At 43.5% G+C, this 120,291-nt stretch overlaps 4 protein-coding genes across 4 annotated transcripts; 3 read left to right on the top strand and 1 right to left on the bottom strand.

Moving 5' to 3' along the window:
• Positions 1–44,264: 44,264 nt before the first annotated feature.
• On the top strand, positions 44,265–84,617 carry nphs1 (NPHS1 adhesion molecule, nephrin). The gene is made up of 28 exons (XM_071895359.2): positions 44,265–44,328; positions 52,077–52,271; positions 57,338–57,460; positions 63,333–63,455; positions 64,307–64,388; positions 65,135–65,238; positions 67,187–67,308; positions 67,691–67,862; positions 69,120–69,277; positions 70,245–70,386; positions 70,840–70,964; positions 71,145–71,313; positions 71,544–71,673; positions 71,830–72,002; positions 72,714–72,854; positions 73,426–73,566; positions 76,389–76,510; positions 77,140–77,299; positions 77,482–77,638; positions 77,974–78,125; positions 80,886–80,997; positions 81,107–81,288; positions 81,692–81,742; positions 82,080–82,202; positions 82,796–82,844; positions 83,237–83,369; positions 83,964–84,042; positions 84,424–84,617. The coding sequence occupies exons 1-28, from the start codon at positions 44,265–44,267 to the stop codon at positions 84,615–84,617; spliced, it is 3,678 nt and encodes a 1,225-aa protein (XP_071751460.2).
• A 5,049-nt stretch (positions 84,618–89,666) lies between these two features.
• LOC139908607 (uncharacterized) lies at positions 89,667–95,727 on the top strand. The gene is made up of 10 exons (XM_078286996.1): positions 89,667–89,938; positions 91,441–91,486; positions 92,086–92,184; positions 92,593–92,733; positions 93,189–93,236; positions 93,835–93,897; positions 94,308–94,337; positions 94,419–94,493; positions 94,641–94,686; positions 95,234–95,727. Exons 1-10 carry the CDS (start codon positions 89,882–89,884, stop codon positions 95,256–95,258), a joined length of 630 nt encoding a protein of 209 aa, XP_078143122.1. The 5' UTR covers positions 89,667–89,881; the 3' UTR covers positions 95,259–95,727.
• Positions 95,728–96,009: 282 nt separating this feature from the next.
• Positions 96,010–108,781, bottom strand: LOC139908606 (uncharacterized). The gene is made up of 8 exons (XM_071895360.2): positions 108,661–108,781; positions 102,574–102,628; positions 101,913–101,948; positions 101,485–101,517; positions 100,561–100,644; positions 100,288–100,356; positions 100,029–100,071; positions 96,010–98,705 (listed from the first exon to the last, which is right to left on the bottom strand). The coding sequence occupies exons 2-8, from the start codon at positions 102,617–102,619 to the stop codon at positions 98,660–98,662; spliced, it is 357 nt and encodes a 118-aa protein (XP_071751461.1). The 5' UTR covers positions 102,620–102,628; positions 108,661–108,781; the 3' UTR covers positions 96,010–98,659.
• LOC144541924 (IgGFc-binding protein-like) lies at positions 107,893–113,787 on the top strand. The gene is made up of 8 exons (XM_078287096.1): positions 107,893–107,935; positions 109,159–109,730; positions 110,650–110,766; positions 110,880–111,477; positions 111,560–112,158; positions 112,472–112,925; positions 113,210–113,398; positions 113,783–113,787. The coding sequence occupies exons 1-8, from the start codon at positions 107,893–107,895 to the stop codon at positions 113,785–113,787; spliced, it is 2,577 nt and encodes an 858-aa protein (XP_078143222.1).
• Positions 113,788–120,291: the final 6,504 nt, after the last annotated feature.

Raw genomic sequence — 120,291 nt, 5'->3', positions numbered from 1 at the left:
CGAACATGGCATGGTGTTATTTTGACCAAAGGGACACACAGCTATATCCTGAGGATTACTGAAGTGAGAGTATGCGCAGCGGGGGAATGTACAGTACATGGGGAGATATTACATTCAAAGCTCATAGTGTCACCAGCTTCAGTCATCTTTGGCGGATCACCTTAACAAATTTAGGCACTATCCTTCTCTCTCATTAATCCTGGACCGGCTAATGTGGATTTAACAGAACTCAAGGCAAGGGTCAGATTAAATCAATCCTTGGTAAAGCCGGAGCCGGGTCCTGGTGAGGCTGGGAAACACAATGAGAGGCTGTGTGATGAGCGGGGTGAGAGCCTCCGTCGCTGGCCCTATCTGTCAGCAGCCATTAGCGGTCACATCAAAGCCTCAATGAAATCAGAGTCTTGCTGAGAGCTGTCATTATCGGGCTGTTTGAGAGTCTGCGGGGCCAGGTTCCAGATCTCGCCTGATCCCACAGCGCTCCGTGGGGACCGGTGCCTCCGCGGCGGCAACTGCAGTTCAGTATTCATGCCACTAGGCCAGGTTCATACCTGCTTCTGGAGCTAATTAGCGAACAATAAGGTGAGGATGGGAGGCCTTTTGAATTCACGATGGTATCAAAGAGGTTATTTAAATCGCTACTCACTCTCCACAGGTGCCTTTATCTCTATAATGAAACTGGCATTAGCCCTTTTATTTTCTCTGCTCAGCGGGGCACCGTTACGATTTCTCACACAAAAAGAAAAGTACAATATACAATTCCCATAAAGGTATTACTTTAAACTTTGTACTTCAGACTTAAGTGGATGGCCTCAGGTGAACTATCACTCTCTCCCTGCAGGTATATGCCAGTGAGTTGTGCACGGATGAATGGACTTGAAATCTTAAGTCACAAAAACATGCTTGCATAAATCACCACAGGAGAGTCCGGTGTCACACAGCTTCACATGCTGCTTCCCGAGACTTCCAGTCCACATTATACCGCACTGAATTTCAGCCACACCCGGCCCGTCTGTCTAAACATCTGTGTCTGCGGCTCCATGGGTGGCCTATGCAGTGAGGACAATCATTGTAATCTTGACCATGGTAGGGGAAATAGTAGCTCACCAGGAGTGCGATGTGGCTGTCACAGGAGTCCATGCTTGACAGAGCTTGCTCTTGACAAGTCCCTGTGCTGTGAGCGACTGTCCTCTCTCTCCTGTCTACCCCTTATCTGCCCCCCTCAGCCCCTGCCACACACACACACACACACAAACACACACACACACACACACACCACACGCACACACACTTTTCTTCACCCATCACACAATAGTCTGCGGCAACAACTGTCTCCCTCGGCCACCTCTGTTCCCTGCCCACTCAGGGAAGATGACATGCGTTTGATGGCCAAAATCCTTGCTCTGTCTACCTTCTCTGTCTCCTCAGCAGCCAGCACACCAGGGCCGGGGGGGGTGGGGGGGTGGCGGAGGTAGGGGGTAGTGGGGGTTTGAGTGAGTGGCATGTTTGTACTGCTCAGCGCCTTCAGAAGAGATTTAATGTAGCTGATATGTTGTTTTGTTTGTTGCTTTGTATGTCGCTCTTAATTAGCTCCATGGACATACAGTTAGTATGTGCCCCCTCAAAGCCACTACAGCTAATCAGGAATGCTGAAGAGCCAGAGATGAAGAACAGAATGACGCTGACCTCAAAATGTCAGCTGGTGTTGCATTTCTTATTGTTTACTCTCACTATTCCACTCACTGGTGGGCATGATCATGCTTAAGGCTCTTTGCATATTTGAACTCTGCTTTTTGTCCATAGTTATTTCTTATAGAATTAGTTGGGCTGAGGAAAGAATTAAAAAGGCTAAAAAAGCCTTGTGGTTTTCTGTTGAGAGGAAGGGAGCTCATTATGGTGGAACGGGCTGAACCTTGGCCACCCACGCCATTCATTTGGGGAGCCATGAGGCTCATTATCCTTTTGGAGAGACTACAGGTCAGGGCATCACAACCTGCCCTCTGCAATCGCCACAGCAACAGGACCCGCAGAACTCAGAGGTGACGTTAGGACGGCACATTAGGGTCTTTTGCTGTTATCTTATTTGCTAGTCAGTCAGCGAGCCAAGAGGAGATGAGAGGACTGAGATGAGAAGAGGTGACAGCCGCCAGTCAGTATGAGGCTGGGTGATTGATGGTGGTAATGCAGTCTGTTTGGGGACATCTGCGTCACTAGTCCTATTGTTCTTAAAGGTTTTGCCCTTGCAGGTCCTGACTTGGTTGGTTGTCCTCCAGCTACACAGACTATAAGAAATTCAATCAGTTGCAATAGTGGCTTACCAGGGCAAATTGTGATTGATGTATGAGACAATGTTCTCCTTTCACCATGTAATAAAATTGTAATTACTCTAATTTACTAATATTTAACGTATAATTAATTTTGACAGATAAATAAATGACATTTAAGGATTGAACAGTTTAATTTGCAAAAGCAACACATATATTATTCTTGTCTGATGGTACCAGAAATTATTTTGACAATATATTGTGAATAAAACAGAACATTTCTTCTTTGGTGAAAAATGAGCACTTTATCTTTGTGTTTCTCTGGTAACATAGCTTTTTTGAATTCCACCTGTCTTCTGTCCTTGGGTTTAACAAATCAGTAGCAGACTTCTGCCATGGGCACCAGCTGTTTTATCTGCTTGTTGCTATTGGAAGTGATGGCACTTAGACTCAAGGGCCCTTTCTCAGGCCTTGATAAAGCTAGCTATCTATTCTGAGCCTCTTGGCCATATCTATACCCCTTCTAACTGTATGGCCATAATCTGCCCTTAACACTAACCCCACCATGGTCCCCTCTCTGGGCCTGGCTCTAGGGGAAGAGAGGGAGGGAAGGGCAATGCTAGTTGGGATGATGTTCATGATTCCCACTCTTGCCTCTTGCCCTTCCCTACTCTCCACCCCTCCACCCCTGAATCCCATGGCTGACTGATAATGGAACAAAGCTGCCGTCCACTCATCTGTGTGTGTCACATGTCCTGCTCGAAGCCCCCCCTTAGATATGGTGAATCATCTGCGACAGAGTAACTGGAGCACACGGTCACTCGGCCCCCTGGCTGAGCCTTGCCAGGGCCAGTGCTGAATCCATCGCCTGCCCAGGGAGAGTAAGGAGTGGGAGGGCAAGACTTTGCTGAGATCTCCCCTCCCTCTCCCCTGGAGCTCTCAGAGATCAAGCCTGCATGGGTGGCCCTGTCTGAGGCGGTTTGCTCTTAATTGAGTTGCTCACTCAGCCACTGGCCCTGGGGGACACCTCTGTGTCACTTCCTATGATTAACCTAAATTTCATCCATCGTCCAGGACTGCTGCCAGATCTGGTAAGGCCAAGAAGTATGTGTTGAGACATCCACAATAAAAAGAGCAAGGAGAGGAAAAGGAAAGGGGTGAGGAGAAGGCCAAGGTAAGATTTGATGATGGTGGCAAAATAAATCTGCCCACTAATGTTCACATCTGTACATAAAACAGAGAAGTGAGGATGAAGATAATTAGGATACCAGGCAAAAGGTTCAACACTCCTGCCTCAGCAAAAGCTATGCTGCATTGATGTCGCACAATCTGTATTGAGCTGGTCAAGTGGATTTAAAAATGGCCTCTTGTCATACCGAGTTCCATTAAATAGCATTGGTGCGGACCAATTTGGGCTTTTTAGCTCTGGCCTTGCTCCAGGGGGATAGGATGGTAATGTATGGGGCTCTCTGTGAGTTTGTCTCAGGCTAGGTTGCTCATTTCCCCAGTAAGTAGCAGGAGATCAAAGGCAGTGAGTGAAGAGCCATTCTGTCCAGTTCTACACTGGGCCAATCAGACCTTTCATTTATTGGCACTCCAAGAAGCAGTATAAATCACGTCAACCAGCATCGACCAGAGCCTTAGTCATGAGCAGTAGCTCACAACAACACATGGATTTGCTGCTGTCTTTGATCAATGTGAAGTTATTTAACAGCTTTGATGGGCGACCATCGGCGAGTACCATTGTTTTCCTTTTTGCTTTTCACAGCTTTTTCTTGTGTTCACTCTCTCTTGTTTTCTTTCTCACTTGCTTCCTTTTTCATGCCTATTTTGTTTTCCAAACACTTGTGTGCGTCGGTAGCCCTCCCCCTGCCAAGGCACTCATGGAGAAGCAATAGGCATGGGGAGTCTGTGGGCCAGCAACCATGAAATAAATATGGATGGTCATGAGTGAGATGAGCGAGGATCATCTGTTTTGCCATCTGCTTGTGCGAGAGCGTGGATGTAATGACTGTAGTCCTGCCTAGCCCAGCGAGACCTCCATCGCTGGGAAGGGGCTTGACAGAAACCCACACTTACTGGGCCCACAAAGTCACAGACACACACACACACACACACACACACACACACACAAAACATGCATGTACACAACATATAATGTTCACAGGCATGCACACAGAAACACAGACACTCACATGGACACAAAGACAAAGACACACACACACACACACACACACACGCAGGCTGTTCCCCCTATAATAATATGTTAGAAGCATACAGCTCACACCAGTGTCTACACACATATGCACATAACACCGCAGCAGTGGAACAGACAGACTTCCCCACTGGGCTCAGGTACAAAGCCTGGGCTGCTGTGTGTGTTTGACTGCCCTGCATATTCTGTGAGCATCTGGCCCACCATGGCCATTAGAAATGACAGGTTGACAATTGCCAGGCAGGATTGGTGTTGGTGATTGTTCAGTTGGCAGTGTCCTACCATGTGACAGTCTGTTAGTGTCTCTGCATGAGGAACAACATGGGACTTGTGTTTGCAGCACTCTGGGCATTGAGGGGAATAAAAAGCTGCACCAATCCACCAACATCACCATCTCCCCCACCCCTCTGCTCTGTCCCCCAAGCAGACAATCCTCTTCTTTCTTGGATGATTTTGTTGCTGAGGGCTGGTAATAGTATGAGTGTATGTTTATGAAAAAACACGCTGTTGAATTATACATATTCCTTATGGAGGGTGACACAGTAGGAGCTCTCAGAATCAATCTTGATGCTTGGATGGAATCATAGAGCGCAGAGAAAATGGCAAACATTGCCGTGGCTCAATGGCCTGATGCTCTCATAAATATGTTTTTATGGCCCTGTGTGAGTTGGGGGCAGAGAGACGTTTGGTGTGTACTCATAAAGGCGTGTGTGTTAGACCGTAAGCCCTAATGCTTCATACCGGTGGTCATAAAACATTCCTAATTTAATTAGCTTATACAATCTGAAGATCAATAGCATGTCAATCATTATGTAGTGTGCTATACATCAGAAATGAGGGATTCATTGTAAGAACAGGGCTTGATTGCTCGTACTCTCTTGTTTTTCAGCCCGTTATGCAGAGGATGCTATTACTATCTATGTATTGACCACTTGCACAATAAAGTTACAAATTAATCTCATGCCACACACCGCCCTCAAATCAAAAACCCTTTCGTTTACTGGATCCTCTGTGGAAAAAATGGAACAGTCTGCTGCCCCTGATTTTTCATCCATCCTGTGGGTTAAGTGTTGTCTTGGGAACTCAGAAAAAAGCAGGCGGTTGGAGATGGGGTGGGGTGAGGGAGGCTGTTAAGAGGCTCTTGAACTATAGTCTACTGTCAGTGGAGAGTGCTGAATGAGAAAACCCTCCAAGAGGAGAAAAGAGAAGCGCAAGAAGCAACAGACTCATGGCTAGGATGATTTGTTTTGCTTGTCTACACCCCCTGAAGCTGCCAGACTCCACTATCAATGAACCACATTTGAGCAAACCCAAGCAGAGCTCCCTGCCATGTACAAAGCCCTGGGATGGAAAGTTAAAGCAGCTTTACCACTAGCCATAATGTAGCTGTCCTGCTCTTTGTGTTGTTTCAGACTCTCTGTTCCTAAGTTCCCTGTTTCTATTTGTTTGATTAGGAATTTCCCAATGTTCTCTTTGTTAAAGGACTCTGTGTACAGAGAAACAACGATGCGGCCATCCCTATTCAGCTGTGATATTTTTCTCCCTCATTCAGTTTGAAGCTTCACCAACTGGCGCACTCTACTGCTTTTTTCATGTTGCCCTGGCATTTAAGCTACAGCGAAAGAGCTCTTTGAAATCTGTGGCTCAAAAAAAAAAAGTTATATCCGTCCCCACTGATGTGTGGCGGTCACAGGACACACATAATATACACCACCATGTTTTGAACCTGTGTAATTTGGCGATTAATGTTGACCCTGTCTGCCCTATACCTTATTTATCTCCTGTTTTATTGAACCATAGGGAATCGCAAAGACTGCAGATGCTCAGACTCCGGATGCCAGCAGTGTGCGAATATGATGCACAGGGAGTCCCACACCTCTTCCCAGGCCGTTCCTCCATGCCCTTTGGCTCTCTGATGATTCACCTGCCAATAATCAAACAAGCCTCACTTTCATGTGTTGTGCCATCCAATAAAGCTTAATAACAGAGGAAGTTGTGGATTTAAATAGCACAGGCCTAACCCCGACACCAGCTCCATCCCCAGCTCCACACAGGACCAGAAATAGCCAATATCTGGCCCAAAACGTCACAGGGAAATTGGGATTAAGTTCAGCTTGATGTCGCCCGTGTCTCTGCTGCCCAGCTTTCCACTAGCACTTTCCCAGCAGCACTCTCACATCTTTGTGGGTCACACCACAGAATTCCTGTCATCAAGGGCGGTGGGTTTTAACGTCAGGGACTGTGATCTCCCTCCCCAAACCCTTCCCTCTCCACACCGATAACAGCTAATCCTTGCCTCACATTAAACTGTGACCAAGATCAATTAAAACCCTGCCTCGCCCCGATAGCAATCTCCCTTCACAGCAGCCAATGGAGGGTGAAGTGTGTGTCTGTGTGTGTGTGTGTGTGTGTGTGTGTGTGCGTGTGTACAGTATGTGAGTACACATGTGGATGTGCGTGTGTGTGTGTGCGTCTGTGCGTCTGTGTGTGCATGTGTGTTGAAGGAGAGAGCCACTACACAGAGCCATCTCCATCCTCTTCAGTGTGTTGCAGTGGGTTGCCAAGCCGCAGGGAGAGTCTGCCATTGATTTTCATCGCCTCTTAATGGCGATGAAAGACAATAAAGAACAATAACAGTGATGATCACAACAACACTGCTGGCCATGTATGCATATAATGATTATACATATCTTAATTAGTATTCTTTCCTTTGTCATAATTATTATTATTTGGCACTTGCCTTATTATTCTTATGAATTCCCTCATGAAAGTGAATGAGATTTACTCTGTGTGTGTGTGTGTCTACTGAATGTGGGCCTGCGCCCTACATCGTTCCCTGTTCTCTCAGTCATTTTTGGAGTAATCCAATGGAGATCTTGCATACAAAGAGAGGATTCTCCCCTCCTATCGTGTTTTTTTTTTTTTTATAAAGTTGAGTGTAAGTGGGCAGCAGTTGCTGTTGCTTATGGTGTGCCAGTTTCACAGTGTGGAGTTGATGCCAAACCATTGGCATCGTAGGGAGACTGGTTGGCAGAAACGGAAGGTTTGATCCTGGGATGCCAACTGAGCTTTGGCATGTGGGATGGCGGGTGGGGTAGGGGGAAGTGGGGGACGCCATGAAGGTAGGGAATAGGGAGGGGATGGCAGTGAGCGAGCGAGGACAGGGCGGGAATAGAGGCGGAGTGGAGTCTCTAGCGTGCAGAGTGGCTGCCAAGCCGACTGTCATGTTAGCCATTGGGATTGGCTGCTGTGGGCCTCAGGTTGTTTTGGTGTGTACATCAAAAGGACAGGCTGTGAACATGAAAACACAACTCATTTCCCCCCATCCATCCCCTCTTTCTCCTTTCCTCCACCACTTTTTTCTCTTGCTCTTAGGCTCTCTTTTCGTCTCCTTTCCCACGAGAGGCACATCCAAGGTGCTGTGGAATCTTTGAGCGCAGGAGGAGAGACAGCATGCCTGCAGGGTTGCCACGACAAAGTGCAGGGGAGACCTGGGAGAGGAGAGGAGAGGATAGAAGTGGAGAGGAGAGGTGGCCAGCAGTCTGAGAAAGAAAGACACAAGCCTAACTATTGTGTTATCAGAGATGACGGAGAAAATTTGTCCACCGTATCTGCGACAGAACAGGTGACCCAGGAAAGCTCAACGCGAGCTTCTCACTGCATCACAAAACACAAGAAAAGTACCATCTGCTGCCGTTTTCACCCTCCTTCAATTGTGTCTGTGTTTCATTTTTTTGCACTGCTGTCAGCACTGCTTCAATTACATCCTGCAGCTTATGTCTTGGGTGGATTACACCAGCTCTGTGTTCATGTGTAAGGCAGTGGGTTGACTTGTGTTTGTAGGCTATGCAGGGCTTTCTTCTTATATTGTCTATTCCAAAGACAATGGTGCTCTTGGCCTGCGAGATGATTCCACCCCTTCGCACCAGAGTGGAAGAATTTAGTTGTGACTGATCCAAAGTCAGAACAAAGAGATCTAATTTTGATTCTTTGTTGTTGTTGTTTTTTCCTCTTTTTTTTTTTTTTTACCCGATTTTTTATTTTTAGATGGTGGGGCTTTTTCTTCTCCTAGATTGGCTCTGCTTAGTTGTGACCTAGTTTATTAAAAGGGGGGGAGTTTGGCCAAGCCATGGGAATCAGGGGCAGATTAACTTTCTGTTAGTTCTCCCCAGCACAGCTCCATATGCCAGAGCTTCTGTTGTAAAAGTGAGAGTCAGTAGGTCCACCGGAGTAAAATAGCTTGTACTGTAGGTAAAATGCTTACTTTGAATGAAAAGCTGGGTCTCCTGTGGACAGATAGCTTTGTGTCTGCTAGATGCAGCTGAGCTCAGAAGTGAGTTGCTTGTCCGTGGCGCAGAATGAAAAGGAAATGGGCTGTATCGTTTTATTGGAATTGTATTTCCAGTTGATTGTGTTTCAATAGGTAACAGTTATCACAATTGCCATCACAGTTTCAGTCACCAGTCTCAGTCAGTCAAACAGACAGTGTGTTAACCAACACACACCACAAGTGAAAGACATACGGTAGATTCCATCATTATTGGGTAGAACCGCGTACATTACTGATTTGCAAAGATGAGTAAATTTGCAAACAATTAGAACACATTTGTTTTTGAGTGATGAATAGAAAACATCTGAGGGCCAACCTGAGTCATCTGTTCTTTCCCTATATCCTTGTTGTTTTTCTGTCTGTGTTTTTTTGCCCGCTTGACGGTAAACACATCTATGTTAGCACGTGATTTCCAGCCATGTTTTAATTAAGCATATTCAGGAGTGATAACCTCAACAAATCTCAAAGCATTTACAGGGTTATCCAAGCAAAGTCGGCTTACAAAAGAAATCAGGGATCAGGAGTAAATGACAAGAGGATAAAGAGATAGGAGATAGCAGTGAGGGGGGTGTTCTGTTTCTTGTCTTATTTTGATAGGTAGTCAGAGGGTGGGTGTTGGTTGGTTATTTAGATATGCACACAACTATGAAAGCTCTTTCTCCTTTGAGGGGTTCTGGCTGTATGTGGTTTCTATCTGTTAGTAGATGCTGCCTCTCACTTTTTGTCTGGGGCATAATGCCCCGAGAATATTACGGCATGCAGATCTGGGTCCAAAGGCAATTCACACAGACCAAAACAAGCCAAGGACATGTAGCCATTACATCAATTAAGCACTGAACTTTCACACCAAGCGGAGTAGAATTTGACCAGGGTCATTTTGCGGGGTCAACTCTTTCACGCCGACAGTCGACCAACATATTTCCCAGGTCACTAGTCTGGTGTCAACGGGGTATTAGAGAGACAACCACAATAAGAGACACACAACACACACCCATTTATTCTCATGCCATTACACACACATGCTCATGCTAAACAGCTATGATAATAAGCAGATACAGAATAATAATTCCATACCATAGATTTTCTAAGGGGGAATAAATATGGCCAGTGTGGATCTAAATTGCAACGTGACATGGGCAATGTCAGTAAGATCATGATGTCAGAAAGATACAGAGACAATGTATGATTTGTTTCTTGATCATGCTGTGAAAATGTGCACAAATTTGCATAGGACACAATGCGCTTGCATAGTATGAGGGCCTCATGTGAACAAGATGACGGAGATGGACATGGTGGAACCAAATGGTCATTGGGAACATATTGGGCCGATGCCAAGGAGGGAATGTGGTCCACACACACACACACACACACACACACACACACACAAGTTAATCAGGGATGGTGAATCCCTCAGGCAGATCACTCATCTGTGTCTCTCCCTTTCATTACCTGGCCCGCTTCATGTGAGGGCAGTTGGATAGAGCTGCCTATTGCCTCCACAGAGCAGCTTTGCGGGCCTCCCTCATGGTGGTCCCTCCTCCCTGCCCCTCTAAAACTACCCATGGCTACTTTTAAACTTGTGTCGGCTGATTAGACTTGGGCTGCATCCCAGTCCACCGCTCAGCCCCAGCAGGGATTCAGCAGGGAACATCGCATCCAATGCATAATTTCTCAAGATGGGGGGACTCACACTGTGCCAGTGAGCCCCACTCCTGCAATGGCAGACGTGTGAAAAGCTTCTTGAAGAAATAAATAAGACAGAATTGAGCAGTAGAGAAACAACAAGATTGGTCCTTCTCTCCCACACCTACAAAAATAAAGGAGTGGCCAGCTGAGTATAATTCAATTTTAATGTTTTCTATTGGATACAGAGGGGTCAGATGTTCTCTGTTTTTTTTTTCTTCCAGGGAATAAAGCTCACCTTTCTATTTCCCTCTCCTATTTCACCTTCTTTCTCCTTCCTCCCTATCTCCTCCTTCATCTCCCTCACTCTCCATAAAGGGATGCACAAAAATGCACTCTGCAATTCTCTCTTCTCAAAATTCTCTTAAGAGTACCACATCTTAATTAAAGGTTTTATGGCTTTCCTAAGTTTCATTTTGTATTGCTTCTTCGGTTATCTTATCTAAATGCTATAATGGAAGGCAATTTTCTAAATCTGAAGAGAAAAACTGCATTTATGGACCAACAACAACAGCAGAATAATGTTATGAAGATATTCGGCTGCCTCTCTATCTGCCAAATGAGGAGATTGCAGTGTCTCTTTCATCGAGTTCTAATCAACACTGAACATGTGGGAAACTAATGGTGTTTTTCTGTTTTCACAACGGCACCCGCTTCACCTCTGAGTGGGACAGTATGCTGGATTGAACAGATTATAGACTCTGCTGTACATAACAACAGGTCAAACGTACAAAATGTGCATCTTTTATTTTTAATGGCTTATGAATATTTAACTGCCAGGGTCACTCGGCAAAAAAAATTCCACAGTGGAAATCAATAAATTGGATTTTTAAATGGAAACCAGGGTAAAACATTTGGTCTCACCAAAAGTACTATAAATTACCCTGAGCTTAATCTCTTGAGCACTCTGCCAGAGAGAATAAGCAGCAATTTGTGACAGCATTGTGTGTGTGTGTGTGCATGTGTGTGTGTGTGTGTGAGAGAGAGAGAGAGAGTGTTGTACACATATCTCCCTTCCACATGTATGTGTGCATGTACAGTATATGTATTGATTATCTGTTGTGGGCCTTCTCTTCTCTTTTCTGCTGCTGACTCTACTTTTTGGGTGTCTGTCTGTACCTATATGACTTAATTCCAGAAGGCCTTATATGTACAGTATGTGTTTCTGCCACTATAAAGGCATCTCTTCTTCTGTCACACTCATAAATTAAATTTCTAAGTCAAGAAACATGAAACAGGAATACAAAAAAAAAAACAGACTTCCACCGTGACTGGATGTGTGCCAGCATACTTTGAGCCATTTTCCCCCAGCTTTTTTCTTTATCCAACAGCAAAACGTTTTAACTGGGGGCAATTGTGCAGACCTATCTGCCAAGGGTTTTAGGGGGAGCGATGGTGATTCCATGGTGCTCGCACCCCCTCTCGGTGTTGTAAACAGGAGCCAGCGATTCCCCATTGGGATGATTCTGCATGCAGGTTGGAGAGAGAAAGCTGCCGGCCCCCCAAATGCATTCCATCACCATCGCCCCAAGGGTCCACTGCTGGAACCTTATTCCGACACATAGGAGAGAGGAAGGACAGAGAGGGTTGGGGGCATAGAGAGGACGGGGGTATTAAAAAGGGAGAAAGGGTTTCAGAGGGACATGTTGAGGCGGATGAGAGGAAGGAGTGGAGCTGAGAGAGGGAGAAGAAGACAGATGAAGAGAAGGATGAGGAAGGGAAATAGAGACCTGAGTGTGTGAAAACAGTAGGAATAAAAAACGTAGAGTGAGATTAAATGCTTTCAAGGTATTCTGTCTGAATTTACATACCAGCAAATGCTTACCCAGGATGATTGTGCCACTGCAGCCTAGAGGGAAAGGCTTTTGCGTGTGACTTCAAAAATCAGCCCAGCCCAACTGTAAGCAGTACAATCTAGCATCAGTGATTTCTCCAGTCAAATGTTATCTGAACTGTCCTTCGCCTTCTTAGTGAGGCCCCATACAGAGCCGTGGGTTAGTGATAGGGGCCATACTGATGAGCAGTCATGGTGCAGTGTGAGTTTGGAGCAAGCTGGTATGGCTCAGGAGCTGGTGTCTTATCTCGTGCGTGATTTTTTATTTACTTTTTGGAGCCCAATCCTTTTATCTGTGATCTAACCTGCAATGACGAGATAAAGCTGCACTGACTTTTCCATAAATGCACTTATCAGAGCCGTACAAGCTCTCCACTGCCAATGAGACAGACAGGGCGATCACTTAGCATTCAGTATGCATGCCTTCACCTGCACTGCCCTGTGTTTCACACACTCCTGCCCACAGATACACAAACAAACACAAACACACACGCACACCTACACGCACCCACACACACACACACACACACTTGGCCAGTTGTGTTGCTGTGTCTACAGGCTATTCACCGTAATAGCTTGGGCTTTCAGCCCTAAGTGTGTTTTTTTTCTGTTCCAATCATACAATAGTGCCTGCTGAGCTGGCAAGTAAGAATATCAAACAGCAAATGAAATTCCTGAGAGCCGTCTGCACCAACACCAACTTGTAACATGAATTTTTCATCATTTGTGGTGGTAATATTACCTCATTAGAGTACTCAGGCAGCCATTCAATAAGCATGGTCATTCTCCCTGCCAAGACTGGATCAGTGGCTGTATCAAAACAGCTATTCACCCCCCTCTCTCCATCCGCACACACACACACACACACACACACACACACACACAATCATGTCATGGGGAACACGCCATGCGCTGACATATTATGAGGGCCACACGTATACAACACTCTGGAGATGTACATGGAGAAGGCAAATAGTCATTGGCAACATATTGACTCGTGCACAAACAAGCATGTGTGTGCATGTAATAATGCACACACAGACACACTCACTCTCTCCCCCTCTCTGTCTATCTTTCCCTCTTTCACTCATCCTCCTACTCCTCATGGGATCAAAAGGTATCAGACAGGGAGTGAGGCAGGCAGGCGGGGAGGAGGGGGGGTCAAAGAATTACCAGCACAATTGCGATATATTTACAAATATTATTCCAAGCAGGTTTTAGAGAGCCTAAGTCGCAGTGATCTGGTATATTCATTACTTCACCAGCTCTCCAGCCTTATGCTCACTGGCGGCCGACAGCTGCTAGCTCTTTTGGTGGGTTGAGCCCAGTCTCCTGGTGGAGTCAAGAGAAAACACCATTTTCACCTGGCTGCTATTTATTTGCAGGATGAAAACATCACAGGTTGGGACACTGCAGATCCGCAGCATCTAGCAGGTGTTCAGCACACGTGGCAGGGAAGGGCTAGCTGGTTATTTATTAATTTCCCTGCCTCGGAAAAATATTTACATATCTTTGCTGCTGTGTTTGCTGCGGGAGAGTATGTTGTTGTTTTTTTCTCTCTTCAGTAAGCAGTCAGTGTTTTTTTCTCTTTATGGCAAGCCACATATTTTTACACCGGTAAACAATAACATGCACGTAAGTTGCATATGCTGTTCATACAGACCGCAGCTTCCCAAACACAGGCTGCAGAAATCTCTTCATGGTGAGGAGCCATGGTGCAAGCAGAAAGCAAGTAGCACCCATAGGCCTTGACTTGGATGGCCTAATGTAGCAATAGAAAATACATTTTAGAGTGAATAAATAAAAAGGTGAGTGAGTGAGTGAGTGAGTGAGTGAGTGAGTGAGTGAGTGAGTGAGTGAGTGAGTGAGTGAGTGAGTGAAAGAGAAGGACTGACCATCTGACAGTGGGACTAAGTGGGAAAATAGTGGGGAAGCTGTGTCTCTTTATACAGTGGTGAGCTAAAGAGGAAAGGATTTGGTGGCATGCTGGGAGAAAAGCTTGCCCTAATGGACAGGAGGCAACGCAGGCTGCAGAGAACCTAGATTAAGTAGCATGGTGGATGCCTGTTTGTGCTTATGTGAGTGTGCGTGCGTGCGTGTGCACATGTCAATACAACTGTATGCGTGTGCGTGTGTGTGTGTGTGTGTGTGTGTGTGTGTGTGTGTGTGTGCGTGTGTGTGCCGTCATGTATCTACACATTTGAATGACTTTGCCTGTGTCTGTATGTGTTCTGTAATGATTGCTATTCCTGACCTTCATTTGGAGTAATTTCAATGTTTTTTTTCCAGGGCATACAAGTGAGGATTTATTTGGCAAGGAAGTCTGCCCCAATCTGTTCCTGTGATATAACTATATATATGTTTCAACAGGTCTTAATCCACATTACACGGATTTAACATGAGATACACAGGGATTTGAGAAGATCAGCGTCTGTTCAGAGACAGAGGAACAGAAAAAAATCTCTCTTTTCCCCCTCTTTTTGTCATCCCTGTATAACGTGGAGGGGGGTGTGCTCCAGACAGTTACTTTTTTTCGTAATCTTTTTTTGCATGTTCATGTCAAATATATTGTGGTAACACCACCCACATCTTTCTACTCTCATATATAAGCCCCAAATCCTTTATCGCTGTTGTTGTCAAGTATGCTTAGCACAGTGATGCTTCTTGCCCAGCCCCCAGCCCACATTATGTTTGCTCTTGTAATCATCTTATTTACCGGTTATGGTCCCATAAAAGCTGCCTCTGATGATCTCAGTCACAAGGATTCATCATGATGAAGCATGACGTCCATGATGGCTTTTCTCTCCATCAAGAATCGCTCCCTGACTAACCCTGGTTCCTCATCTGTGGCACCGCTCCACCCGCTGCCTCTGTGTCTGGTGGAGCCTGGTGCATTCAGCCTCTGAGTTCCCCAACCTTCATCATGCCCAGCCCTGCAGCGCGCTGCACAGCCTGCGGTCCACCTCGATGCTAAGCTCCCAATCTGGCACAAGGCCGCTTAACGTCAAGAGGCTTTTGCGCTGTATCCCTTTACATTGAGCAAGACAATTAGGCTGGAATCTAGGCATATAGAGACCCAGTTAGATTTCCCCCTTTATCTTCATCAAATCCGATTCAAACTGATGAAAGCAACCACGAGCACACTGGCAGCATAGCTTTCTCAAAAGACATTGTTCCCAGCAACCTTTGAAGAGCTCCATTTTGCTAAGCTTTTGGGTAAGATTTACATTGTGATAGTATCAAGAAAGTTAGAGGGAAAGAACATGGGGATAAAATCCAGCTGGTTCTGTGAATGAAGCCTCCCTTGCAACTCTAGTGATTCTTGATCTCTGATAAGGAATGATATTTAAAACAGTACATGGTTCGTGCCTATGAAGAATATTTTTTTTTGCTGCTAGGACATATAAAATATCACTGTCTCTCCAGAACCGAAGAACAACAGCTAAGTCAAAACAGGAAATAGGAAGATTTGTTTGGAGGGGGAATTGTGTTCAACAGCCATGGCTGCCTGTGTCTTGGCCTCCGTCAACCTTATTGCTTTGGTCCTGTTTCCCAGCCTCCCTCTCTGCTCCAATATGATAAGATTTACTGGCATGTTCAAATGGGTAATCTTGTTTATTCACTGTAGCTGTTTGGATCCCAACATCACCGGGAGAATTAAAGCCTCCGAATCTCAGCAGGAGGTCAAGCGGAAAAAAAAGGAAATGTAGTTTTCTATCTGTATTCTGCCTCTATGTTGTTGTTCATTAGTATTATAACTATTGATATTATTTTTCACAGCAGCTTACTCTTACATCCCCTTCCCTGTTGTTGATTTCCCTCTATATACCGTTCTCCTGCATGGGCTCTCCAGCCCTGCGTCCCGATACGTGCATATGTGTGTGTGTGTGTGTGTGTGTGTGTGTGTGTGAGAGAGAGAGAGAGAGAGAGAGAGAGAGAGACATATAAGAGAATCTTTCAGGAGCACAGGGAAACATGCTGGATGTTTCCGTTTTAAAAGGTTGCTAGTTTGACAGCCATGGGTCAGAAACAGCCTTGACTTCTGGAATCCATACCATTGATCCAACATCTAACCAGCATCTAACCGTAATTTCTAAATTGCCACTAAATTATTTAATTGATCTGTTGGAATAGCCCAGCAGTATTTGGGCCAGGAGGGGCAATGGAGCTGACAGCCTGTGGGTTAAGCAGGGAGGTGTGGTCAGTCACATGAGCACGCTCTCTCTGGCGGAGATCTTCGATTATAAGAGGCTTGTAATGCTTTTGCACCCCCCCTCCATTCAGCTAAGCCCAGGCCTTTACCACTTGGTCTTATGAGGGAAATCTACAGACATTGAGAGTTGATCTCGTGCTTTTTTATTTATTTATTTATTTTTACCACAAATCCTCTTTGCAAATCTTTCTTTTAGAGACATTTGACATATTCCAATCTGTGTTATTTTGCGGACAGTGTCCTTCGCTCACCCCAAGACCTTAGAAGGTAAAGATTTGACCCACATCGTAGCCGGTTGCTGGACCTAATGTTGTGAAATAGGTTGAGCTTAATCTGTGATACACTTTGACAATCCTTCCATGAGAGCAGCATGAAAACAATCCCGGCTGAACAGATGTAATCTTGGGATTCAGATAGCAGCAGCACATAACGGCCGCAACACCGGCACAACACGGCCCTGACATGGCAGTGTGCACGTCACGCAGCAAACAGAGTGGGCCTCTGTCCTCTTGGGGCCAGCAATCTCTCCATCAGTGAAGCGGTTGACTCACCGAATCCAATTCAACAGCAGGAGAGAAACAAACCGCATGGACAAGACTTCTTAGGTGACAGAGAGCTTTTATTTGCTCTGTTTCTCACTTTCGCTTCCTAATAGATAGGACATCAAGATACCCGCAGGGAATTGTTTGTGGTGGTGTGTATGTGTGTGTGTGTGTGTGTGTGTGTGTGTATGTGTGTGTGTGTGTGGGTGGGTGGGTGCGTGGGGGTGGTAGGCGGAGGATGCAGGTTTTCTATGGTTGCATCAGCTATAGTGCTGAATGTGGATTCCTGGATTTCACTCACGTATAGCGGGGCCATTGAAAGGAAACAGGTGGCGGAGTATGGTGGGGGTGAGGGGGGGCTATTGTAATTAATGCTGCAGATGCCGCTTTCTGCAGCGCATCTGGGCAGTGCTCTCATTTCCAGAAATCTCCTCCAAATTCTCTGCAAATCCCTGCGGCTTTCAGAATCCCTCTAAATCTCTCCGCAACTTCTTCTATTTCCCCTCGTTTCTTGATTTATTTTGCCCTTCTCACCTCCTCCTCGCTCCTGTGTACCTTGTTCCCATCCCTTTTTTCTTATTTTGTCTCTGATGGCACATTATTTCCTCTCCTCTCCTCTCCTCTCCTCTCCTCTCCTCTCCTCTGCTCTGCTCTCCTCTCCTCTCCTTCCCTGTCTCCTCCTTCACTGGATTTCACTCATTTACTGTCTTCCTCTTTCTCCACTGCAAAGTCCCTTGACTCCTCAGACCCTTCCAATGCCCATTTCCTCTTTCTTCCAACTCCGCACCCCACCCTCACCCTCACCCGCCGCACCTCTGCACGGTTCAGCAGACCTCTGGCATGTGTGCGTGTGTTTGCGCGGCCCTGTCACAGCAGTAGGAAGCCCAGTCTCCTCCGATTACAGTGTGCTCAGGATTAGAGGGAATATGCTCTAACATATTCAGCCTGGTATTACGCTGATATCCCCTGACGCTGCTTCACAGGAGCACCACAGCCCGGCCAGGACGCCGCCTCGCCGCAAACGGCATGCGGAACACCAGGCAGAACGTGGCATCAAAGCTGACCAAATCAGGGACAACAGGGGGTTCAGTTCTGAGGCAGACATGGAAATACACTAAGTTTTTATGGATGAGAGGGAAAGTGTAGGAACCTTTTAAATAAAACATAGGGCAATTTAGAGGGCCAGAGAAAGTGATGACGGAAATGATATACTGTATGCAATATCATCTGCTCCATTCCACTCCACTGTCATTTTGTAAAATTGCAACATGCGATACTTTCAGGAGAAAAAAGTAGACATATTTTGATTTGCATTCATTCACACATCAAGGGCATATTAAAATAAGGGCAAAGAATTCAACGATCTTCTGAATTTTCTCCCCCCTTATCTCCCTCAGCTCGGCAAGCGCTGTGCCGATGGAGCACAAGGGGAAAAAAAGCATCTTTGCATAAAATAGCAAGCGAGCAAAATCTAAAACAGTTGGTGAGGAACTCTAAATAATCACGGTGCTTTTGGAGATGAATGCATTAGCATAACTTAGTCCCGGCGAAGTAATCACTCGTCTCAGGGTGAGAAGATCCCCTCCAGGCTCATCTCTCTCCTGCTGCTTCTATCCCCCTGAGTTCAGCCTCGGCAGAATGACTGACCCCCTGAGACTGAGAGGTAGAGGGGACGCGTGGCAGAGAGGAACAAGTTCCAGACCCCCGTCGATCTGTAGCAAAGTGCCTCCGGCGAGTGATAAGATCATAGGCTGCTAAAAAGCATCTTTTGGTCGTTCTTTATCCACAAATGACTCTAGGACACTCTATGACCACATGTGCTGAAGAGATGTTGTGTCTTCAAAAGAATCTAGTGGCCATATCTGCATGAATCCATGGTAGGGAATCTGCAAATGGAGAAATAGATTAATCTAGATGTAAAAGCTTTTGAAACACATTAGAGAGAGTCCATGTGTCTTAATACAATACTAGCACTACCCTTACTACTAACCCTACTATTTTCACTGCTACTAGTACTGCTACTACCAATACAAATACCATTGGTAACAAAATGTTTTATTTTTCCTGGGGCTATGTAAAAAAAAAAATAGCATTTAAACAAGATTACAGTTGTTTTCTTATTAAGTCACTCAAATATAGAGATGAAGAGCGGGAATGGGGAGAGAGAGTGTGTGCATACGTGCATGTTTTGTTTGTTAATGTGAGTGTGGGCCTATGTGTGTGTGCATGTGTGTTTGTGCATGGGGGTAATGGTGGCCTTGAGTATTTGCATTCCTATGGAAGTTGTCTTTATTTAGATGCTGAGGAAATCAGAGGGAGGCTAAAAGAGAACATTTCCACTAGAGCCAGGGAAATACAAAGCTCATTCACAACTGACAGAGGGCCTTGTGTGCTTCGACGTCAGAAAGAAAAGTGCACATTAGCATAGTCGCATAGTCTCTCTCAAGTTCCTAAAGTGCCACATATGGATGCGTTTCATAAAATACTGCATTTCAATCATGCCGCATGTTGGATACTGACTCGCCTTGTGGTACAGTGACATATTGTGGTGCATTCCCCCTCCTCTCTGTGCCTCTTATGTGTTTTATGCTAACTGGCCCATTAGAAGAGTATCATGCCTTTAAATCTAGCAGCATGCTGTACTGTAGCTTGTGTTTTCTGCCCACATCACATCAATCATTTTCCTCTTTACCTCCATTTCCTCGCTTGTATTTGCTGATATGGCCGCCTGAAGAGCTGTTGCCTCCTTTAAGCAGAAACAGATAGCATTTGAATGGCTTTTGATAAAGCAGAAAAGTGTTTTTTTGACTTCTTGTTGTGGGTGTGTGAGTTTCAGAGGATTTTTTTGACACTGAGGCTATCTTCCATGTTGGCTGGAGATACAGTATCATCGCACCTCTGAAACACACACACATGCAAGCACTGACATGGTTGTGCACGCACTCAAGCGTGCATGCACACATATTTACACTCACACACACATGCACAAAAGGCAATCAATATAAAGGAATCTGCTCAACAGTTATTTTGTTTGGCTCAACTTTTCCTGTGTTGAAATGTGAAACAAAAGCCCTTGAGCTGTGTTCAGTAGAATATCTGCCCAAGCGTCCTAGTTTTGGCTACAGACCTTACTGGCATTGTTGGCAGTTGGCCTCTCAGTACCATGGCCATGGCTCTGTGTGTGTGTGTGTGTGTGTGTGTGTGCGCGTGTGTACTGATGTGTTTGAATGCTCTCATGTCCGTGTGTTGGTTGTGTGCATGAGTTTGGTCGTGGGGAGAGATGATTTGGATGGGAATACGTGTTGGTTAACTGACTTTCTGGCAAGGCCTGAATGAGAGCAAATGAAAGGAGAAGCCAGGAATAGAAGCTGGGGATGAATGGAGATGGAGAAGAAGATAAAAGGGGTAGATAAAGGCAGTGACAGCCAATTCTCCGAGTGTGTGTCAAGCCCCCTGATGTTACAGGTGCTATGGTTTAATCCATTGACTTTCTGCAGCTTCCAGTTGCTAACACATCTCTCTCCCTCTCTCTTTCTCTCTCCCCCCTTCTATCTTCTCTGTTTCCTCCAGCCTGAGTAAATGTCAGAGCAAGCTGCTGCACTTCCCAGACCACGCCGTGGGAGACAGACCAACCTCATCGCCGTGGCAACCCTCTGTTCTGACTCAAAGAAAGAGGCAAGGGAGGAGAAGAAAGGAACTTTTATGCCTCCCCCCCCCAGTAGTTTCCTCATCCCCCCTCATCCTCGTGCATTGTAGCCCAGGCCTGAACCATGTGGCCAAGCTCCCAGGCTTCACTCTGGCTGGCGAGGAGGAAGAGAGGAGAGAGGCGCTTACAAAATAGGTGAGGAGGGATTGTCCAGTCTCCTTGGTGGGGGATTAGGAAATGAAAGCGAGATGCAGCAGAAATATTGGCAGGTGTTCTATGGGACATGAAGCCTCGTTCATTTCCTACCCTTGATATGTACTCCATAAACTAATTTAGAAAACACAGCTCCTCAACTCTAAAAAAATCCAGCCAAAGAAGCTTCTTATGAGAGGTAAAGAAAATTTCACCGGAATTACCAGCAAGGCAGCTTTGCAAGGATAGGAAATGGTGCTATTAGATTTCCCAGAATACTTCCTTGGCTTGGAGCCATTGTGTTTGGTGGCAATTTATACCAGCAGGAGACTGTCTGATGCTTTCTGCTCTGGTAATGGCTTTCGTCTCCAAGCTGACCTGTCACCTCTAACAAGAAGTGTACCTGAAGGGACTTCAATGGTCTTAAGGAGTGGTCATAGGAGCCTGGCCAAAGACTGTCAGTCATATCAAGAGTAAAGATTATGTTTTCCAGTGACAGCGCAGTAGGTTGTGGCACTACATTGAGTTGCTGAAATGACAGCATTTAGCCATGACCCTCCCTGAGGGAGAGGTAGCAGCCTGTTGGAGAGACAAAAAGTGAGGGGGGAGAGGGATGGAAGCGTTGGGGTGGCAGCGGGTCAGAAGTGAGGAACCATCTGGTTGTAGGTGAGGTACCATATTTAACACTGGCCGAGGCCCAACAGTGTCTCAAGTGCATCCAGGTTTCTGTCTGTTTGTAACCCACCTCCCTCTGAAAATCTCTCCCTTTTACTCTGTCCTTTTTTTCACTTTTCTCCATCCCTTAGGGTATCACAAACACACACACACACACACACACACACACACACACACACATTTTTATCCCATTATGTATGTCTACTCCATCCTTGCCACATCATGCGGCTTTATTTCTCTCTCTCTCTGTCCTTTGTTATCTGTTCATGTCTCCCCTATTCTCATGTCCAGAACGGGAGAGACTGCCTTTGACACACGCACACTCCCCTTTGTCCTTTTGTGAGAGATGCATTTCTTTTCATCCACGCCAGCTTAACTGCAGGCTGTTAGGTGAAGGTTAGGGTGCATCTATGGAGGAGAAAGACATTATTCTCCTTCACCTTTGCCATGCTTACACCTACTGGACACACTCGTGCTCTCCTGTTTTGGTAGTGTGTGTTGGAGAGAGAAACATGTCATGCATGCAGAATTGCGTGTATGAATATGTGTATGTGAATGTACATGTGTGTATGTGTACAGTATTTGCATGCTATTGTGAATATTCATGTGTGTGTCAGCAGTTGTGCAGAGCGGTGCTGCTCTCTTTATGAATCTTTTTTTGTCCATGATAATCAGTGGGTGCACATATGTGATTATATGTTCCCTCATTAGACCTTATTATGTTATGTGCATGTGCGTGGAGGAGAGAAGGTACAGGCTATCCGTGTGGGAGCTGTGGCAGGTGTGTCTGATTGACATCATTTTCATGCGAGATGTCCTGTTTGGCATGATCTTGATTATGTGATTTTGCGTGTGTGTGTGTTTTTGTGTGTCAATGTGTACGCCTGCGTTTTTGTGTGCATGCGTATCATATGGTGTGTGTGTGTATGGACTGCATGTATGCATAATAGTGTTTTCTGCTCTACTGGCTGTGCCGGTGTGTGCCTGTGTTCAGGTTGCATATGACCCCGGCTCCGCTGGGAGGTCCGTGTCTTTCATGTCCCCTGTTCAGCTCTCCCTCGAATCTGGGTCAAAGGATAAAAGAATACCCCCCCTCTGCTCCGACACACACACCGACACACACTGACACACACTGGCCTCTTTGAAAAATGACTTCCTGGAGATTTGAGTGGTAAAAAGGTGGCAATGTGGAGGACACTGAGGGGAACAACTTTTAGAATTCACCTTATGCATAGGAGCAGCAGCCGCACACTGTCCTAAATCTAGAACCTGTCCACCTCTCCCCATAAACAATAGTTATTCACTGCATTGCTTACTCGTCCAATCCTTCCCTAGCTTAACTTCTCCCTCTGTCTCCCTCGGTTTGTCTCTGTACATCTCACGGTTGACATTGCATAGCCCAGATGAGAGTGCTGGATTTGCAAGTCGGCAGCAAGTCGATTAGGAATGCATTGTGGCTCAGTGTCTCCTGGCATCTCTCTGTATGTCTCTCTGTTTCTCTCTCACTCTTTCTTGCTCCTTCTCTCTCAGACTCTCCCTCTCTCCCTCGCTAAGCCTCTCCAATAAGGCTGATGTTCTGGACCAGCTACAGCCCTCAACGGAGGGAGAAGCCATGCTGGGGCATTTGTGTGTATATGTGGGTATGTGTGTGTGGGTGCATGCATGTATGTGTGCATGTATGTGCGTATGAATGTGTGTGTGGCAGTTAGGGAGGATAGCCTTTGCCAGAGAACAGACTGAGCTTTCTCAGTCCCCTGAGTTTCTGAGCACTGGCTGTCACTGAGGTCTTTTCTTTCTATAGTAAAAAGGACTGGAGGGAAACAGGGAATTGTTCCTGCACTGGGACACCCTGCCCTGCTCATAACTTCAGCCCCGTGGGCCTGGGGCTCGGAGCAGGGCAGTGTGTGTGGAGGGTGTAAAAGACCCACTGCCTGCCCTAGATAAAGTCTGCAGACCCCCTACCAGCAGTGGGATACAACCATCTGGGAGGACCCCTTGCAGTCCCTTACATCCACCCAAAACCCCACACACCCTCATACACATACACATACATAGCCTCACCAAAAACCATGCTGGGCCAAGGAGGACACTGTCAGATTGATGGAGAAGCCCCTTTGGCACACTTTTGTCTGTGTCCCCAACAACTCTTTTATAATCCTCCACCACAGAGACCCTCCCCATGTCTCCCAACAGTCTGCACATTCTTCCTCTGCTCCCTCCATGTCTCCATCCTGCTCATTGTTGTTGGACCATTCCTGGTAGATGGTGGTGATGATGGGGGGTGGGGTGGGGGGGTATAACTTATTTGTCATCATATGAGCAGTCATCAGTGTCTGAATAAGGGTCCATAATGACAGAAAAGTGGCTTTCTCTTTCAACCAGAAAGTCGACAGTGGAAGGTGCTGAGGGAGTGAGGAAGGAGAATGAAAAGAGAGGGATGTTCTTCTTCAGAGGTTGCCTCAGCCATAACTATTTGGTTTCTCCTCTCCAATGACTCAGGTTCTGATCTTCTCCTGTCTTTACCGGCGGAGCTATGCGGGGCAGGAGTGAGGCACCCTGGGAAATTACCCTGTCGACAGACGGCACACTGAGACTTCGTTAGCACAACCACCCAACCTCGCGCCTCTCCAGCCTGATCGAACAGAGCAACTCTCCATGACAGAGTAAACAAAGCAGAATCACAGGGATGATGATGAAAAAGAGGAGTGTTTTTTTATGAGATGCAACCAGTGCAAACCCCTGAATACCTGTGTTTTTTTATTTGTGTTTATGTGTGAGTGTCTTTGGGGTGTGTCCATGTGTATGCAATTGTGAGTGTGTGCAAGAGTGAGTGGAAGTGCCTTAGTGTGTTTATATTTGTTTAAATATGTATGTGTTTGAATATGTGTAGGTGTGTATAAGTATGTGTATCATGTGTGTGTGTGGTGGTGGGGGGTGTGTGTTATACATTTGTGCAAGTATGCATGTGTATGCAAGTGTGAATGTGGCCATATCTGCATGTATTTAAATATATAATATATATTTGTGTGTTTGGGTATTTGTATTCATGCAAATGCCAGTGTGTGTGTTTGTGTGTGTTTATATGTGTGTCTTTCTGTCTGTCTATCTATCTGTCTGTCTGTCTGTCTGTGTGTGTGTGCGTGTGTGTGTTTCTTTGTGTGCTTTAGGCAGAGAGGAATGTCTGTGTTGTGGAGAAAGAAGAAGCAGAGGAGAAGTGTAAGTCAGAGCCTGCAAGTAAACAACCAGCAGTAGCTAACTGTCAGTCTTCCTGCCTCTCTTCCTCTGCCTCCCTCCCTCCCTTCTTTACTTTTCATCCCTGCACTTAAACAAACATACAGAGCGATTGTGCTGCCAAGCTGCTGAGGAACTAATTTACCGAACTTCCGGGCTTTGCCTTTCTGCTCAGCTTTTTGTGCCTAAATTGATAATTGAATCGACTATCGCCATGTAATCAATTAGGGTGTTCATCCTTGGCTCTGAATCAAACAGTTAATTGGCTTGTGCCACAGAGAGGTTGAGACAGAGAGCAGACTGGTGCAGGAGGGACTACTGGATTACTACAGATGGGCTCTCAGACCTATTTGCATTGTGTCTGCCTTTAAGTCCTTGATTGCCTTCCTGGTGCAGAAATTGCTTGGGTGCAGGCAGCACACAGGTTAGGACTGGACCTTAGTGACAAATCCAGCCTGTTTCAACGATGAGGGGCAAGAATAGATGGAGAGAACACACAGTGGGTCGTCTCTCTGCTTTGATCACAATCTTTCAGACAGATGCATGGAGGTTTCTCTTCCATTAAACATCCTTTGTTACTTTTTACCCAATGTCCGGAAAAATTCTTTACCACCTGCAGTCAGCACTGCTTTGTCTGAGCGCACAGAGAGCAAAGCATTTCAGGTCCAAACAACCCTGCAGTATTGATCCACCCCACACCTTATTCCATTTTGTCCTCTAAAACATGCCTTTTCACTCGGTTGACTTCTATTCAAAGCTATCCAGTGAGACTTGTGTCAATGGGGATGCTTGACTTCATTCCATAGCTCTGGAAGCCCCCTGGGGGCTAAGCATAGGCTGCTAGACCACGGCAGGCAGGGGGCTAATAGGCCGGATAGGATTGGATAAAAGAAGAGGGGGGTGGTCGCAAAAAAGTTTTAAGACCAGGACACCACCATCTGCTTTTGTGGTGATGAGCATCAAAGCCTGAAGGAGCCCTGTTGGGTCCCCTCTTTCAGATGGCCGTCCTACATATGGGCTTCATATTTCACCAGGACAGACAGTCAGCTCGGCCTATTGGGCCAGAGCCGAGGCCGCTATTCTCTCTCTCTGCATGGTTTCCAGCCTCAGAGAAGAGCAGCGAGATGACTTTTATTTCTCCTGAGAAATGTGGCTAATAAATGACCAGGCTTGACCCAGAGGATTTGGGCCTGCACCCCCACTTCACTAAATGAAGGTATGAAAGAAGAGGGGTTCTGTGTATATCTTAGTGTTGAGAAAAAATGTTAGAGAAATGGGTCAGTGCATGGCTGCTACTACATGCTCCCAGGGTGATTAATTATTGAAGTGACTAATACTACATTTGCCTGGCAGCACCAGGGACTTCAGTCCACATTGGTGGCACCACAACCAGAATCGGCCCTGCAGCATCTTCTATATCCATCTATCCCTCTTCTCTTCTCCCCTCTCTCCTTTGTTCAACTTTAATTTATCCCACTTCCCCTTAATTTCCACTCATTTTATTATTTTGCCCTTACAGATTTCTCTGTTTTGCTTTCTGTCTCTCCCACTTGACGACCACAGACCTCATTATCTAGCTATGCTTTTTCACTCATTCTCCTGATCTTCCTCTGCCTCTCTCAGCCCCTTCATTGTTTTCCACCTCTATGTCTGTCAGTGGCTCAGCCTGTATCTATAAGCAGGACTGGGGGATAAGTGTGCTGCTTGATGTGAAATGCGAAGGCCAGAGAAATATAATATCAGTGCTGATGGAAGCCAGCCAGTCTTGTCTGACTCTGCTTCTCCTCCGCCTCTTGCTAGACTTCGCCTGCCTCAAGGTAGCATATGGCATTCTCTCAGACTGCTGGACTCGTTGGCCTCCCACACAACACCGTGCATCCATCTCTCCCTCACTCACAGCTCCTTTATGGGCTCTCCAACGGTTATTTTCTCCCTTACCCCTCTCCCCTGATACTGTGCAGAGCCCCATCCCTCCCCATTCTATTTCACACAGCCACACTTCAGTGACGTTCACTGCGGAGATGGCTCAGGTCTGGCAGTTGGTGAGAGGAGGGCGGTCGAGGCTGGAAGGCACAGTCATTAGTTAAATATTAGCCAGACTGTGCTCTATTCCCCCAACATGGAGGGGAGGGGTGCAAGAGTCATACCCGTCCCAAACAATGGGCCATAAGGGGATGGCTTTGTGCCCTCATGCTCAGAAATACACGTACACACAAACCTCCTTACCTTCTGAACTCATACAGATGGTGTTCTCTTTGTTATATCTTGTACATAAGGTACATCTCACCCCTTGAGAGACGCCTTAACCTTATGATGGCACAACCAGAAGGTACAAATACAATGAAGGTGCAGTCACAAACAACAAAAGACAAGGCCCACAATTACACACAATTGTACAAGCGAAAACATGGACAGAAGTAGTGAGATTTGTATTGTGCCTGTGCTGTAGAGATATAAATACAGCGATGGGGGACAAAAACATAGGTGCCACAATAGAGTTGAACAGATGGTTTACACTGTGACTGTTCTGTAAATAGGTATTCTCTGCACATTTTTTATATTATGGCCATGGGAAAATGCCATACAGCTCAAAGTGAAAAAGTATGCAATAACCGTCACTGTCTGCCCAGTGAGAGTCAAGGTAAAGCAGCAGATAAATAGACGGGAGTAGATAATTGCCTGCTTGGGATAAATCTAGGGTATTTCTAACATTTCAAACTGCAACATCATCATACATCAATTTCCAACTTTGGTGCTTTAATCACAGTTGTGCATGTTTGTCATATTACCTGATGATGCTGATGTTTCTGTATAGACAATAAAGGACAGTGCCATTCTCTAAACTACTAGTCTGAATGGAAAGCAGGAAAAATAACCACCCAAGTTTTTATTTTTACTCTGGATGAAAATAAATCTGTGGTTATTATAGGTAGTTGCAATATATTGTGTGCGGTATACATTTTTCCTTTTTTTCCCTCAAGTTGATTTCCTTCATACCAGCACCAATTGAAAAGTATTCTTCTGGGATGTGCATTCTCTTCTGATTTATGGATGAACTATTATAGGAAGAACACCATGGATACCCTGTCAGTCAGAATTGCAGGTTTTGTTAGGAGCCATGCTTTGTGTATGTGTGTGTGTGTGTGTGTTTTTCTGTCTCCAAGCATGTTTCTGTGTGTATTCACGGTGCACGGTGTGTGGGAGCCACAAGGCACGCGTGTGTAGCATGCAGCGTGCAGGACTCATGCTGGCTGCGTGGTGAAGGGTGTGAGGGATTCATGCTGCGAGTCTCAGAGATCATCTCTGCTCTACCCAGGAGGCCTCTGGTCAGACAACAGCTATCTCAGCACTCTCCCTCTCTTCTCATTTTTTTCTACTCACTTCCTTCTCCTATCTTCTCCCTCTTTGCTTACCTCCTCTCTGTTGTCTTCTCTCCCCATTCTCTACTCCAAGAAGTATGCCCCCACAGTTATATGACCATGCAAGTCTTAATATAAAGCATGAAGACAAATGATGCACTTAATTATAACACACTTAAATAGCAAAGAAGTAATGATAACTGTTGTACCCCTGAAGAAAAGGTAAGTAAACCTCTACTTTACAAGTGGAGGTAGTTCTACAGGTTTGGCTCAGCTGCTTTTTTGCTCATGACCTGGTTATAAGCAAGAAAAGCAACCATTAGCAATCACCATATTGCTCTAATGCCACACAATGACCACGTTTACATGGACAGCAATAATCCGACTATTGGACTTATTCTAAATAAGACAATATTCTAATTAAGCTGTTTATACTGGTTGCTTATTCCTGGTCTATTGTTATTGGTCCTATTCCATTCATATTACTGTTTACTTGCTATGGAGCAAAGTCCGATTAATAGGACAAAGGAGAATCACTGGAGCACACGGACATTTTAAGCCTTTATTGAAAACTCCATGATATCCATTTCCCTCAAAATCCTGAGCATGGTGACAGTTTCAGTCTCACCCCAAAAATGTTGCGACTTCTTTTTTCTGCTGTCAGTCATCTTTTTCCTCTGTAAACAAGTTCACAACCGCTGGAAGGCAGAGCGTGCGTCGCCAAGCAGTTGGATTGCTGCTTGTGTCGCAAAAAGCCGTGAATACTCCGATAGACAGTCATAGTCGATTAAGGTGTATACATCTCCAAATGTCCTTCAATAATGCGACTAAAATCGGAATACTTATGCTTACTCCTACTATGACCTTATTCAGGGTAAGCTAATCAGAAAATGCTGTTTACATGGCAATTTCTTATTCAGACTATTGTCTTAATCGGGTTAATATTGGATTATTGCTGTCCATGTAAACATAGTCATTGAAAATTAATTATATTAGTGCAAATTTGGTTGGTTAATTTCCCTGCTATAAGCAAATATATCTATCTATCTATCTTTCTATCTTCCTATCTATCTACCATATAATGTAATTTATGTGTTACTCAAGCCAAGTGTTCAGGTAACTATAGAGAGTGCAGAAAACTGCACTGAAATTGCAAACCATCTGTTTCATAGCTTACTGGTCCAACGTGACTGCCTTGTTTCTTACTGCACCTAAGAAGTCACCTCATGTCTTTGTGTGTCAATATTTTTTTGAAAAGAGGGAGGAAGTTGGGGTTGGGTATTTGCGCTAGTGACAAAACAAGCCATTCACATTTGTCAGCTTTCAGAGCCAGAGTGAGTAATAATATATGGTTGTGAAGGCAGAAATAATTTAGAGGGTGACAATTCACCCACCTCCCATTACTGAGTGGGACCTGACGCCCCATCTCTTCCTGTATAACTACAGCTTATGAACACTAATTTAGACAGGAGAAAAAACACTCCTGTCTTGGATCAACAAAGAACATGTTGAGAAGATTCTGTAGAAACACCTCAGGGTCTGGAACAACATGCACATGGATGACATGATGTGCCAGTTCACTGATGGATGAGAGTTGGTGTGTGGTTTCATTGGTTTAAATGTTGGCCAGTTGGTTTCAATACAGTATAGAGAGTTAACCCACTGAGCACTAGGGTTTAGGGTTCAACATTGTGCCTATACTTTAGCTCTCATATAGTCCAGGATCATTTTGGCTATGTACAACCTAGTTTTAGACCAAGCAGTAAATACATTAGGCTATTAGATATTTAAACAATGGATAAACAGCTGTAATTATCAAAAATATACACCAGAGAAGTCCATATGTGACAGATAATGCTTTATTTTTTTCATATACTATAAGTCTAAGTCTAAACTTTCACTTCAACAAGCACTCCTAAAACATCCAATACCATCTGCTGAAAACTTAAAGCCACAATGAAATGCATTTTTATAGCACCTTGCATCCTTAATATAATATATATTTTGAAACAGGATATTGGGGCGGGATATAACATGGGGAGGGATCATTCAAAAGTGTAAACCAATGGGATATCTGTTTGGAGAAAGGCAGTTTGATTTGATGGGAAGGGCGGAAAGCAGGATTGTTCAAAAATCTGTGATGGCTATTGGTTGGAATTTTTATTTACGCCTCCTGGTACACAATGAAGTCACCACTAAAGATTTTCAGTTTTCCAGGAAGTAAAAGTAATGAGAGTTTGATATAAAAACACAAGAAAATATTTTTTGGAATACATTCTCAAATAGTTGTATGGTATAATAGTTAGAGTGAGCTAGACAGGCAAAAGTTGATACTCAACTTCTTATCAAGTGACTATAATATATCACTCAAAAGTCTACTGAGTCTCAAGTAATAGTCATAACTGTGTGAAATATACAGTATATACAGTAGGCTATATTCAGTGTCTGGCCTACGGTTAATCTTAGGGTTGGGGCTAATGTTAGAAATAGGGTCAGGGTAGGGTTAGGGTTCAGCTAAAGTCAGGTTGGTAACTATCAGGTTTGTCACAACATTGGACTATCCAAATAAAGTGTTACCCATACCTCCTTTCTTGTGCAGCATTTGCACTAGTAATGCTAAGTGGCCCCTCCCAACCGAAGTGAAGGCTGTGACATTGTGAGGAACACCAGCCTGGATGTTCAACTTTCACTCCTGCTGCCACACCCATACGCTCCCAGCTCTGCACTTTATCGTTTTCCAGAATCCCCAGCAGAGTCAACCGGCCAGGCACAGGTGTGAGCAATTAGTCTGATTCAGTAATGTACCCGCCTGCTCTCGGCTCTTTGCTCTCCTGAGTCCCAGACAGGATCCACTGGGCAAGCACCAGTGCAATTAGTTCAATTTGGGAGCGTCGATTCATCCAAACAGCAGCCCCCCAATGCACATTCTCACTACAATGAAACACAGCACTACTAAATAATGCTCATTTTGGTGCAGAAGGTCTGTATACGAATCCAGAAAGTCAGCCTCAAATACACTGTCAAATATGCAGCTCCAGAAAATATTTTTGTTTCAAGACACTTGTAATTAGTATGCAGCATCACAGCACACATACCTGGGGCGGGAGACTCAAATTGCCAAAGCAGGAATACAATCAAATATTTTCTTTTTCTAATCTGTATTTTCATCATATGCGCCCTACAGCAAAATTATGACAGTATGTTCATTTATGTTCCTAATACTCACGGTCTTAGCGTTAGTCATTTTACTTTTAGGCCTATTTATCCACGCTTCCCAATGTGACACCTTGCTTGCCAGCTTAATATTATCTGTAAATTAAATAAACAACAAATATGTACAACAGACGTAGATGAAGTTCTTTATAATCAGAAAAGGAAATAAGCAGTGAAGGACATCACTCGTCCTTTGTTTTTCAGTGGAGGAAAGCTAAGGTCTGTGTGTTCTGCTAATCATTCTGAGTGCAGAGCTTTAGGAGGCAGCACACCCCAGAGTTTCTGTATTATACTGTTCCAGTCCCTCTTGCACAAACCCCAACCCCCTTACAAATGCCCAGTATATTGGACTGGAAGTAAGTGATCAGAAGGGTGAGCCATTAGGCGACCAGTTCGGTTGGCAGACTGGCCGCAATTTCCGTGGGTGTAATGTGACATATGAGAATAAGTGCATAGTGTGTCCTCTTCCCTTACTTTCATCTGTCATTATTTGGTTTTCATTTAAGTGTCATTATTTGGTTATGTAACAACAATCATCTCACTCTAAACACTGGAAAGGATGCAATACTGATCAAATTACGTGTTTCCAAATAGGACGGCTATCCATGGCAATTAGCTAACATCACCGCACAATGCAAAATGGCCAGAAGTTCAGCCAAGTTCAGCAAGTGTTAAATCAGCAAGCATGATAGCTTGACCGCTTGCAAAACTAAATCTGTAGCTCTGTCTTTGAAAGTATCTAAGCAAAAGACAAAATAGCCAAAACATAAAAGAAAAAGGTAGGGCATGGGTAAGGTAATGTTGGCATTTTAAGCTAATGATGTTACTATATTGTTCTTACTGTCAAAAGCAATGCTAATGTAAAGAGTTGTAAAACTTGCTAAATGTAACGCATCTTTGCAAAGATGAAGTTAAACAATAACACCAAGATAGTAAGCCTCAGGAACATAATTGAATGCACTTACATTATACTGCTGTTTGAAAAATGATGACAAATCACACAACGTGAAATGCAATTTTTTGCTTCTCATAGTCAGAGACACTGAGCACAGATTTTGTGCCCCAGGGTTGCGTGCGCACCTCTTACTGTGTACAAACAAGAAACCGCTCTATTAGTTCTCTGGATTCTAACTTCAGGAGGATGGATGGGTAGATTCCCCTTGAAATGTTAAAAAGTCATGTTTTATGCCATGTGATATTTTATCCTGCTATTTTGATTAACAATAGGACAAAAACACACAAATACTTTGTTTCCCACTGACTCTGTGTGAATACTCACGCATGTACGTACACATACACACACACACACACATACAGTATATGTATATTTGTATATAATGATGTTATATGATGACATATAATGAGGTTAAATCTATTTAATTTATCGTATTGTAAATTTTTATACTTTATTCAGATTTTTTCTAATGATATTCTCGTTTTTAACTGCTAATAGTAATGCTTGAATATTATTGCCTATTGTCTATTGCTTATGTCTGTATATTGCACTGGATGCCACTTTACTGCTATTGTTTTGTTTTTGTCCGTCTGCTATTTGCAAGCTAAATTTCTCGTATATACCTGCCGAAAATAAATCGGAATCTGAATCTGAATCTGAAAACCAACAAATTACCACAGGATCCACAGATTTTTTTTCTTTTCTCATCAATGCTCCGGCCAGTGCTCTATGCGATTATGAGTGTTGAAATATGTATTTGATGTGTCTGTGATTGAACACGGAGCTTGTGGCTTGGAAGTATATGGCATCCCAAAACGTGACTCTGTGGGTGCAAGAGCATAGTATGTGTGCCAAAGGGAGGGTGCTGATACACAGCACAGTTACCCCATTCACACTAATTGAGGTGCAATCCCTCGACCATATGGCATATATTTGCCATGCACACATGCACACTCAATAGCACCTCCATACACACACATTCATACCTCTTTAATCAATTAGTCTTTGGATTGCAGGGGAATGTCAGCTGGTAGCACTCAGGAACCCTTTAGCTCCAGTTCCACACACACACACACACACACACACACACACACACACAGGCAGACTAAACCTCCACCTCCACCCCCTCCTTCCCCTGACACCCTGTTCTCCCTGTGAATATAATGTGTGTATTATGTATATGTGTATTATGTAGATTGGTCCTAACTGTGCTGCCAAAAAAGAGAAACAGTTTTTTAAATCTTTGATTGAGAAGTATCTTTGAATGCTAAATGCATGTAATGTGTGTAGTTGATATTGTAAATGGAAATGGAATATGTGAAAGTGTACATATTTCTTGCCAGGTGTGTGTGGCACATAATCATGGCTGTAGCGGCACTTGTGGTTACAACTGTGTCAGTGAATGGACCCGACGCACCTACCCACAACCCCCCTCTCACCACCTTGCGAGATCAGGAATGCATAAGCACGTTCGGCCCGTAATGTTCTGCACCGTTTGCACTGTTTATGCAGCCCGCACACTCATTTAAATAACCTTGATTACTTTATTTCAATGTGTGTGCGTGCACGTATGTGCATGTGTGGGCAGTGGGCACATGTGTGTTTGTGTGTGTGTGTGTGTGTGTGTGAAAGAGAGAGAGAGAGAGGCTATTCCAACTACAGCGGTAATGTAACAGTGTTCCTTGGCACTTTTAATTTCTGTCGATTATGACAGTGTGTGCAGCCTGGCTTATTTGTTATTATATCATAAAGTCTGTGTTTATTCTAATAAGGCCTATAATGAATGGCACCATTAGACTGAGTTCAGGAATGTTCACCGGCGGAACAGCACTGATTGCCCATTCAGGTTTCCACCCTGTTTTCTTTAGGGGGGGGAGGAGGGGTGGGGGGGGATTGGGGCTGATTCTCATTATTATTTCTCATCCATGTTTCCCCTCTAATTAAAAAAGGCCAACCATCCATGTGCAGTTTGTTTCTCTATATGTTTAGCTCTAGGAAGGAACCATTCCGTGTCTGTGCAAGTTATTCTTATTCAAAGACTGTATAGTGTTTTTGCTTCAGCAGGTCACACTGTGAAAGCAAAACAAAAAAAAAACAACATTGATCAAGTTATTCAGTCTGGAAACTGTTTACCTTTGGTCTGTTTTCAGCCACAGCTGAATACTCTCCATGTTTAGGAGCTGCCAAGATGTAATCAGAATTGGGAAATAAAGACTGGGAAATAAAGACTTTCAATCAAATTATATGTTATCTGTTGCACTTGCATCCACTGAGGATTTTCAATTTACCTTAAAAACGAATGCACTCCATCGTTGTATGGAACTGCAAAGTGTATTCAATGCAACTTTAATCAGCTCATCCCCCCTGTTTTAGCTGGTTTTCTCACACTTTTGCAATTAAGCAAGAAATTCTTTTGAAGTTGATTGCCCCCTTCTCTCTCATTGCTTTTGTCTGTAGTTATTCAAATGAGAGCATAGCGACCTGGCATACCGCACTGTATTGTGCCTGCCTGCTGAGTTTATACCACTGCTATAGAACGTAAACAAAGACTGTTTAATTAGGTGCCTTACACTTTATTAGTCCTTAACTCATACTTAACACACACACACACACACACACACACACACACACACCCCACACACACCCATAAACACAAGCAACCCCCTTGTATACACACAGCGCTGCCTGGCCTCGGCTTAACTTATTGAATAATGAGGTCCTTGCTTGGCTTGAACAAAGGACAGTTAAACTGCAATGAGGGCCAACTTGTGTGTGTGTGTGTGTGTGTGTGTGTGTATACATGTGTGTAATTGTGTGTGTGTGTGCATAGTTGCCTTTGCGTGTATATGTGTGTCTTTTGGATGCTGACAAGGGGGAAGAGCTTGTTAAGAAAAATGTTTTCTTGGCCAGAAAACACCAGCTTTCTGCTAACTGGCCTTTTTTGTCAAGATAACAAAGAGAAGAGGGAATATGCAAAATTTAAAATCTTAAAAGTGGCGAAACCACCCCCATCTTTGAAAACATATGCAGGCACATGCGCTGACGTCCTTTGTCTTGACTGCTGGCTTCTCTCTATAACTCACTTGCTCCAGCCTCCTCCTTTGTCCCTTTGACAACTTTGGCCCAGTGGACTCTTCAGACCAGTCACCATGGAGACCCCCCCCCCCTCCAGTGGCGTGGGAGTGGTGGGGGTCGGGGGGGGTCAAGCTGAGGGACTGTTTTGGCAAACGGAGCACGCTTCATTAGGCCTTTTGGCTTGGGGTTCATTAAAACTGCAGGAGAGGACATTCCAGGAGACTCTATTAACCAAGCAGTCCTCTGACACGCTGTCAGGCCAACAGATTTCAAACATCTTGTGTTAAACCGCCCTGCTCCCCCCCCCCCCCCCCCCCCCCCCACACACACACACACACACACACACACACACACACACACACGCACAAAGGCACAAGTGCACACATACACACACACATACAAACACATACTTGAACACACATGCACGCACACACATCCTCCCTACATCATTTACGTCTTTTTGCGGCTCGGCCACCACACTCTGCCCTCCCTCACCCTCCCTCACACAATAGCCTCCATCTGTTGGTCTGTTCAACTTTCCCTGGCGGCCCTCTGGGGCTTGTGAGTCTGCAGGTGGAGGGAACCACAGTCATCCTGCCACGGCTCCTCTGACACCTTCGGAGAGGAATAGATATTCAGAAGGAGAGCGGCAGAGGGAGGGGTAATATGTTTTAGGAGTAAACTTGAAAGAATTGAAGTAAATATGGTTTATGAGGGATGAAGTGCTATAGATGGTGGGGCGGTCTGGGGTGAGATGATTAGGAGAGAGAAATGGGGTGGGGAGGAAGCTGTATGGTCGGGAATGAAGTGATGGAGGGCACGAGGGAAGAATAAAAGAAAGGCACATGCTCTCTGAGCCACCAGCGGTCCATATATTTAAGCCTCTTATTGCTCAAGTGGAGCACATGCTGGAGAGTGTGGCTAAAATGACTTGGTGAATCCTGTCAGATTGAGTCACGTGATATAAATAAATCAAAACACTTTGGTTTGATCAGAATGCAGAGCTGTGGCACTTCAGAGACCGGCCTGTCAGATCAGTGCTTTTGGCTGTCCACTGTAAGAGCAGGTATAACTGGATTATCCTTGTGTTTCTATTTCCGAGCCTTATCATGTAGGCTCTATGGTTGGACAGTTCAAACTGGGCAGATTACAGTCTGCAGAGAAGAGGTTTAGCCTCGTTTGGAGCTCTGATATGTTAATTAAAGTGGATTTTCTGAAAACGGGATAGGCACGATGGCAAAGTCCACCTCAACAAAGCCATAAACCCATCTGTTGGCAGAGGTGTATTTGGGCCTGATTTTGTGTGTGTGTATGTGTTCTTGTATTTCTATCCTTGTGAGAACCAGCTGAAGTTTTTCGACTTTCGGAATGAGGACATTTTTGTGAAGTGAGGTAATTTTGGCCAGTCGTCACTTCTTCAAGGGGCTAGTTTAGAGTTAATTTAAATTTAGGGTTAAGGTTAAGGGGACCAGATTTTTTTTCTGGTCCCCTTAATCCGGAAACATTTTGTGTTTGCCTGGTAGTTATTACTCCAGCGGGGATGTGCACTCTGTAATAATCACAAATAACGTTGATCTCCACGGGATTGAAATCACTGAATTACTCCTGTAAAACTACATTACCACTCCTCCTCTAATGCGGGATAAAATTCCTGTGGTCCTGAGGTAAAAATTAACAAGATCTCCCTGGTAATACTGCTAATGCTGTTGGGAGAGGAGGAAATCTGCAGACATGCAGGGATGTCTGGTCACCCAAGTTAAGGTTTGAATTAACATTAGGCTTAGTACAGGGAAAGGGTTAAGGTTAGGCATGTAGTGGTGAGGGTTATGGTTAGGGTTGTGGGTTGGGGAATGAATCTATGGAAGTCCTCCCAGAAGGTAGAAGTACAAAGATGTGTGTGTATGTGTGTGTATATATGGGCCTGCACGCGTGTGTTTGCATGTATATGTGTGTGCATGTATTTGTGGACAGCAGAACATAAATAATAGAGCACTAGGGTTTTTGTTATTAAAGTGGCATTTTACTGCTTAATGGCATTTGTTAAAGGTTCCTTTTGGACCCATTCAATATTGTTTCTGTTCATGCCTTGTTTTTGCCCCCGTTTTTAGCTCGCCTGGATTTAGCTCGGTTTCATCCTCTAATCCTTCTGTTTTGTTAGTGACACTGGGAGAACAGCCTGGGCTGTGTGGCTCAGCCCCGCCTGTCAAAGCCTATAACATCTCTCACCAGGATCAGGTTATTGCCTCAGCTCTGTGTATCTTTATATTGAAGTGCCTGTGATAGGAGGCTCTGGTAGTCTGTGTGTGTGTGCATGTGTGTGTGTGTGTGTGTGTGTGTGTGTGTATTGTATGGGCATGCACGTGTTTTTTTTATGTGTGTATCGTACGTGGGTGAGAAGTGCCTATGAATAAGTGAATGGGACACACAAGACTGGGTACAACAATTGTCTTTTCTGACCTCAAATTTCAATATTGTCCCCTCATCTCTGCACCCCCCCCCCCTCCCCCCCTCCCCCCCACACCTCCTTTTCCCTCCATTCGTCCATCACCACAGCGGGGTGATAGATGGGGCGGCGGAGACGGAGAGCGTTAAAGTTTGTGGGCCGTGGACGGACAGCTCGGCATGAATATCAGTGGCGTAGAGCAAGCGCTGGGAATTGGATGAGAGAGAGAGAGGGAGGCGTCAGCACTTTCCCTCCCATGCATTTTCACTCAGCTGGATTGAGTCTTATTATCTGACCCGGCTCCTCTTCCCTCAGTGACCTAATAATATTGTTTCAGTGATCCCGCCCAGCCTCTGACCTCGTGACATCACGCAGGAATCTATTAGAGTAAGAGTTCCACTTGCTCAAAGAAGCCTGACACTTTAACACTTTTTAGCTTTAGCTTATTTCCCGGGCGCTGGTGTGATCACATGCACCAGCGGCCCCTCTGTGCTATCCAGGAATCAATATTACTGTAATGGAATTAGTATTATACCGTCATCAGTTACAGCCTGCTATCTAATGTTATTAGTTTATTAGTCTGCTGATGCGGTTTTCTACTATAGATCCTCTCATATTGGCTTAGCTGCTCTGACTTGTGTGTTACCATAGTAATCCTCTTGTTGTACTTTACCTAGATTCAGGTCGGTATAAAACCACATCCACTGTCTGTAGAGAAGCAAAGGGCAAATCCTTGTCCTTCCCTCTGATTGGTCAGCGGCGCGGTTATTTGTTATTTACAGCTTTGTGCAGGAAATCAGAGTCACAATATCATTGAATTAACATGGTTATGTAGGAGCTTGTTAGGCAGCTGAGGTAAATGGAGCAGATTTGGGGAATAATCCTTCCCCAATCTGGACACCACAGCTGGTTGTCCCAAGCCCTCCTCATCCTAACACACACACGCACACACACACACACACACACACACACACACACACACAGACACACATGCAGCTCTGAACCCCATGCCAACATGCATAGGGACACAGCGATTGGGATTGAGGGGGAGCAGCAGAGAGAGGCCCAGGGAGGGAGTGTCGATGTGTTTAATTGGGTTTTTCCAAATCCCTCTTAACCCCGATACACATGCTGTAGCATCACTCGGTCTGTGGGTCGTCCGCACCACAGCAGACCACCATGAGAATCTCTCCTCACAAACTTGCTGGCGCCGGGATGAGGTTTGTGTCCCTATTCAGACTTCATTACAACGACAGACTTTTGAAGGGAGTGTTGCTGAAGGGGATTAAGCAACTATCTATGTTGTCAGACTTATGAAAGTCCTCTTATCTCTGTTTGCTACTGTCATTTTAGTGATGCCTGTAATTGTCGTTCCTAGTTTCTGGTGATGCGTGCTCTCAGTCTGCGTCTGCCTGTTAAAGCTCCTTCTCCCGTGGTCGACTGAGAGCCAGATTGGCCAGGGAAAAAAAACACAAAAAAAAAAAAAACATGTTGACCTTGTCTACAGATTTAGAACACAGAAGCATCACTGATATGGCAGCTGTACTGTGGCGGGCAACAGAAGCTGGAGCACCAATCAGATCATCAGGTCGGACGGCTGTAGTTAATGCCAGGGCTCAGAGTGTGGATGTAATATTCTCCAGCTCAATGCACAAAGACAATTCAGCAGGCCTTTCTCAAAGCCCTCCGAAGCCTTGAAGGGTTACCGAGGCCCTTTTTCATTAAACAAGCCTCTTCCTAAGAACTGTGGAGGCGCCGAACGAGTTAAATCCTCTTTTTTGGTGTGGATCACATATTGGACGTTGAATATCTGTGTCTCTCTAGGCTCTAAGTTACTAACCCCAAGCTGTCATTTGCATTTTCGTAATTAAACATGTTTTTTTTTTTTTCTTTTGACAAGTGCCATGCTCTGAGCTGCCACATCACTGACAGTGATCCAACTGATTCAGTGTGCGCCCACGCCTTCCTTACAAACACACACACACACACACACACACACACACACACACATGCAGGAACTCAGACACATACCAAATACGTCACATGCAATCTCCCCCTTGCTCCACTTTTCTGTATCAATCTCCTGGACGTGACCCTATCTTTTCCCTCTTCCTCATATTGTGTTGCTTTTTCACCGTAGCGCTTATTGCTTTCTTTGATTAATCTTCCTCCTTGGTTTCCCTGCTGCACTGGTCTGAGTCAGTAGACTTCCTGTTGGTTTTCAAAACAACTTTTCATGTCAGCCTTCCTTCCTCCCATCTCCCCTCTACCCCCACTCCACCCTCGTCTTCTATTCATCATTCCACAGCCCATTTTACAGTATCTTTCTGTCTCCTTCCTCCATTCTTTTCTCTCGCTCCATTACCTTGCTCGTTCTTGTCCCCTTCATCTCCCCTTCTGCCTGTCCAGCCTCCTGACATGAATTCTTTTTACCCTCCTACTGCATTTTCCTCCTCTTCCCCGCATTTCCCCTCTCACCATTCATCTCCAGGTCCTCTGTCCATCTCCCCTCTCTCTCTCCCTCCCCTCTCTCCATCTCTCTGTCAGGCCCGGCTCTCTCCCTCCTCTCCCTTCGTCTGGCAGTGGAGCGGCTCCACTGTTAGCCGTGTTGCTGACAGTGCTGTTTGTGTGAACTGAGTGCTGAGCTTCACAGCCCCCTCGCCTCCCATTGCCTCCCCCCCTTCTCCTCCTCCCCCCTCCCTTCCTCCTGCCTCCCACCTCCATACCCCTCCAGGCGGGGGAATTAACCTTCCAGCCCTGGGCTGCTGGGCTTAATGACTGTCTGCGGGGCCAGCTCCGACTACACAGCCCAGCTGCTAACATCTGGGCCACACACACCCACCCACACATACACAAAGACGCACACACCACACACACAGTAGATACTAGACATCGACACACATGCAGTATGCACAACACAAGGTTACATTTCTTGAATCCTTGCACCATAAGGGCGTATGTCATTACCCTTCTTTCTTTATTGCCTGCAGTGTATGTGTGGGAGCTTATTAGCACTATTCTCACAGACAATACATGCGCTGGTCTATCGTTACTGCATGGCTGAGCCCATAGAGGAAGAACGGACACATCAGTATAACCGCTTCTCTACTTACATTGTACAAATAGCTTTCACTGAGTCAACACAGAGCTACAGCAGTGTGGGCTGTGTGAAGATCAAATGAAAAATACATGCATGTGGAAAATAAACATGACCTTTGAGTTGTCTTGCTAGAAAAGCTTCCAATACGTTTCACTGAGCAAATGCTGGTATTCTCCAGCCACCATTCAGTTGGAAGTATATAATTGACAAAAGTGTGAAAAAAAAAGCAATATTCAGCAAGAAATCAAATATTCGGCTGTTGAAAGTGAATTCTTTGGCCTGTCTCCGTCTCCATCTCTGCAGTGGAGCAGATCACCCCAGGAGTATTCAGTATAGGAAATATAGTTATGTGGATACTCTCTATTCCATTTATTATGTATGAGCATAAATGTTACAAACTAGCAGCTGTGAAGACATCCATGTTGCATCTGTATCTTTGAGGGCTGCTCTGCTCCTTCCAAGCCAGCACAGTGAAATGCTAAATAATGGGAGTCCTGAATACTCCCCAGAAAGGCAGAATAGAAAGAAGCCACCTGCATGCTCCTCTGCTCTCATTACTGGCTCACTACAATTATGTCAAGCTTTTCATTATGAATTAAATTATACTAAGACAAAAGATGCGGGCATCAAGAAGGTCCTGCGACTTTTGAAATGGTCACTTCTCTACTATGGCCTTAAAAATATAGAGATTTCACAGAATCTTTAAGGCAGTCACACACCTCTCTCTTCTCATTCTTCATTCTCTCTCATTGCCTCTCTCTCTTTCTCCCTCCCTCTCTCTCTCCCTCTCTCTCTTTATCTGTTTTTCTCTGTCTTAGAATAAGGAGTGAGAGAGGGGGGAGTCCCACTGGCATTCCTTAACATCTCCGTTGCTCACTTGTGTTCAGAGAGCCATCTGTAGATCAGGAAGACAAAAAGACGCTCCTGAGCCTAGGCGTCACTCAACAGGTAAGCACAGCTCTCTTTCTCTCATGCAAATCCACACACCTATTCAAAGATTCTTGGCTTTTTAGAGGGAGGTACGTCCTCTCTATGTGTCTGTCTGTCTGTCTCTCTCTCTTTCTCTCTGTGCACTCTTGGCAGACAGATGAGCAGGAGTTGGTGGAGGTTGAAAGAAGGTTTTGCCTCTCTGTCTCTCAACTTTCTCCTGGGGAGAGCGTGTGTGTGTGTGTGTGTGTGTGTGTGTAGTAAGTCAGAGCGATCCAGTAAACTTGAAGACTTTGAGCTGAAGAGGGCAGAGACAGAAACAAAGCACACAAACACGATACTTGGGTTTCTGTGCTGGACACGCACAATGTCAAGCTGCTGCTGAACTACTGGTCCATGCTGATGTGATTTAGCCTGTCTGTCCTTGGCTGAGGTCTGCTCTGTCTGCGCTTAGCACACCCAGCCAGGCAACACTAATCAGACTGCCAAAGGAACGCCATATTTTCATGCACAATTAATGATTTGGGATGTGATTAGGTTCTGTTGATAATCTAATCTGCATCTTTTGGAGAGCCTCTCTATCAGCGGTTCAATGTTAAAGCAGTAATGGGTTCACAACATAGCTTCTATGAGCTACAGTAATTGAACCCACAGGCAACTGGTGAGATGGGTAGGGGGTTAGGCTGGTATTAAGATGTAGGACCACATCTGAATTGCATGGCTGCATGGAGGTTGAAACTTCATTTTCTGCACATTGACTGATTTCATGGGGTTTCGCGTCAAATTGGTGCAGGATTGAGTGTATTGAGTCGTTTGATGATGTTATGAAAGAAGCCATTAAAAATCTACCTGTCGGGGTCACGCTGAATGGTTCAGCTGCCTCTAATGCCCTTGCGGGGAGAGTGTCTGGCTTGTCTCTGAAAGCGAATCAAATTTCAAATCAAACTTTCTAATTTGCATTTGTAAAAAGTTGGCGAGGGACAAGGTCAAAAAAACTTGTGGCAGCTGGGTACGGCTGTAAAAAATGTTGGTCTTTCTTCTGGTTAAAGGATCCCATCTATTATATTTGATGACAAATTAAATTGCCTTTCAATCTGGCATTTATGTGTTTCATTTCTAATAACTGTTAAATGACACAACACAATTGTTCCACAAATCGTATCACCTAGAAACTGTTTTGAATACAAAGGAAGGAAAATATATAAAAGAACATGTATCAGCAAATCAACATTCTTGCGGCTGGCCGTATTTTTTAAGCAATTAAGGCGGGTATTTGACTAGGTAATAGCAGTGTGGGGAGGTCAGGCAGGCTGTGTCTGCTCTCATTAAGGGTCCCCAAGAAAACGCTGAGTCGTGTGGCCAGCAGAAGCCCTTCATTGTTGACCAATCACTTCTCTTCCTCCCAGTTAGGACCTGCAGGTTGAGCTCTAACCCCCAAAAGCAGACGGGAAGTTCTGGCTTTTTCATTAGAGAGAAACGAAAGCAAGCAGGTGCTTCTGATCTGGAGATGGCCGAATGGAAATGATAGATGAGAAAAAGAAAAACAAATTGGCCAACATCAATTTTAGGCAGGGTAAAATGCTTTTGTGTGTGTGTGTGTGTGTGTGTGTGTGTGTGTGTGTATGTATGAGGCATAAAAAGGGAGAGACAGTCAGAGAGAGAGAGAAAGTGAGAGAGGGAGAGATGGAGAGAGAGAGAGAGAGAGAGAGAGAGAGAGAAAGAGAAAAGATGGGTACTTTAAACCTCAGAAAAGACTTCTTATTCATTGAACAGGGAGGCAATTGCCCTTGTGTGTTCAAAGTGTATGTTGGGGGCTCTGAAATACACAAATGTTTTTGAGAGCGAGAAATAATTGAGTGTGAGTTAATTCTTATCAAAGCCTGTTGGAGTGCAACTAATCGACTGAGGGGAGATGCCTCAAAGAGCTGTTGCCTTCAATTCATTTTGTCTATTCAGATGAGAAAATATTTAGTTTTCAATTAAGTAAATCACTATTATTTGTTCCACCGCAGCAGCAGATAAATTGCAATGATTACAAACTGACTTAAAATGCATAGAGGGCTCTTCCAGGCCAAATAAAGGAAGAGTATTTGATGTGAGAGTGGCATGTAATGGGCACAGACCCACAGAATGGTCTATACAGTCTCAACTCCAAACTGTCGATTCACAAAAAGGGCATGCAGTGATCCTGACAGTGCATCATAACACTTATCCATAGGACATTCATTGCAAAAAAAACATATGTAAATATCATCCCCATAATCCCATACCTACTGTAGCCATCCTTTCTAATCATCTTTATCTAATGTTTGTGGATTTTTCTTCGCGTGGTTGTTCCAGGACTGTCGAAGGTCAGGCGTCAGAGTGGAAATGGACTTCTTGTCAGCTTGGATTGTCCTCTCCTCTGCAGCACTCTCGTTCTCTCGGCTCTGGGGTAAGAGAATCAGATGTCACACAATGGAGCTCTCATTACAACAGCTGCGGCCTTCTGAGTCACGTCCGTGTTCACTCCATTCAGCTGAGCAGTGGGCACCTTGACTTTGTTGAAGACTTCATCAGATTTTCTGTGTAACACAATGGCTGCGTTTACTTGCACAAAGAATTCTGTTCTCAGCCCATCTGCTCAAATAAACTGGGTTTTAAATTGACGCATGTAAACATCATAACTCAGTTAGACTAACCTGGTTAATCTCATACTCTGATTATGAGAAACCCAGTTAAAATGCCTGTCTTATTCCAGTATTAAATGGGTTACTATGGCATGAAAATATCATTCTCTTTTCACTTTTGGTTTTTGCTGCCTGCACAACTCAGACTTGCATAGCGGCTACATTTTGATGTCAACAAAATCCATGTTGGTGAGCAATATTTACCATTACTATCACCATTGGGATCACTCTTCCCTTCCCCTGTATTAGAAGTAACCGCTTGCTCAGTCAAAGAGGGGAAGCAGCAGCTGCATCTTATTAACACTGTTTTGCTGCAGAACCATTCTACCTGTGGACTGGACACCTCAGGTGGAAAGGAATATTCTGTTAACTTGTTTATTCATGGGAACAGGGAGACTCAATGTCAGGGTATCAGAGGTTCATGGAAACAGCCTGAATAATACCTTGACTATAGTATGGCCAATAGCCAGGTCACTCCGTGCATAAACGTAGCTAGTGTTGCTTGCTGCTTTAACTCAAGGTAACTCTTGGCAGCATGAATGACATGGTGATGTTCATGTTACCCTTGACAGTTTTCACAAACTGCCCAGGTCAAAAAGCAGTATACTTTAGTGTATTAGAAATATAATTTAAGTATACAAAAGTTTTTACAAGTATACTTTTACTTAATTAATTAATTAATTTTAAGTATATTTAACATGTACTTTTAAAAAGTGTACTTCAAAATAGATGTCATTAAGTTCAACTTCAATGTACTAAAAATAAATATACTAATTTTGCAATACTTAAAGTGGTATTTCAGTGAACTTATAAAAAGTATACTTTATTGTAAGTGTATTGTAAATTTTACGAAAGTTTACTTTTAAAAAGTATACTAAATTGCAAATACTTATAGTGGTAATTTAGTGTACTTATGAAAAGTATACTTATTTTCAAGTACTTTGTAATACACTATCAGTAAGCTTTATTAAAGGGTACTTTAATTTCACTTCATTAGAAGTGTATTTAAGTATACTTACAAACAGTGCACTTTGTTTCCACCACTGGGAAGTGTATAGGTCTGGACTGTTACCATCCTACTATTAAATGAGGAAAACTCTGTCTGTCTGTCTGTCTGTCTGTCTGTCTGTCTGTCTGTCTGCATCCATTTTGCTCCTCAGTGGGTTGGCCAATCAATCTGAAACTGCACATGGGCATTGAGCATTGGCATAGGCAGGGACTGACGAAGCCGATTTTTCCATTTTCCCAAATTTACGCTGTTTATGCACATTTTTGGCAAGTCTGCGCGGAGTTGTGGCGCGCGCATCCCCGGAAGTCTGCGCGGAGTTGTGGCACGCGCCTCCCCGGGTATGGACTAGTCATGTATTAATGCACAAAGACTTGCTTGACAGAAGGATATCACTTTATGTATGTCAGGTTCAGAACAGTTCCTAAAACACGTTGGTACATCCCACTCTTTAACATTATAGTACAGGTACTGTGTACTTTACAAGTCAATCTACTAGAGATTTTTACATTAGAAGTATTATCTGGTACCACATTTTGTCACAGTTATTGACTTCAATCCTATTAGTAACAAATCTCAGGACTGGTTGGCAGTTCTCTGGAAAGGTTGAGGCCTTCCTTGATGCCCCGTCAAATAAGTCTTGTTCAATATGGAGGAATTACATATACACTCAGAAATAGGGGTACAGTACAGGTCCATTTCTGTCCCTACAGGTACACTTGTCCCTAATGTACCCTCAAAGGTATGCTAGTGGACCTTAACATACTAATTGTGTACCTTTTTTTGCACTTAAAAGGTACACAGACATTTCTGACAGCAAAAGGTACACATTTGTACCATTTTACCTCCAATTTAAGGTACAATAACCCCCTTTCAAACCTTTTGGTACTGCGTGCTCTCACAGTGGAGCCCTCCTGGTGTAAAGCGTGTAAAGTGGTGCCAAAATGTCTGGTTTATCGAGTTTGTCAACGGATGGGCTCATTAAAGTACCAATAGAAGCTGGAATACAAGTGACGAAGAGGCACAGAAATTCAGGGGTAAGTTAACTCTTAGCTCTTGGTAACTAGTAGGTAACTAGCATGCTCTAATGATGCTAATGTTAGCTAAGTAGCAAGACTAATCATCTTTTCATCGTGTGTGAAATCATTCTACCAATTCTGGATTGCACAACATGGCTTGTTGCTAAAATAAGCTGAGTCTGTAGGTATACGTTATTTCACGAGCGATTTTATCATCCACCTACACAGGTTTTGGTTAATATAGGAATTCTAGCCAGCTAGCTAAAGTTAGCCACATACTAGCACATAGCTAGGTTAGTTACTGAGCTAACCTAAAAGAGTTAACTAAGAGCGGGAAAACATGGAGATAGATTTGAATCAATACAGCCCTGGACTTGCGTGCATTTTTCAGGCTAAGTGGAAATGCAGTATTCTTAAAAAAATTAATTCAGATTTCAAAAGATAACTAAATTGAAATCACAAGTTCAGCCGTAGCGTTTTTTTCCTTAAATATCTAACAGTTAGGCTCATTGCTTATTTCTACCAGTTCCCACTCATATGCTCCAATGGAGTTAAGTTAACTTGGGCAATGTTGACTGAGCAACTAATGTTAATCCTGTAAATGTACATAGCCTAATGCTATGCCTGGCCCTTACAGTTATAGCCTTTATCAAAATCCTTCAATAGAATTTTGGATAATGTTAACATCTGATGTAAAAGTTGATGAAAATCTTTTCTCAAGGAGAGAACGAGAGAACTATTTTTTTTAGTGGTCTACCACTCCGACCTGTTAGCATGTGTGTTTCCAAAGGCTCATCAAGTGGATGAGAGGCAGAGAGCGACAGTTCGAAGTAGTGTTTTTTGTGCATATGGCAAACATAGCGATTTAGTTATACAACAGTTGCATCAAAAAGAGGTATTCCCATTATGTAAGCTGGCCAACATCATTCTTACATTTAGAACGGAAATAAAATACCGATCTGCCACCCGATCGCCTTTTGGTCATGTTTAAGACAGCCTTGCTTGTTTTTACTGTATAAACATACCGTATGTATATAGGGGTTCTTTCTTGTGTCCTTGGATATTAAGACATGTAAAACAATGACACAATTTGTAGATTGGTAGGCTGCATAACGTTAGACTGTCAGCTGAGGATAATTCCAAACCCCTCACATCATATAAGTGGTTCAACTGGTGACAAGTTTATTTAAGTGAGTGATGGTGCCAACCTAATTGTTTACGAGGTAATGTCAGCTATAGGGAATTTGCTTTTATTTAAACGTTTATTGAGTATGCTAAGATTAAATCATTTATAACTTAATTAGGCTAATACTTGAATTAAAACTTCTTAAAAACATCAATTTTCTAAATATATTTTGATGCTTGAATGAAATAAGGGGTATGCAAATGCCTTACATTATATGACCCCGTATCAGTTAACTAGTTCATCTGTGTGTACATGTGTACGCCTATGCTAATGATTGTGTATGTGTTTGGTTTTGCATCTCAGACAATGAGACTTACACTCATTGCTTGTTGCGAGTTGAGCTGTTTTGAAATTGCAGGTCATGTCTGTTAGGGATGGAACGGTGCACAAAAAAAGCAATAGAATAATTAAGACAATTAGACCTTACCTTACTGCTTTCTCAATATCCTACAGTGTTTAGCCTATGGGTCAGCTATACAAAATAGTATTGCAGGGTTTTTTCCTTCTTCCAAAATTGCCATTGATTGAGATTTGGCCTGGTAACTCCAGAGTGAGGTTTGCAACATTTCATTATCATCATCAAATATTAGCTATGAGTTAATGAGGTATTCAGTGTTGTAATAGTTACTGTTTTATCATTTTACAGTTTGATGAGGTCGAGCGCATCCACCCTTCAACAGGTTACATCTGTCTCCGCTTCAGTGAGAGTTTCACCAGTGTGCTACCAAATGTGCTGAAACTGGATCAGGGGAAATCGCCATTAACAGCTACACAAGGAGACAAGAGAGGATGCCCTAGCTGAGCATCTACCAGGTACTGACAGTAATCTGTTATGCTACTTGTAACTAATGTACTTGCACTTGCTTGGACTATTTGGCTCTAAATCAAATTTTTAATTTGGTTGGGGTAGCATTGGTGCTCCCAACTTAAAAAAACTGACAAGGCTCTATGAGATGTGAATTGAATGAAAGGGTAGTAAATAGGATTTTGACTAATTCAGTTTACTTACTGTATTTCTTTTAGCGATTTTGAGTATTGACACATAAAAATTGTTTAATTCAGTTGCATTAAAAAGTATATCCTTGAAAAAAAATTATTGAAGTAAAAGTTGTGTGTAATGTGTATTGTAGGAATGGACTCCATGGCTGGGCTTCTCCTCCCATACATCTTCAAAGAGAAGATTGATCACTACATCACTCTGGGCGCGGTATGTATCGGTAATGTCACATGATACTGACTGGCAGAACCGCCATAAATCCATGTACTCAATATAAGGTTTAGGTTCAGGGATTATTTTTCCCCCCTTTCGTATGATCAGTTTAGATTATTTTAGACAGTTTCTGTTGTTTAATGTATTTTTTCTGTGGATGTTTTCTTTTAATAAGTAGGAACATAACACTCAATCTTATTTTGTGTTTTTTTGTGTGTGTAGGGTGAGCCTTCTACACCATATCCGACCGTGCAGTTTGTGGACCAGGACTGGAAAACGGCAATCGCTAGAAGAGGTCTGAATGTGGTTAAAGTGGATGGAGTGGAGGTGTGCCATTGGACAGGAGTAGCCTAGATGAAGCCTTCATCGCAGCCTTTTGTATGTACTTTGTTGCTGTTTCTGTTTGGATACCCAGCGAAATAAACAGTACAAGAAGTAACAAGTAAAGTGTTAGAAAGTGGATTTTTTGTTGGTGAATTACACTTGCCCAAATGAAGGCAGGTTTTTTTTTTGTTTGTTTTTTTTACAAAGCTGTAAAGTGTGTAAAATTTGTGTTAATCTTTTAATGTCAATAAAATTGTGTTTTTCTCATAATTGAAGTGCAATTTGTCATGGAACAGACTCACACTCACACTTGGAGTGTACTAAAATGATACCAGAAAGTAGTTTAAAGTGCATGTGAAGTATAATAGTGACGTATTGTAAGTATACTTCTGTAGCACTTTATACAGTACTTACAGTATAACAGTATTGTACTTAAAATACACTTCTATCCTGTAGTATAAGCAGTGATAAAATACACTTCTACTGTACATTATAGTATAATAACATTATACTTAAAGTACATGCCTTTATGATGCTTAAATTGTGATAGAACTTCACTATAAATACATTTTTTATTAACATAATAGCACACTTTAAAAGTACTATACAGTCAGAAAGTGCTAGAATAATAGTAATGAGTATGATAACAGTGTGTTCAAAATACACTTCTACACTACCATCAATTGAACTGCAAGTGTGTTTCGAATGCTCACGAATCATGATTTTCACTGGTGTACTTCAGTACACTTAAAGTTTGTAAAAAGTAAAAAGTGCCAATTTAGCATACTATTTACACTTCAAGTATACTCAAGTAGTACTCAAGGACTTCTTGAGTACACTTAAGTATACTTGAAGGCGACAAAAAAAGCACAAAGTACAGTTACATACTAAAAGTGTACTTAGAACATTCTTTAAAAAGTATAATATTTTTTCACCTGGGTGATCATGTCCCTTTCTCCTCCTTTCATCTCTGGCATTGAATAGTCTGTACAAAAAAAGAAATAATATTGACACAATTCCACTTCTGCCACTAGCTGTTGTGTGCAAGGTTTTATTATTATTATTATTACTATTCTGGAAATAGCAAGATTTTACCTAAAGAGCTGTTGTGAAACTCCTTATTGTGTGACTTGGCTAAGGAATGTGTCACTGTCATGCGAAATATAAAATCATGTATCGTTATTTTAAAAAATATATATCTCAGGTCAAGTTTCAGAGGAAAACAAATGTCCATCAAAAATAATTACATGTTATGTAAAATCACCATAATTTATGATTACAGTGGTCATTTTAAACCAAGCTAACTTGTTAACTGTTAACTGTTTATCAGAAACATTTTGTCACTTCCATAATGCTAATATGTGCTACTACCTTATCACAGGAGAAGGCGGCTTAGCTCTAAATAGACATTTTCTTCAATAGACTCTTACCTTTGAGGTGGTAAATACCGTAAGTGGGCACACTACCAACCTCTACATAATCACTTGCGCTTCAAACACAGGGCCGACGGATGCAGAAAGAATAGTACAGAACAGCTGGAGCAGCAAGTTTGGCGATTTCTTGGGATAAACCCCTGTCATTATCCAATCAAAGGTGTACAACCTCTGTAGAATAAGCAATGGAGATCAATATGTCAGTCAATCAATCCATTCAGAGATGAAAATTCAATTTGGCCCCTACAGTATTACTATACAGTTTCTATTACTAGAGTATTATTTACCATAGTAGTACTTCAACAGCCATTGTAGATCACTGTTGAGTATTCATTTATGTAAACTGTATGCAAATGTGCCTCTGTGTTTGGTTGTTTGCATGCATCCTCTATAATGGCCAATCTTGCCCTTCATATTTGACGTGAGGTGACTGGTTCAGCCTTGATCTGAGAGCTCTGCCTCTCACTCATGTTGTCAGGCGCAACAGAGCATGCACTTCACAAACAACTTGGTCATTGCTTCAATGAAGGTCAAGATTCAAGCAGCCTAGCGGAATCAGGCTGGCTTCTCTCTGTGGGGCATTGTTTAAACGAGATTCACGCTTAGATATTAGGCGCTAATTAGCCTAAGCAGTTGCATTTGGCTCCTTGGATTGAATTTATCCACAAACCCCTATGTATAATTATCCGATAATCCTGGCCCCAGCCTTAGAAGCTCATGGGTGGTCTGCTCTAAGGTTACCTTCCTGCCACAAGTGCAGCGTACCACAGCGTGTCACCTCAGAGCCTGGTTGAAGGATGGCCAACCCCACCTATGACAAACAAGGGGGGATTAAAGTGATAATCATTACTCTCCCCTGGAGGAATTAGCTGGTGGGACATCGACAGTGAAGGAAAACCACAGGTGAAACAGGTCTCAGATGCCCTGTTCTTCTCTCCTCCCCCCTTTCCCTATCTGCATGGCCGAGGGGGGATTTAATTCACAGTAATTACTTTATTGACTCATTTGCAGGGCCGTATCACTCCAGTTTCCCATCAATAAAACATATGCCAGGATGAATAATGTGGCCAGACACAATGGGGTTCCTTCTCAGACAAAAGACCATGAGACTGCCTCCCTGTGGTGTATGTTTATGTCGTCCTCTCTGCCCTCTCTGCTCTCCTCCTCTCATTTCCTTTAAACCACTTACTCCTCCATAATCACTCCCTGTTCTTCTCCCCCCCCCCCCCCCTTTAACAAAAATCCCACCAATTCCCCTTTTCTGCTCTTCCATTCCACCCCTCCTACTCCTTCCACCATCCTTTCCTTTCCTCCTCCTTCCTTTCACATCTCTAGGAGTGGAGGCGCAGCAGGCCTTTAGGACCGAGCCCAGGAACCTCACTCTGCGCATGGGGGCCACAGCTGTGTTAAGGTGTGAGGTGCTGCGGGCCTCGGGGGCCATACAGTGGGTGAAAGATGGCCTCCTGCTGGGACCCCAGAGGAGCCTGCCGGGCTTCCCACGCTACAGCATGATCGGAAGCCCCAAGAGAGGTAAACAAGGATACTTAGAGGAGCCTTTCACAGTGATGAGTATTGGGAATGAGGTGTCGGGCCTCTTGGGCTTTGCTGGACCTATTCAAGCTAAATGGATGAACTTTATGCAATAACAAGCCCAGAGGACAGACACCAGAATAACTCTTCATAACTAGTAAACTGCCTAACTCTATTAACCCAAGAGCATGATGGCAGATGTACTTCTTGACACAAATAAACTTGTAGACAGGGTATAAAATAGATCTGCCACACAACTGTGAAGAATAATGTACAAGAGAAAAGATAACATAATAAGATGCTACCAGTATTAGATTTCTCTTGATTTTTCAAATTTTTATTGTGACATATGTTGTAGATCGCATGGTGTTAATTTGAGTGCTGCTATCAGCTCAGGTAACATACAGAACAGCACAGTTTGATGTACTCTAAAGTAAATGAGTTTATGTTGTTGCTATGGCTTCAAAGTGCTGTAATAAACAAACACAGAGATCTCAGGGACCTTATGGCACACTGGCTCTCTACACAGGGACCATCTGGGACTGAGGAGGTGACGTTATTGTCAACAGCCTCTCAAACATCCCCCTCACTGTCACTCACATGTGGAAAAAAAAAGAAAATTAAAACCTCAGATTGTCAGTGCATCAGTGAAATGTTGCAGGGAATAAAGTGTGTTGCAGTATCTGCACCACAGTCTATAAAAAGTAATTGCCAATTAGAAGGCAATCCTGAGTAAGAGAAGAGCATCTGTTCCTGATCAGCCGGCAACGAGACAAGCCGCATGTCACTGTTCCACAGAGTGGGAGCTTGCATACAGACGGCCACTGACACACAAACATTGACAGACACAGATGCCAGTGCACACACTGTCCATGCTTATTCATGCCTGCAGTGTACATACACACAGACAAACATATAAAACACAAAAACAGTTGCCAGCTGATTAGTTGCCAATCAGCCAATCAAGCATGACAGCAAGTACAGTGTTAGAAAAAAGTTGGAAATTGTCCAAACAATGACATAGGCAACACATACACATGTACACAAGGTCTCACAAACTGGTAAACACTCAAACATAAACTCATAAATAGAACATCCATCAACACAGGAGCCCATTACCAGGAAAAGAAAATGCAGCGGATACTTAGGCCCGCAGACAAATGTATGCAATCACTTTACACAGCACAGTAAGGGCAAAATCACTTCAAGATGACACTTGACTGCACTTGATACCCTTCCAGTTTTCACTGATTGTCACCATCAGTGATGTTTATTGATACTTAAAAAAGCCTGAAATCACACATTCACACACATAGGAGAGACCGGCAGTGATTTCAACATAGACTTGCTGTAGCTGTAACACCCTCAGTTTCTCTAACTCCAGTAAGAGTGTAAATGTGCATAGACATGACTTTGTGTGCAGCTACGCAGATTTTACACACACACACACACACACACACACACACAGATACAAATTATTTTAGATACTAAAGCACAAATGTAAGTTTTTGTTAAATTTTATTTTGAACCATCAGCCTACAAGCTGAATTTTATTCCTCCACTGCATGCAGCCATTCATTCAGGCTAAATGTAATTATGAATGAACACTTACACTCATGAATACAATGTTCACATGACATGGGAGCAATTGGAAAAACAATCCTCCAACTTGTAAAATAAGCACAGATCCTGTACAGACTCACGGCGCTTGTTCAATTCTATGCACTGAAGCACTGACACAGTTAAATTACCAAATTCCACTAACGTTACTTAAATACCACAAGGTAACGTTAAAGGCACCTACCGTTTAAGTCTGTATGGCAGCGAAGACGAGTTACTGTCTGCAAATCCCCGTTACTGACTGTGGAATATGAAGTTTCACTTTTGTTTTCACACCACCACCTGTGTGGATTGAGTTCAATCCTGCTGGTCTGCTGTCTGTACATCTCCAAATTACAGACATGACGTGATGCACACGTCAGGCACATTAGAGATCGATTTAGATCCATTTCTACTGACCAACTTTTGATTTTGTGCATTTTGTGCCTCTGTATGGGAAACACTGCATCTCACGGTCAAAAACGCCCTCTAGAGGCCATCTGACGAAGCGCATCATCTCACTAAGCGTTACCTGACTGACTGACTGATTTGCCTCGTGATGCCCGCGATGCCCCTGGGAAAACATCATGTCAACTTCAAAATCATACATAGAACTTGAACATTTGGGTTTGTGACTTGGCCTTGATTTGATCTACCTATGAATTCTCAACACAGAAATGTTGAAACAACAAATTAAAACATGGCACCAATTTATGCAATCAACTGCAAGGAATGAAAGATGTTTTAAAATAATAACATAAAACTTTATTAAGTAAATCATTTTCAGACTTGAACAATATCATGACACATCACAATATTAACTTTAGTTGCTGGGATTTCTTGCAGACATTGCAATGTTTTTGTAAATATTTTATTTTCAGGTTTTAAATGTTTATATAAAGACACAAGCATAAGGTACAAAACCAAGAAGAAGTAGAGGCAAAAAAGCAAATTAGCACGGACCCAGTAAATACCAGTTCAGTTTGTTAATACTCCAGTCTCAGTAGATGCGTATACAGTTCTCATCTATATATTATAGAAATGGTCCCCTTCAGAAACCTGTTTTGTGATTTGGGCTGTATTTGTTATTATCTGAATAACAAATACCATTTCATTTAGTCATCTTCGAAAACAAGGTGGATTTGAAAACCTCCAGTCTTTAAGAATCAGTTTCTTGGCTGCAAACATGCCCAACATCAACTGCAATTGTTCATTATAAGATTCATTGAAAGGTAATGGTGGTTTCTGCACATCTAAAAATGGCAAAGTTCTGGTCAGTCACTTTTGGAAGCTGTGAAAAAACATTCAAATATTCTTGACCAGAAAGTGTGTAATACAATCAGAGCCAGAAAAAGATGTGATAACGACCTTTCAGCTGCCTGATGTGTAAAAACTGTTTAGCTTGGTTTTTGAATAGTGAAGGCTGTGTAGTAGGCTACCTTATATTAAATCAGGTTGTACCTGGTATTTATAGAGCAGCACTGAATACATGACAATGAAAACCAATCTGAGATGGTTGGCGGTTACAGAGACAGTAAAAAGATTAACAAATTGGGAAACCAGGTTGTTGGAGTCAGGAGGGAGCAGGGGGAGCTTGTACAATGAATGGCTCTTTGGCGTAGTCTCAAATTGTGAAATGTTTCCTCTAACATAATGCCTGATTCGCAGATAACAAAACAATTTTGAGGCAAATCATATTTGGTGCTCAGCTAACAGAATGATGCAAATTGGTTGTCTATGTCAGGATCACCAATAGACGCTACTCAGCTTCCCTCCAAACTGCAAACCCCTGATCTATCTGTGTAGGCATAAATGAATGGGTACTGACATTGCAATGTTATCCATAAAGAATAAAGTTGAAATCTAAGAGGACAGTAATTGTTTAGTGGGAAAAAATCTGAGAATGATTGTCCCATTTGTCCATATAGCAAAGACTGCAGGAACACTCTGTCATGCTGTTACAGTAAGTTCAAGCAAATTCAAATATGAAAACTGTCACACACAAAAAAAATGTGGCATAAATTTAGTTCTTGCAATGAAAACAGTAAAAGATGTTAACAATGATTTTCATATTTTTGTTCAATGAATATAGATGTAGTCCAAACAAATACTGACAAACACCATTCTGTCATTAGAGGATACTACATGAAAAAAGCGTATCATAATTAATTACTTTGAACTTATAGTATTATTAGGTATTATTGATTTTTTTCCTAATTGTTATAATGAACTGTAATTAGATTAGGGTAGATTGTGACAAAATGCCTCTTTGGCTTTGAGGCCAATATACACATTCTCACTTGGGAGAAGATGGAATATATTTTGCCACAGACAGACATAACGGCTATTTAGACATATCCAACATTTTTGAAGGCTGTAGCTGAAATAAACACAGAGAATGGACAAATGAGCAAAAAGTGTTGCAACCATCCGCCATCTCCCCTACCATAAATATACACTCTCTGCAACTTGATTGCACCATTTGTGAGTAATTTCAGGAAAGGAGAAAATGATTAATAACTTCAATGTCTCTCTCTCTCTGCACTCAATGATAACTTAGATGTGAAAATTGCTTCTGGTTGGTGTTAATTATCTTGCCAGCTTACTTGACACATACATTTTTAGGCCTGGGTGGTTGTCAGACCAAGATACTATTTTGCACATGTTAGTAGGCTGTGAGCCAGAGAATCAGAGCTGGAAAACCAACCCTGAACATCATCTAATCCCCACAAGTTATGGCAATGCATCAAACAAATCAAGCCCTGTTGGCATGCCAGACTATCAGGAGAGAGATACAGAGAGAAGGACTCTGCCTGGCATCAATTAATAGACAGTTTATTCAGTCAATGTTTTGAATCTGGGATTGAATTTCATTTACCATACTGGAAATTCATTCTGAAACAAAAATGTCTCTGCTATGAATATACACAACCACTTGCATGTCAATGCAAATGCCTGCAGCAGGAGGTTCTCAGCAACTGAGATTTTTCCATTCTACAGAAATAGTCTATTCAGAATCAAATACCCTGACAAAAGTCAGCAGTCTGTTCGAGAATAGTGTTTTCAGTTTATGGAGATTTTCAATCTGACCATGAAGCAATATCATGGGCTACTGCAGAGTTCCAAGTATTGAATAGCTCACTACAAAGCATATCATAATAACAATTAGACAAATGCCAGACTTGCATTGTACAAACTGCTTTTATTGTTAATTTCCCCATATTTCACAAGTTGAAAATTGCCTATAGCTCAGCCACTCTAAAATCAACACAAAAGAATTAGGGCATACAGTAGGTACTTATGGATATACATACAATAGATCTGAACAAAGAACGTGAACAAGAGTGTGAACAAGAGAAATAAATGGACCCATCCTCGTTGTAATTACTTATTTATTGTGCAAGTCCTCACAATCACAAGATAATGTGTCATTATAACGAGAATAAATCTCCCCATCTCTCTTCCAGGACAATACCATCTCCAGATTGAAAGGGCCGAACTGGAAGATGACGCCCCTTATGAATGTCAAGTGGGCCAGTCCGAGAGCAGTCGGGCAATCATTTCCAATATAGCCTGGATCAATGTGCAGAGTGAGTAAAACCATGGGGTTGGAATGTGGGGGTTATGAGCATTTATTTTATGACAGACCATGAAAGTAATGTATGTATGTACAAAGGCACAGTGAACATCCTCAGCACCCCAGAAACATACAAGACCTCCTGACCTGTAATCTGCATATAAAGAGCTGTTAAATATTCATTTATATTGATAAAGAGCTTTAATCCGGTAAAGATAAGGCAGTTACTGTTTAAGCAGTGCATACTTGAAGTTTAGAGAGAGACATTTTAATTCAATGTGTCCTTGATACAATACAATTCAATAAGATTCACTGCAGTTTCTATTAAGTGCAGTTCATCGTTGCTTTGAAGCTGTATGCTGCGAACACTGCAACAAACATGGCCGTCGTCACATTGCCACAAAAGCGCGCTACACCGCGAGAAAAACTTAGATTTTTCGACTTGACTTCTCAACCAATATTTATTTCCTGAACAGGAAAGCACTATGCCATCCCTACATGTCCCAGTAGGTCTATGGCTTTAACCAGCAGCTGCACAGTACGTAGTTTCAGTAGATCCTCCTTTCCCTGGCAGCCTCGGGGTGATCCGTGTCTCTCCCTTGCACAGGAATAAATTATAACAGAAGTGATTGAAAAGTTCCTACTCAGACATGCGCTGGTATAGATGTAATTGTGCGACTACACCAGACCACCTGTTGTCACTTTATAACAAACAGCGTCTCTCTCTCTCTCTCTCTCTCTCTTTCTCTCTCTGTCTGTCTCTCTCTCTCTCTCTCTCTGTCGTTCTCTCTCGCTCTCTCTTCCTATCCCTCTTGCTTGTGGGAGCTAGCCCATATGTGGCGAGGAGAGGACTCTAAAAGAACCTTTCTTCTCGAGGCACAGTTCATTTACTTACATCCCCCTCCCCATTCTCTCCGTCGCACGATTTCTCCCTCTCTCTCTCTCTCTCTCTCTCTCTCTCTCTCTCTCTCTCTCTCTCTCTCTTTCATGCTTTCTCTTTGGTGACCATAGAGAGTCTATTTGCTGGGGGGTTGAGGGGTGGGGTGTGTGTGTATGTGTGTGTGGTGGTGGTGGTGGTGGTGGTGGTGGGGGGTGTTGCCGTGGCGATTCTAGCGGCTTCACACTCCTCTGGGAAGAAAGCAGGTTTTTCTGACATCAATGGGGCGGTTGGAGGGATGGTGGGTGGTATGGGATAGGGAGAGACACAGACCCAGCAGTCTCATGTCCTACAGCAGGCCTACACCTGCAGCCACAGCAGGCCTCACTCCCACATTTATTACCACTGAGAGGCCTATTGCATGTGCGCCCCAAATTCACAAAGTCCAGAGAATGCTTTTGGGTGAGTCGAAAAGGTCAAAAATGTGTGGGAAATATGTGTGTGTTGCATCTGGTTTTTGGTGGTGGTCGTACTTACCGTGACCGATACCTACTGCTGTCCCGTGTTCCCGACATGCTCAGATCTGAAAGCCCTCCGCACTTCTCAGCTGGTGTGTTTGTCCTGCGTCTTGGGAGTAGTTTCCAGCTGCTGGCCATTCAGGATGGACAGTTGCAGCTGTACTGTGACAGGAGGCGAAGAGTGAAGAGACTGACGTTAGAAGTATACTGCAGCCTTGGTCCTAAAGGGTCATTTGTTCCACCCCACCAACTCCACTGATTCAAATACGTGACTAATCTGGGGCTTGATAATGAGCTGATGAATTCAATCTCTTGTTAGTGCTGAACTGGGACTGGAAACTGTGCATCCTTTTGAAGAGCACTATCTCTGATGAGTTCCCCACAGACTTCTCCATCACTGAACTACAGCTCCCAAGGCCCCACACCCCTGACCAGTCAACCATGGCCACATCCCATCAAGCCCTGCATCAAATCAAAACACTATAAACTCTTTATGAGGAGATAGAGTGGGGGAGAGGGGGAATGTGAAAACAAAACAGAGAGTGCTGGTCGTCTAATTGGTTTCCTGGGTCAGAGGGAGCGGTATCATGACTGGCTAATTCAAGATGGATCACCGCAGGCAGTAAATAGCGGAGATGGAGGCAAAAATGCCAATAAGCCCCGTCCACGGGCTTACAAAGAGATGTTTTCAAGACATTTCTATCGGTGCAACATAACTCCTGTGTGTTTTTGCCTTCCTGTGGAGCTTAGATAGGGGATTACTGCAATAGGCAGATCAAGTGGCAGAGGGTAATCCATGACAATAACAACCTCAGCCCCCCCCCTCCCCCCTTCCCCATCCTCCTGCTAAAACTTACCCCGCACTGTGCCCGTCACATACCTGACACATCCTCTGTCTCGGTTTATACCATTAGCTTTAGCATTTAATCCTATTAATGAACAACTCTCTCTTGCTGAACTGCATGCCTGTACAGATGCCTCCTGCAAATGCTCAAAACACTGTTATTTGATGTGTCCTGGTTTTAGACTGTGTTACTCATTCAGTTGCCATGGCTGGGTCTCATGGAGATATGTGTGTGCGTGTGTGTGTGTGTGTGTGTGTGTGTGTGTGTGCGTGTGTGCATGTAAGCTTATTATCAGTGTTGGTTGGAGGTTAAAGGACATTTTAGGAGCCAGTGCTATGGTGAGGTTTTTGCGGTAGCTAATGAGTTTAGCACTTGAAGAGTATATAATGAGCCTTCATTTTATTATTCCCTGTTATGAATAATGGAACAACTTATAAACGGAAGTACAAGCAACATAGAACATGGTGACTTTATTCATCTTTGTTCATGAAAACTTTTTTTTACAGTTGCCCAAGATATAACCCATCAAACGATGGCATGGTGTACACAAAGTAGTGTGAATATTACAGCGCCATGTCTGTGTTAAAGTGGTATGGTCTATACAATTAGCAATGCAGGGAGACACTGTAGAGGAACAATTGAAATGTCTTAAATTGTCTTGTTTCTCCTTGCTCCTGTGTGTTTGTGTCCTGTGTGTTTGTGTGTGTGTGTGTGTGTGTGTGTGTGTGTGTGTGTTACTTGCTGTGTTATGGTTGCTGGGGAAGAGGGATACTGTTAACTAAGATTTTAACTGTTATGTAATGGACCCAAAACAAAAGACAAGGGGTGAGATGGGGGGGTTTGGAGGTGTGGGGTTGAGGGGGTTGTGGGGGTTATTTCTGTCCCAGACACCTGCTCCACTTCTTCCTCAGAACAGAGGAGAAACAGACCAGACGGAGAGCTGAAAAAGAGGAGGACTGTTTCAGACGCGTTTATTCCCAGAGAACATGCACCTGAGACCTGCAGTGTGAGAGTCACAGAGAGAGAGAGAGAGAGAGAGAGAGAGAGATGTCCATGTCTTTATGTACATACTGTATGAGCGTGTGAACACATGCTTGTGCATGTAAATGTGCATGCATGTCTGGTTTGAGCTCATCTGCGATCATCCATGTGTTCCAGGGATAAAACTGATCTATTTAGGCTGTCTAGTGTCTGTCTGGTGCTGAGAAGTCTGATGTACTGGTCTCTATAATTTTTCTCTCCATCAATTCACCATAATCAGCTTCTTAGAGACTGTTTTACCTGCTGGGTCTTCTCCAATATTTTCTAGAGAATCCGCTTGGTATCACATGTTAGACCCTGCATACACTGTAGTCTGTTTTTAGATTTAACTGAGATGAAGGTAGCTTGTCTGCACATTCGCTCATCTGTGTCAGTGTGTTTGTGCGTGCGAATCTGCATGTAGACTCAAGTTTATCTTTGGGTGTTTGTGTGCAAGAGAGAGAGAGACAGTGTGTGCATCTGTATGTGAGTGAGAGAGAGACAGATAGGTGCAAAGAGCTGCTTATGCATATTGATGTGTGTCTGCTAATCTGCTTCTTATCTGCCTTATCCATCCATCCGTCTGTATTTGTCTAATGAATCGAATTTTGCGGCTCACTGTTCCTCGTCTGAACGGCAGGAGCAAGCCTTTGCGTGCCTGTCTATTTTTGTGTTCATATATGTGACTTAATAAGAGAGAGGGAGCAAGAAAGGAGAGAGAGAGAAAAAAAATAGATAAGCAGACAAACAGGCAAGCAGACAAAGAAGGGGGAGAAAGAGTTAATTAAGAGAAGGATGTGTGCACTCTCTGCTCATTGCCTTGTGTGCATGTCTAGTAAATTGAATAGAATGTGTGTTTTGTTAATGTCCTCGTGTGCTATTGTGTCTGTATATATATATATATATATAGCCTATATGTGTGTGTGTGTGTGTGTGTGTGTGTGTGTGTCTGCGTTCACCCTGACTGGGCTGATTGGGTCACATGGCTTGCCTGAGTGGAAGTGATGGATGCAGGGCTGTAATTCCCAGTCCAAGCTGGAACACACCTTCCCCCGCACTTCCGCAGTTTAACTGCAGTGGTCAAGAAAGATAGCATGGGGAGAGGGGGTGGGCTAGGGCTGCTACAGAGAGATGATGGAGTGAATGAGAGATAAGAAGAGCAGGCGAGCATGAGCGAGCGAGGAAAAAATTAGATACCTGCCCGCCTCGTTTGCGAACATGTCATTATTCTTATTTTAGGATTTGTTAGGCCGCCAGACGCTCCTCAAGCACAACAAGTGATGCGCCTATGTGAATCGTGGGGGCCTGAGTAGATTGAGAGTGCAGGGGCTGTCAATAGATGCATGGCCCAGTCATCGTCTCAGGGAAGAGGGGGGGAAAAAAACAAACAAATGCATCTCATTATTGCAGCGCGCGCCTCTGCAGTGCTCTGGGTAACCCATCACGGTCCACACAGATTCAATTGCTTCTTTTAAATCAGTTTGAAGCTGCAGCCACATCTCATCTGTCTCAATAGCAGACTAGAGCCAATAGGCCACTCTGCACACAGCAACAGCTCCTCCTAGTGGTGGGGAGTTGGCCAGAGGAGAGTGGAGAGAGGCTGGCTGGATGGCTGGTTGGTTGAGTTGCTGGTCCGGTTGTGTTTATCCACACATAAGCAGTGGATTAATGTCAGCATTCAGCGCTCGATGTCTTCTGCTTGATGATGAGGTGATAAACAAAGATAGCTGCAAGCTTGCCTCTCTTTACCCCTCCACTCCTCTCTCTCGTTCCTCTCGACTCTCCTCTGCAACCTGTCTTACTCTCACTTTTCATTCTTGCCCCATCTCTCTACTTCTCTGTCAAAGTCTTTCATCTCTCTCACACATACACTTTTCCTTCCTTTACTTTCTAACTCCCTCTTCTGTCTCTGAACTCAGGCAGCCTTTGCAGTTGATCTCTGCTGAAAAAAAAAACAACCTTAACAGTAACCTTAGTTTCTAATTCTGCAGGCTCACCCACTCACTGAAAGCTGGCACAATATTGAATATGTTCCTTTTGCTCTACTCTCAAGTTTCTGTAGTGTGTGCATGATTGGACTGATAGTCTTGGTAAAGAGTGGCTCACAGATCTGCTGAAATCTCTTTGATGATTAGTTGGTGACAGATTTCTCAATTCACTGCCAAACAATTTCCTGTCCCTTGTGTTAAAAGCTATTTTTTTCTGGAATTCCTATTTATGGTCAGATAAAAGGATTGTGGAGTACAACAGTGGAGAAGTGAAGACTGCTTTGATCAGTCCAGAAAGCACATATTTAGCTTGGGGTGATCTGAGAAGAGAAGTGTTTGGTGTTTGCTATGATAGATTAGCATTGGCTTGGTTTCATCACCATTTCATCTCTGTATTCTCCCCCTGTCCACAATTTGTATTCCAACTCAACGGAACATCAAACCTCACTGTAGTAAATCACTCAAAAGCTGACAGCATGACATCCCAGTCACTCCCAAATGTTATGAGAGCTTATTAACATATCCTTGAATAAACCCATCTAATATCCATCTGTGATAGCACCAACTTCCCAAAACTGTTGTGATGAATATTACTGCTGTGATGAATGTTACTCTTGAACTTGTGTCACTCATTCAGTACCCCCTTCCAAGCCATACTTTGAGGTGGACATGGCAGCACCTTGGGTGGCAGGGAAGACGTACACAGTCACCTGCATCGCCCCTGATGCGAAACCCGAGGCTGAAGTCACACTTTATAAAGGTGAGTCAGCCTTTCAACTGCGGTAACGTTATTACATTACAGAAGTGTGACAGAGCTGGTCATGGTCTGGCCACCATGGGAATAAAACATGGATTGAGAGTTTAAAAATAGTCAACAGTAGTTGATTCGAAGGACTGACAGGTTACAACAAAGGGCAACAACCTTTCCCATATATTCTGCATTGTGGCATCTCTGTAGATCACACCAGGAATATCTAAACATAAAACAGTGCAGAGGATAAAATGTGAGTTCAGTGAGGATTTCTTATTCCACATTCTTCACAATAGCAGAGAGTTGAAAGGAGCAGACTTTGTGTGGGAGGAAATAGCCTGAACATTTGAAATTCCAATTCCACTGTGTTTACAATGCCACATGTACAGTGGATATATCACACGTTTCCAGTAGTTTACAATAATAGCCACTATTTTCTGTTTTTGCCTTTTGCTCCCAGTTCACTCTTAGTATACTGTACCTTCCCTAGGGAGAGAGAGAGAGAGAGAGAGAGAGAGAGAGAGAGACAGAATGAAATTGAAATGAGTAGTATATATAAATATACAGACAAACATATAATACTCCAATATTTACCACTGCACAGGAGAATGACACTGATGTTACTTCAGCAATCACTTCTGATGTCACTTCGGCAATGCCATATATATCTATCTATCTCTCTCTCTCTCTCTCCCTCTCTCTCTCTTTCTCTCTCTCTCTCTCTATATATATATATATATATCACCATGTGTATCATATATATATCACTCTCACTCACTCTTACACACACAGGCACATGCACACATTTACAGACAATATACCTCCTTTTCTGTGTGTCCTCCCCCCACTGTGTCTTTCAGACGGAGTCGAGCTGACAGGTGCAGAGTCTTTCACCATGTCTGGCTCAAAGGATAAGCTCCTGAACACGCATGCTGAAGTAACGTATGTGTCCGCCCGCCTGCCAGACCCATTCTCCTCACCGACCTGCTCAATCTCTCCAAGTCTGTCTTCGTTTCTTGTATCTCTTGTTTTCACCCCCCTCTTATTTTCTCTTTCTGTCTTAGTGAGTATAATGAATGTCTGCACACACTGAGCTGTTACTTGGCGCCGTGTGAGTGAATTAGCTTTTGTCAAATACACAAAATTACATTTCAGCAGCAAGATAGATCCAATCCTTGCTGGTTCGCCAGGTGCCTATACATTAAACAGGGCCATAGATTAGTTTAATCCTGCCTGTCTCCTCTATTTCAAAGATAATAACCTCTTGTCATATCCGGAGATAACATTGGTCCTGAGGTGCTGCAACGCTGTTCGGCTCTATTGCAGAACAGCCAAGGTCTTAAGCAATATTGATGCACCTTCTTCCTATTCACACTGAGCTTACACGCCAGTGGGCCATGTGTGATTGTTACGGTGGACATTGTACTGTAATTTGACATTGAGGACATAACACAGAAAAAGTGAAGTGGGCTGACAATAATTCCAGGTTATTGCTGGTGGTTGTATGTCAGGGACTCGTTAGTGGACCTTACACCACAAAGGGCATTTGTGAAATTACTGCCACGCGGCTCTTGCAAGTGGCCAGACAGGACCGCGATGTGATGTTTTTAGCTTTGGCACTTTGTATTGCCCGATATGAACCTTCCTTTATTTTCTTCCCTTCCTCTTCTCCCCTTTTCCCTCCACAGGGTCACGGCTCTGAGCTCTGACAACGGGAGGCAGCTGGCATGTCATGCCAGGAGCCCCGCCTTCGCCCAGCCTCTGGAGACCACAATGACCATGAGGGTGTACTGTGAGTGTCTCGACCTGTCTGGAACCTGGCAGTCAAAACCCAACCCCATCCCACCCTCACCCCCACCTCCCACCACACACACAAACACACACCGACCCAACCTCGGGGAGGCCCAAGGGTATCCAGGCTTGTGTGCTCAGTCTGTGTTAGCAGTCCAAGGAGAAACATTCAACCTGAGGCAAACTCACACCTGCTGTGGAAAAGCAGTGAGTGTGGCTGCCCCCGGGTCACAAGGCTGCCCCTGGAGGACAGAGATTGATACGACAACAGCAGCAGGCCGAGGCTGCTGTCACTTTAAACACATAACACTGCCTACTGCGGTGGCAAGCGGCGGAAAATCATACACTAAACCTGGCATAAGATTTGAATAAGTTTAGTTTAGATTTACTACTTTATTTAGTAAGATTACTATTATTTACACTCCTAGATACCTCAAGTCTTATTTCCCCAATGTTAAACAAAACACATAAACCAAACATTAGACTAAGTGAGAATGATTATATCAATGAGGCTTCAAGAGCAAGTAGCGGATTATTTTACAATGTAATCATAATGACTAATATGGGAAGTTACAGCAACCACAGTTAATAATAATGGATCATACAAAACAAACTTAGCAACTTTTACGATCATCAGCTCAAATTAAATTTAGAATCCACTGAGGCGGGAGCGGAGGGGATGGGGGGGGGGTTCTATTGCTTTATCTTTCATGTTGGTATCACAAACCCTTTGAAGTTATATAACAAGATTATGTGACTGTAGGTAAGTTTACATACATGCTGTCTCTCTCTCTCCCTCTCTCTCTCTCTCTCTCTCTCTCTCTCTCTCTCCCCACATTTGGCCTTGCTGTTTTTCTCTTGTGTGGCAATGCAACAATATGAGCTAGTGTTGTTGAATGCACAAACTGTCTGACACCCCAGCTACTGTTTACCAGTTCTTGCATTTTTTTTTTTCTTCTCCAGACTCTGTTGATCAGTTAAAGTAATTGATTGTTTAGGCCTGAGAGTCCGCCCACCTGCTTCTCCCGGGCCTAAATCATGTTGTTGATTAAAGTGGAGCAGGGCTGCTGACACCTTCAGCAGTGAACACAGTCCCTCTCCCTCCAGCTCTGCTGCCACCCCCGTATTATCCACAGGCTGACTAGACACCTTAATGTTGTCTCTATCTATACTCCTCCACATTAGACGCCGCTGCTGCTGTTTTAACCACCACCAATAACTGTGAACACTCCTCCCGTCCTCACTATCTCTCTGCTCTGTATTAAACAACGGGGCTCTGCGCTAAGTGCTAATGTTGCAGAACGTGGGACCACCGCAGCAGTCTTACTCAGCACACCAGCCCATCAAAGCCAGCGCGGTGGCCATTTTCAGCCAGCCAGATTGTTAGCAAGGTGGCAATTTGTCACGCTGGCCCAGGGTCTGCAGCCCGCTCTCTGAAACTGATTGCAGCAATAACAAAGGCCCGTCGTCCCCTAATTTATTTTACTGCGTATATTTTATTCAAGGAGGCTGTAATTTATTCATATTCCATGTTGCCTTATTACTGTTTAAACATCTGTTATTTTGCTTTATGGGCTGGATCCAGCTTGCTGCTCCCTTAATACTTAATGCTTTCATCAGATCTAGACCTCTTATCCCACAGTCATGTTGAATGTGCCCAATTTATTGGCCCTGTCTCAACAAATAGGGAAGCTCCCTACTCAATTGCCAAGAGTGTTCTCATCTTAGTGCATATTTTTTACTCTTCTCTCCTTTTTATATCCTTTCTATCCTATTGGTGGTCACTCCGTCCCCCTCTTTCCCCGAGTCGCTTCATCACTCCATTTCTCCTCACTCACCTTTTTCTCATCACTTTTCCATCACCCTCCTATCAATGCCATTCCCCTTAGTCTTTCACCATTCTCCACCTTTGCAAATCCATTTTGTGTCCCTCTCTTGCTTCCTGGCAGTCCCACCTCAGCCTCCAGTCATTGAGGGTCTGGAGAGAGAGGAAGTCAAAGCAGGGAGAATGCTCAAGTTGGTGTGTGTATCTCAGGGTGGGAACCCCCTAGCCACTCTTCACTGGACCAAGGTAAAGCTGCTGCATCATCAGCTCCAGGAGCTACTCATAACACACCAACAAACTGGGAAAAATGAGCAATAGTAGATCAAGAACTTGCAGTGTAACCCATAGCAACTGTACTGTACTGACTGTGCCATACAGGAAAATATATATTTTGATTGTCCAGATATATTTTGGATATACTTGATATAGATGTCAACAGCACAGTGGAAGAAAATAATTTCCCAAATATATTTTGAATATACAGTACATCATCTATATATAGCCTACAAATACACTTTTGTATATTTTGAAATAAATCAAAACATATCCTGAAGTATACAGTATGTGAAATGTGTGTGCGTGTATGTATGTGCATGTGTGTGTGTGTGTGTGTGTGTGTGTGTGTCAGAACGGGGAAGTTCTGTCCACCAGTTGGGAAGAAGACATTGAGGCGCGGAGGTCCAGCAGTGTGCTGTACCTGCAGGTCGTCCCGGAGGACAACCAGGCAGTACTGTGCTGTGAGAGCGTCAACCTGGTGTCCCTCAAGCCTCTGGCTCTCAGCCGCAAAATCACTGTGCTGTGTGAGTGAAAATAACACTTAACATAGTGCACAGTGCTCAAACACACACACACACACACATACAAACAGACACAAAGCCCTGGCATGACTCACAGCTATGGATTATTGAGGATATGGACATGAGGCAGAGGAATATAATTCTGGTCTTAACTCCAATACCAATACTTTTGCTGTCCCAGCACAAATTCTAATGCTAATATCATTAATGAAACTAATGGTTATTATGGCTGCAGCCCATATTTCCGTCTGCATTAGAATCACGGCATGCTCTTTCATAGCCAGCTAATTTAGCAGAATTGCTTCAATGCACAATCCCAAGGCAGTAATGGCTACACTTTGTGCGACGATAACGCCAACGGTTAATAGATTATACTTTTCTTCTCTGGATATAAGATGTTTGTTTCAGCAACAATAAAACAAATACAAAATTAATATTCAACAGCTTTGGAGCATTGAGTCTAACAATAGCCTGATTTCCACTACAGAGCCAGACGGTGTAAGCCAGATTGTTAAATGCTATTCCATGAATGCGCTTATCTTATCTAAATATGTTTTGAATTGGGATTGGCTCTGGCAAAAATCTCTTGCCCATGCTGTGCAAAAGTGGCTGAAGTTGCTCCAATGCTCCTCCCTTCCTCACTAAGCCCCCACCAAGCCCTGGTGCCGTACCTCCCAGCCATCCATTCAGGGATGTTGAAAATGAGCTGCTGACTGCCTGTCTGTGCTTTAGGCGCTGGCAGAAGCTGGAGGGCACAGAATGAGTCTCGCTGGTGTGATATGAATATGCCTCTTTTGCCTTACGGCGCCTGCGTAATTTCCACGCTCTTTGTGTGTGGCATGCACGTATGCGCCCCCTTTCTGTGTCTCATGTGGGATACACTCCAATACGCATATGATTTATACACATGACCCCCCCCCCCTCCCCCATATCTCCCAGCTTAGTCCCCAGCCTTTGTATTCCCCCCAGGGCTTTACGCAGCTGCATCACTTTGCCTGCAGCTATTGTACCCTGTCTCCCCTTGTGGTTGAAACTAAGCAGACTTTAGAAACCATATTGAAAACCTCCAGAGAAGACAAGTTGCCACTCAAAGTGATTTTCCTCCTCACCCCCGATACAACCCTGCTTTTCACATCCAAAAATAGTAGCACTGCCACTGTGATCAGAATAGGTAGCTGTTCCATGTGCTATTCACGGGGCGATATTTTTACTGACTCGTCTTTGCATATTTGTGTATGTGTGTGTGTGTGTATGTATCAGTTGAGCCAGAAGAGGTGATGGTGTCGGGTTCCTTCAGAGCCATCGAGGGGAAGGAGTTGTCTCTGTGCTGCTACACCACCTCCAGTAACCCTCCTGTCCAGATTCGCTGGTGGCTGGGCTTCAGGGAGCTCAACACCACTGTTGTCACCATGGAAGAGGTGGAGCTATGCAGTACACACTCGGCGCCAAGCATAGATCTTTAATTGGACAGGCAATAACAATAGTCTGTCAAGAGATGATGTACACAATGGGTTACGGCTGCTGATCATGTGTGCATTTTAACTGAATATTGAAAAAGGGCATGCTTTTGCTTTTGTGAACTCAAGGCAGGATTTAATGAAGTTCAAAAGCATTGCCCTTCAGTCAAGCTTGCCTTCCGGGTACGAACAACAAAAAACTATTACAATGCTTTCCACTGAATTAAAAGCATCCTTGATATGAAATTTGACCTCATGTGAACCCCTATACATAGATGAAAGAGAATGGCTTGACCATGAGCAGTCTCTGAATAGGCCTGCTGCGGCTTCGCAAATGAATCAGCATCCATTCCAAAATGAGTATTCAGCTGCTCTTCTTCTCTTTTGTGTATGTTAATAAGATCAAAGTGAATAAAAGCTGACACGGAAGATGAGCATTATTAAACAAGCTCTTTATTCATCTGGCAGCAGCATTTTCATTTGATCTTACACAAGGCACTGAGTGTGCTGTGTGTGAGCTTTAATGCATCTGAAACAGTGTGAGGTTAATGAAGACTGACACTCCTGTCCAGTCTCTTTGTTAGAGCCTTCCTGGCTGTGGCTTTTACAGTAATCACCACAATAATAGCCTTAATAACCAGATGTGCTGCATAGGCATGACCACTATAATACAGGTGCAAAATGCTGCTTTGCTCAATTTATAACAGCGTGCAAAGAGGAACAGTCAGATGAATTTGCTTATTTATTATAGACCATGCACAACATCAATTATTACAGCAGCTAATTTGCCATCTGTGTTCGCCAAGACAATACAGTGTGGGTTGTTTTTCTTCTGTAGATTTTCTTCTCCCTCCTTAGGCTGAGTATGCCAGAGCCCAGAGGCTGGCTGTCCCCAGACTGAACTGTCATGTGTGCTTTGTGTCTGCAGGGAGACAACGGCGGGATGACAACCATGTCCAACATGACCCACCAGGTCTCCCGGGAGGAGAACGGGCTGCCGCTCACCTGTGAGGCCTTCAACAAGGGCACACGCTTCTCCAAGACCCAGACCACCAACCTAAATGTCTATTGTGAGTGAGCTTGAGTCTAGTTTCTTGAGACAGTTCTATTTTTAGGAGGCATAACCACTCAAACACCCAAATTCCAAAAGGAAATTTGTCTTTCACTTGAAGTGGTATTTCACTTTGGTACAATATTTTTACATTTTAGCAACCACATCTCCATAGTAGTTCAGGAGCAGTCAACTGCCAGGGAGATACTGTCACCTCCAGCATTCAGGGATTTTTCTTTTGCCATCTCTTTATTTGAATAGATGCAAAAGTATGACCCTGGGCCTACTTTGCCATGTTTGTGTTAGAAGAATGTTTTTAAGACCACATTTTTAAAACTACAGGTCCCTAGACAGGCCAGTATTGCTGGTTGAGCTTTGATGGACTCCTATAGAGGTATGTTAACTAAAAATGTTGAAAATATTCTACGGAATATCACTCCAACTGTCTTTGATCCCACCGCCTTTATCTCAGATCCTCCTCTGAAGGTATGGCTCGACGTTCCTCCCCAAGAGCTTCCCCTGCGCTCAGGAACCACAGTCCGCCTCCTCTGCTTCTCTAGTGGGGGCAATCCCACTGGGACCCTCACCTGGCTCAAGGTGTGTGTGTGTGTGGGGGGTGTGTGTGTGTGTGTGTGTGTGTGTGTGTGTGTGTGTGTGTTTCTGTGTGTGTTTTGTGTCTATTTCTAGATTTGGGTTTACATTTAGAGGGTAACAGCCATTTCACTAGTAATTAAAAAAATAGTACATATAAAGTTCTCTGTATAACTTCTGTTTTAGGATGGAAAGACAGTGCCAGGTGCATTGAGGCAGATGTCCTTTGATAAGGGTGTGTCTCGAGAACTGATCCTGGTCCTGAGCCCCAGTGACAACACGGCTACCTACCGCTGTGATGCCAAAAATGAGGCAAAGAAGGTCATCTCTGCCCAGACCAAGCTCATGGTTCAGTGTGAGTTATACTGGAGTGCTAGCCGAGATATAACACATAAACATAGCCTGACCTTTATTCCAATCTTTAACTACAATATTGGATGAACTGAAAAATGGATTTAATATAAACTCATTCACATAGATTTTCAGCCACTACATTTTATACTCTTGATCTGATATTGTCTGGGAGTCAAAAAAAAATGTGGTCAGCAAAGTTAGACTTTTCTTGTTTACTCCACTGGTCCTCAGTTCCAGCAGTGAGTGTGAAGATCATAGCCAAACAGAAGGAGCTACGTCGGGGCCAGACCATCAGTCTGGAGTGCCTGTCAGGAAGCAGTAACCCCAAGGCCAACATCTCCTGGAGCTTGGGCTCGCTCAGGTTAGGCCTGGATTTGGCCTGTGGGTAGAGAGGCCCACAGCACAGGGGCCCATTGGCACAGACATGATGGAGGCTTTTTCATAAAAAATAAATTAACTGCAAGTCAAAATTGAGACTGAGTGATCTTTACCGTGCTCGATGGGATGTGTGTCCTAGGCTCAAAGGGGTGGACCAGCCACCCAGGAGGGCAGAGTTTGGCGGCGTGTCGGTCCGCAGTACCGTGTCCCTGAATCTGGCTTCACAGCACCACAACCAGAGGGTTGTTTGCCAGGCTTACAGCCCTCTGCTAGCTGAGGGGGCCAACACCTTCTACACACTCAATGTGCTGTGTAAGTAAAAGGCTGAAAATGTGTTTTCTCTCTTTCTTTCTCTCTTTCTTTCTTTCTCTCTCTCTTTCTTTCTTTCTTTCTTTCTTTTGCATATATCTTAATGATACATAATAATAATCCATAATGGCATGGATAAGCTGCTTTGCTGGTGTGCTTTTGTGCGTAAATGTCCATGTATAGTATGCGTATGCGTGTTTGTTGTTTACTGGAAACCTTTGTTGTGATTTGCGGGTCTGTTGAGCTCTGCAGCAGTGTGTCCTAATTGTGCATTTGCTTTGCTGCATGGCCATGTTTGTCTTTGATGCCATTTCACAGGCAGCAGCCAGCCCCTGCTTCAAAGCTTGGTGCTGTGTATGAGCATGAAGGAATGTCACTGTGTGTTTGTGTGGAGCTGCGGTTGGACAACAGTACTGTCACTCGTTGTTTTAATGCCTGTCCCTCTCCCTCCCGCATTGCCTCACTCCCCCGTTGCCTTCGTGTGTGAAGTTGGTTAGATGTGGAATTATTGGTGGGATGTCAACTTTTTACTGGTTTGACTCTCATTAGTGTCTCTCTCTGCTTTCATGCTCAACATGTTTTTTTGTGTGTCTTTGTGTTCTCTCTTGCTGCTTCTTGTCTTTCCGCGCACCTGAGTTTGTATCTGCGCCTGTCCTCGGGTGTTTTTAGTGTAAATCCGAATTCATGCATATCTGTGTACTGTATCTGTATTAGACCCACCAGAGTTCAGCCCAGACCAGCCGAAGCAGGTCCAGGTGGTGGAGGATGACATGGCAACCGTCCCACTGTTGGTCTCAGCTAACCCAGAAGAGGTCTCTTGCATTTGGCTGCACCGCAGGGAGAAGCTGGTCAAAGGTGATCCTGGGCTCTGTGATGGCTCTATAACCGGGTCCTAGTTGAGCTGAGCCAGCAACTAAGCACTCAGCTCTGCCATTCAGGGTCTGAATAAAACATGGCAGGTTAGCCAGCATGGGAGCCTGCCAAATGTGATTCTCATTATGGCTCTAATGTATGCAGTCTAAATGAGGATTGCTGTCTCCCTGAATACAACACAACCATTCCAAACCTGGCTTCTGCTCCACGTCTGTGTCGTCAGGACACTACTGTAGCCGCTTTCTCTCTCTTCATTAACTCCATTACCTCCATCGTAGCCCCCCACCACAAACTTCCTCTATTCCCAATGTGGAAACCCACCTATTAAATTTTGAGTGCTGTGGTACAGAAGGTGTCCCTCACACAGCCTATTGTTGGCTTAATGTGGGAATCCTGCCAGGCCAATCAATAATGCAGGATTAGATGTCACTTAGAGACCAGTGGCCAGAGGACATGCGGTTGATGAGCGTGTAATGAATACTTAATTTACCATTTTACCATTTGTGTGCGTGTGTGTGTGTGTGTGCGTGCGCGTGTCTGTATGTTTGTAAAGAGAGGGATCCACGCTACCACTGGTCAGAGGATTCCTCATTGGAGATCAAGAATGTGACAAGAAAAGACGCCGGGGTTTACAATGTACAGTGTACGAATGACGAGGGTGTCAACCACACCTCCATCACCCTGGACGTCCAGTGTAAGCACCTATACACAGCGCATGGACAACAGCAGACACCTACACACTCGCACCCATATGCATGTCCCCAGTTTGCCAAGTTGCCAGTGTCCTCAACTCAATTTATATGCCGTGCTGGAGCCGATGTCCTATTTGTTAGAAATAGAGAAATGTTCCATTTGCTGATGAAAACAAAAGAGGAAAAACTAATATTTTAAATATTTGAAGGACATTCACATATGCAGTGTTTTCCTGCATAGAAAACTTACAAAAGGTCTTTCACATACAAACTTGTGCCAGAATTAATCTGAAATGGAAACTGAATGCCCTTCAGCTGTAGCCTACTTACCAAGTTTCAGGTCTAAAATAATGTCATGACCAAAACACAGGATTGAGACAAATTCAGTCCACAGCAGTGACTCATTCTCTCCCTGTAAGATTGTCTGCTAGAATCCTTGACCCAGAGCAGAGAAAGACCAGTACAGGACTGGATCCTCAGCTGTGAGAAATGGCCTTCTATAACAGAATACAGTGAGCTTTGTTAGTTAAACAGCCCAATAGCACTAAGTGACCATAATATATCTGTGGGGGGTAAACGGTTGTTGACCAGTACGAGTGCTCTTCACCCTCCCACAACTGCCCGACATGATGATGATCGTATGTTGTTTTAAACAAACATTGCTGCTCTCTGCACCAACGTAAGACTACAGTTTGTTTTGGTTTGACTGGCTGGATTTTCCTTGCCAATGTACATGCTGTGTCATGTTTGTTACCTATCATACAGGTAGATTGGTTTGCATTCATTATAAGTGGCACCAGCACTATCATCTGAAGTTTTCCCCAAATCTAAGCTTAATTCCAAGTGTTTTGACGGTTTATCCACAATTATCTTTGCAAGCTTGTTTAATAGTTTACAGCAATTTCTAGATTGGCCTAAGGACCTCAAGGCAAGGAGCCATCACACATGCCTGAGGAAAAATATAGAAAATTAACTTATATAGCCATAGATAAATGGTACTTTTTAAAACTATTATTTTATTTTCTCCTGCCCGCAATCCAAACCCACAATAATTCATTATTTTTCCTGAACCTAACCTGCCTGATCCGTGGGTATACTCAATACTTGTGGGACCTGTGGTTCACAAGTCATCACTAGTCTCCATTAAATAATGAATAATAATAATAATTCCTTTTACTGCAGAGATAGAGCAGGATTTTGCTTGTTAATTGTCCATTTTTGCTATAATAGGCTTTGAATCTGTAGGCCTGTAACAGCAGGTTTATGAACATGTCCAAGGCTGCTAAGTCCAAAAAGTGAAAACAGCATGCTCAACTCCCAGAGAAGAATTCACTCGGTGCTCAGTTCAAAACATCACGACTTGAAAGGGGAAACCATTCTCATTGACTAATGTTTAACAATTTATTTGGGCAGTATCAACGGACATTTCGGCTATAAAGCCTTCATCAGCATATAAACTATAAAACATACAAATGAGTTCATATACAGGTGACAGGCAGTCATCTGACTAATCATTTAGCAATGTACATGAGGTTTCCTACATAACAATGACATTTCAACAACAAAATACTATAAAATGTTAAAAATACTGTCAAATATATATATATTCTAAGACAATATAAGGCAGAGCTTTTAATGGATGACCATACTAAAATCGCTAAGCGGCTCTCTATAGGCTGTTGAAATACTGCCTAAATAAATTGTTAAAGATTAGTCAATGAAAGTGCTGGTTTTCCTTTTCAAGTCAAAGCTGTTAAGTATTAGAACCATCAGTGTATGCGCACACACACACACACACACACACACACACACACGCACACGCACGCACACACACACACACACACACACACACACACACACACACACACAAACATACACTTTTAGCCACAACCCAGTGAACCTGCTTCATTCATTAGCCCCACATGCAAGGCCCTCCACCTCCACAGCTGCCCCAGGCCCAGCCTCCAGCCCCAGGCCCTCTGCCCCCACTAGTAATGATTTAATAATAGCAGTGTTGAAAATGTAGGTCTGACTGTTCCACCAAAGCCCACAGTACAAGCCTAATGGATACTGCCGTCCTGATCTGATTGGACTTGACAGTTGTAGATATTCATTATGTATGGAGGATTGTAATAGCTTTTATGGGTGGCGGTGTAACCCACTTAACAATGTCGTTCCTGGTTAACAGGCAGACGCGGGTGGATCCCACCAACCCAGAGGTCTGTGCGAGGACTTGTATGTCTCTCTGGTGTTTCCCGCCACTGTTCTGTGTGTGTGAACATAAGTTTAGACAAGCAGGCACTAATGGCCTTATTGTTGTAAGTACATCACACCCACGGGAAGAATAAAAAGCCTCTGAGCTGGAGAGGGATGAAGACAAGTAGAGGAGCCGTGCAGCCAGGACATACATGATGAGGAGATGGGACAGAGGCATTTATGGATGGATGGATGGATGGATGGATGGATGGATGGATGGATGGATGGATGGAAAGAGGAATCAAGTTAGGGAGAGGTGACCAGCCAGTCTGCCTTAGTTAGAATGGACAAGTGCTGTCAGTGGAGGGCATTCTGGGTCATATAACTCATTCTCAGCTTGGTTAGAAAAGCATCCGTACTGCTCCAACATATCGAGAGGTTAATGGCTTTGTATTTCCAATACAGAGGCCAATTAGGATGGGGTTACGAACAAGTTGAAAGGCAAAGGAGCGTACGAGTAATTATAGCAATGCGGCATGCTTGTGTAATGGGTTGGCAAATGGTTTGCCCCGGGTTGGCATTTTAACCTTTTTGCCTTACCTTAACCCGGGCTCTTTGTTTCTCCCAGATGCCCCCAGTGTGAAAGCTGAGAAAGACCGCGTGCATGTGAACTTGGGGGAAACAGCAGACCTGATATGTGTGGCAGACGCCAACCCCATTACATCTGGCATGTTCTCCTGGAAATGGCTGGTGAGAGCTGCATACGTAGACACACACACACGCACACACACATACACAGAAACACGGTCAGCCCCTGAATTGTATTTCCTTTATCTGGCTTTCTTTCTATTATTTTATCCGTTCTTACCGTTTATCACTCGCCCTTCTAAATGCACAGATGCACCATATTTCACTGGCTCTAACTATCCCTCCACCCCACCTCTCCCTGTTCCACACTCGGCCCAAATCCAGAAAAATAGCTTTCATTACGGCCGCGCGACTAAAGGGCACATTCGTCAACGTGGCGTGGTCTCTGCGTCTAGTGATTCTCGCTCCAGCCTCTCCCACCCCCTGGCTGTGTGTCCTGCTCTCCACCTGCACACACCCCCCCTCTCTCTCTCCTCTCCTCCTTCCCCCCGGCTCTCCAACCCTTGGCATTATCTCTCTCTATCCTCCTCCCCGACTGGCCCTGATGGTTCTCTGCTCTACTCTCGCTCTCCGTCTACCTGTCTTGCTCTCTTTCTGCTCTCCATTCAAGGCATCGCTCACTGCACCCCCCCAACCCCCAACCCCTTCAGCTCTCATCCAGGAGGAGGGAGGAGTGTGTGGAGGGATAGCTGCTGTCCGCCTCTCATTGCCCCTCACTCTGTCTTCCACAGGGGGAAGAGAAGATGGAGATGGGAGAGGAGACGCAAGAAGAGGAATCCGGCCTGCTGACCATCCATGATGCGACTCGGGCTCATGCTGGACGTTACCAGTGCACAGCCAGTAATGGTATAGCGCCCCCTGCCAGTGCAGATGTGCAGCTGGTGGTGCACTGTGAGTTCCTAATGTTGGTTCTCTAGGTTAAAGGAACGACATGGAAAACCGTAGAAGGGGAGTTGTTTGAGGGAACATGCGCATGTTTTTGTACCTGTCAGTGAATACACGTGTACTGCATCTGTAAAGCATTGTATCTGTTTATGCATGAGTAACCTCCATGCCTGCTCTGCCTTGTGCAGTCAAACCAGAGCTTCAGAAGGGAGCCCAATGGAAGAAGGTGGCAAGTAGAGGGGATGGCACCAGTACAGCTGAGGTAGTCTGTCAGGCAGAGGGCGTCCCACGCGTCGACTTCTATTGGGCAAAAAACGGCATGCCCATGGATTTTGCAAATCCCAGGTTGGAAAATAGAGATAATTCTGTTCGTAATAATAATAATTCTTTCACCATTAACACCGGGGCTACTGTCAGCATTTGGTTGCATATTGATGAATCCTCACAATTAGATTAGGTTCTACCCTAATATTATATATTCTTTTGCTACTAAATCCAGATTTAGTGCATTTTTATACTTTGCTTTTCACTATGCAAATACCTGTTTAATGCTTCTTTGATGTGTGAAATTGGGTGACTTAGTGCAATCTGCAGGACATCACAATCCCTGCTGTCTGCCTGCTAAGGATTTATCTCTTTCTTTGTGTGTGTGTGTGTGTGTGTGTGTGTGTGTGCTGTAGGTATGAGGAGCGGACTGTGAGGGAGGGCTCCTTTCACACCAGCACAGTCCTAGTGGTGAATGTGAGCGCAGCGCTGGACTACGCTGTCTTTACCTGCACCGCCTGCAACTCCCTGGGGGAAGACACTCTAGACATCCAGCTTGTCAGCACAAGTATGCCTGTGTGCATTTGCATTTATGTGTGTGTGTGTGTGTGTGTGTGTGTGTGTGTGTGTGTGTGTGTGTGTGTGTGTGTGACTGATTGATTGATTTTATTTGACAGATTTTAAAACATACATAAGTTTGATATAGCCCTTAGGCTGCAACCACACACATATAGTAAAATTATTGAATAAAGTCACAAAGACTTATTTCCATTGTGGTCCTCATACAAAGAGTGAGTGTCTGTGTGAATGAGGTTCCATCCATAACACATATATTAAATGAATGGCAAATGACCAAGGTTAAAGGGTTAGGTCACATAACATCCAGGGATCATGCACATCAGTGGAGCACAAATTTCCCTTTGGCCCTAATTTGGCAGCATCTCAAAATAATTGTGTCTGTGTTTTCTTGTCCGACATTTATCAGGCTTTTCCAGCGCCGTTACAATAGTGTGTGTGGGCCCTTGAGCATGCTGAATTCTCTCTGCTGGAGAGAGTCGGTCCTCCTGTGCGTCAGCCCTTTAGGGAACTTATTCCATTGCCATATCTCTACCTTATCATTGAGCCTATAGCACTACTTCGCTTCTCTCTCAGATAATGCTGCAGCGATATGTTTCCCTCTCCCAGCATGCTTAGGCTTACTTGCCTCCAAGCTACCAGTGTATCCTTGCACCACCACCATCATCAACACACAGTCCCGCTCTCAGCAAAGCCCCACAGCCGTCATTGGACACATTTAATGTTTACCATAAAAAGCGTAAAATACAATCCAATATTCGCCCTGTTTTTTCCCCACTCAGTTTTTTTGGCGCTGTGAATATTCATAATTAATCTGACGCAGCGATAATACATTTTATATGCTTCCTTATCATTTGAGAGCCTGAGAGGAAGAGAGAGTTTTTTTTCCATTGCCTGGTGCTTTTTGGATTTGAAGGAGCCAGAGATCCAAATAAGGCTGACCTCTTTGCCCTGGAATCTTATGAGTGGAGCTGATAGTGGGAATTATTTACTCTGCAAACTGAGCTGCAGCCTGGAGCCAGAGACGAGTAGCGCGTCCCCTTCTTATGTTGCTGCTCAACTATCTCTCCTCCTTCTCTCCTTGACTATCTCTCTCCCTCTGCCCCCAAAACCACCCCTCTTTTTTCCATGCTCCAAATGCAAAATAATCCACTTTCTCCTCACTACCCTGACTGAAGCAATGCCCTGTGTCAGACTGAAGGCCTTGTTAGCCTCTTTGATCTTTGTCCACAAATTTGATAATAATCATGCAGCTGCATCCTTCAGAGCAAGACCTTGGTTGGATAAATTGAACAAATCAGCCACTTTGTTCTAAGAGGGATCGGCTTTTAGCTCTGCTCATGTTTCCCCTCATTCATTTATGTGTAGAAAATAGGGGATAAGGAGAGCTGCACTGTTAAAAAATGCAAAGTTGCTGCTGTCAAAAAGGTGCTCTTTGGAAAACAGGAGAATAAATCATGATGAAAATTGGCAGTGGTCTCTATTTAGAAGTGATACAACAGTGAAAATGTGGAAAAACAAGAGCCATTCTCAAAAACATTAACCAAGCAAAAAACTAAGAAGCCTTTATTTAGATGACTCACAGTGACATCTTTAGATCTGCATGCCTTGACCAGGGGACATGGGTCAACTGAGCAAAGCAGCAAACACACCCAGTCAGCAATCAATTACTACAACCACTGTGGCAGCATGGATTTTATAGTATGAAAAAGTCCAGTCAGCAATATCACAGGAGACATACAAAGCCAAGTAATCAGTGATTGCTTGTTTTACTGCCTCATTGTCTACCTGTCTTGCTCTCTTTCTGCGCCTCTTGCACGGCATCGCTCACTGTGTGGGGGGAAAGCGACTGTCCTCCTCTCATTCCCCCTAACTCTGTCCTCCACAGGGGGAGAGGAGATGTAATCATGTAATTATGATTATGTCTCCTCCTTGATTACATTTTATTCAGTTGTTGTTGTTGTTTTTGTTTTATTTTACCTGTCATTAGCAGTTATTTCCAATTTCCTTTATTAAATCTTGCACACTTTTAATTTTTAACAACGAACCTGCTGTAGCACTTCTAGGAATGTGTCCTCTGAAGCAAAAATAAATGTGTGATGAGCGTCACCGTCTGATACTACATAATTAGGCTGACTCTCACAGACACTCACAGATCAGACATTTTACTGAGGTGAACAGTTCAAGGAAAACTCTTAATAAGATGGTTTAGCCTGGCTTTTTGAGACTTTATTAACATAACTGATGAAAAAGATTTCTTGAGCCGCAGCAAAAACAAAATCAAGTTTTCAATCAAAATAATAATATTGTAAAAAGGTAAGACAGCACATGTGCACTATGTTTGAATGGGACAGGGGTGTGAGGTAGCCACAAGGGTAGCTGCACAAAACCTTGTAAATGGGGAAAAAGACAATAAAATCTCCATTTTTTTTTCCAAAAAGAGAGAGAGAACTGCACTCACCTTCAGCATTTTTATTTATTCAGTTTATAACAGTTGCAAAGCAGAAGGGAGACAGTAGGGGAGACACAGGAGACAAAGTTCTGTTTGGACTCGATTCTAGGCCAGCTGGGGCACATGTGTGACTCCAGAGGCAGTGGATATAATAATCAACTGTCCCTGGGCACACGGCTCAGTTTTTGGGCACATGAAGTGTTTTTAAATAGCCGCTGGGGATGTTACACTCCTGGTCAGCATTCTTGCAACATCCAGCATACCTTTGCTTTTAACACCCTCTTTTCTTCTCACACCCAGATTGCCCGGATCCTCCCTCATCATTCCGCCAAGTCAGTGTCACCCATGACTCGGTCACTCTGGAGTGGATCCCTGGCTTTGATGGCGGTTTGCAGCAGCGTTTTCGTATAAGGTGAACTGTCATGAAAGGATGTCAATTCAACAATGACATCCTTTCATCATCAAACAATACTCACAGGGCGAGTAACTGGAAACTGTTGACAATGCCTTTTGCTTGACAGATACCGCTGGCCGCAGTCAGACAGTTTCCTGTACGTGGACGTCTTCCCTTCCAGAGCAACTACCTTCACTGTCACCGGTCTTTCCCCTGTCACCACCTACAACCTCTCTGTAAACGCCCTCAATGCAATGGGAGAGAGTGGCTATGCTGACAACAACGCAGTACTGACCATCACCACCGAGGGTCAGTTTGGAGTAACCCCGACTTCACACTGACAGGACACCATGATCCATTCCATTCCATGATCAATCTTTAAATCTAACATAATGTTGCTGTTGGGTGAAAACCTTGTATGTTCAAAAGGCCAACTTTTTAAGAACTACACTTTCAGTTTGGCCACCATGCATTTTTAAATTTATCCATTTAGGTTTTAAAAGGATTTCAGTAGCCCGAGGGCGGTAGAGTTTCCTCAACCCATAGAGAAGCATGGAATCCGTCAATTGAAGTCAAAACATGAAAAACACAAACATTGGAATTATGAGGTTTTCACAGGACAACAGCGATAAACTTGCTCATTCCATAATGTTTTGTAGGGAGTGTGGTATGTTATTTGTGTAATTCTCTTTACTGCGGTCCTTCTCTACAGAAATGCCAGAGCCAGAGGAGGTCCCAACAGACGATGACTCAGGCTCACAAAGTAAGTCTTTTATCACAACTTCCTGAAAAAGCTCTTAAGGGCAGTTGGAAATTGCTGTTTGCACAGCAGCTAGCTTCATTTGGCTAAATCATGTTAATGTATGCACCTCCAAGGCTGTTAATGTTTGCTCTTTGAGAGCTAGCGGTTGTCATGGCACCCACCCATACCTTTCCCCATCTGCTAGTCTTTAATCAATAAAGACAATTGAGAGAGTGGTTGGGTCTGCATCAATCAGTTTTTATTATCATCACAAATTTCCATCTTCCTCCCTCTCTTTCATTTACATTATTATGCATTAAACTAATGCTCCTAATCTTTCGGTTGTTTTGTGAACTAGGTGCAACCGGCCTGCCAACCTATTTGACAATAACGTTCACAGTGGTGTTTGGAGTCCTGCTGGCATTGAATTCATTGGGTTGCTTCCTGGGATTGAGGTGGAAAAAGAGGCGGGGCCAGACAGGTAACCATAGTGATTTTCTCGTCTATGAACGTGAAAGTGTTTTCTCCCACACTCTCTGTCATTACAATGTCCCAGGCCTTCAACAAGACTTCAAACAGATTACTCTGAACCTTGGTGCAACTGTCACCTCCACCTCTCAGTCTCTTCCCATCTCTCCTTGTCCCTCTCTCTGTCTCCTCTGTCTCCTCTCCTTCTGCTCTCTCTCTAAGTTTCTCCCTGCCTCCACATTCATCCTTCAAAGCTGTCCCTTCTGTGTTTCTTCTGTTCCTTTTATCTCATTTGCTAGCTTTATGTCCTTCGTCTATCTCCCCATCTGTCTCTTTCTATTTGTTTTTCAGCATAACTGTCAGGTTGCCCCCCCCCCCCCCCCCCCACTATCTTTTATTTTCCACTCCTCGCCTTCTTCTGCCCTCTGCCTTTTGCATAGACTTTTTACCTCTTACTCCTCTGTACTTTGCTCTGTCTTTATCTCTCACTCTCTGGCCTCTTCATTGCTCTGACCTATTTCAGTGCTTATACGATGATGCCCCTCTCTTCAAGTTCTAATTTCCTAATACTAAGCCTCTTTCCCCCTGTTTCTCTTCCCCCTGCAGGGGGTGGAGAAGGCAGTGTGTTGGATGGAAAGAAGAGTGAAGAGGAAGGGTAAGTTAAGGTTCTGCAGTAGAACTAATAGAGAGGCCTGCATCCAATCCACTCTACAAAGTCTGAGACCTGACCCATAGGCTGATCCAGCTGCTAAAACACCGAACAGGCAAAACAACAGGCTTCTGTCAGTTTCCATTTAGATTAGTGTCATCAAGCAGGCACCGCAATCCTGCATTAATTGGTTACATGTATCACAAGCTAAACGCATTCTCATTAAGACCTTATAACACGTATAAAGGATGTTGCTATGAGCTCTTTGTGTGTATCTGTGTTTGATGTTGGGGATTAACAGCTATTGGAAGAAGAGAGTGAAGAAGAGTGTGTGGAAGGAAGGAAGGCATAGGAAAATAAAAGGGCATGTTATGGAAGAATCTGCTCTCCCCTTTCAGGTCCAGCCAGTCCACTGTAAGCAACTCCAATAGGTATGAGAGCAGAGAGAAGATCAACGCCACGGCCCAGCGCACCCTCCTCATCGACTCTGGATCTGAAACAGACAGCAACGTGTACGAGAGCTACGCTGGGGTAAGAACAGAGAGAGAGAGGAGGAGGGAGGAGAGCGGGATGGGGGGGAAGAGAAAAGGGCAATCGAGAAAATATGTAAAGACACGGAAAAGGTTGAGTAAACAGGTGAGGAGAGGAGAAGAGGTTGGGCCAGGGGTGAAGGCATCTGCCAGAAGAGGAAGTGGAGAATTCAGGCATAACAAGGGAAATGGATAGATAAACTAATGAAAACCTTTAGCTGTGCTCAGAGATGGAACACAGATCAATACCTCACAATTAGCATTCAAAATACACATCGATCTCAGAGAAATTATCATTTTGCACTTTGTAAAAGGCCAATGAGGATTTGAACCTTGAAGAAAAATGTTGAGTGAGGTATAACAAGACAGATAGCACAGTTCTATCAGGACGGGGTCTAATGAAACCATAACTCCCCATGGAGGCGGGCTTTTAGCTAGCCGTGATTTAAAACAATTCACACTTTATGCGCTCAGCGCCACGCTTCTGCGGGGAGTCGTCATGTACACCGGTGTTAAAACACATGGAATTATAATTCACTTAAATAGATTAGAGATCAAAGTTAACCTAATTCTATCTCTGTTTTACTCATTCCAGCAAAGCTCCCACTACTATTACCCCACTAGTGACTACTGGCCTCCTCTCTATCCACACCCTGAGGAAACTCACAGGCTTGGTGAGACACACCCAGACCACAGAGGCAATCAATGACCTAAGTTGTTGTTCACGTAACATAAATGTCACCAAAGGTTATCCTCATCTCAAAGTACAGAAATAGACCTTCTCTCATTTAATCGTCCATCGTTCAATTCCATATTATCTTAATATTTACAGTATGATTAGCAACTTTTGATTTAGAGGCACATTTTTTCAAGTTCAAGTTTGTTTATTTATATAGCCTGACTGTACAGAGAATTAGCCTAACATTGGATTGATCAGGGCAGATCGATACAATTAGTAGAGTTAGTATCCTTCACGTCAGGAGCTCATAACATCCCTTTGTCCATCTTCAGGTTGTGATATGTATATTTCTTTCCTTCTGCTCTCGCTCTTCAAGATGTCACCCGCTACCCAGTGGAATCTCAAGGCCATGTGTATGAGGATGTAAGAGACTGCGGTCTGTATCAGGCTGTACTGGGATCCTCTCTCCCTTCCCCTCCTGCCTTGTTTGACCACAGATTGCCACATCAGAGGGGCGACTGGATGCCACCTGCCTACCCTCAGGTCTGTAGCAATAAGCCAAAACACTAAGCTATGGTGGTGCTATACATGACTTAAATGTCTTAATGCAGTCCAGAAAATATACAGCTCAGCAAGGTAGATCATATACCTTCAACGTTTTAGCACTAATGCTGATGCAACCTGTCTATCAGCAGGAGACTGGCAGAGTCAAGGAGTCCATGGATGATCGACCACCGCACAGAGATTATGATCTGCCTTTTGAACTTCGAGGCGAGTTAGTCTAGAATGAGAAGGTCAGAGCTTTGTTCAGCAATCACAATGCAGCACTCTGACTCAACAGCAGACATCCAGTGCAATGTTGTATAAACTTATTTATTTAATTATATTTGAATGGTATCTTTCAAGCTGTCTTGAATGCAAGTTTTGCTGTGTAGTTTGGGTAGCATATGTTTCTTTTCTTCTTTTTTTCCATTCATGAACGTTTTCTTCAAAAGCTTTGAATGTACCTAAGAGGTGTGACAGACTGAACAGGCTGAACAGAAGCAAGGCAGAGTGATTTGAAAGCTTCAGAAAGCTCATACAATCAAGTATGTCAGAATATGAAACCATACATATGTTTTTTTTAACATGATCCCCACTACACAGACTCTCTTAACTCACCACCCTGTCACCAGCTCAATTTCTCCTCACCTCACTTTCTTCCTCCCACCTCCTCCCCCCGAACCTCACTTTGTTCTCTCACCTCCATGCTGCCCCTCCTCCCTGCAGCCCAGTCAAGGTCACTACCCACAGTTCCCCCTGCTTTGGCCTGCAGATACGCAGTCAGACATGAGTCAGTCAGATAGAGAGACAATGGTAAGAGTCGGACTCATATCGCTCCGGCTGGCACTGGGGCAGAAGAAGCACAGAGTCATCGTGCCACCCAAGCGGAAGGCATCCTCTAGATGCCCTGCTGCATCTATTGCCCTTTTGAACAATCCAGCGTTGACATGTGTCGCTCCGCATCTGACCGAGCCGGAGAGACGAGGACCTATCGACAGCGGCCTTTCCCTCCTCTGGCCGATACAAAGAGGTTTAGACCTCCCAGCTAGCCGCTCCAGTCTCTACAATGGGCTAATAGAGAGCGTTAATTGAGCGTGGTAATGTGTTCAGAAGGTAAAGCCATATCTTGGGCCAGACTCTAATCCTGTTTTCTCTCAGATTGAAGTTCAACTCCCAACATCAGTGAGAGAGAGAAACCATGCAGGGAATTTGTCTTAGAGAGAGAGAGAGAGAGAGAGAGAGAGGTGCAGGGGTTGAGCTAAGCTGCAACTGTGGCTATTACAGTAAGTCTACTCTTGTCCTGTCTTTGGTTTTCATTATTGTGCAAGTGGTAGTTCAAGGAAAAGTAGTTCATTGCAGGATTTTGCTCCTCAGTCAACGTAGATCTGACCAATATAAATCTATTTATGATGTACATTTGCTTACAAAGAGTTTTGTTGTTAGATATTATATCACCCTGACAACAGACAGTATATGCATAAATATTGGGTATGTTCTTGTATTCCAGTAACAGGGTCTGTGTGCTCTGTGTGTCAAATTTGAGTCAAAAAATACAACTTCCTCAAAGTTTCCATTGCTCCTCCAAGTTCCCTCTGCCTCATTGTATGCTCAAACAGTAACTGGGCTCCTATATCCGTACACAGACCCACCATGCACGCATGCTGTTTCTGCTTCCTCATTCTCCCTCAAGCTTGATTTGTCACATCAGTCTCATGAACACACACACACATGCACATGCACACATACATACAATGACACACACATATACAGGGACAGACGATATTATCTTTATTTACTGATCCCAAGGAGGGAAATATAATAAGCCACAGTTTTTCTATTTTAATGAGGATGATTTGGACTGCTTCAGGAGTTGTTCTATTTCTGGGCCAAGGTTCCCACGAGATCTCACTTATTTGTGTGTTATTACTGTACTACAATGGAACACTCTCATCAAATCATTCTCAAAGAATAATTGCTGCGGAAATATTTACTTATGTGAGAGGTGATATTGAGAGATGGCTACACTGTTACTGTCCACGCATTTCTCCACACCAAAAAATTTTGTTTCCTCAGTGGGGCCTGACTGCTTGGAGATAAATCTCAATGATCCACCGAACTGGTGGTGCTTTCTCTCAATTAGGCTTGCTATTCTCCATCATGAACTGTCAAGGCATGTTTGTCTCATTACTGAACAATTGTTTAAGTTCCTGTCAAGCTGACTGCTGTGTTTCTACCAAAGCCCGCTCTCGCTCGATGCATCATTTCTGCTCAGGGAGGAACAGTAATCTGCTAAACTGAAGGTTTGACAGCTCAATACTGTACGTCAACATCCATTTTTCTTCCCTCGTTTCATGCACATTTTGATATGTTATGTACAGAAGGAAGATCCCAAGGGAGCTGGAACACACAGCCTGCATGAGTGCACAATTAAGTCAAAAGAGAAACAAATAAGAGACTTTAATTAGCTCAGCACTGTTTCCATGTGATTCTTACCCCTCTCCTGAAAGTTTTTATTTGAAACAACAAAAATGAGATTGGATAATACTCCTTTATCACTATCACGGGATGTGTTATCTGTAGGGAACTAACTAAAAATTTGTTTGAGTTCTGCAATTCTGTCATTGCTCTCATTATTCAGATATTTCTATTTGAATTAAAAAGAAATTAAATCAAACAACAACCCCAGGTCTTACAAATTAGAACATGAATTCATTGGCTAATATTATTACTCTGTCTGTGGCTCTGCTCTCCCACTGTCAGTGAAGAGAACGTAAATTGCCTTCCAGTATGGATGAAAAAATAGACCTGAATGAATATAACATTAGTCCATGAAAGACAACTTTGAAATGAAAACACAATGAAATGTTAATATTTGATGAGGACTGATTTGAATGCATGCTGAAACTAAAAGAGCATTGTGATCCTCTTTAAATATGGATGTTGGTTAATGGTTTTGATGGCCTGGCATGGATACTGTACCAGGCCACATGGAGAGAGAACACCAAATAAAACCATCGGTTCAAACTGTACCATAGAAGACTAATGACATTTGCATGTAAAGCCTAATGGCCCAGGGGGATTGCAAATAAAAGGAGCTGAGTTATGGTTGTCTATCATATCATAAACATTGCACTCTTACACACCACATGCGTCTCTCCAGTATCAGATGCTGTATTGTTGTGTTGTTCGTTTTTTGAATTTGCAATTTTATTTCCATTTGACATAGCAGTCCATACATTCATTTTTCAAGCCCAAAAGTTTACATCTAACAAAAATATATAAGAAAAAAAAGTTCATGCTTGTAATCCTATATCAACCTGAGTGTATTGAATATTTTTCATAAACACGTTTGCTTTTGATTGCATTTGTTTGCAGTTGTTTAGAGATACGTATATTGTAGTATATTGTTGAATGAAGACCCTATATATACACATATGCATTCATAAAAATGCATTTGCATGCGTATGTACCTATCCACATATCTACACCCATACATATTAATATGCACTGAGCGGCAAAAAAGGGAAAAAAATAAATAAATTAATTAAATTAAATCAATTGGAGAATAATCTACGTAGAAAAGACAAAAAAAACACCAATAATTAGGCTAGATAAACAGGTAAGTAAACAAATGATTATGTAAATAAGTTGATAATTAGAGATTGAGAATAGTGAATGATAAATGATTTGTTAAAAAATACTGTGATTGGTTACTTTTAGCCTGTCAGCCTAAACCTCACATTATGATTGGCTGGAGGGCGGGACTTAGCAGAGTGTGATGTGGAGTGCAAGAGACAGGAATGGAGGAGAGAATGTGCTTTGAGGGTGTGAGCAGTTAGTTCAGGTTTTATAATTGAAAACTGATCTGGGGGCATTTCAATAAGCAGTGCAGATAATTGTGAAATGGTTGATAGCAAGGTTCTTGATGTTTTTGATTTGAATATGTCAATCAGTCATAATTATTATGAGCAACATTTGAGAAGTGATTCAGAAAAAATGAAAATATTTAGCTTTGGCTAAGTGGATAACCCCGCCTCTTCAAATAATTAATTTAAATTAATTTTCAGATAACATTATTTATAGCATTTACTAATCCTTAGTAAACTGTTAAGCCATAAAATTAATTACTTGATAGTTAACAATAAAATAATAATTAAGTAATGTTGAATAGTTATACAGGATGGTTATTGTAAAGTTCTTTGGAGAAACCATAGAGGTGGAGAACGTGACCGGGGACAAGCTGATCCCAAAGCTCCCCCGACTGCTGTGACAAAGACTGTCCTCTCTGTTTGGCTGTTGAATTGCAGTCTTTGTCCATTGTAAAAGGCTGAATTGTGCTCCTCTGTTTGGTAATGCTGCAGGGTCACAGTCATACACACCGCTCCTGTGGCCTTGAAGCTACACAATCTGCGAATATCCCATTTAACAGCTTTGCAATGCCACCATTTAACTGCATTTCAGTGTGAGAAACATGGAGACCTGAATATCTGCTTGATCTTCTCTTTCCAAGGAAAAATGTAATAGAGTCAGGTGTGTTTACAAAACAGAGAAATTTAATTTATGAGGTTTTAGATAAACAGAGCTGGACCTCTTGAGGGCAAAAAAGAAAATCTTAAAAAAAAAAAAAAATACTTGACAAAAACAGAATCACGTCTTTAGATGCTGGAAGTGGGTATTTAATGTAGGGAATAGACTTGAGTGCCACAAATATTTCAGAATAAACAATGTCTATGTCAGTGTGTTCAAAGGTGGAAATTAAATTAAATTCACATTGCTTAGTGAGTGTACTTTTACCAGCTATCTCCAATTACCACAAGGTCATTCATTTCTAATTTGTTGAGATAGTAGCATTCAGGGAAACAGATGACAGATGGGTTGGGAGACATACAAACACAGAGAGAGAAAGTCAAATAGACAGAGTGACAGGCAGGCAAAGCCCAAAACAAAGGTGAACACGCACATACAAAAACACAGAGACAGACAAATAGGAAATACAGAAATAGGAAGACAAGCTACCATGCTGGGAGACAGCTGAGCTGCAAACAGAAAACCTCGCTGCTGATCGTAGCAGAGAAAATGAAAGACTGGAATCTGAAGGACAAGAAGTACAGCTGCATAAGAGAAAGACAGAGGAGGCGGCCATGTCATGAGAATGAGAGTGGGTGAGCGAGAGACTGAAAGAGAGTTCAGGCAGTTGGATGAGGAAGTAGTGATGGTGAGCACATGGGTGTGGTTGACTAACCGTTGCCCCATCAGCCATTAGAAGTGACATACAGAGGAAAGCACCGTGGATGATGAGGCTGTGGATACAAATCTGGAAGCAGGCACACCACAGGATGGATACTAAGGTGAGCATAATAGCCTGGATGGATGACTAAATATCAGAGGGCTGAGGGGTGTTTTGGTGGAGGGAACTGAGAGGAGATTGATGGAGGATGACAGACAAATGGACGAACAGACAGACGGAGAGTGAGTGAGAGTGCTGGATGTGACAAACAGGCAGGCGGGTCAGGGTAGGGGAAGGGAGAGACGCTTGTACAGCCCAAGGGAAACAGGCCTCATCTTGACATATGCTCTGGAGTGAAATGAAGATTGGCATGACCCGCTAATCTGAGCTGTCACAGCTCATGATGGCCACCGACGCTCACCTGTCACGGCGTCCCGAGCCCCGAGGACGAGCTGCCACCAGGATAGGTCAAAGATCGAGGTTCATTTCTGCCGGGGATGGATTCAAACCAAGCCGCTGGTCCAGACCCCCGTCTAGCTCTCCACCTGCATCCTCTGCATGTGAAGGAAATGCTCTGTACCTGTGGTGTTTGACAGTGCTGTCTGTGCTGCTGTGAAATAATACAATATTGGACAGGTTTTTGGTGTTTTTCATCATTTTTTTATAGTTTTATTTTACTCTAAGGGCAATATATTTTGAGAGGGAGGAGAAATGTTTTGTTCGCTCTCAGAATGCTGCTCTCTGACTCAGAGCATTTTTGATTACTGTATAGGGTTTGTTTTGAAGCGTCCTCATATGGCAATTTGGGTTTTAATTTGTGGCAGTGGCAAACTCAAAAATATGATCAAGTTTGATCAGTAGTGGAGCAAAGTTCAAAACATAGACGTGTGTGGGAGGATTCCAGATATACATGTGGCCTCAATCATTCTTCTTTGACAAATGAGACAAAGCTGGTTATGATGTTTGGTAACTTATACTGTTTGACATTCAAAATAATAATCTATCTTGCCATCTTGCTGTGTGAGATATGTGGGTGATTGAGCCTCCACACATTCAGAGTAAGAAAAAGCGGCTATGTAGCATTAACCTCAACGAGTATGTCTTCCTGTCTGTTATAGTCACATGTAACCTCAGTAACTGAACACGGAACAACAGGGTTTTACAGTACAAATTGTTCCATGGAGAATACTCTCTTAGTATAACCATCTGAGAAGACCTTTAATCTACCATTTACCTTCACCTTGTATTCCTGTCCTGGTATAACAATTGGAAAAACATTACTGTGGCTATAAAGACAGATTATAAATCAACAGTGTCTTTATGTGCTAATGAGAGTAGACAGATGTCCGGATGACGTGTGTCTGCTCCAATCCACTGTAACAGATGCACCCTAGTGGCTGCATTTATGTGACCTGTATTCATTATGGAGTCACCTGTGTTGCTCAAGGGGCTTCGGATTATTTTGCAGATTTCAGTTGAAGTAGCAGAGGTCGGCTTCATCTTGCATTAATCACAGGATGTGTTGCAACTGTACAACAAGTTGCGATACAATGGAGAGTCTGTTTTACTCTTCTACTCTCGTTGTTTCTTCCCCCGTTCCTCATCATATGTTTTGTCTTTCAGATTCATTTGGCTTACATGACTTTTTTCATGTTTCTCATATTAAAAGGTGAGAACACAAAATCTCTTTTTCTCTCCTCTGCACTCAAACACATACAGGTGAATTCACGACTTACCCTCTGCACAAATCCAACAAATCTAAAATAATAATAATAATAATTAGAGTCAGCTATAAATCATAAGCCCCCTCAGTAAAATCTTGAAGTCAGCTTACATGGGTTCATTAATTTAGTTGTAATCACAGTAGTAGCTTGAGAAACTAGAGGATTTGTAGTGCTTCAGCATTAATTGGAAGGTGCTGAGTGAGTAAATGGACAACGGCCTCACTGTCCCGTAGCCCCATACAACAATCTAGCTCTGTTTTAGCCAGAGGTTTTCTGAGAGCTGCTTCTTTGTAGCTGTGCCGCTCTGCCCCACTCACAGGACTATTATTATGACATACTCTCAGTGCGACTGCAGCCCTCTTTCCCTTCCATAGCCTGGCAGACACATTCAAGTCTGGCCTCCGCCAGGAATACATCACAGCATTGTTGGGGAAAGTCACTGGGATAAACAACACTGTTCTTTGTTCTTCCTGCAAAGTAACATTGCCACACTATGAGGCTTAATCTGTGTTTTTGGTGCTTAAAATGTATCTTTTCCTCACAGTGTCGAAGGCTCAGACCCCCACACCCCCAGATCCAACGGTGAATATGACCGGCAATATGGCTCGCTCAGCAACGCTCACCCCTGCTCCTCTTCCCACTGGTACAGTCCTCTTGGCTATTCTGAGATGCCACTTTGCAGCCTTTAAAGTCTGCAGGCTATTTCATATTTTCACAGTAGCTTTCCATGATCATTAATCTCAGGACCTTGTTCTAATAAAGGCTGCTCTTAAATCTGTGTCGCCATGACGATTAATAGAAATCAATGTCCATATTGCACTATTGGCTTGCACACCCGTGTTTTTAATAGGTCTTGGTTTTCAGCGTACTGTCTGTAGAGGGTTTTTTTTGCCTATTTGTATTTTATTTGATTTTTATTAAGTTTCAAATTCATATTAACCCCTCTTGGCCCCATGATAACAAAGCAATTTCCTTCACAGCACCTTAAGCATAACAAAAGGACAGAAGTCTTTCAGTCTTCCCTAATACGGCAGCTACCTTTGTGTAACAGGAAGAAGAGAGACCAGAGTCACCAGAGAGGCGGACCCCTCCCCACGAACTTCCCCTCCTGAACTGACCGCAGGCCAGAACATTACTGCCAGCAAGCCAGTGAGCGACAACACCACCACAGCAGCAACTAAGGCTCCGACAGGTACACTGCAAAAGAGTCATTTAGTCTATTATTGAGTCCTAAAATCATACTTTTCTTAAAATAAGTGACAAAATATGCCAGTGGGGTTAGATAATTTCACTTGTTTCCAATGCAAATCAATTTGTTTCAAGAAGTTTTTAGAATCAAGTGTCATTTTCTTGATAGTAGTGCAGTGATCTGCCTTATTGTGACTTGTTTCAAGATATTGGCACTAATTTCTAGAAAATTCCTGAAACAAGTGAAACTGCAAGTGGAGTCATCTCACCCCACTGGCAGAATTTTTCTCTTGGTTTACGAAAAATAAGATTTGAAGGCTGAATATGAGACTAAATGACTTGTTAAGATGGACGTTTTTTGTAGTGTAGTCTGGTCTCTCGTTAGCGCTGTATACAAGAGCATCTAACGTACTGTAATTCCAATTAAACCAATGTCATTTTCATGTCTCTGCCCCTTAGCTGCCAGCACGCAGTCGACACCACAAGCCAAGCCCACAACCACTCCAGGTACGAGCATTTCCCTCTCATTGACTTGCCTGAACACCCTGTTGGTGGAGCCATTGAGTTTGGCTGGAAGATAGACCATGAGCACTCTGGTATCACATCCCCCTCACACCAATTGCAAACACTTAAGCTTTCACATCAAGGATGCAGAAAGCTTAAAAACTAATTATCAGGTAATTAGAAAATGTTAAACTCCCTGTCCTTGTTGAGATATACAGAGGAGTATTTCTGCTGCATTTCACAGCACTGGGGAGAGAGGGGGGGGGGGGGGGGGGGGGTGCTGATATGCTTTAAAAAGTGTCGTTAGACTAAATTTCCTCTGAGAGTCGTACTACTGAAATATTCAGAAATTCAATTAAAAAAGGAGTTAAACGTGGGAATGCACCTGGAATTTAATGAGAAGTAATTATGTATGGACTCATATGGCAAAGATAAGGAGTCAGTATGTCCCAGAAAAAATATATGTTCCAATATGTGAAATTACCCTATAACATTATGAAACTGGGTATTAGATATTATAAATGTTAAAGACAAAGGGAAAAGAGAGCGAGAAAATCAAATAAATCACGGAAACTAATGTTTTTATTGTCTATTTTTTCAGCATCCACAGTGACATCCTCCCTATCCACAACTAAAAGAACCACCAAAAAGCCCACTGCCTACAGTAACTAAAAATTTTCCTACTCCATAGATACCTTAAATGCCACAGGCATTGCGGTTTTGTTGTTATCTCATGGCAGACTTGACAGTATCACAATTCCCTGTCTCCCAAACAAAACCCATGGAGGACTGGGAGAATAGAGCACCTCACTTCCTCTCTTGCCAACAGATTAATGTTTGATTGTACCTCACGCAAGAGATAAGATATTTATGTCCCCATGCTGTGCTGGTTTACGATAAATAGGGTTTTGATACACCATCAGCAGCACGTCAACTGCGCCAGTAGATCTGTCACGCCATCTCTGACTGTTGTTCCCTGGTGAACATCTGTTTTTTTCTCACTGTAGAAGCTTCCTGTGTTGTACAGTCAAAGTTAATTCAATACATTTCTCTATACTTTGCTTCTTATCATAGATCGAAGATGGGATGCAGATTTCACCTATGGTAAGAGGCTCAATTTGATTGTGTTTTCCCCCAAGCTTTGATACAGCACAGTGCAGCCCATTAACAGTATTGTGTTTCCAGATTACGATTCCCTCCGCCTTGCTGGACTGTCCGTCGCAGGAGTGCTCTTCATCATGGGCATCATGGTCATTAGCTGTAAGTGCGACACTTAAAGCCACCTCTGTCTTTGGAGTCTCTTGCATTTTGAACCATTACTGTATTATTACTATTATTATTAATATGACTTTTACTGACCGCTCCACCACCCTCTCTCTCTCTCTTTTGCCTCATCACTCGTTGTAGGTGGCAGGGTCTGTCGAATGCCTAAGTGTCGTGTGGGGTCAAAGAAGTAAGTATGCACATTACAGAGATTGTAATGCTTAGGGGGCATGGTGTACAGTACTGCAATATTCTTTATTTGTACTTCAAGAACACTAGATAATGTTTACATTTTGTAACTGCGCAGTGTGTTTAAAGGATGCACGACCAGCATGAACATTGAACATTTTATAACGACAAAAGGGATGCTTTAGTAAATCAGACAGTCCACTGTGCCTGAAGGGTAGCTGCGTTTATATAATGTTACTGTAAATTGCAGTTGAATGAGTTAAGTAAGTGAATGGTTTTGAGCTCATATGATACTGGATAATATACGGTAAAGAATTAGTCACTTCAGACACACCTAATAGCTCAATAGACTGCTGACTAAAATATATGTGATGATTAATGGATGACAAAAATTACGATTAAGCAATTTGTTGGGCAATACTGTAATGGACTGAACTGCAAACCAAAATGTTTATCATTTTCCTGATTGTGTGGTACATTTAGGCTTGACTTATTGTTTGATTAATTAGTCTTGTATTCTTCAAGTGTTCTGTGTGTTTATTTTCCAGGTCATATCAAGTGGGCAGAGCATAAGCAGAGGACGAGTGTACAGTGAGAGATATACAGAGCCACAGGGAACCATCGGAGTCCATCAGGAGAAAAACACCAATCAACAGCTGGCAGTGTGTGTGTGTGTGTGCACACACCAGTGTGCACGTGTGTGTGGGTTAAATGACTGTACCTTGCTTAGGAACAGCGAGATGGAAAAACACTGAATAAACAAAGGAAAAATGAATCATGCTGACAAGTGAAAGAAAGAGGCATTATCACCCAGTTAATCTTTGTTAAATGTTATTTCCATTACTTGGCAAAACTGAACTGAAAAGTAAATTGATTATCTATCCTGGCGGCTAATGAAGAGATGATTCATATTTTAATCACACCTCCAGCCATGAAGAAGGCTAGTTTCCTATCCATATTGTTTCTTTGAAAATCTTGTAACCGATAACAGCTGCGGGCAGAGTGTCTCTTAGCCAGGATTATTAAAGGTTATGAAAAACAACCCATAACATCCCGTATTTGACAATCTCGCTAATACCCTCAAGTTCTATCAGGATCTAAAAATGAAGCTAGGCCACTTCCCCTTCCTGATAGTTTCTGCATGCTCTTTACACTTTTGATCTCAACTAAAATGTGATGTTTAGTAAGGGGTGTCTAAGCCTCTTAGTGGCTCTGTGCTTGTAAGTGAGTAAAGCCCTAGATTAAACAAGATCCACTGGCGCATTATGCTTATGTCCATATGGCACCAATATGATGCAGACAACAAAATGAGAGAAACACAGCAAATTTTATAACGGATTTAATGTCAAAATCAACACAATCCAGAGTTCAGCATATCTAGCTACATAATATAATATTCATTTTTCTAATTGATATCAGAACAAAGTTGAGACTGCTGTACAAAAGGAATTAATTCAGGATATACCTACTGTAATTGTTTAATGAGAAATATGGTCTTGTATTATTAAAACACTTTGTTGTTACATATAAATGAAAACCACTGTGAATGTCCTTGGCAAACAATATTAGACATATGGATTAATCTGGATTAATGAGTGCATATGAGGATAAGTGAGTACTTAAAAAAATTCAACTTTGTTATTGCAATAAGACACACAAAAACACAAATATCATACATAGAGACTTTTGGCTAATAAAAACTTATTTAAAAAAAAAAAAAACACTAATTACAAGTGTGCAGAAAAGGCATCATCCCTGAAACTGATCAAGCGTATAAAAAGTCCTTTTAGCCAAGATATTTTTTTCATCAAAAGGCACATTGTAAATGCATAGCTTGGTTGATTAGTGAATACATACAATGATACAGTATTCTAAGCCCTGGTACAAATGAGGCAGGTCAGACGGCGTCAGGGAGTCTGTGCCCTGTAACGCTCCTATTTTAACCAGAAAAGAATCAGCCCGATTTTCAAAAAATGCATGCCCTTTCCACATACATCACGATGAGACAGAAACAGAGCACAACAGCTTTTGTTAAATTTACAAGAGCAGCTTCACAGCGGAGAGGCTTTACAGGAAGAACAGTGGAATAGAGAGTGGTCGCATGTGTGGGGCAGACTGGACAAAATATTTCTCTTTGGATTTCTGCACATTGTTTGGTCCTAGGCTCATTCCACAAATCTGTTTGCTTTGTACTGTACATTTTGGAAAAGCATTCAAAGAGAAGACATAGAGAAGTTATTGCATTGCGGTTTGTTTGTCCAACAGAAATAGCATTTTCCATGAATAGGATATGATTATGAATGGTTAGACTACAAAGACTGAAACTGAAATGTTTTGTACTGCATTTGTCAAATTATACTCCCTTTGAAATGCTGACACATAGGGAAGGCTTACTGGGCTACACTATGCTTATTAGAAATACCACATACACATATACACAGTGCTCAAATGTGAACACTCAAACATACTGTACATACACAAAAAAAAAACAACAATCACACCTGCTGATTTGTCTCATTATTAAAATAAACTGGGATGCTTAATTGTCACAAAGGCACTATAGAAAAGATCTTCATCCAGTGTATACACTACAGTTGTTTTTGCTCTCTAAAAGTCTGGCTGGAATCAAGCCAAGCACAGCCTCCAGTCACGAGATTAGAGTTGCAAGGAGCTTGAGTGTAGGAAAAACGTGTGATGCTGTTTTGACAAATCCAGTGGTTTCAACCCCATGTGGCCATTCCCAGAGTTGTTGACTCCATAATAACTGCTCCTCATGAAGCTACAAATGAAAACCTCCGTCATGCCAAACAGGACCATGTCCCCTTCTCCTTTAACCTTTGCCAAGGCAACTTCCCTTGTCTGTAATATGGGGACAAATAAGCCAACCGGTGCCTTGGTCCGAAAGCTTCTGTTCACAGGGCACAATTGATTTCCATTTAAATGAAAAGGAGAAGCAGCGATTGTGCCGTCATACTCAGTATGAATGAAACATGGGCATCGTGGGTATTTTCCCAATCATCCTCCACACTTTATTTGATTCCCAAGATTTCTGCCCCCCTCCATCCCTCCTACACATCCAGCCTCTCTGTACCAGCGTATGAGGCATTAATCTAACTCTCCCCAGCCATCAGAGAGCTATTTACAATCTGTGAGGCTGTGGACGTTAAAGTGAAAGCCTTTCAAACGAAAAAGAGAAGGGGAAAAGAAAACATCATCATTCATGGCGGTCGATTAATTCGCTGCCTTGCAAGAGGGTGTTCAGACTGGCTTTTTCCACTTGTTTCTTTTTTACTGAGGCTGAGAAGAGGGGGAACAAGCTTTATCTTCCTACTGCATTGCCTCCTGTCACTCCTAATGGGCCACGAACAGGAGATGTCAGACAACTGAATAGGAGAATGAAGTGAGAACTGGGCTGGCTTAGTATGGATTAGTATGGTTTGTCTTATTCAAACAAGACCCATTCCACACAGGCAGGTCTGTTCAAAATGCACCAAATCAAACACAAATATAGTTTCACCAAATAGCTGGTGGGAATAATTTCTTGTTTCAGGTGGTAGAAAATGGGGAGTTCTGGCTGTGCTAAATTATCCCTTTAAACAAAGAAGCTTTTCCACTTTAAGCCATATTCAATGGCTTTGATTTGGATTCCTCAAATAGAATCCAATTAGAAGGTTTGAACGTGTTCCAAATGTCCCAGGCTAAACTGTGCGTATATGCAGAACAAATGTCTGGGACAGAGACAAAAGAAGACAACAGCAATATTTAAAAAACAAACAAAAAAAAACAAAAACACACATTACATTTTAATTGACAGGAAGTGGTGTAGGAGCGAGGAGCAGAGAACCGTACTGTAAGAAGCAGGCTGTTGTGCAAAGAAGTTTGCCCATCCTGAGTCAAAGAGTAGGATATGATAGAGCTCAGTGCATTGGTCATCTCTTGCTGGTGTGCTGTGGCGATTGGAGCTCTTCCAGGGACTAGACTGCCCCTTTCTGGCCCTGCTCTGCAGGCACAGAGTAGATCCTGGAGAGAGGGAGGACAGGCCACAGGAAGGAGAGAGGGAGAAATAAAGAAGAGAGACAGGGTGAAACAGAATTTATTTCATCTTTTAGTTATTGAGGGTTTTTCCACAGTTTTGTTAGCAGGAAGACACAAGCAACATCCCTGTGTGTCGGAATTGAGGAAATGCATGTCTGCCTCGTGCTGCAGGCCTCTGACAGGTACACGGTGACTGCATCACCTCAAAACACAGCTCATCCCCAGGTGGGACTTATAAACCTGGCAAGGCACTGTTGATCCAACAAGCTAGGGGTTGCTGTGCGATTAAGCCTCTTTTCAGCAGAGCGATCAGTCAGCACCAAACACTGCCAGAGCTGACTGCAGCCCCGGGAGGCAGCCAGTAATCCTGCAGAGGAATTTAACCCTTACAGATTGACTTGGGTGTCTGCTCCACAATGCCGGATCTCCTGCCGCTCTGAGATCTCTGAAGACTAATCTGAACTCCATAACCCCACTAACCCCTAACTGGCAGGTCACGTACTGTATTACTGCACCCCAGAACAAAATAAACTGATTACTCCGCAGAAAGCCGACCCACAGAGCTAACCATGGTTACACAAGCAAAAGGGTGGGAGGGAGGCAGAGAGAGAGACTCTCTGCTCAACTGGTTTAGGCTGTTCTGCTTTCTGATTGCTGTTGGCAGATTGTTGTCATGATGCCAGGATGAGGTTTACTGCTTACAAGGTTGGTTTATTCTTGAGCAGAGTTGTCTAGTCAGGGGGTAGACCTTGGGACAGGTTAGCTCTTGTCCCATTGGGTCATACAGGCCCGCAGGCAATCTCTCGAGGCTATTGTCTGATGACTGAGATGGAGAAGGTGATGGGTGGAGTGGGTGCACTGGTGGTGGTGGAGGGCCCCAGGCTGTGATGCTAATTGCTGTACAAGTCCAGACGGGCTCAGCTGGGTGGATGCTCACGGTTGAGTTTTACCACATGACTGTGTTTTCTGGTTTTGAGGCTGACGAGTTGGGTGAAGTAGAGCAAATTGACAAGGACTGTTACCCACCAGACTGGTTCTGTCACCTGCTGACTGACTTAGCGTAAAGTGGAGCATACATATAGTATCTCTGTGAGACACTGGTATGTGCAGACACTACAGGAGGGAAGCACTTCAACTTCTGAGAGTGCTAGTGAAGTAAACAAAAAATGGGCAGTGTACCTAACAGCCGTGGGCGAACACTATGAACAAAACCATCTTAAAAAAAAAAAAAAAAAAACTTTTTGCAAACCAAAGACAAATACAAACTTAACTTTGAGAGTAGAAAAGTGCAGAGAAATGTGACCTTACCCTTGCTGCCGGTTGTGCATGCGGCGTCTCACCAACACTATGGCTGCAAGAGAAAATGGAAAAGGTCACAGCTACACAAGAGAAGAGTTCATATTTGCTTAGGTATTAACAGAGCTTTACGGGGCACAGGTGAACTACAGCAATTCAGGTCAAGCACCACAGGGCTTAACAGCAGTGCGCTCATCAACTGTGGGAATGTAACAAGCAGCATTTCACAGATAACTATAAAGTGTGTCTCATCAAGACATTGAATACTTACCGACTATCGCTGCAACTGATAGAGCCACTACACTCACAGCTACGACGATGATGATTAGAGTGAACTGATCTAAAAGACAACATCAGTAATGTTAAGTTAGCTTGACTTGGAAGAAATAAACAACAAAAGAAACAAAATAAGTTGATAGGATGATAGCTGCACATTATACTATGAATATTTGTACCATACAATATTACCTGGGAGATAAACCCTAAAAGAATCAGTTCAAAAAACAGATTTATATCACTGATTATAGTTCAGATATATTCCAACCTGAGGTTTCTGCTACACCTGTAGTTTTGTCTACAATAGAGCCAGGATCACTTTCGACCAAGATGGATTTTTGGCCTGGAATCTCTGTAATAGGCAATGAGAGAAAGAGATAACACAAGCTATTATGATTTGTACATTAATAGTATGTGTACATTTACAAAATGCAACCAGTATAACCAATGTTATGATCAAACTAAACAATGGTCTGCTGACTTCAAGACAAACATTGCCATTTCAAAACGGTGAGAGTGTGAACAGTAAAGTCATTCAATTCATCAGGTGATCATCTTAACTGTGTTGATTGGACCCATAAAGCAGATCGTTATTCATCAAGCGATGCTTTCAGGTAGTGCGGAGAATGAGGATCAGAAGGAAGTGTGTGTGTGTGTGTGTGTGTGTGTGTGAGTGGAGGAGGACGGGGGTTCATCAGAGGAGGCCTGGGTCCTTGCTGGGAGGTTGCTGCTCCAAGAGCCGACTGGCTGCAGCCCTGTCCTAAACAGATCAGTAATTCTATCAAAGGTCCATCATAGGGAAGATGAGGAGTGACGGGGAGAGGTGCACAGAGAGAATGAGAATGCCAATGTTGATTAGCTGACTGGCAGGACGGCGGAGATGTCGACGTGTTCATTGGCCTCTCGGCAGAATCCACAGGACTCCTCCAGGGAGCTAATTGATTCCATTCTGGGTTTAATGATTGGGAGGAGGGAAAGGCAACAGGGGCCACAGCCCCTCACATGTCTCACTGGGCTAGAACACCCTATACACAATGCTGACTGACTGACAATAATTACAGAGGCCATAACCTCACATACTCTCCTCTGGACAACTGCCATTACAAGGTTTGTAAGAGTGGTGCAGAGGCAACTGGAAATCCCACTGCCTCCCCTCCACACTAGGACATTTAGGTAATCCCATATAACTCACCATTTGACTTGAATAAATCCTCATCATCAAGACCTGTGGAACAAAGAGAAAAATGATGCATGTAAAGGCATGTACACAAATGTATGTACACATAAAAACTAGTGAAAACTAGCTTAGCGCTACTTAAAATGCTTGCCAGCTGTAACTAATATAACAAATGCATGTGTTTTTCTAGGATACAGAAAACACTTCTAATCTTTTAGCAACACTACTTACTGAGATGACAAAGGCTTTGGAGTAGAAAGCTGTTATAAGTCATTTGTTTACAGTCTTGGATAACACCATGGCTAGTGAGTAAAGACATTTATAGGTTGGGCATAGAGAACAAGACTAGAGAGTCTAGACAAGGCACACCATTGAATAAAGGGCTTCACAGATCAACGTGCCTCTGTTTTTCTTCATTTTACAGATAAAGATGCATGACATACCTTCAACAGCTGATCCTTCACTCTCCTCCGATGAAGCTGCATGAAGGTGGGGAGTAAGGAACATTAACTCACAATACAATTTCACAAAAGGTTATTCATTACATATCTGCTCCAGAGCACAGCCACTCTCAGAGGACCTCTAGACAGACTGTGCTGTATGATAGAAAGACTGTGTGAGCTACAGTCAGTTTAATGGTATACTTTCTCAATGTGTTTCTTTGTCACTAGGGGCATTTAGTGGAGTCTATCTATAGCAAACCCATGAATAATAGTTTCCCCAATAGCTTTTTGCCTACTTATAGAAACAGACATTTAATGCCACTCATATTCAATATGTGTGTGGTGCTACTTATCTACAGGAATAACTCAAAATACCGTATGGGTTGGACTTGGTTTCCTATACCAGGAAATTACAGTAATGTGAATATCATTGCTCATTTCTTTACTATTTTTCTTGTATGTACTAACAAATTGTTTCCACCACGGTAGCACCTTCTGTCTTAGGTAGCTGTATGATTCAAAAGTGAGTGCATACATTTATCCTGTTGCACACAGTACAGGTACTGCACGTACGTAGGTGAGGAAAACATGCAGGCATAGAGATGCGTTGAGCCTGATTAGATGTTTATCACCTGAAAGTTGCGTGGAGATGAGAACGTACCAGTAGCAGCTGGCAGCAGCAGACACAGGAACAGCAATCGCATCATCTTCAAATGCTGCAGGGGGAGAAGAAACCAAGTTAAAAATATCTGCTATTAATATTCAGCCATTGATGTGGGTGAAATCTTGGTGTTGTAGCTCATGTGAGATACCGCTCAGCAACAGTCTCTATTATTGGGGCTTGTCTGGCTGGATATCCTTTCTACCAAAATTACACTCCTGGCTTAGAATTTCAGAATCACATACTCCTAGTTAGTGGAAAACTACAAATTCCAAGGCCCACCGGCTGCCAGCCAGTCCGTGCACTCTGTCAACTGGTATAAGGTCTGCGTGTAAATCTAGAATGTAATCTGAGGTGGGTGGAGGCAAGTGGGTCAGTGAATGAGAACCGCATTTCCCACAGTGCTCAGCAAAAACCTGTTCTCTGGGCATTCCGTCACAGTCAGCTGGCAACAAGTGTCTATTCAACATTTTCCTCTCCCTGTGTACGCAAAGCCTGAGTACCGTGCCAGGTGCTGATTTGCACCAGTAAAAAACAAAACAAAAACAAAACAAAAGGTAATTAATTAATTTAGCGTATCATGCTAAGCGATAATCCTGTTGTGACACGTCTAGACAAAGAAAAAAAATGTATGAGCTTTATGGTAACTTAAACAAATATCTCAGTGTTGACACTCAATGACCCTTTATCAGAGAGACCAAAAGTCACATTTGCTTTGGCTGTGGGTGATTGGTTTTCCTTGTTCTTCTTGAGAAATCTCACAACTTCCTCATGGCGCAGGGCCCAAAGCAGACCTGCCTCTGCTCCACATCACCACCACACAGATGTGTGAAACACAGATGTTCTTAGCGAGCTAAACAAAGCCCCAGCAGCCAGCTGGGCGAGCACAACACAATCGGCGGTATTTTTAAATGTGGAAACTTGGGAATGACCTCTTCTCCAGTGGAGGTCCCGCCGGACGGATAAAGTCTCATTGGTCAGATTTAGCCAGTGAGGCTGGCACAGAACCAGAAAACAATACAGACCCATGGCACACTAGATAGACTAGGAGAATTCTCCTATTGACATGTGTGCCAAATGTTACAGGCGTCTCTTCATTGTTAGCCATGCCCATTGTGTCCTTATTTCCTCTATAGTTAATGACTATGTGGAAAGAACGGAGGTGACCTGCATTGTTAAGGGACAGACTATCGAGCACAGCAGCAAACCACTAAGCCACCCACCCCACACCACACTCATCGACTACTGCTCCATACTCATTACTGTAATCTACGGAAGTGGAGGTTCCATATTTGGTTAGTGGAAGTGAAAGAGAGGGAGGTAGGGGCATTGAGCTGGTGGAGAATCAGTTCATTCGTTCAGTAAGGGATTTGATGCCTGAGAAAGGCCTGACATGGGAATCTGGGCATATAATCTCATTTGTAAATGCCGCCTTGGTAGCTGATGTCTACAAACTTGCATGGTACACAAATGTCCATCCTGCAGGGCCACAGAGGGAGTGAGTCTGGCCCAGTCCACAACAAGGCTGTCTGCCTGCTAAATTAGCAGAAGAGCGTGCCATGGAAGGAGAAATATGTTGGTTAAAGATGTTAATCAGACGACTGAGGACTGATTTGAGAGGGAGCGTAGTGTGGGCTGTTCTGGCCTCACAAATAGCTGCAGTAAATCTCCAAACCCAAACAACCTAAGAAGCCGCAAATAAAATCCCCTTCTGTATCCAATTTGCTTTTCAGAGTCGCTTTGGGTGAAATAATAAGCTGATCCAATTTGGAAATATTTATCAACACAGTCCACCGCCTCTGTATCAAAATGGCTCCTGAAGCTTGTATTATTTTTCAAATTGGGTAATATATTCTTGTACATTTGAATGCCGATTGAATTTGCTCTTTAATACCAGACCCAATTTGCAACTTATGATAACCAGTGGCTTGCTTATAAAGGAGACATGCCGGGTATCCTCAGGCCAGAGATTCAAACATCATAGATCATGAATCTAAAAACCTACGAATCATAAATAAGGAGTGTAGCACTGCAAGAAAGACAGAAAGTGTACTGCTAGTGCAAGGTGAACTGCTCCTGTTTTTGTTCCTTTTGTTTCCCAAATGTAGTTTCCCTCTGATAGGATTAACCCTGAGCAGCATACCTGTCTGGCCAGGCCAGGCCCACAGAACACCTAAATCTTGTTTACCAGGCTTAATTTTGAATGATGAGCACTATCCACTCCTCCCACCCCACCCAGTAGAACCTATAAACAAAAAACACACACACACACACACACACACACACACACACACACACACACACACACACACACACACATAAACAGTACTGTACACAGCAACATAGACTATCTCTTTCTTATCTGCTCACACAGATAACAACCCTCCTCTCTCCTCCACTGCACACTGCTGACATGACTTTGACATGAGTGATAACAATCACCAATGTGAATAGATATTAGAATTACTGTAGACTGGGAAGTACACAGGAGAAGACAAGTAGAGGGGAGGGGGACTGGGAGAGAGAAAGAGGGGGAGAGAGAGACAGAGAGAGAGAGAGAGAGAGAGAATGGGGGGGTAGATCAGAAGACAGAAAGTAGCAAAGAAAATTTGTATGATTATCATGAAGATGTGTGGCAAAGCTGAGACAAACGGGCTCTAAGAAAGATTGAGAACAGCAGACAAAAGACTGAGTGAGAGGGAGTGAGGGAGAAGGAGACTGAGGGAGAGCGGGAGAAAAGCTCCCAGATCATTTGTTATTCATTGCCATTCAATTTCAAAATGTGGTAGCTTACTATGGTTCAGTGAAGAGAGAAAATATTCTTATTGAAATGTTTACTCAACTCTGTCATCTCTACAGGGGCTGTTTATCTAGGTGAGGTTGATGCAAATGTTTTTGTTTTTTTTTCCCCTATATCTCTAAAGTAACGTATTCCACCGTGCCACTGGGCCACAAACAATGCAACAAGGAAATTCATAAAGAAAAATATAACAAAACTCACAATACCTCTATCGGTGCCAAGCATATCAGTGAGCAATCCACCATCAATAAACAATGAGGATGACATCTGAGTTGTTATTCTCAACTCAAATATAGTTAGCATTAGGACAATAAGGCCATCAGTAGAACATAGTTCAGAGGATATGAGGCCGTTTCTGAGAATATCTTGGAGACAGATATCCTGTCTGTCTCCACCTCTCTGTTGCTTCACTCTCTCTCTCTGTGTCTCTCTCTCTCTCTCTTTGTGGTTATGTGTGTGTGTGTGTGTGTGTGTGTGTGTGTGTGTGTGTGTGTGTGTGTGTGTGTGTATGTGTGAAACCACAGAATAAACGAGAATTAACACAGAATTGGTTCTACAAGGGGCACTGACGTGTTGGAATTACACACTGGGTAAACTTTTTATCAGATGCAGACTATGCTGATGTTCTTTGTTTTGTTAACACCACTATCAAGAGCCACGCTACCTACCACAGTCACACACTGAGGGCTTTCTTGCTGCCGTCTTTCATCCTTACTCCGAGAAATAAGCAACACAAAGGGTTCAAAAAGCTCTGCATTGGCTAGATGCAAAAGGTTCCACAGAATTATAGAAATTTGGTGTCACTGCTTCTCATGTTAAACTCAGCTTGAGTGACAACAGCAGAACCAAAAAAGGTCCGACAACACTGACACTCCAGAGAGACATCATACACTCACTCACTCACACACACACACACACACACAGAAGAACAGAGGAAGTGAGATGACAGTTCTTGCCTCTGCCAAGTCAGACAACTTGAGTTTCAAATTTACAGCAGCGTCACCTAGCAGATTACCATAAACCTGCTTCCTTATGGAACAAGTCTGAACATTTGAATGGCAAATTCAAGTTACTGTCACGTCGACTCGCTCTTTTGTATAACAGTCAGATCTGCATTTGTTTTAGATATCCCTCTCCACGAGTTACAGCCGCTGAATGAAACAGATGACGGTGATCAAGGAGTTCCCTGAATTTGGGTGAAATTGTTGATAAGAAAGCAAAGGAAAGCTAAGAAAACTATTAAGCATATGAGGAAACAGCATCAAAGAGTGCAGTTGTAGCTACATGGTGATGCTAATTTTAAAAAGTCTCGATTACCATTCCTCGTATGTTTATTGATTATTTCCATACTGGCAACATGCTAGGCTATAGATAAATAGATTACCGTAGGCTATAAATAACCTACCAATACAGAAGAGAAACACAAGTCTACAGTAAAAAGATCCGCACTCAGTTAGTGGAAGTCAAGATTCTGGATTAACATGTCCCCCAATTAATGAATGTCTCTTTCTCCCCTTCTGTCCTTAAACTCAAGGCACTCACCACAAATGTGCAGCCTCACAAGACCAAGTGAACCACAGCGTGAACTCTCCGATGACAGGAAGCTCTCTGCTCTGAGGGCCATGGCTGAGGAGAACTTACTCTCATCGAGTAACGTTAGGGGATTCACAGCCAACTCATTACCAAATAAAAAAAATTAACAATACGTCGTCGTTGCCACATTTTTTCAGCCGCAGCGGAAAATACCTCTCTATGTCGACTCTGCTGTTTTTTTTTTTATAACTGCTACAGTTTCCTATAAATATGTGAAAGTTTTTAAAAATAACAAAAATGACAAAGTCTCTCCGTGTAATATTATTTGCCACAAGTTCTGGGGATAAGTGGAGCAATATATGACTGACAATTTATTATCAGCCTATTTGATCTATTTGATAAGTTATCGGAGGTGGGTTTCCTGTCTCTCTTAGATGTGGCTTCCGAATAGATTTCTGGTGGGGTTTTTTTGCTTGATTATAATGCTAAAAGTTACAAGATCAAATTTGGACCCCCTAAAGTATGGCAAGTAATATCCCAATGATGGAAATGAAAAAGGCACCTGCTCCAACCTTTTTCAGTGGAACTGTGATGGATTGTAGACGCATGTGTGACTTGATGCAGTTACTGAGGGGTTTAATTTGAACATTTTTGCATATATTTGACTGTATGGTAGTTTTATATTATAGGCTAGTCTAATGTGATGCAGATCACCTGGCAGCTGCAGCCTACTAATTAGTCGAGAGATGATGACGTCGAAGTGGACTGATGAAAGGTTGTAATTGGCTTGAGCACCGCGTGGTTCGGCGTGCTGCTATCTGTTTCTTTATTTCTTGTCCCTGGCGTTGCTCTGTTATCACAGCAATAGGTTTCGATGTTTGGCGTTTCCCTAGGCGTGCAAATAGCCTTTACAATATCAAGTTAGGGTTAAACGGAAACGAAGCAATCGTTCTGCACATGTAATCAGAGTTTTCTTGTTTCCAGTAATGCAGTTTGTGCTGCTGCTCCAGGTGTGCCTCTTAGGATTTGGTAAGTGGCATAACAGAATAGGCTACAGTTCCAGTTCGTGTTTGACTGGAATGTGATAGGCTACAAAGATTTTTCTACAAACTGCAGTATAACTAGGATACAGTCAAAATCTTCTTCACTCAGGCCATGTCCAATTTTGACTTAATAGTGAATGATTAGCAACAAACTTGCATCATCGTTTGGTTATTACTCCCTCACCCTAAAGCCTCTCAAGTCTCAACAGTTCTGCTGTCTACCTTAAGAAGCTGTATTTGTCTAGTTTTGAGTTATGGCTGGGGTGTGGCTATGTCTCAGCCCTTGAAACAACAATGACACTCATCTGGATAATGTTAAAATGAATTATTGTCAGCGATAGGTGTCTTGAGAAAGCTTCACCCTCGTGTTTTCTCTTCATTGGGATGTGATTAGGAGGCATTAGTGTTTGTAAAAATAAAACACAACACAACACACCACAGCAACACCCACTTTATCTTATCTGTCAGTGCTATCACTATAACTTACAGTGAATTGTAGATAGGAACATAATGCAAGTTATGTATCAGGAGATTCCTAAAATATTATTTACATTAAAATATATCTCTCTTCATCCTTAGCTATTAGTTGCTATGGCAATCCATGCAGCTTGTGCTGATAGATAATTGAACAGTAGGAGATAACATGATAGTCTTATGCAAATCACCCTCATACACATTTACAATATTGTATTGGTTGAAAGGTAGACTTACATTTAGATGTTGAGCTGTTGTGCAGAGTTGATTCTATACACTACTGGTATGTCGTTGCTCCCACGCCAGGATCCTTGTTATCATGGAAACTTCCTGAGAGTGAGTGTGCACGTTAATACAGAGGTACTCCAGTCAGGAACTAGGAGCCGTGTTCTTCATTGGCTGCTGAGCTTGTTGAAACCTGACACCACCACTCTTATCTGTTACACAGCTAGACTTACTTACTGCACATGGTGGGAAACATAACTCTGCTCACAGTGGATCGATGTAATCACTTTACTGCAAGTGTATTATTTCCTGTCATAAAATTGTCATCTGTTGTCAGAGTAGTTTATCTTTAGCCTAATCATATGTTATGGTTCAGACTTTCTTGCGACTACATGCATATCTCCTGCAGTTGTGATGTGGGAACATCCTAAACATTTGTTTTGTTTTGGTTTTATTTTCATTCAACATTCCATAAACAATGTCACTCAATTTTATATTGTTCTTCTGCAGGCTTGTCCTGGGCCAGTCCTGGTAGGAAGTTTCTCATGATGTTTCCCCCACATAATGAGCAAACGCCAAATGTCAGCCATCAGATCACTATCACAGCCACAGGTGTTTGGAGCTTAGTCACTGTGAAGGTTCTGGAAAGTAGCTTCATACAACACATCTTCCTCTCTGCTGGCCAGTCTAAGACCATCCCCCTGCCGTTGTCTGTGGGAATGACCAGTGCTCGCTCCTCCTCTCTCCTCAGTGTTAAGTCAACACGGCCTGTTTCAGTTCTGGCCTCATTCTGCACCCAGACCGGTTGTGATCATAGCCTCCTTCATGATGTGTCCTCCTGGGGGACCCACTACTATCCCATCACCCCGAAGTTCCCTGACCAGACTGCTGTCAGCCAGATGGTGATCACCAACTCTGACCACGAGACATCTGTGGATGTGGCCCTCTCAGGGGAAGTGGTCTTTGAGGGCAATTTGTACCCCAGGGGTAGTATCCTTCACTTAAGTATACGGGCGCTGGAGAGTGTTCATCTCCAGAGCAACACCACCCTCTCTGGCTCAGAGATACACTCCAAAGAGGCTGTATGTGTTGTGGTGGGTTTTACCTGCTACAAACCAACCACTGGGAATTGCTCTTATGGATTTGCTGATTTGGAACCAGTCTCTCACTGGGGTTTTGATTACATTATCCCTCCCTTGGTAAACACTGGCATGAGCTCCAATTTCTTGTTGGCAATGGCTACTATCAACTCTGAGCTGGATGTCACTGTCGGCACTGGGCGAAAGAAGGTGTCTGTTGTTAGTGGTGTCATGGACGTCATCCCACTCATGAGCTCGGCTGAGATCCACATTACTAGCGACAATCCTCTTCAACTTGTTTACTTCACACATGGCAATGGACAGCGTTACTCATCTCTAGTAGTACTGCAATCAGTAGATGATATCTGCCAGACTCTGCCCATGTTCGATTCAGTTGATATGAGTGAACAGCTTGATGACAATACCCATAGCAGAGAGAACTTCTTGTCTTCTGCTAAATTATCCTGGGGGCCAAACTTTGCTCAGCCACTTGATAATACAAAGTCCAGCTCTCTTCACACAGATACAGATGTGGGACTGTACCTGAGTACTATGACCAGAGAATTACATCCGGCAATATGTGAGAAAAGTATGTATTAAGAAATATTTTTGAGCATTTTCTGACTGCCTTTTCCTGCAAAGTAAAACATTTAATTGTTCTATGTTTTTATGTTTTAATTACCTGCTCTGTGCTTACTTTGAAGCTGCAACATCTTGTGAAGACTTGCACTGTGGTCACAAAAGGAAGTGCATTATGAAAGATGGAAAGCCACTCTGCTCTTTGGAAACTAAAGTATGCTCTGCATGGGGAGACTCTTACTACCGCACCTTTGATGGAAGAGATTTTGTCCTTCAGGGGAACTGTAACTACACCCTAGTTCAGACCACCTGTCCAGGCTTAAATGCTTCTGTTCCAGTACAGATCAATATAGCCAGAGCGCACTTGAGCAGTGTTACCATCTCCGCCATCTACACAGTACAGGTCTACATCCAAGGGTTTAATATCTCCATGGTTAAAGAAGACAAACATCAAGTCAGGGTAAGTGTACTGTACTTATTCAAATAAAACATGCCGTTCTTTGTTGCTCTCCATTTTATCAGGGGGGCCATTCACATACAATGTGTTAACCATTTTTGCTTTTACAATCACAGATTGATGGACAGAAGAGAAACCTACCTCTTACCTTAGGGAATGGGTCCCTGAACTTGTATCCAAGTGGCTCCAGCATTGTCTTAGATACTACTTTTGGCCTGGTTCTGCAGTATGACTGGGACCATCACCTCCAGGTTGAAGTTAGCCCAGAGCTATATGGACTCCTGTGTGGTCTGTGTGGAAACGCCAGTCACAACTCCACGGGTGACTTCATTGGCCCTGATGGGACACACAAGACCCAGGCTGTGGACTTTATCCTCCCTTGGAGAGTGGACAGTGATACAGGCTTCTGTACTGAGGATTGCGGAGGTGGTGCCTCATGTCCAATATGTACTACAAGCCAAACCAAATCATTTCCTGGTGACATTAAACATGGCTCTGTGGGGACTGGTTGCACTCTCCTGCAGAGCAGTGATGGACCTTTTGCTGAGTGCCACTCCTATATTGATCCTGAGCCATATGTTCGTAGCTGTATGACCAATCTGTGTGTTGCCAACGGAGCTGCCTCTGCTATGTGCAGGGTCATGACAGCCTATGCCAACATCTGCCAGAGGCTCGGGGCCAGAGTCGCATACTGGAGAAGTATAGCCAAGTGCCGTGAGTTTTAAAATTGTTTACCGTGGAGTGATAAACAACATTGTCCATAAAGAAGGCTAAGAGCATGTTCTTTCTTTCACAGCCATGATATGTCCTATGAACAGCCACTATGAGACCTGTGGCTCTGCCTGCCCTGCTACCTGTGGTAACCCAGATGCCCAGCTTGGTTGCTCCTTGCCCTGTGTGGAATCATGCCAGTGCAACAGGGGATATCTGCTCAGTGGCGGCAAGTGTGTACCATATAACAAGTGTGGTTGCATCCACCAAGGTTCCTACTATCACCCCAAGGAGAACTTCTGGATCGACCAGCAGTGTCAGAGGCAGTGTGTCTGCCAGCCTACCTCCAGGAAGGTGATGTGTGCCCAGTCCCGTTGCCAGGTTGGGGAAGTGTGCAAGGTTCAAAATGGAGTCCTGGGCTGTCACACGGATGGGTCAGGGGTGTGCATAGCCAAAGGAGATCCTCATTATACCACCTTTGATGGGCGTGACTTTGACTTCCATGGTAACTGTACTTACCTACTCGCTGCTCATTGTCCTAGCTGGGGGGACCTGGAGGACTTTAGTGTGGAGGTGCAGAACCAGATGAAGGGCCCTACCAACCTTTCCTTCTCTCGGCTTGTTAAAATGTTTGTCTCTGGTTATTCCATTGAGATGTCGTATGACTGGAGTAACATGGTTGAGGTGAGTTCACTTATTTAACGAGAAAACAAAACGCACACCAATGAGGGAGGTGCTGGATATAAAAATATGCTGAAGCCAAAGGAGGAAGATAACCGCACACTCAAGGCGATGCCATCAAATGTTTTAATCGATGTTTCGACCCTAAAGGGTCTTTTTCAAAAAGACACTTTAGGGTTTCACGTCGATTAAAACATTTGATGGCATCGCCTTGAGTGTGCAGTTATCTTCCTCCTTTGAGTTCACTCATTTGCCACAATACATCTAGCCAAGCTAATGTTATTTCCACATGTAAACATTCTTCCAATTGTTTCAGGTAAATGGTCTACTCCTGAGTCTTCCCTCTGTGTTAAGCCAAGGCAAAGTAAAGATCTACATGATTGGGCTCTCAATGGTTATAGAGACTGACTTTGGCGTTGTTGTGACATATAACTCAGACCTCCTGACTGTCCACGTGCCAAGGGTCTTCTCTGGTGGTCTCTGTGGCCTATGTGGGAATTTCAACGGTGATCCAGAAGACGACCTGATGGCAGAGGGGGAATCTGACATGTCTGTGGCTGTCACACGCTGGCGAACCAACAGCAGACATGGCTGTGTGGATGTGCCTATGAACACCTCCCAGTGCCATCCACAAGAGAAGGATGTTTATCGAGGAAAAGACTTCTGTGGGAGGTTACTGGATACAGAGGGAGCATTCCAGAGCTGTCACAAAGCTGTTGATCCACGTGTCTTCTTTGACAACTGTGTTTATGACCTCTGCTATGGCAATGGTAACCAGACCACCCTGTGTCAGATTCTGTCCAATTATGTTGCTATATGCCAAGAAAATGGAGCTATAGTGGATGAATGGAGGGCTTCTGATTTCTGTAGTAAGTAATTTTGGCGAAAAGAAGTTTCATTGCTTTTTACATGTCTAATGTGTATAGGGACACAAACATTTAGAATTGAATTGCTTAAATGGTGTTTAACTAATCTCCCTCTGCTTCTGTAGGTCTCTTCTGCCCATCTAACAGTGAATACCGCCTATGCTCCAATCCTGTGTCTGTCTGCATAGAACTCCCCAGTCCTTTAGCAATGACCTGCAAGGAGGGTTGTTTCTGCAAACCTGGTTTCTTCCACAGTGGTGGGAAATGTGTACCAATCTCTGAGTGTGGCTGCATTTACAATGGAGTTTACCATGAAATCTATGAGAACTTTTACCCTGATGAGCACTGCCGGGTGCACTGCGCCTGTGTTGGCCATGGTCAAGTGCAATGTACCAACCACACATGTCCAAATGGAACAAAATGTGCGATCCAAGATGGCCACCGGGCATGCCATGCTTCACAACCTGTCAAGTGCACACTCATGAGTGGCAGGCACTTCAGGAGCTATGATGGACATAGCTTTGACTTTCATATGGGAAGCTGCCGTTATGTTCTATCCCAGGTTTGTGACAAGGAACAGTCTGACCCCATCATTCATATCCAGCAAGGCCAGCTGTACCTAAGGGTCTATGGAGTGAACATGACTTTGGAGATGGAGCACTGGGGCAAAGTAAAGGTAAACAATGGCACATTTGCCAATATTAACTTTTCAGTATGCCTAGATTGTGTTTAATTGTCCTTTGTTAATTCTTATTTTCCAGGTTGAAGATGTTTTATGGGGTCTTCCTGCTCAGCTTGAACACATAGCAATCGTGCAATCTGGTTTGCTGATTCATGTGGTGGTGGACACTGGGGTCATTGTCACTTATGGTGGACCTAACCTAATACAAATAGTTATTCCTGCCTCTCATGGAAAAATGTGTGGGTTGTGTGCAAACTTCAATGGCAATGCTACAGATGACACGCAGAACCCCAATGGCAACCTTACGAGTGATGATTCCATCTTTGCCTCCTCCTGGGCACTTTCACCATCTGGAACCAATTGCTCTGAAGGATGTGGGGATTTCTGTTCAGTGTGCAATTCTACCATGGCAGCTGAATTTGCGTCTGATAACCTCTGTGGCATCCTGTCAGCTCCTGCTGGATCGTTTAGTGGTTGCCACTCCACTGTGGATCCACAGCCTTTCTTTCAGAATTGTGTGAATGACTTATGTATGTCTAATGGGGATGTAGCACTGTATTGCAGTAATTTGAGAGACTACTCATTTGCATGCCAAGAGGCAAGAGCTGAGGTCCAACCGTGGAGGGGCGTAAAGTGTTGTAAGTATTACTGCTCTTGACTGTCTTAATTTCATCTATTAATCTGTCATGATGTGCCAGTACATGTAAATCATACTGAATGCACATGCAGCTTGTTAGAAATCTAACAAGCTATAACAATGATGTTGCCAAATTCATGAAAGGGTGTCTGGTCTGTGTGTGAACTCTTATTTTTACCCACAGCACTCTCATGCCCTAAAAACTCCCACTACAATATATGTGTCAGTGCGTGTCCTGAGTCCTGTGGTATTTTATCTGATATCCCCTGCCCATGGCCCTGTGTTGAGGGATGCCAGTGTGACTCTGGCTATGTGCAAAATGGGAATGGCTGTATCAAAGCTGAGGAATGTGGTTGCTTCTACCATGGGCACTACTATGAGGTGCGTGACCGCAAATTATTTGGTTTATACCAACTAGCAGTTATAAATTTTGCCTTCCTCAGTGCAGTTCATGTGTGGTTTTACGGCCAGAAACTAAATTGCTAACATGCGGTCTGGCCACACGATTGCAGCTTTCCTTCACTTCTGAGAAACCCATTTGATTGCTGAGGGTGTATTCTGTTATGACACATTAGCACATTTACATCTGACTCCACTGCAGGTGCAGTCATGAACATGTTGCCACAGTCAAGCTAAACGAGTGTATCGTGCCTCAGTTGGCCCACACACTGTTAGTAACATGACTCATTAATGGCTTGGCTGAAAGTGCACGTCTCTCACCTGTACATGGTGCATGACTAATCCCAAAATCCTAGGCCTTTGTGTTGTCTTGGGTTGTCAGTTGGATGTTTGGTGTTTAGAAAACAGTTGAGTAACACACACTAACAGTGACTCATTGTTCTCTGTAGATGGGTGAGACATCTTGGGCTGAGGGATGCTCTGAGCGGTGTAACTGCTCTGCCCCTGCCACCATGTGCTGTAAGCCGGCCTCTTGCCCTGAGGGACTGAGCTGCACCCTTAACGATACCTGGGGCTGTGCAGGGAAAGGTAGGCCATGCTGGTTCTGCTGGGTTGGTTGACATTTCCTCACAGGCTAAGCATTGTTCACCCAGCTGCACCATGCATACTGATGAGTTTTAAACACCTTTTTGTTCACAAATGTTATATGTACAGTCGATTTGTGCATCTTATCAGGGATTTTCTGAAACCTGTGATTGACACCACAAAGGTGATTAATTTTTGCTCCCCATGTCCTGTCACTTAACTGAAATAAGGTCAAAGACTTTCCCCCTCATACAGCACATTACATCTTTACACAAAATGCCCTGCCTGCCTAGTGGGAGTGAACATGATTACACTGCTTGTCAATCAATCACAAGTAATAATGCACCTCCATAATTTTGTCAAAATTGTTTTGTCAAAAATTTGATTTTAAATATGTTGTATCACTAACTGTTGAATGTGTATTAACATTAGAACCCCATCCGAATATAAGGCAGTTTTTTCCACTTTGGAATGAATGTGGAGTGTTTGTAGTTGAACTCAATGTCTTTTAATTTATTATGTTTAAGAACTAGCAGACCGTAATAATCACAAAAATAATGGGTAGACTAATATGCTTTGCAAAATTTGATTCATTCATTTACTTAGTGAATTGTAGTAGTCATTACATCTGTTACTCAGAACAATCTGGTCTGATAAGGGCTGATGTCTGCAGATATCCTGGCAAGTTATACACCCCCAGCTGCTTGTGCCTTCTTCTAAACTGTAAACATTAATCAGAAGCTTTTTTCCCTTTTTTATGTTTCAGATGAAGAGCATAAACTCTGTGAGAATGGAGAGACCTGTGGTGTCCAGAGCGAACCTCAGCAAACCCAGTGTTGGGTGCTGGGAGGTGCCCACTTCTACACCTTTGATGGAGAGATGTTTGAATTCCAAGGAAACTGTACCTACACTCTTGTCCATATATTGAATCATAGCAGTGTGAATGATTCATTTTGGGTCAGGGTACAGAAAGACAGGACCCACAACAAAGCTTCCTCTCTTAAAGCTATTCATGTCAAAGTGGCTAAGGACCATATTGCTATCTACAGAGGGGAGAAAGGCTATGCTTGGGTAGGTTTTGAATTTGTAAACTTGCACAGCCACAGGTCATCGTCACTCTAGCTTTGTACTCGATCCAAGATTTTTTTTTTTTTTTTATAATTGCAGAGTAGATGTGTTCCAATTGGACATCATTCAACAGCATTAGCACCTGGATAATGCCCTCTCTTATTGATTGGCAGGTTTTCATCATGGACATTTTAAAATGTTATTTTCACTACATAGACTCTGAAACATTTGTTTGGGTCCTACTCATTTTATTTGCTCAGTACATTGCCAATTTTCTAGTGAAGTGCATACATCGATAAACTTGCATGGATTGAAATGTCACTGCATAACTACGTACATGTGAAATGCACTTTGCATTGAATTGTACAAAATGTCTCTCCTGCTTTCCTCATAGATAAATGGTTATAAAAGGCTCCTGCCTGTGACTCTGCAGTTTGGGCAAGTGAAGATTCATCAGAGTGGCATTTTTGTCATTGTGGATACTAATCTGGGTATCCAAGTCAAGTATGACTGCTTCCATTATGCCACTATCCTCTTCTCTAATAAAACTGAAGTGCACGGTATGTGTGGGAACAACAATGGCATCAAGGAAGATGACCTCAGCACCCCACAGGGTGTAGCTGTTAATGCTACCACCTTTGGCTGGAGCTGGAGAGTTCCTGATCAGGAAGCCTACTGTACAGCAGACTGTGGAGGAGCCTGCCCAAACTGCTCTGCTGACCAGCTACAAGAGAACAATGTGGCCAGTCATTGGATCTCCTTGCATGATTACTTGTGGTCACAAAACGCTTTCTACCTGTGCCGTGAAGTGATAAACTACACTGAAGTCTACTCGGCGATTAGCATCTTTGACCTGTGCACTAGTCAGGACCCTCAAAAGGCCCTCTGCCTGGGCATAGAGGCCTACGCTGCTACCTGCCAGAACGCCCAGATCCAGATCGGAGAGTGGAGGAATAGTACTTTCTGCCGTAAGATAAGCTTTGTGTTGCTTGGTATTTAAAATGTCTCCCACAACTGAATGCTTAATTTGTTGCAAGTGTCTTGTTTCTCATCATTATAATGTGTAGATATGCTTCCACGCATGATTACACCCTCAAACCCCCATAACATGTTCTTAAATACAACTGTTGGATTAGCCTCAAATCCCACTTATTTAGTGATACTATTCATAACCTAACCGTTGCTTTTATCAAAATGTATTATGCAATGTGGCTGAAAATATACTAGTTGATGTGTGTGGTTATCCTTCCTTATCACTGATCATTCTCATGTTCCTCTCCCACTTTCTGTCTCCCAGCAATGTCCTGCCTAGTGAATAGCCATTATGAGTCCTGTGGCACAGCCTGCCCTGCCACCTGTGAGAACCCGTCCAGCTCAAGCCCCTGCACCCTGGCCTGTGTGGAGACATGCCAGTGCGACCCAGGATTCGTCCTGGACGGTGATGTCTGTGTCCCCTACCCCCTATGTGGCTGCATTCACAATGGCTACCGTTACCACAGCAACCAGACCTTCTGGGCTGATGAGGGATGCACAGAGCAGTGTGTTTGTGACCCCCAAACCCACCAGACCCACTGCCATGTGGCTTCCTGTGGCCCTGATGAATACTGTGGTCTCCGTGAAGGAGTCAGGAGCTGTGTGCCACACCCCTGGCAGACCTGCATATACACTGGTCATCACTTTACCACCTTTGACCAGCATGACCATGATTTGCAGGGCACCTGCCAGTACCAGTTACTGGGCATGTGTGGGCAGAGGCAAGGCCTTGCTGCTATAGAGGTTCATGTCCAGACTGATGGACATCTAGAGTCACCTCTTCATGTCTTGGTCAATGTAAGTGGTACACTGGTGGAGATGAACAGCAAAAACACTGAGAGGATAGAGGTGAGTGCCAGTATCCCGCTGTTGCCATTACTTCTGCTTAAATGTTCTAGCTCATAAATTTTCATGCCACACAAAGCATTAAATGACTGTCACTCATCTATGAATTCTGGACACTGCTAGAGAATCTAATTATTTATGAACTATTACAATCAAGGCAGCCTTAACAATTATGGAATTAGATATGAAAGATTAATTCTGAAAATGTGTTGCCCTGTACTGAGTGTTGAATGCAATGTTGGCACCCCCTACAGGTGAACGGTGTCAAGAGGAGCATGCCCTATCTACTCAGCCCCACTGCAATGGCTTCCTCTATGGGGATGCACACTTACATTCACACAGACTTGGGCTTTGTTTTCAGCCTCAGCGTACAGGGCAGAGTCAGCATTAGCCTCTCTACTAAATATGCCAATGCTACCTGTGGCCTGTGTGGTAACTTAAACTCTGACCCTGCTGATGACCTCATGGCGACTGGCACCCAGGAGCGTCTTAGTCCTGAGCAGTTTGGAAAAGCCTGGAGAAGTGGACACAATCCTTGGTGTGTGGAGGGCTGTCTAGGAGGAAGTTGTCCAAAATGTTCATCTGAGCATCTGGCTGACTACTCTGACCCAGGGGCTTGTGGGAAGATTCTGGAGGTTAATGGACCATTCAGACACTGTCATGGCAAAGTGGACCCCTCCAGCTTTTACAAGCGCTGTGTCAGTGACCTGTGTCTTCATGGAGGTCTCCAGCCTGCACTGTGCAACTCCCTGGCTGACTATACTGCTGTCTGCCTTTTCCACAAGGCTACCGTTTATGCCTGGAGAAGACCTGGATTCTGCTGTGAGTGTTAATGTGCTTCCAGCTCTGTTACGCAAGTGAATTAAATTAATATTCTCTACAAATGTAACTGTGATGTTTGGAGTTCAGCATCATTGCACACCAAATTAAATAGGGGGGTGGGGGGTGCAGAAGCATGTGCGAGCACTCTCAACATTTCATCATGTTTGGTTAGTTGTTATTGATCACATATCAGAAGGAAATGCCATTGTGATTATTTGCATATGAATCAGATACATGCCTCTAGGTATGTATATGTGGGGTTTGTTTCCTTGTGCATTTATGACTGTTGAAAAATTTATTATGAATTAGATACAGTACCCTGTGGCTGAACAGCTATTGGTATTGAGGCCACAACCTCCCAGCTGCCATTGTGCCACTAGATGGTACTAATGCATCACTGGTCAACCCTAACCTTGTCTCTTACTTTACAACTTTTTCCTGTCGTTCTGCCCAGAGTGACGCATGTCTCTTCTACCCCCACAGACCAGTCCTGTCCCTCCAGTACCAGCTACAGCATGAGTTCTGCCCCTGTTCACCTCTGCCTCGGCTGGCAGAATAACACAGTAGAGATGCCTCAAAACATTGGGGAGAACTGCCTCTGTGGAGCAGGCTTGGTTCACAGTGGCAGCCTCTGTGTCCACCCAGAGAACTGTGGTTGCTCTCACCATGGAGAATACCTCAAAGCAGGGCAGGAGCTGTCTACCTGTGAACAAAGCTGTTTGTGTCACACTGGGGGTCACATGACTTGTCGTAATGTGTCCTGTGGGAAGAATGAGGAATGTACGCTTATTAGGGGTGTTCAGGGTTGCCACCCCAAACCCAAAGAGGCACGCTGCTCTGTCGATGGTAGATCCCAGTACACCACTTTTGATGGACAGACATTTGAATTTTATGGTTCATGTAACTACACCCTGGCCCAGACCTGCTCTCTCAAGGAACTGGATGTGGAGCCTTTCATAATAGCTGTACAGGGCAGCCATACGGGGGTCAGGCAAATATACCTGCAAGTCTATAAGATGTATTTTAAGATGTCAAATGATTATCCTGGAAAAGTTCAGGTAATTCAAGTAACAGTTCTACAATCTTTACAGTAACTGCTTAGAGATAAAGCATTGTAGAATAATTTTAATTATTTTAGTACAATATTCACTAATTGTATATTATGTATAAATATGAATCATTTCTCTTAGGTAAATGGA

The sequence above is a fragment of the Centroberyx gerrardi genome, chromosome 12 (genome assembly GCF_048128805.1).
Source record: "Centroberyx gerrardi isolate f3 chromosome 12, fCenGer3.hap1.cur.20231027, whole genome shotgun sequence".
Taxonomy (NCBI): domain Eukaryota; kingdom Metazoa; phylum Chordata; class Actinopteri; order Beryciformes; family Berycidae; genus Centroberyx; species Centroberyx gerrardi.
Note: the sequence above shows the minus strand (reverse complement) of the source record. Positions and strands in the feature narration are given on the sequence as shown.

Coding starts and splice junctions, on each gene's coding strand:
- LOC139908606 (XM_071895360.2), bottom strand. CDS start 102,619: ATGATGCGATTGCTGTTCCTGTGTCTGCTGCTGCCAGCTGCTACTG. Junction 101,949..102,573: donor GCTGCTGCCAGCTGCTACTG/GTACGTTCTCAT, acceptor ACCTTCATGCAG/CTTCATCGGAGGAGAGTGAA. Junction 101,518..101,912: donor TGAAGGATCAGCTGTTGAAG/GTATGTCATGCA, acceptor TTTGTTCCACAG/GTCTTGATGATGAGGATTTA.
- LOC139908607 (XM_078286996.1), top strand. CDS start 89,882: ATGATGAGGCTGTGGATACAAATCTGGAAGCAGGCACACCACAGGATG. Junction 92,734..93,188: donor AGCAACTAAGGCTCCGACAG/GTACACTGCAAA, acceptor TCTGCCCCTTAG/CTGCCAGCACGCAGTCGACA. Junction 93,237..93,834: donor CAAGCCCACAACCACTCCAG/GTACGAGCATTT, acceptor CTATTTTTTCAG/CATCCACAGTGACATCCTCC.
- nphs1 (XM_071895359.2), top strand. CDS start 44,265: ATGGACTTCTTGTCAGCTTGGATTGTCCTCTCCTCTGCAGCACTCTCG. Junction 70,965..71,144: donor GGACCCTCACCTGGCTCAAG/GTGTGTGTGTGT, acceptor CTTCTGTTTTAG/GATGGAAAGACAGTGCCAGG. Junction 72,003..72,713: donor CTACACACTCAATGTGCTGT/GTAAGTAAAAGG, acceptor TATCTGTATTAG/ACCCACCAGAGTTCAGCCCA.
- LOC144541924 (XM_078287096.1), top strand. CDS start 107,893: ATGCAGTTTGTGCTGCTGCTCCAGGTGTGCCTCTTAGGATTTG. Junction 111,478..111,559: donor GAGAAGTATAGCCAAGTGCC/GTGAGTTTTAAA, acceptor TTTCTTTCACAG/CCATGATATGTCCTATGAAC. Junction 112,926..113,209: donor TGACCTCTGCTATGGCAATG/GTAACCAGACCA, acceptor CTGTCTGCATAG/AACTCCCCAGTCCTTTAGCA.